The sequence below is a fragment of the Miniopterus schreibersii genome (genome assembly GCF_964146895.1).
Source record: "Miniopterus schreibersii genome assembly, chromosome: 8".
NCBI classification, from domain to species: domain Eukaryota; kingdom Metazoa; phylum Chordata; class Mammalia; order Chiroptera; family Miniopteridae; genus Miniopterus; species Miniopterus schreibersii.
In genome coordinates, this window is record NC_138109.1 from 57,522,054 (window position 1) to 57,666,232 (window position 144,179).

Here is a 144,179-nt window from a genome sequence, read left to right on the forward strand (position 1 = left end):
AAGCAACGCTTTTTTATCCACTCATCTACTGATAGGTACTTGGGCTGTTTCCAAGTCTTAGCTATTACAAATAGTGTGGCTATGAACATAGGGGTGCATATATTCTTTCTGACTGATGTTTCAGGATTCTTAGCCAATGATACATCAGATAAGGCATTAATTTCCAAAGTATATAAAAAACTCATACAACTCAACAAACAGAAGACAATCCAGTTAAAAAATGGGCAAAGGCCCAGCAGGGCATGGCTCAGCGGTTGAGCATTGACCTAGGATCCAGGAGACTGGGGTTCGATTCCCGGTCAGGGCACATGCCTGGGTTGCGGGCTCGATCCCCAGTTGAGGACGTGCAGGAGGCAGCCGATCAATGGCTCTCTCATCATTGATGTTTCTATCTCTTTCTCCCTCTCCCTTCCTCTCTCTGAAATCAATAAAGATATAAAAAAAATAAATGGGCAAAGGACCTAAATAGACCCCTCTCCAAAGAGGACATACAGATGGCCAAGAGACATATGAAAAAGTGCTCAAAGTCACTAATCATCAAAGAGAAGCAAATTGAAAAGACAATGAGGTACCACCTCACACATGCCAGATTGGCTGTCATTAATAAATCAACGAACAACACGTGCTGGCCAGGGAGTGGAGAAAAGGGAACCCTATCACACTGCTGGTGGGAAGGCAGACTGGTGCAGCCACTGTGGAAAACAGAATGGAATTTCCTCAAAAAAATTAAAAATGGAACTGCTGTTTGACCCAGTGATCCTGTTAGAGCATAGTAAAATCGAGGACAATTCCAGGACAAGGGGAATGGGGAAACAGACATAGTTAGAGAGCAGTTTTGTGGCCACCTGGTAAACCCTGTCCTCCCTAGACCAAGGACGTTTGAGGGTAAATGATTTGCACTTCTCCTCCCCAGCCGGAGGGTAGATAGCTTAAATCACCCCAGTAAGGAAGACAGATAACAGAAATCCAATTAGTGCCATTTGCCAACCACACCCAAGGACAACTGAAGTTAAGGGAATTTACCTCACTTTGGTGCATCAGTATAAGGCTGATGAATATTCTATTGATCCCCCCAAGACCTCCTCTAAACGCCCAGCCTTTAAAACCCCCGAAAACAAACATCCCCCTGTGTGCTCTCCCCTCTCCCCAAGGGGAGCACACCAGCGCCATCTCCCTCTCCCCTCCAAGGGGCCCCACAAGACCTGCAGCCAGGGGAGCAATAGGCTACCCCCTGAACCTGTCTGCAAGGTCCCCGAAACTATCCCCCTTCTCTCTCTCTCTGACTTCTTGTGAGCCAAAGCAGCCCAGCCTTGTTATTTCTTGTTGTTTCTTCTATGCCTTTCTTTTTTCATTGCCCTAAGTATATTTTTGCTGCGGTCAATAAATTCTTGCTTTCTTTACTACACTGTCTCTTGATTGAAGTCTTTCCCTCAAGAAGACAAGAAGCCAGGTCACCTCATGGCCTCCCCAGGAACAATCCTCCTTCTAGGAACATAGCCCAGCAGGATTTTGCTCTACAGGAATTAGCTCCAGGTTTGCCAGATGTCCTTTCTGGTTGTTAAAAGTGCCGGAAATCTGAATATTTATGTGACATTTACCAATTATTAAATATAGTTAATTAAAAATTTTTTTAGAAAACCCTCTACCGGTAAAACACACGTAGGTTTGGGGTCTATGGGCTGTCATCCAGGTATCACACAAAAGAGAAGGGAGACGGACTTAGCTCACAAAACTCTTACTCCACTAGCAAGAAAGAAAAGAGTGGAGACCTCAGGAGATGGGGCCAGCATTAACGAGGAAGGTGGAGAGAGGAACTGTGTGTTAGTACGCTGGAGATAAACCTGGAGGCGATACCATAGACTCTCAGGAAGGGAAGGTTCCTGGTCACCTAATCTCACGTACTCAGATTTAGATTTAGTTTCAGACTCATGGCCTTCGCTCCCCTTTGGCTCAGGTTCCCAGCCCGGTCTGAGCAAGGGCACTGACTTCCAGAATGCTCAGGAACCAGAGATGGGCCTGCTGCCCCTTCCTATATGTCTGCCTCGCCCAAGGAGCAGTTCACATGAAGACAACGCGGCCTTGCAGTCCCATGATTACAATCTCTCAGTCTAAGCTTATTTTCAAATCATCCCCGGGCCACACTGTTTTGAAGAGCTGTCAGAAGCTGCAGACAGTGCTCAGACACAATCATCTTTCAAACCCAGGATGCTAGAATGTCACCCCCGAGTAAGAAAACCCCACGGGCTGGCTTCTCTCCTCCTGTCCTCAGCATTCCTGTCTCCAGCTCAGGCACTGCTCAGCCTCCTCTTGACATTTAAGGTTCCTGGCTGTGCTTCTCCCGTCTTCCCCCAGACGAGGCCTCTGAGGAGACATCCCAACCGAGTGAGTTCCCTGTGGATTTTTAAAAATGTTCAGCTCACCATTTGGAAATAGCAATTCCTCTTCCTTCCTCTTTCCAAATGACCATACAAATTAGTTTGCTTTGGGGGCTGGCTGTGTCTTGCGTTGTTTTAAAGTACTGCCTAATTCCTTTTATGGTGTGTTTTTTTTCTCAAGTTTTTTCTGTCATTTCAACTTGCCACTTGCAAAACTACAATTAAAATTCCCACTTGCTATTTTATGTCACCTCTACAGTCTTTCATTTCACTGGAGCCTTTTCTTTTAGCCAGGTTAGAATACGTTGTAACTTCATAATGTGACAGTTTTCAAGTAATATGTTACGAGGAAGTGAATGTTTAATCTGCCCTAACTTATTCTTTCCATTATTGTGTTACTTTGCTTAAATATTTTCCTTAGTAAGAATAAAATTTAGGACTTTGGAATTACTATTTTGCAATTTTGTTTGTTAACTCATATATTGTTTTCCTCTTCTTGTTTGTTAGGAGACTAGCAAAAAGGCAATATTTTCCACTAAGTTTCTTATTTTGCCACATAAACTACTAGGTGCTATTTTAGTAAAAGGCCTGGATTTGAAGACTCTGAACATGAATGCTTTTCTCAGTTAACAAATACTTAGAGAACAGCATGATATATATATATATACATATATATATATATAAAAGTCTATGGGAAGTATTTTCCTGAGCTTATATTGATTAGATATCTAGAATAAATTCATTCATTCATGAAAACATAATTATTGAGTGCCTACTATGTGCCAGACACTATTCTAAATACATGGGATACCTCAGAGAGCAAGACAGGTAAAATCTCTTGTCTTTAAAGGGCTTATGTTCTAACAGAGAGAGATAGATATTAAAACAAAAAATACATTTAATAAGTAAATGAAGAGTGCTCAGAGGAAAATAATAAAGCAAGGTAAGAAGAATGGGGATGGGCAGGGAGTTTCAGTTGCAGTTATGGCTGTCAAGGTGACATTTGTCCCTGAGAAAGTGACATTTGTCGGTGGGGGATGCAAATCATGTAAGAACCTTGAAACCACTGAAAGGACTTCGGCTTTACAGTGAGTAAAATGGGGAGTCATCATAGGGTTTGGGGGAAGGAACGAGCTGATTAGATTTACATGTTAAATGAATTGCTTTGGCTGCTGTTTAGAATAGACTGTGGGGAGGGACGGAGTGGGAGCGGAAGCACATTAGACTAGTTAAGTGGCTAACGAATTAATCTAGGAGACAGATGATGGTGTAGCAATGGAGGTAGATATTTAGAAGGTAGAGCCAACAGGATTTCTTAACAGTTTCAATGTAAGTTGTGAGAGAAAGAGAGGGATCCAGGCTTTTAGTCCAAGGGGGGAAGCTGTGTGGGTTGCACAGGTTGGGAGGGGGGAGCAGGAGTTTGGTTTTGGACTTAAGTTTGAGATATCTATTAGATATCTAGGTAGAAAAAGCAAGAAAGCTGTTAGAAGTGCAAATTGGAACTCAGGAGAGAGAACTATGCTGGAGATATAAATGTGGAGTTGACGGCATAGAGAGGGAAATCAAAGCTCTAGGACTGAATGAGTGTTTTGAAGGGAATAAGTGAGGTCTCTTGGAAGGAAAGGGAAGGCAGTTTACCAAAGAGGTGGAAGTAGTCAGTGGTGTCCAATGCTGCTGAGACGGCAGTTAAGAACCAAGAATTGCCCTCATGGGTTTGGCTCAGTGGTTAGAACATTGGTCCACGGACTGAAGGATCTGGGGGGCGATTCCAATCGAGGGCACGTGTACCGTGGTTGCAGGCTCAATCTCTAACCCACTGGACCACCGTTTAGCAAAGTGGAAGCTGTCAGTGACCTCAGCAAGGTCATTGGTGTCAATGATGCGTTGGAAGAAAAACCCTGACTAAAATTAGCTGAAGAAAAATGGGAAGAAAGGAATTGGAGACAGTGAGTATAAACAATTCTTCTGAGATGTTTAGATGCAAAGGACAGTAGAGAAGTGGAGTGGGAAGCAAGGTCAAGAGGCACTTTATTCCTTAAGATGGGAGAAATAACTTTTTTTTTTTTAAATGGTGATGGCAATCACCCAGTAGAGTAAAAAATTAATGATATAAGAGACAAGAGAAAGTGCTGGAGTCATCATTTGAAATTGGATGAGATTGGTGCAGAAATGAAAAGACTGGCTTTCCATAAAAGCATGGATAATGCATCCCTAGAAGTAGCAGGCAGGAGGGCAGAGGACATGGGTACAGATCCTCGACTGGTTAAATATGATTCCTTTATGGTTTTTTTAAAAAAATATACCTTTATTGATTTCAGAGAGAGGAAAGGAGAGGGAGAGAGAGAGATAGAAACATCAGTGATGAGAGAGTCATTGATCAGCTGCAGCCCGCAACCCGGGCGTGTGCCCTGACCGGGAATCAAACCCTGATCGCCTGGATCCTAGGTCGATGCTTAACCACTGAGCCACGCCTGGCCGGGCTATGTTTTTTTTTAAAATATGTCTTTATTGATTTCAGAGAGAGGAATGGAGAGGCTGAGAGAGCGATAGAAACATCAGTGATGAGAGCGTGGTCATTGATCGGCTGCCTCCTGCACGCCCCCTACTGGGGATCGAGCCCACAACTTGGGCATGTGCCCTGACCAGGAATCTAACCTTCGATCTCTTCTGATCATAAGTTGATGCTCAACCGCTGAGCCATGCCAGCTGGGCTCCTTTATGCTTTTTAAAAATAAATATCCCACGTGAAGGAAACACTGAGTTCCAGGCTCTCAATTAAGAAGCACTGGCTTACTTGGACAGGCAACCTTAATTTTTTTCACACTGTGAATCCGTTTTAGAAGGTATAGGTTCACTTCTTTCTTCTCATTGTTGATGAAGACATGTGCCCTTAGTTTTTCTGGTTTCAATTTCATCATATTACTTCTAACTATAGCAGTCTGCAATTTCCCTTCCTCTTTAGACCTTGTTACCTCAGTCACAGATAGTTACTCACATACTTCACCCAGTTTCATTTCCTCCACACTGTTCTCCTCCCTCCACCTGCTCATTTCTAATCTAGTCACCAGCACTCCAATTTCCTCAGCTATGAAGAAGGGAGAGAATTTGCTTCCTAAACTCCAAGGCTGAGAGTTTAAGTCTAAGAAGTGAAATGGTTTTAACCCATCTAAAGGAACAGAAGGGGAAAGTGGGAGGTAGTGCTGCAGAAGAAACCAGGAGTTTGGTTTTGAATTTAAGATTGAGACATCGGATGTCTAAGTAGGGAAGCCAAGTAAGCAGTTAGAAATGCAAATTGGAGCTCAGGACAGAGAACTGTGCTGGAGATATAAATGTGGAGTTGTTGGCATAGAGAGAGAATTCAAAGCTCCTTGACTGGATGAGCTGCTGAAAAGGAGTGCTGTCTTGGAAGGGAAGAGAAAGCAGAAGACTCCCTTTACTATTTGTTTAGGCTGAGCCTCTACTATATAATTTCAAAGCATTTTATGTACATGAGCTCCCAGCTGTTGTACTGTAGGTGTGGTATTTATAGTCATAACACATTAAGAAACCAGGTCACACTTATAATATGTGGACACATATAACATTTACTGAGCAATACCTATGTTCTAGGACTTGGTTAAGACATTTCCGTGTCACTTAATCCTTGGCTTCACAATAACTGGAGATATATATTATCATGCCCATTTTAAAAACCAATAGAGGTGAGAGATAGAGGCAGAAATAATTTGAAATTCTGTATCTCTTCAGCATTGTTGTCATTTTCCAAGCAAATATAGGGTATCCCCTCAAAATGTATACACACTTTAACAGATGATAGCTGTAGATTCTATTACATTTTGAAAGTGAACTGTATTAAATAAATGCTGCCTTTAAAATTTGCATACATTTTGGGGGGCACCCTGTATATTCCACATTTATGTATGGTTATGCAGGTGTGTCCAGATTGAGCACTGTCCCCCAGGGCTATTCTTCACAAGAAATTCATCATATTATTTATAAGCTTTGCCAGTGTATTTGGGATCAATTTATAAAGCTTGATTTCTTTACAATTTTTCAACATCTTTACAGATTATTGAAATTCATATTGCTTATAAGGTGTTGGACATTCTACTAGGTGGTGAAGATAGGGACAATGCAAAATCACTCTTCTAAGGAGCTCAGATTCTTCTGATAGAAAAGTCATTCATTCATTCATTCATTCATTCATTCATTCATTCATTCAATAGGTATTATTGAGACCCTTAGGGCATGCCACAGGCTGTAGTTCAGATAAACACAAATCAACTTAGAATTACAATTCTTGGTACAAAGAAATGCACACGTAATGGCCTTTATCTTATTTGGTCCTTTTAGATAGTATTTCCTGTAAGTGCTTGGACCTCTAAAGCCAGGCTGACTGACTTAAAGTCTTGCTCTGCCACTTAAAGTCTGGGTAATCTTGAGCCACTTATATAGCCTCTCCAGGCCTTCGTTTCCTGTCTAAAAAATGATAGTGACAGTATCCATCTCATAGGGCTGTTACGAGGGGTAAGAGTGAATGTATGTAAAGTACTTAGAGAAGCATCTGGCCCATCATCAGCATTGTAGCTATTTTGTTATTAGTGTGATACAGATTTACCATGTCTCGGAACAGTTGCCCTTCCTGAGCATACCAGCTCAGCAAAGGACAGCAAGTGCTCTGTAAGGTTTTGTTGAATAGAACTTGACACATTATTGTGTTTCTGCCACCTCATTTCTCTAGACATGTCTAGTGGCGCCTCAGAATCCTTTTCTATCATATTTCTTAATTTTGAATCCAATGTCAAATCAGTTATTGTCCTTTGCCGCCTCCTTCCCATTTGTCTTCCTCGGGGAAGAGGAAAAGCTGACAGCTTTTTATATCCTAGACCATCAGAGTGATCTTTCATTATTTGCCGTTGGTACAGCTCTTACCAACGTCATCTTTAAAATCTTTTTGTTGATTATTTTTCTAATATGTGCTTAGCTTAAAAACAATTCAAACATACAGGATTTTGCAACAGAAAGTGGCCAAGAGGTTGTAATCCCAGAGATAATAACTGTTCATTGCTTGTTATGTATGCTTCCAGATTTCTTATATGCATACATTTAATAACATGTATATAAAGACAAGAAATACAAATAAAAATGGGATCACACAATTCATATTGTTCTTCAACTTGCTTTTTTCACATATATATTTCAGACATTCTTCCATATTGGTACAAATAGATCTCTTATTTTTATTAATAGCTTCTTAAGGTTTTCTTCTACAGATCTAGCATAACTTGCTTAACTAGTTTCCCCAAAAAGCTTTTATTAGACTTTTACACAGTTATATGTTTCCACTATTATACACAATGCTGCAATAAACATACCTATACACATATTTTTTGTACACAGGTGTCAGTATTTCTGAAATACAAAAATTTGGTATTAATATGTTCAAAGTATAAATTCCTAGATGTAAAATTGCCTGGTCAAAGATCACACATATTTATGCTTTTGAAAATTGTCCTCCAAAGGAATTCACCCAATTTTTACTCACATTCACAGTGTACGAGAATGCCTGTTTGTGCACATTGGATTGTTTTCTGAGTATTACTTTTTATTTTCTCAGTTGATACCAATCTTGAAGACACATTTCTCTCAAATCTAGAACCACAGTTTGAAACCCAGGGAAGATCAACACATTGGAACAACGTGTTTTCACAGACAGCAAAACAGTCCAAATTAATTATAATAGTGAGGCGTATTTAATCAAAATAGCACACCACCAGATGATAGTTTTAAAACTGCTCTAACCTCACAGGTCAGCAAATCCTGTACTGTGATTAGATCGCTTGCCACCCAGCTCCTGCCCACACAGCTCCTTCTTGGCTGGGTGTGTGGAATAGGAGAGGCTGCTGGCATGCAGGACAGGGCAAGGAAAGTGAGAAAGCAAGAGGTCAGGGTGGCTCAAAATCTAATGTCATCTTGTAACTAGTCTAGGACAGTCCCTGGAGTGTGCTCTGGACCTCTCTGTTCCTACTCCTCCCCGTCGGGGTCTATACTTCAGTGCCTGAGGAACAAGTGCTCAGGATCCAAGGGTGGGTGCTATCACCCCCTCTCTCGGAAGCCTCCCCTGAAACCCTAGAACACCCCTCTTCAGTGCCTGCAGTATCTGAACTCACACCTTCCTGAGACCTGTTCCCATTTTGCGCAGCCTGCGTATGAAGATCATTGTGGGTGCTGAGTAAATGTTGACTGAACATTCACTGACACAGAGATTTTGGTAGAAGAGAGCGAGACTTCCCATTTTCACAGAAACGGGCGGATTCAGATAAAAGGACGCATCTGAGCACAGGGCTGGAAACCACTTGTCTCGTTAAAAACCGACTGTAAACATCCTCTCCGACTTTACTGCTTGACCCCTGCTCCGCCCCACCCATGAAAAAGACTGCAGATATGTGTACTTGGGCCTCACCACCCAGACGAGGGAAACGAGCAGGCTGGAAGACGCCTCTTACTTAGCAGAGGCCAACCTTTCCTCTGCCTGCTTCAGATACAAGACAACTTTGGCAAAAAGGAAGGGGGGGGGGGAGATTTAGCCTTAGATGACAAGAACCGACCCCCAATATATCTTTAACAGCAGAGCCAGCACAAATGAGGCTGGGGAGCTCTTCGCGCCAGGATCAAGCCGTGTGTGCTTCAAGTCCCAGGTAAGTACTTCCCCCTCAGGGTTGGAAGCCGCTCACAGGACTTTTACGCACATCTCCCCCTATTTCACTGCACTTCTCCCCAAGTCTTACTATGAGAGGCTTAGTCAGCGGAGGGACCCGGGCAGGGCGGAGGTGCCTAACCTTTCTCGCCGCCCCGACGACGGGCGGCCGTCGGGCCCCAGGTCCTGCCCGGGGGGCGTCCGCCGGCGGCTCCTCCCCGCCCCTCGCACCTGCCGGGCGCCCGGGAGCCTCCGGCCGCCCGCCCCCGCCCCCGGGCCCCGCCCCGCCGCACGCGCAGCGCCGGTGCCCCCGGCGGGGCCGCGGAAGCGCCCGACCCTCGGCGGGCGCGGGGAGCCGCGGGGCCAGCGCTCGCAATCACATGGAGGCCCGGGCCCGCGCCATTGGCTGCGGCCGAGCCAGTCGCGGAGCTCGCCGGCTGCGGTTGGTCCCGGGGCAGCAGCGCCTGCACGGACCCGGAGTCCATGTTACGCTTTGTCTAATTCCCCCCGTTACAGAGTCATGTGCTGCTGCTCCGACCGCCGCCGCTGCCGCCGCCCGTGGTGCCCCGGCTCCTCCGCCGCGCTTCCAGGTGGCCGCCGCGGGCGGGGCCGCGGGAGCAGCGTCCAGGGCGCCCCGCGCCTCCGCCGCCCCGCGCGTCCCGGGGCCGCCGCCCGCCGCAGGTGATGCCGCCGCCTCCCGCCTCCGCTTAAGCCGTGGCTCGGCGGCCGAGCTGCCTGGGCTGCCCCCAAGGTGGGTGCGCGCCTCTGGGCGGGGGCCGGGGGTGCGCAGGTGGGAGCCGCGCCGGAGCCGGAGCCGGGGCGCGCGGGCGCCACGCAGGCTCCTGCCCCGCGGTGCCCGGGCCCGGGCGGAGGCTGCGGCCGCGACCTCGCCGCGACGGGGCGACCGGGGCGTAGCGGGCGGCGAGCTGGGCCCGGCCGGGCTCCCGCCTCCGGTCCCTGGGGCGCGGATCCTTCCGCTTTGGGCTATTCGGGTGGCGAGCGCCGCGGGCGCTGGGCCGCGGGCAGTGGGCCCCGCGGGAGGGGAGGCCGTGCGCCTCGCTCCGGCTCCTCCGGCGCTCCCCCCGCCTGTGTCTCTGTGTCTCCCTTTCTCTCTCTCGCCTCCCTCCGCCCAACCCGAAGGGCGGGGACACCGGGGTGCGGCTCCGCCGATTTCCTCCCGGAGGTGGGTGTTTGGTGTCTGGCCCTGCTGGCCGCGTGCCCAGAAGGTGAGCCCTTTAACTTCTCCAAAAACGCCTCCCGCGCGCTCCGGCCCGCGCCGGTGGGCTGGGCGGGGGAGGGAGGGCCGCGCCCCGCCCCGGCGCGGGGAGGAGGGAGCGGAGGGCGCAGGTGCACCCAGCCCGCCGCGGGCCCTCGCCGGGCCGGGTACCGGTAAAATCCGCTTCTAGCTTGTTCGGCGGCGTGGGCACTTGGGAGCGGGACTTCTGCTGGAATCCTGTGCGGGGGCTCGGAGAGGGGTAGGACTGGGGATGGTGGCCCAGCGAGCCGTCACCTCCGCTTCCTGGAGGGCTGATAGGGGCCTTTCTTTTTCTGGGGTCCTTTGCTTGGAGTATCCCTTACGGATGAAGAAATAAGGTTTTGGTTTCATAAAGCCAGCCGCAGTGAGGAAAAGCTGCTACAGGTCGAGGAGAAGAGAGGTGGGTCCCTGCTGGAGAAGGGAGGTGGGGCGTGGGGTCCCACCCGGCACACAGTTGGGGATGTGTGTGTGGCAGAGGTGGGAAGGTGGGGTTTTCAGAAAGAAAAAGCTCCAAGATGAGAGGGAGGGATCACTCAGGAGATAAACAGATGGGGAATAGGTACTGGGGAGTTCTAGCCAGCCTTGGGGCCCACTTGAGCCCTTTGGGCTCATACATGGCTCCTGCAGCTTTGCAGATTTCTTCCTTTCCTCCTTGACTTTGAAACCTATTTCTTGTTGGGCAAAGAAAGCTATTAGGTCATATTTTGAAGGAGATACAATAGTAAAGAGATAGCTGAGGTCTGGAAAATGTCCTCAGAAGCTTTGATAATAAGATTCCATTCAGTCAGTGTTTATTGAGCACCTATTATGTGTTCTGTGCTGGGCCTTGGAAGAGCCTGGGACTGGTAGGGAATTCCTGTCTGCAGTAATGGTGAGTGCTGTTTACCTCATAAACAACCAAGGGCGCTTCCAAGTGCCAAGAATGACTGTGATTCAGACCTTCCCCGCCAAAGCTTCTTGGGCCTCTGATTCTTACAGACCTGTGGGAAGAATCCTGGACCATAACCAGTAAATGGGGTCTTCAAAGAGCATTTGTTTATACAGTTTATAAATACAGACTAAACACCATCAGCTAGAACAGGATTAGAGTTGTCCCCTCTTCTGTCTTCAACAATAAAAATGCAAGAGCAAGATAGGAAAGACTCTGAGATGAAAATTAGGTAGTTAAGGATCTGGCAAAGTTTGATTTGGAGGGGTTGGTCTCTCTAGGTGATTTAGGAGCCTCCCATAAAATGATTAGGTAGTCCATGAAGCTGGGTGGAAAAAATTCAAAATCTTGAATTGGCATGGTTTATTTATATATTTGAACATTTTATCTTAGATGTGTCTACTTTGTATTGAAGTGTGTGTGTGTGTGTTTGTGTACTTTGTTGATTAAAACAACACCTTAGAAGGTTGGAGAGGAAACTGTCCTTAGGTGACCCAGTCCCCCAGTGTGTCCCATTGCCGTGTTGAGTAGGGCATGATGAAACAGTAAAAGTATTGAGCCATGTTCATATCTTTTTCTCCCTGCCAAGGTTTACAGAATTAAAAAAAATAAAAAATAAAAAAATAAAACCTTGGTCAAAACTTGGCCTTGTTTTCTTAACTTTTATATTGTGCAGAGCTTTTTAAAATTAATTTTAGAAAATTTTGATGTGTTTGTCATATCTCAGTAGCTAAATTGTTTTGGTAGCTGTATTTTGGAAATTAGACTTGGGTCAGTCGCAGTACCGTAGGTACATTGGCACTAGCTCAGAAAGGAGTTTTGTCAAAACTGTGCACTCGTGATCTCATATGTCCTTAAAATGGTGTTTGGTAAGGAATTTCACATACTTTTCACATATAATTGGAGCTGCTGTTTGACATTCTGAGAAACAGCATTCAGTATTTATTGAGGACCAGCAGTAAGCAGAGAACCGGAGTGGGTGCTGTGATGCCTTAACGGGGAAGGAGAGGATTCTTGAACTAATAGAGGGCAGGTAAGCCAGGTGCACATAAGGATAGCACCAGAAGAAAACACTGCATTGGTCTAGAAGGTCAAGGAATACTGAAGTGGAAGTGGTGTTTGGAGCCAGATGGAAGTGTTGTGTGTGTTGGAGAAGCAGGAAGGGACACACATTAGGGGAAGCTTTGAGATCTGTCGTAGATCAAAAATAGTAAATAGGTTTGCTGGCTGGAGTAGAGAACATGACTAATGAAGGAAGGTAGAGAGAAGCTAGTTAGTGGAAAACCTGAACCACAAGATAGCGGTGTTAATCATTTGCCTCCAGAAGAGTTGTTCTCAACAGGGGGTGGTTTTGCCTCCCAGCGGACATTTGGCAATGTTTGAAGATATTTTTGCTTGTCAGAGCTAGGAGGCAGGTGCTACTGACATCTAGTGGGTAGAGGCCGGGGATCCCGCTAAACATCCTGCAATGCTCAGGTTATTGCCCCCCAACAAAGAATTATCCTGTCTAAAATGCTAGTAGTTCCAGATTTGAGAAGTCCAGTGCAAGAGAGTGAACGGAACGGCCACTGTGAAGTGCAGTTACAGCTCAGAATAGGCCTTGAAGGGAGATGGTTCTTGATGTGGGGAAAGACATTGGGGTTAGGAAGCCAATCTGGGAGACTTCCTCTGTGCTGAGGCCTGATGTGATTAGGATCCAGGCAAATCCTAATAAGAAAAGGGCATTTTTGAGATCATGGCAGATGAGCTAGTAGCACAGTATAATATTGGGTAAGTGGGAACTGGAATTTTAGAGAGGTCCTGGTCTAATTTTAGTACATTTTTACACTTGCTAGGCAGCCTCTGTTTAAACTCCCCAAGGAACAGGGAACTCTGGTAAGTGTCCTCACTTAACATCTTTAATAGGTTCTGCATCGCACCTTTAAGCAAAATGATATAATGAAGCTTGTTTTGCCATAGGCTAATTGATATAAGCAAGAGTTTAAAGTTCCTACTGCATCTCATCAGTGTTATAACAAAACAATTTTGAATGAAACGATGTTGTTTGAGGACCTGCTGTACTTTTGAAAGCATGCCATTATATCATTGGCCTGTATGCATGATGATTGTTTGAGCTGAAGACTGCCTCCTTGCAACTTTGTTCCATGGATCCTGTTCCTCTGGAGCTACCCACTTCCACAGGACAGCCCTTCCAGGGCATAAAGATTGTATGATGTCTCCCTTCCCTCTGTTAACTTTTCTCAGTGCAAAACAGTCCCAGTTATTTTCACAGTCCTGCAGGGACATGGTTTCTAGGTGTCTTCTCAGTCTGTCCGCAGCTCACGGAGGGTCACAGGTGTCTGGAATTGAATATGGTAATTGAGAAGATCTGATCGGCCAAGAGTATAGTAGGACAGCTCTTTCCTGATCCCAAAGCATAAGCATTACTTACTGCAGCTTAAGTTAAAAAAAACTGCCTTAAAAAAAAAAAGGCAGTGTGTGGCACAGACTCATGTATAGGTTCTGGATAGTAAGCACTCCCAGATATTTGTTGTAGGAGTTGCTCCATTTGTTGGGCAGATTTTGTGTGTGTGTGTGTGTGTGTGTGTGTGTGTGTGAAGTCGAGTGGTTTGTTCGTTTTTGTCTCTGTTCAGTGCTGTCCTGTTTATTGTGGTCCAGTCTTCAGGCCTTTTGATTTTTTAAAATCTTGATTCTGTCTTCTAATCATATGAGAGAGGGGTGGGGGGTGATTAATATTTGTTGTCACTAATATTAATACTGCAGGAAACCTAGCACTGCTGGTCCTGTTTGAGAGCTTGGGTGCTGAGTGTTAGATGTGAATTCCAGGGGTTGAGAAGTCCTTACTTTAGGGGCTTCTGAGAAGTCTGTGTTCATGGTCAAGCTATATTGCATTTAGTTCTTGCTCATGTTTGCACCTGAGGTGCCCTTTTGAAATTATTTGAGTCTGTTGCGAGCTTCTGAAATCTGTACTTCATCCTCTGGGGTCTTTGTAATTCTGTTAAGAGAATTTTTAATGTTTTGTGCAAAGCTGAAGCTTGCTGGGCCAATTGTTTTTGAAATTTGTGACGAAGTAAATAGGATAATTGGTACTGGCAAAAACCACATATGAATTTGGTTCCCACTCAGGCTAAGCTTTTTTCCCCCTTTTCTTTTCTTTTTGTTAATATGCCCAAAGTATTTAATTAGTGACAGCTTTACATTTGGAGAAGGAGAGAGGATTGGGGCTTAGAAACAAACCATTTTCCCAGAACTAGGCTTTAGCTTGTCATTGGTATAAATTTCATACTTATCAGATTTCATTGAGAAGACATTAAGAAATTGCCATTCTCAGATGTCTTTTGAAGCAGGCAGGTCAGAAATCCTAGGTGACTCAGTGCCAGGTTCTCCAAATGTTCTAGATTTCTCCAACAAACTAGATTTAAATAAGCTTCTTGGTTCGGGTGGCAGCCATCCAATAGTGTTGAGAGTGCTAGAACAAAATTCCAGATCTCATAGCCAACGTGTGCAACCTCCTTGTTGTGAAAGCTTATTGCACCCCGATCCCTTGCTGGTGTGTCGTCTGTTCAGCTGGTATGTACAGTGTACCTGCTGTCACTTGTGCAGTGGTCCACAGGTGACACCTGTGTATATTTTCTGGCAATGAAGGATATTTACTATGAGAAGAAGGGATGTTTTCTGACTATATGAGATTTTTGAGGGGGGAAATATTTGAAAACCTTTAGATGTTTTATACTTTCAAAGGTTGTATCAGAGTTGAAGTTACCTTGGGATTAAGGATGCAGTGTACCATTTTGAACAGAAAGATAGAATTTTATAGGTGGGAGGGCTCAATTTTATGGATGAGAAAATCAAGGCGCGGGGAGGTGATGTGATTAGCTGCAGCTTACATGTGTAGTGACAGAGCAAGCATTTGACTCCATCTGCCTTAAAGACCACAAATAAAGATTTCTAAGGATAAAGATTTCCCTTCTGCTTAGAGGTGTGTAAACAGTGGGGTCCCTCAGGTCTTATTTACATAATTGCTCCAAAGAAGGAGCCCACAGTGGAATTTCTAGACTTACAGGTGACAGTAAGCTCTTGTGAATTATGAAATATCTAACCAATGGGGATTTACTTTAGGGAAACCAGACTGGGACTGTCAGTCATCAGAAGATTTGCAGGTGAGATTCTTTGTGGGCAAATATGAGGTCAGGTATTAAGGGGGAAATTATGGAACTGTCATAGGATGGTGTTTTGGTGGGAAACTCCAGGAAAAGGCTTCAAAAATACTTTGAAAATGTGACTGTCCTACTTCTCCCAGCCGGTATGGTTCAGTGGTTAAGCTTCGACCCATGCACCAAGGGGTCACAGGTTCGACTCCTAGGCAGGGCACATGCCCAGGTTTCCGAGCTCAGTCCCCCAGCAGGGTGTGCAGGAGGCAGCCAGTCGATGTTGATGTTTCTCTCCCATTGATGTTTCTGTCTCTTCCTGAAATCAGTTAAAAAAAAAAAGGCATACCATAAAGCTTTATAAGATGTAAATTCAGGATGGATGCAAAAAAATATGGTACCAGTTTTTCTTAACCCTGATTGGCATCAGAAGCAGTCTGGGGAATAGTTTCCATCTGAAGTTGGGAATCCTCGCGTGAGTTTAAGTTACAAGTGGATTTTTAATTGCAGGGATGGCCAGCAACACCCCCCCCCAAGGGTAAACTGTATTTTAAAGTTACCTGAGCCCAGCCACATGCGCATTGAATCAGAATGCCTGGGAGTGGAGTTTTAGTTTGAAAGGATCTCTCCCCGCCCCCAGGTGATTCTGATGTGCAGCAAAAACAACCACCATCTTACATCATTGTACATAAAGGCTGGGTACTGACCGAAGACACCTTGAGAAAGGTTTTGAAACATTTGTGGCCGTCAGGCCCACAGTTGGTTATTAAGACAAACAAGGAGCTTTAACAATACGTCTGTATCCTTGGAAGGTAATGACCAAGATAGAAGATGCTCCACAGTGTGTCCCTTGGTGCCCCCATGAGATGCTGCATCCTGGATCCGATGCCACAATGGGGCCAACTCAGTTCATTCTTGAGCAGTTGCTTCCAGAGTGGGTCTCCGATGACAGCTGTACCAGACTGTGCAAAAACAGAATCAAGGCAATATAGCAAGCTTTTCAGTTTAATTTTAGTGCTCAGTTTAAAGAGACTTTGGAAAAATTCTTGGATGTCCTGAGGGGTTCATTTTTTCCTTCTAAGAAAGTGGTGATGGTTTGCTTTCTTGTGTCATTTTTCAGTCACCTAAAACCTGGCCATTTTGTGACAGTCTTCCTTATGAAGTTTTACTAGTTTATGAAATCAAAAGTCTGGGCACTGCTGTTGCTCTGAGGTTTGCAGGATGTCTGTGTCGTCTTGACACCTGCTGTTGGGGCAGGCTCACAGATATCGATGTGCGATTCCCTGATGAACATTTCATTTCTTAAAAATGTTTTGACTTTCCTCCTCTGCTTGTGGGTAATAGTTAGGAACATTGCCAGAAAAGGCTTCTGTTCCCCAGCAACCCATAAATCCCATTGCTAAATCTCAGCATCAACAGAGCACCAGCCCTGCAATGAATCCTGCAGAGCAGGGCGCAGAAGGAACATGCGGGAGGACGGCACTTGTCTCTGAAGGATGTTGACCACCAGAAAGCTGCCTCTCCAGATCTCATGCAAGGAAGACAGGACACATTCATGCCCATCCCCTTGGGTGTGAAAGCCGTCAGTCAAAATTCTCTCACTGATTGTTCCCAGCCCAGTTCTCAGAAATTCAAATTCTTTGGAAAATGGCCTCCGTGATGCTTTCAGTGGCACCCCACTGAATAAGCTTTTAAAATTAATTTGTTGTAAGATATAACTAGTTTTTTAAAGACTTAACTAGGCAAGAAGTAATTGAACAGTTTATGGAATACCCAAAGTTAATAGTAATAACTATTTATTAGGCATTTACTGGTTGTCCAAACCAATGCCCTAGAATTGACATACATTCTCAGTCCTTACAACAATCCTGAGTGGAAGGTGGACTTATTCCCACTTTACAGATGAGGTTACTGAGGCTTGAGAGGTTATGTGATTTGGGGAGGGGCGTGGGAATCAGAAGTGGTGGAGTTGGGATTTGAACCTAATCTTGTTTATTTCAAAGTCAGTTCTCTTATCTACAGTACTCTAATTTCTCTTAGATTTCTTTGTAATCATTTTATAATATCAATATTTTTGTAAAAAACCCAAAACCACAACAACAGAAAGGAGAATCAGACTTTGAGGTGTAAAGGGACCTCACTTGTGTAGTTTGTACTCCCTGTTTATGGATCAGATCTGAAACATAGGAACCCAGCTGGGAAGAGGAGAGCTGTAGAGCCACCCAGGTCTTCAAGCTTCCAGGCATGTGTCCTTGTCGGCACATAGTCGTTTTAGAAAATACCAACCCATTAGTAAAACTACTTGAGTGCAAGTTCATCCTAGAATTGAGAGGGTAATTTAAAATCACTTGTTTTGGTGTTTTCTCTCTCCCTGTTCTTGTTTATCACCAACTGGTGGGGGAGTGCCAGTAGCACCCTCCTGATTAGGTCTGACCCTACAGTAACTCCTGTGCATAAATACATAAAGATGTAGCTGATATTTGTTAGGGGTTATGTCCAAATGCTTGCTGAATAAATGCTATATCAAATATATGCATTCAAGACAAATAATCATTCATATTCTTTAAGTAAAGACTGAGTTAAATATCTGTGTATCTGTATCATATATTTATAGTCTGTTTTATTTATAGAGGTGTTATGCTCAACTATAATCATTTCAGTGGAGTGAATGCATTCTGTTACAGTTTCTACTTCAAGGGTTTTATTTTGCATATTAATATTTAGCTAATAATAAAGTACACATTGGGAAGTGGTCTGCAGTATTGCACAGCTTGCACAGATGCACCCCCTTTCTTTACACATACATGGAGAAGAGAGATTTCCTGTATTTAAACTTAGTTCATTTCAAATTTTTTTTCTGTTATGAAACATTTTTCTTTTTGCTTAGTTCTGAGTTCTTGTGCTTATAAGTTATTTGTACCTGGAAAATTCTGTAACATGCAAAAATGTTATAATTACATTTATAATTTCGATACTGACCAAAGACAGAAAGTTAGAGTCGGATACTAGCTAATGGCCCCCGAGGGTCTCAGGCAAATACCAGACACCACCTGCAGTGGGCCTCAAGTGAAATGATTTATGGCAGCTGGTACTCAACCACAGGGTAGGGTGATTGGGAGGGAGTGGGAGTGGACCTGTGCCGGATAGGTCCTGGCTAAAGGGGTCTGTTTAGCAGACCTATTCAGCAGCCAATTGTTACCATATGGGAATGTGGGCCAGTCTTACCAGATCTTCTGATTTTTTACTATAACCCAGAAATCTGGATTATGACATAAAAATCTCCTGATTTTAAAAGATTGGCTAATTCAACATTTAAATCCTTCCTGCAGACCAAACAAAATAGCTTTGTGGGCTGGATACAGCCTGTGGGCTTTGGCCCTTAGAGACAGACAGCCCTTTAGTGGCCAGGCAAACGGAAGCATAGGTTTGGAATAAAAGCACAGCACTATTTATTTATTTAAATATGTCTTTATTGATTTCAGAGACAGGAAGGGAGAGGGAGAGAGAGAGAGAAAGAGAGAAAGAAACATCAATGATGAGAGTCATTAATTGGCTGCCTTCTGCACGCTCCCTACTGGGGATCGAGCCTGGAAGCCAGGCCTGTGCCCTGACCGGGAATCAAACCTGGATCATAGGTTGATGCTCAACCACTGAGGCATGCCGACCAAGCACACAACACAGTTTTAAAACATCAGTTTCAGTTGAAACAAAATCAAAACATGATTTTATTGTTTTGTGCCCCCCACCCCCTACCTCGCCCAACCTGAAAGTCGCAGACTTGTAATGGTAACAATTTCTGCCCTTTAAATTCGCTACGTTATGTCTGGAGTGGGTGCCTTGGAAGGGGTTGTCCTGCCTGAGGAGTAATAGGCTCCAGTACAGATGTGTTGAGCATGGGAACAAAGAGCAGAAGATGACAGGAGTGGAGGGGATGGGTGGGCCCAGTGGCCCAGAATGAGGGGGAAGTGGCGCTTGGGGGTGAAGAAAGAGATCACTTACCCTAGAAGATAAGGGAAGAGGAAAATTAATATTTATCTTCAAGTTGATTTGGGGGTAATAGGGAAGAGAGGGAGAACAAAGAGGAGTCCTTACACAGGGAAAATTGTGACCCGATAAATATTTAGAAATAGTGCAGAGTCTGTGTGGGTGGGCAGAGCACTGTTATTTTGCCATTCCTAGTGTGTGTGTGTTGATTTGTGTTGTGGCTTCTGCCAAAAGGGGAATTGCAATGAAAAGGAAAGGAAAGGGTTTATGTCAGGAATTAGAATATAGAGTAAGGAAAAGAAGAGAGGACCGTAGAACAGCTGATATCAAAGTGAACCAAGAAAGCCGGAAAATGTGGAAAGCGGGCCAACACTAATTTCCCCCCAAATCACAGCACTGTCCGCAGGGGTATGCATGGCAGCCCCCGGCTCCCAGGTGGCTCTGGAACCGGCTGGTGGAGGGCTGGGTGCTCGGTGCCACTTGGCCCGCACAGTCCCTCTGTGTGACCTTAGTGGCAGTGTGCTGCATCCGTCCCACCGGGCACGCTGCTTGGGACACGGTGGAAGCTGAGTTTGAGCGCCTCTCCCTGGCTGGGTGCTGCTGTGCTGGGCACGACCTCAGACCTGGAGTATTGTGATCCTGCTAGTGCTCCTGTCTTTAGTTTTATCTGCTCTTCTGGGGGAAATCCTTCCATCGTGTCAGTATAATTTGTTGTGCATACGCCCTCTCTGAAAGAGAAGAGAGGTGATGTCTTAGCGCATCTCACTGCTGAGTCCAGACTCCTAGCCCAAGAGGGGATTTTTAATAGCATTTTTCTGTTAATCATCCCAAGGATAGCACGTTGTTTCTGGAATTTCAGCATTTTCTGAGAAAGAAACCTTTTGATTCATCAGCAGGTTTTATTCCAGGCCTTAGGACTGTCCTTCCTGCATGATCTGACCCCTGTCATTCTCAGCTGGTGTAACTCTACATTGTTAACACATGGGTTGCTTTCAGAACAAAAAAAAAAAAAAAAAAGCATTTTAAAAATGTGCCCCCGCATTAGTTAGTTTAATGCAATAAGGGTCTTTGTTCTTTCTCATTATGGAAGCTGGTTTGTGGTCTTGAGAGAATGGGTACAGTTTTGCTTGCACTGTTGCTGGGAAGAAGGAAAATTCTTCAAATTCCACTGTTTGTTCTTCTAGGGACTCGAGTGCACAGATGGAAATCCTGGAAGATCCTATCAGGAAGTGGAACTTGTAAATAATCTTTGTGCTCGTTTGGGGCACTATGGATTAACGCATTGTACAAGCCATCTTCTTTAGCCTTCTTATAAAATGCACTTTAAAAAGAACGCATGGAGAGACTAATCTGGAAATAATAATAGGAAACGCTTATGTAGTATTCACACGTGCCTGGCACTGTTGGGAGCACTTTACATAGATTAGCTCGTTTACTCTCACAAGGGCCCATTTTGTAGCAGGGGACACCAAGGCTCTGTTCCCCAGCCCAGCTGCACTTCCCCACCAGCCCTTCCCGTTGCCACGATCAAGGCTGTGATTTAGAGCCAAGCAGCCACGGCCTCGGGGTCTGGGTTTTTCAGAACTGGTTTACTGCCTCTTAAACTCTCTCAGCAAGTATCATAATTTGCTTTAGAAACGTCTTTTGCTTTCCCCGTCACCTCAGCTTTAAACTCAGGATGAGGGTTTGATTTTTTAAAAAAAAGAAAGAAAATTATACTCCTGTCCTAATACCTCCTCCCCAAACCAAAAGAACAAACAATTTCCATCGAGGAGCAGGAAGCTAGAGCATCTTTCTGGAGCACCGTCCTAAGACACTGGGCCGAGAATTCCAGCGGCTGCCGTCAAGGTCTTGTTGCTCTGACAACCGTCACTCTTGGCCCCAGAATTGTTTTTAAGAGCACAAATACTATTTTACCTTTACCTTTATAGCTAGTGGATTCGCTGAGCTGCTGAGAATGTTTTAAAAATTGCTTTCCACAGTTAACATCGGGTCTTGGGAGAGACCAAAGATTTGGAGCTTAGAGGACTTGAGGTCTGGTCCTGGGGCTTTTTTTTTAATCGTCACCTGAGGATATTTTGCCATTGATATTTTTTAGAGAGAGTGGAAGGGAGGAAGAGAAACATCTGTGTGAGAGAGACACGTGGATTGGTTGCCACCCCCCACATATGCCCTGGCCGGGGCCAGGGATCGAACCCACAACCGAGGTACGTGTCCTTAACCGGGAATAAAACCGGTGACCCTTCGAGCCAAGGGCCGATGCTCTAACCACTGAGCCAGATGGCACTTTCTTTGGCTGACTGTGACCTTGGATTTCTCAAGACTTGGGTTTCAACGCCTGTAAATGGTGGCGGTGATAATAATGGCAACGTGATTGGTTTGGTGACAATAAGGAACTATTCTGTGTGACAGTATTTCATTAACAACAGGAGCTGTGTGTGTTAGGCGGCGAGCGGAGCCGCATGTCCCGTGTGAGTCCTGGAAGTCATTTTCCGTGGGCGAGTGGCGAGGAGCTGGGGAAGGTCTGCACTGGCCTGAACTTCTTTCCTTTCCTGGTCTCTCCTTACCTGTATTATAACGTGGACACTAGTGTGGGTGTTGACTCAGTTTCTGGCCCGGACTCCTTTTCCTTGGTTTTTCCCCCTCCTGCTTTGGGCTCGCCTCCAGTTTGCCTACAAAGTACTGTTTGTTGTAAGGGTGAAGCAGGCGGTTCTCTGGGCAGCGACACTGGCTGCAGGCAGTTACTGTAGTTCAAAGCAAAAGCCACGCTGGAGTAGGAGGGGCACTGGCTGGGCTTGTTCCTTAGAATTTTGTACATGGGGTTTTGAAGGAAAGAAAGGGTAGTAAGAGATGACTTTTCAATAGAAATATTATGAAAGGTCCTTCATAACAGAACAAAGTTGGGTAAAGAAAAGGGCTTTAAGAAATCACCACTTATTACTTTAAAAGCCAACTGCTCCTTCTTTCTCAGTGAAAGCAAATGGTTTTTGAGCACTCACTATGTCTGCAGTGTGTTCTAGTAGGATAGGAAACAAAAGTTAGTAATAGATGATAACAGCGGCTCCCATGTTGGTGCGTGTTAGGTGGCCTGCATTGGGCCAAACACTCTTGGGTTGTGTCTTCACATTGGTCATGAAGGTGGGTATCATTTTTTTGGGGTCCCATTCCAAAGATGATAAAATTGAGGCTCAATATGTTCAAATAACCTCCCAAGGGTTACAGTGTTAGTAACTGAAAGAACTGAACTTTGAACCTAGGTCTGTCTCTCTTCCACAGTAGGAAAGTGAATGACATTCGCCCGTGTTTCAGAGGGAGAAGAGCTCGTAAACAGCTTCGTGTAATTCAGGGCAGCATGCAGCGTACGCTGTGATTCCTCCGCAAGCTAAATTTTGTGGACGTTTGCTCGAAGGAAGAGGAGACCGATTCTGATTGGAAAGATCAGAGAAGGTTTCACGAAGGAAAATAAGTTGAGCAGGGCCTTGAAGGATGAGAGAGACGGAGGCTGGTAGGGAAAGGTGAGAGGTGAGGGAACATTGGGCAGGACACTAGGGACACGTGGAAGATGGATGTAATGTGTTTGGGGAACCGTGGTGTGACAGAGTGAGGCGTGTGGGAGGAAGGAGGGCAGAAAAGTAGTTCGGGCAGATTACGGAGGGCCTGGACTGTCCGGCTAAGGAATTTGGACTTCATTTCATTGCCTTTGAAGGTTATCCCATTAAAGGTTCTAGAAGGGAGACCATTTGCTCTAGTCTTTGACTTCAGTAATTCTGGTGGTAGTAAAGAAAGGAGTAGAATGGCTCTAGTGGAGGTTCCTCAACCCACCTGCACCTTAGGGTTGCTTCGGAGGTTCTTAAATGTACAGATTTTGAAAACACGACCCCCCCCCCCCAAACCCCATTGGTTCCGATGCTGTAGAACTGGGGTGGGGTCTGAGAAACTGTCTACAAGGCCCGCAGGTGGTTGTGAGCACAGCCAGATGCGGGCGGTCCTTCAGGCATTGGAACACTGGGGCAAAGGGTCTGGGCTGAGGCTAATTCGGGTTTGTCATTGTGTGGATGATTTTAAAACCATCCAATCATCAAACCTTGGGGAAGGTCTGTCTACTTAGGTTTTTATGGTTCGCTTTTTATTCTCTATAAATATGAGTACTAATCTCAGAGCATTGTCATTTTCACATAAATGTTCCCATTCGTAATCTAGAATGTAGCACGGCTCTAATTTTTATGCCTTTGTGCTAACTTTCCTGTTTTTGCTGCTGTTATTTAGAAAGAAGTGGAATATGTAAGATTCCCGTGGTGGCTGTCACTTCAGTCTCTCAGAGCCTGAGCTCCCGAGTTCACTGCCTGGGGCATGGTGGCTACAGGGCCAAACAGTTCAGTTCTGCAGTCTCTTAGGAGTTGCATGAAATGTGCTCACTTGTACATTTCCTGGGACCCAGCCTGAGTTTAGGCCATTTCTTGAGTTCTGAGTCAACTCCTGACTTCATTAAGTATAATTTTTGCTGGGAAGCCAAACAATTCTACCAAGGGAGAAGTGATTTCTCAACATTAAAGAAATTAGAAATTATAATTTATGCTTAAAAAAATAACATTAGTCCAAGTTTTTGCTCTCTCCGCTCTTCCTTCTCCGCTGTTCTTTATCCTGCCCTATGTTCCCAAACCATTCTCATGACCTTCTGCCTGTGCGGCATATTTGTAGTGGGGCCAGATTATACACACACCATTGACTTTTTCATCTGACCTCTAAATTCAGCCTTTGAGCCCCTTCATTTCTTTGAGTTTTGCTAACAAAGTCTTCTTGTTGAAAGAAATATTATTTCCCATGGAACTTTACTAATGGTGTGTGGAATAATATAGGCTTGTGCGTTTTGAAGTTCAGACCTAAGGTCCTTAAAGCTTTAAACACATCCCATGTGCTGTTGCTTCCTTCCTTAGTTTAGTCTTGGCATTTCAGGTCTAGATGCCATCCTAGCCCCTCCCTGAAAATTAAAGGGAGCACAAAAATGAAACTGAACTTCTTGCTTTCCCTCACCTCTGTTAATTGAGGTAAGTTAGTTGGCTCTCCCTCATTTGCCCTTTTCATACCTCCCAAATAAATGTTTTGTGCAAATTTGATTATAACTGTGAATAATTTCTAAGTTACTTTTTCATATAGATTGAATACTGTTCCTTGTGCTTCTTTTCTTCACGTACAAGTAGATATATCCAGGATATAGCCAGTGTTTTTCTTTCAAGCCTGCTTAACTCCTGTGTGGTTCTTGTAGCCATATGAGTTTCAGTTGATTTAACAATCCTGACTTCATGGGAAACTGTATCAAATGCTTCACCAAGATCAAAGCACAGGGTTCATTGCATTCCCTTTCCTTGCTAGTTCAGTTATGTTGCAGCCACACGGTGCTGGAGCCTTTCGGTCCAGGATTCTGGTCAAGGTGAGGAAGCAGCCCTTTGTCCTGGCTTTTCCATTCTGCAGGTATCTTTTCCTTTCTTTTCAATATCCCCTTATTAAGCAACATGTAGCAGGCTCTGCATCCCTGACTTCCTACAACCAGTGGTTACATTTTTGTTGCAAAAAGGAAAGCCTCTGAGCCACCCTACTCCATCTGCCATATCCATGGGCCTGTTCCCTAGGAACTTTCATGCTGAAGAAAGCAAGCCCAATCCAATTGTGCCCTAGTAGTAGTAAAATGGGCTGGTTAAAAGTATACTCTGGCCAGCCAGGCTGCCCAAGTTCAGATATTTGCTAGCAGTGTTACTGTGGACAAATGAATTCATATCTCTGTGTCTTTTTCCTGATCTATAATATGGAGGTAATGGTAATTTCTACCTCATAGGGTTGTTGTCAGGAAAAGTTGAGTCAATACACATAAAGTGGTTGGAGTTTGTATCACTAGGTTTAGTTTAAACATTGATGAGTATGATTACTAGAATTAGTGGGGTGATCACATTGTAAGGTCTAAAAATGTCCAATCACCATATTGTACACTTAAAAGTAATATAACCAACCTAATATTGTATACCAACTATACAAAAATTTTTATAAAAATAAAAATTTAATGAATGATCTTTCTAAAGTTTATAATAACGTTTCTGGATTTCCCAGGCACTCTGTTTCTTTTTCATGCTCTTTGCCTTAGCCATTTCACCTCAGGCAAGTGAAAAATCACAGTATCCAATTTTTGCCACCTTAAATTATTCATAAATTGCTTTCTTCATCAAGATTCCATTATAAAAAATAATTGAAAGTTGATGTATTCAATGACACTGACGTATGTTGACTTACTCTCTGTCAACTCATGCATTTTGCTACCTTCAGATGTGTAATTGTACAGGTGCTTATATGTCCTCACCTGAGGATATGTTTTAGAGAGAGCAAGGGAGAGGGAGAGGGAAGCATGCATGTGAGAGAGACATCAATCAGTTGCCTCCTGCACTCATCCCAGCTGACCGAGAACCAAACCCGAAACCTTTTTTGGTATATGGGACAATGCTCCAATCAACTGAGCCACCCGGCCGGGAGACGTTTATATATATTTAAATCCTTTCTAAGAACATTATTTTTCTTTTAGTCATGAACATTATATTTATTTGATTTCTTAGGACCAATCCTTTTAAGTTGTTGGATTTTTAATATATTATTATTTTTTAAATGAATGGCTAAAGAGAACTTTAAAATATTTTTTAAATAAGGGAGCAGAAATATCCACTACAGATGAACAGACAAAACATGCCTTCCAAACACAAATGTGTTATAGGACGGTGTTTAGTCTACACAACACACATAGTGATCAACAGCCAGAAAATAGCCCCGGGCTGTTCGTTGCCAGCAGTCTGCCAGGAACATTTTGAATACTCTAAATTTGTGTACAGGTATTTGCATTTAGTCAAACTTGTGTGGTTTCTTGCTGTCCTTTCATATTAAGGCTCATGAAATCACAGTCCCGTCTGTCAGCAATGGCCCACTGTGCATGAGTATTTGCATACGAACCCAAGATCAGGAAGAGAAACTGGGAAACATGCGTTCAGGTTCCATGCTTCACAGTTTGGTAGATGAGTGGTTCTGTCCTATTTATTTTATAAAATAATACTCAGCTGCAGCCCAAGAGCATATTTAACCTAATTTATATCAGCTTATATTGCTAGGGCTTAACATCAATTGGCCTGTTGCAAAATACATGTTTATAGTTTATACTTTACAGAAATTTGGCAAGGCGATGAAGTAACACGATGCAGTTGAAGGAGAGCATTGCAAGTTGCGTTTTAAATGTGAGATTCTTCTGAGTAAAAGATGTGCAGCGCAGAATAATGCATCCACAGCCAAGATGCACCCACTCATTTCTCTCCCCGTTGAAAGGAGGAAGAACAGACCCAGGCTGAGTTTTAGCTCCATTACCTACTGCTTTGAAAAAAATGACTTAACATCTGTGAGCTCTGCTGCTTCTGTCAGGTAATGACTCCTCCCTGCACGGGCATTGCTGAGAATTCAGCGAGGAGGGCATGTGAGGCACCCATGTGTACGTGTCTCTAATTCTGTGCGGCGTGGGTGAGTTTGGAAGCGGAGGAAACTGAGGCCCTGAGCTGAAGGACTCACAAGCTCAGGCCTGGCGCCACCCTGGCCCTGTGTTTCTACCTTGTAGCTGGGTCTTCCAAGCCCTGCCTTGGGGGGCTTTAAATAGTTCTTTCCTTCTCAACTTGCTCAATACCAAGAAACTCTGTTCCCAGAAAGGAGCTGAACCCATCTTGCAGGCAGATTTTTGAAATAAGATGATTTGCACCCCTTGCTTCATGGGAAATGACACCCTGGCTCCTTGAAGATGGTTAATTACCCTCTGTGGGCAAATGCCAGTCAAGCCAGCCAGTTGGCTCTGAGGACATATTCCTTAAAAGCCATGGCCCAGGTTTTGCAGAGGCCAGGAGGTGAGTGTGAGTGCCAGAGACCTCCATCCCAGGAAAGCCAGCTGCGGGAGCTGCCCTGGGAACGAAGACAGGGACGGGGACACTGATGCGAAGGCTTCTAGCACAGAGAGGCTGTCTCTTAGGTCACCAGACAGCTTGTTGTTCATTTTTGTTTATAAAATCCAGCTTTCATAATAACCAAGAATTCTCACACAGAAGTTTTGTGGCAAACATTTTTAGCCTCTAAAGAAGGTCTTTCTAAGATGATGAAAGATGAGCATCATTTCAGATATGAGTCTATCATCTCTTCTTCCAGACCCGCTACTTGTCGAAAAAGCTGCCTCGCGTCGCTTAATTCGGAGCCTCTCAAATTGGTTTCACAGTGTTGCTGTCTCCATCCATGGGCTGTGGTACTTAGGGAATGGAGACTTCCAAAATGAACCTCCAATATTCTTCCAGAATCGATTTTATTTTTGTGGTATCATTGGTGCTTACTTGGGAGCACATTTTTTCCCCTATGAGGTGGTGAGTGTAACGTTTTATCTTTCTACTCAGTAGTGGCATGGAAGAAACCGGTCCCCACGGCGTTCAGAAGGTAAACCGTGGCAAGGTACGATACGGTGCTTGGGCTCTGGTTGCGAGGAAACACGGCAGGAACTGATGCACTTAGTAGGAGTGATGGATTATCCTAACGGGACTTTGGCGTCCATACAGGTTAACTTAAGCATATTTCCTTTGCTGTTTCTTAAGAGACTCATTTGTCTTCGGAGGTTTTTCTCCTAGGCTCTTGGAGTTATAATGAGTAACAGAAATGACGGCAGGAATACCAAAAGGTCTTTTAAAATAGAGTCGCGTTTTTAAAAACATGGTAATTATGGAGAGCATCTATTAAATGAGAGGGAAGTGAGAGGAGTTTTGAGCTAAATGCCCCCCTTCTTGTGGGGAAGAAGGTGCAGTACTTTGGGAGGAAGCATGAAGTTTTTGAAAGGAGATAGAAACGGCAGCCAAGGCAGAGCTGGCCCCTGAAAGGATGCTGAGAACCCTCAGGAAGTGTTTGGTGATAAGGCCTCATCAGGCTGTGCACGTCTGAAGGATGGGAATGCAGCTCTGCCCCCGCCCGGCCCTGCCAAGCACACCTGAGGGCCCTGCCTTCGCCAAGACCTGCCCTCGCCTCTCGCCCGCGTGCCCTGCGGCTCCAGAGCCTGTGCTGCGTGGCGAGGTGACGGGGAAGGGCAGGCGAGGCGCAGATCGCCCAGAGACGCGACAAGAGCACTCGCTTCTTCCCCCACTCTCTCTGCAAGTGTCTGGGGTCTCACCGTGGCCAAGATTCTTAATCGTCTTTTCATACGGGCTCCGGTTTCGTGGCTTGTCGGGAGGGCAACATCCGCCTGCTACTGACGAGTGAGTGTAAACTACGTGCTGAAGCAGAAAGAAATGGAAAACGAGAGAATTTCAACAGTTTCAGTACAAGTTGAGGCTGTGCATGTCTTTTTTTTTTTTTTTTTTACCTTCGTCTTAAAAGGCCCAGTTAGAGAAAAAAGAATTAAAGAAACAAATATTAGTCAGCTGATTAGGTTCTAAATGGGACAGACTTTGTACCTTGGCATATGAGTAGCTATCCTAGAACTTTTGAACTTTTGCCACCGAGTAATTCTGAAAAGGCTGACAGAGCCAGTAGCAGATAATAGAAAGAGCACAGTGTCCTCTGCTCGAGTAATCAAGGTACACAGTATTCATCCAGGTGGGCAAGGAACCCAGCTCCTGGGGAGCGGTAGGTGTACATTCCCGGATCGCTGGGAGATGCGGGAACGGAGCACAGATGGCCGCTGGGCTGGCGGTTTCCCCAGAACTCCCTGTTGTGAAAACCAGCACAGGGTGGATAGAGGAACCGGCCCAGGGTTTATACTCAGGAGGGACCTGTTACTCAGCTCTCCATTCGACCACCTTGTAGCCGAGGCCTGGGGACCCTTACTGAACTCCTCTGACCCTGTTTCCTCAGTTGGGGGTATGAGAGGACTTCTGCAGATCTGCTGGGAAATGTTTAGACTAATGGGAGATTCGAATGAGATGCCGTCTGGCGCCAAGTAGGAGCTTTATGTCCATCAGTTTCTTTCCACCTCAGTCACAATTTAGCTTTTTTATGTAGAAGAATCATCCTTTATATTCTGTTCTGCATGTTGAGTTTGGAGACGCGAATCACTTCTGGTTGAGCCGTCGGCTTGGTGATAAAGGGAGCCGTCGGTTGGAGACAGCCCTGTGGGTGCCCTGTAACCTGATCAGTGTGCGCAAGGCCAGGCAGGGCACAGCGGGAGCCCTGCGCGCCTGCGGGGCACCCAACCCAGAGCTGGCGCGCTCTGCATGTGGCAGAGGCTTAAACCGACAGGTTAACATAATGGTCGTAAACCCAGAACTTTGGAACTGCCCGTGATCCGTGCACAGAGACAGACTTGTTTTCTGGAAGAATGCACTGCACGAGTGTCTTTTGTGTGACACCGGTCTGTGAGTGTGCGGGGACTGTGAGGGTGAGGATCCCGGGAGGAGAGCCCGGGCGCCCCGAGTCCCCCCCTTCCCGCTTCCCGGCGGCCGTGCGCACCGTCCTGAGTCAGCCTGGCGCAGGACAAGTCATTTCCCATCCTGAAGCCCTCAAGGCGGAGGGGCTGGAGGGGGGACCCTGGGATGTGGCTGTTCACTAACATTTTGCATAAATCCAGCCTCCGCGCCCCGGTGGAGGCTCCGTCCTGTCTTTATACCTTCCCCGGGGCGGTTTGTTTTTTCAGGGGCGGGGGCGGGAGGGCAGGGAAGGAGGCGAGCGGCGGCCGCGCTCGGCGGGAGGAAGCACGTCGCGGGCCGACTTAGGTACATGCGGGGAGGGGAGCGCTCGGCGCGGCTGGAAACGGAAGGGCTGCGGGGCTGCGCGCCCGGCGGGGGCTGGCGAGGCCGCCGGCAGGGGGAGGCCCGGGCCCCGGGGCGCCCCGCGCCCACCGCGGGAAGAGGCGGGGGTTGTGCGGCACGCGGCCCCCTCGGCGCCCTCCCCGCCCGCGCCCCTCCCCGCGCTCTGCCAACACTCGCTCTCGCTCTCTCTCTGCCCTGTTTTCAAACAGGAAGTGCACGGCCGCCTGTAACGTGCCGCCGGGTCCCAGGATGGAGCAGTGAGGTCCCCGTGTCGCCGCGGGTCGCAGCCTGCGGAGCCCCCGAAGCCGAGTCCCCGGAGAGCGCCCTGAGGGAGCAGGGGGCCGCCGGGTCCAGGTGCGTGGGGCCGGGGCGGGGAGCGCGCGGGGGCGCGGGGCTGTCACCGGCCGCGCCCCGAGCGCCGGGGGAGCCGGATCTCCAGCTCCGCGCAGCAGCCCGACTTGCGTGCATTTTCCCGGTTGCGCCCCATGGGCTGCTTTCTTCCCGCCCCCCTCCCCCGCCCCCCAAGGGCTCCTGCCAGACTCTGCGGCCGCGCCGCCGGGTCGGCTGCTGACCGGGGCGGGATCTGCCCGAGCTCCGGAGGCCGGCGCTTCCCGGGCGGGCTGCCCGCGCCCCGAGCCCCGCCGCCCTCGCCCTCCCGCGCCGGCCCCGAGCAGCGGCTCTTTGTTCCGCACTCGTCGGCCTGGGCTCTGGGCTCGTCCTGCGGAGATGCCCCGGGAGGCCCGGCGCTGAGCGCGGGAGCGCAGGGAGGTGGAGTCCGGGGAGCGGGAGGCCGGCTGGAGGTGAGCCGGGGGGTGGCCGGCGAGCCGGAGCCGCGGCGTCCAGGCTCCCAGCTCCGCCTCTTCACCGGCGAAGCGCGGGGGTCCCCGCTCCGTGCCGGCTGCCCTGGGAGAGCCCGGCCGCGGGGACCCGAGGGCGCGGGCGGTGCGGGCGAGGGGCGCAGGCCCCGAGGTGCTGCCCCGGGGTCCCGCCCCTTTGCCTCCAGCTGTGGTTTTCCGAGCCAGGCTCCCGTGCTGAGACAGACGGTGCTTTTTAAGGCAGGAGCCAGGCATCTTTATTCATTACACCCCGTTTTCCCATCCGAGTAAAATCGAGAAGGACTTTCCTGAAATTCTCCAGGTGGGCTCTGATTTCACGCCCCTGCTTGCTCCATCCCAGATGTTCATGGGTGCAGAGCACAGCGCTGGAGGGAACAAGGGTGGGTGTTTTATGCACAGGCCTTTTGGTTCCTTCATTTCCCTGCCAGGTCGGTCCCTTTGCAGAGGAAGCCAGACTGGCCGCGCCCCCGGGGAAAGCCCAGCTCTGCCTCCACCTGTGTTTACCTGGCGGGGCTCTGGGGGGACGCTGGGGAGGTGGGGTGGCCGAGGAGATGATGAGACCACTGTACAGCCTCAGATTAAATGTTTGAGCAGTGGTTACAGCAAGCAGGATCTTCTTACTCTGTTGGAGGAAGGGATGTGAACAGTTAGCTGGTAGGAAGGGAGGTGTGGTTCTGTAAAGGTCTCTGTAGCAGGGAGGGGAGAGGTGATGACTGGACTCCACGCACTTAGCTCCTTCAGCTTCTTGGGCCACCAGGGTTCCTCAGGAAGCAGGTCAGCTGTAACGTTTAGATTCATGATGTCGAATGCAGACCCTACCATGCTGACTTGAAAATTTTATAATAAAATATATTTACAACCTAAATTTTTGCTTTGAAAGAAAAATCTTTTGTAGTCAGGCAGCTTGGTAAAATGTGTACCGTTCCCTTTTTATTTTTAATTTTTTTTTTCTATAAGCAGTATGGAGGTAATTTGAATGATGAGATCCTATTATTCCGATAGTCCTTCAGAACTTTAATCTCTTCTTAAAATGGAGCTGCTTTGAGCGTTTGTGATAATATCAATAATTGGCATAATTGTGTTAGTAGCCAGGATACGCTGTGAGGACTGAGCAATTAATTTCATCTCTTTCTAGATGCATAGACGTGGGCTTCTTAAATTTGAATTTAATCGTAAACTCTCTATGTTTATGCCTCTTTTCTTGCCAAATATATCATGCGATTAAAAGTGAAAACTAGTCATTAAGAGAGACAGACTCTTGAAAGACCTGTATAACCATAGTATTTGGCCTCTGTCTTACACCCAGGGACACACCTGGCCCTCTGGCTCATTAATTTATTTGAGGACTCTCTTCAGTATCTGTCACTCTCCTTCAAGGTAAAATAGAACATCTTTCTAGACCCTCCACACCTGTCTTCTATTTAGGAACAGGATTTACACCTACTTTAGCAGATTTTAATAATAATAACTAAATAGTAACCCAGGAATAATAACAACTAGTCTTTAGATTCTCATTTTGTGTTTACAGAGCACGTTTTCTATAGCTTATGTGTAATGTGTTACTCCTTATAACAGTCTGAAATAGGTGAAATAGGACTCGTTTGCTTCATTTCATGGAGAGGGGAAACTGAGGGTGATAAAATGGGACTTGTCCGTGGTCATCTTAGTAAATGGAGATGCTGGGACTTGAATAAAAGTCTGATTTTTTTTTCAGTTGCCAAAAATCTAATGGCATATTTTAATTTACAGATCTCTTATTTAGGCCTTAGTGAACAGTATCTTTTTGAAGGGTCAGATTAGCATATTTTAACTTTTTATAATAAAAAAAACACCACTACTGGTTAATCCATAGGACAGTTTATGCCCCGGGGGGAAAAATAAGAAATTAATAAATGACGAGTGACACTCCCCACACATGCCCATTGTACGTGTATACCATGCCACACTATACATAGCTTCCCAACTCCAGCCCTAGTACAGGATAGCGCACCAAAAAGCCGATATCACAGGAAGACATGGGCAAACCCATGTACACTTAGAATTGTATATAGTATTAAATATTTTTGTATTGTTCCTGAGCTGAAAAGTTTTATTTTTTTTCCTATCTTTGAAGTGCTTTTAAAGTTAAGGCTCTCTTCATCTAGGGGTTTATGTTGTATTGAAAAGAATATAAGTTAAAATTTGGGGTACACTTTCACTGGACTAGAAAGTGCTGGATAAAATATTTTTCTCTTCAACAATTGGCATATATATACACACACACACACACACACACACACACAGTGATCTGTAATTTTCCCTTTATAAGATTGTGTTAACGCATCAGGAGAAGGAGGTAGGGGAGAAGAAACGTATACTGAGCGATCTTTCTTTTGTAAGTGAGGAATGAAATGATACGTATTTTTTCTTAACACACAACACGCTGCCATTTCTGTCTGTTTTGAACAGTTGCAATGGTTTGTGAACTAACAATGGAAGGGTAACTAGCTTTGATGTTAAATGTCAAGGAAACGTTTATGGCCAAGAGAGGACTAGGAGTGAAGATAAATGTGTCCTAGGATTTTCATCATTCCAAATCCCTCTCCCTTTTTCCTTCATGTTTGTCATAAAATAGAAATTATCCTCAGTTGGAAATTGTAAATGTTAAAGCAGTGGTTCTCAAGCACTATAAAAATCAGAAAGCTTTTATTTAATACTCAAAGATTTCAAAGATTTTGACTTGTTTAGGGTTTTGCTTCTTATTTCTGATGATTGCTAATATTCAATGCCAAGGTAACTATTTAATATCACTCAACTGAATATATATTATAAATAAGGACCCCAGCATCTTCCTGTGTTTGTAAAATAGTAGTACATGTATGTATGAGACTAATTCAGTCTACAGACCTCTGCCAGGACCCTGAAGCCCTCAGGTTCGAAGTTAGGGCCAACGTAAAACAACTGCTCCACGCTGAAAATACCGAAGTGGTGATGGGAAATGGGCTATGTGTTAGCCATCAGGTTAGAAAGAGTCTCAGGTGGAATGTCCCCTCTTTGTTGCACATTAAATACATGATGTGTAAAATCCTGACTTTGGATCTGCTCTGGTTTCCAGGTTAATTGTTTTTCAGGGTCACCTTGGAGGTCTTGCAGTTACTCAGTCATGGGAACTGCATTTCTTTGAAGAGCACTTTCCCTACAGCACTTCTATACACATCCCTTCCTTATGTTTGTAGAGTCAGGGTGCTGACACCATTTGCAGAATCACCACTGTCACAGCTGCCACCAACAGCAGCCTTACATTCATTTTCCAGAAGCTAAAAGAGGCTTCCCAACCATAACCTTTTCAATTTTCAATATCTATAGGGAAGGAGAGAGATTATATATTCCTGTTCTGTAGTGGAAAACTGACATGTAAGTTCGTAATGAATCAGTCCCTGGTTTCCAGGCCTGTTGCTGTGGCTCGGGTATTATGTTTAATGTGAGGTAGGCAGGGCACCAAAATCTATTCGGGTTATGAATGATGTTCTTTTTTCCTGGTTAAAAAAAAAAAATCACTTCCTACTTATTGAGCACATTGTATGTGCTAGACAGTTTGCATGGGTTATGTCTGATCCTTCTGGTGTTGTGCAGGGTAGGTGGTATCCCTGTTTTATGGGTGATGAAACTAAGGCAGGCAGAGATTGTAACTTTTTTCATGGTTGTCTTTTCAAGTCCCATGGACTTGGATCCATGTTGGTCAGTCCCCACACTAATAAAACATTCCCCGCGTTACGTCTGCTTCTCTTTCTGTCCTTAAGCTCAACTATAAAGAGAAATAGTAACATTTTGTTCAGTCTTGCCTACCTATTTCCGCAAAGGTTCAGTTAAAACCACAGACAATATGTAGACTTGAGGAATAGAGACATAGAGCCAACCTTTTAATATATGTTTTTGGCTTCTGTGCAGTATGTATTTGCTTCTTAAGGAGCCTAGGTACATTAAATCTATTGGTGAGTTTCTTCAGGCAGTATTGTCCACAGCAGTATTGATGGATCTTAGGAGTTGGCACATTGATTGTACCAGGAACCGTGCAGGTGGTTGTCAGGTTTATGTCTCCATGTGAGTACTATGGATAACTGCTTTTTTTATTAACAATTTTTCTGATTTTAACCAATTTCATAGATGTTATTTGTACCTCATAGTTTAATTTTGCCCCTTTCTGATTATAAGTAAGGTTGAGCATCTCTTCATTTACTTAATTTTCCTTTTTCTGTGAATTGCGGCCCCTGCCTTTTTCTTGTTAGAAGTTCCTTAAAAGAATTCTTGTGGAATTCCCTGTATATTCTGGAAATTAATCTCTTGTTGCCTTTCGATATCGTGGATATTTTCTCCTAGTATGTGACTTGCCTCTTAACTTTGCCTATGGTACATTTCATTAACTAACAACAGCAAATCTTTAATTTTAATGTAGTTGAACCCACCAATTTTAATATTGCAGCCTATACATTTTGAATTATTTAAGAAATCCTTTTCTATTCTGGGCTCACAATATAGTCTCTCCTCACTGCATTAGCTTTATATGTTTACTACTCGTATTTGGGTTTTTAAAACTACTTGGAATATAAGCTATGAGGTATAAATCCATTTTTATTTTTATTAAACTGGTCATATAGTGAGCCAGTTTCCCCACCACTATTTACCAAATAATCCATTCTTCACAGGTTTTTGGTGCTACCCATAGCATATAAATTCACATTTAAACAGATCTGTTTCTGAGATCTCTAGTTTATTCATGTGGCTAATTTGTGTATTCCTGGGTCATTGGGATACTTTTTAAATCACTGTGGCTTGAAATATGTCTTAATCTTGTTAAACGTACATTATTATATTACTTGCTTTTATTAGCATGAGTGATATCAACTTAAAAGTTCAAAAATATTTTAGATTATTTTAGGTAGATTTCTTGCCCTTGTTTGCTTCTGTGTTAACTCTTTACATCTGCAAACATATTTTCTAGAAATGTGTTTACTTCTCTGGGAACATTCTTTAATTTATTTAGTAACAATTTAATTTAATTTTAACATTCCTAATATTACATTTCCTTCTCGGTTTTATTTATTATTATTACTACTACTACTTTAGCAATTATGGCTGCCTTTCACCCTGGGTCATCTGCGTGGCCCGGTGGGTGTCTCACTTCAAAGGCTTTTCTTTCTTCGTCAGTTCTCTGCATGTGCTTACCGAGCTGGGATGTGCCTTCCTGGTATGGCTTTTGAATGAATGTTTTATGAGATGCGATGCCGTAATACATGGCTGAACCCTCTTGAAAGCCTATTAATTATAGATGTCTCTTTATTAATGGGAAAACATTGCCCGTTTCAGGTTGGATTCTCCAAGTTTACTTTTCTCCACTCTGTGCTCAGTTCACTGGGTCTCATTCCTCCTCCAGTTTCCAGTTTATGTCACACTGAATGCTGGCTGGGACACCTTATTTGATAAGCGGACATTTACATCCCCATGCAGAATATAGTGCACTTTTTACTTAGTTTATGAAATGGGATGAAACCATGCTATATATAACATGGCTTATTATTATAAATAAATTTGAAATTATTGTGGGGGACAAATTGTGGTCTCAAAATAGATACTGCATGATATGGTTCACCTAAAGCCAAAGATGGGACCCTGAGCCACAAGTTCCAGCATTATATTGGTGATAGGCTGGATTTTATTTTTCTTTCGTTTGAAGTTCTTAAGGTGCTTTGTGGATATAAGAGGTTTGCAGTATAACTGCTAAAATTTACTAAGCTTGCACAAAGTCTGATAAAATGGTAAGGTAGAATGTTCTAGAGTCCAAAACTTATTTAGACGGATAAGAGCAATGTCCTTGGGCTGTTGGAATTGTTCCCCTATTGTGTATTAAACGGGACTTATTAGGTATTCACCTGAGTTTGAATGTAACAGCCCCAGCTACTGACCCGACTGAACTTACATACTCAGGAGAGGACTTCATGGGGCGGATGTTTTCCATTTCTCATTCAAGTTGCTCTGTGCTCACCTTGCAGCTGTCAGATCCACCTGTCTTACCAGCCTTCTCTCTTATTCAATTATTCTGATATAATTGACAGCCAAGCTACTTCATCCGTTCAGTAGACGTTTGCTGAGCTCTAAACTTAAATCCTAGTTCCCTTATCTATCTTCCTCCTACCTGCTGTGTACCAGTCATTGTGCTAAGTGCTGAAGATACAATGTGTCTGTGACACAGTGCCTGACCTCAGAAGATAGACACATAAATCATTAACTGGATCTTAGAATGTGAGGCACTTTACAGCAATACATTGTGGTAAATAGTAATGGAGAGTGGGGTACAAAGGAGGGAGTGGTTTGTTTTCTCGTTAGCAAGGAAATAATTCATATAGGAGGGGATTTTGGTGCTGAATATTGAAGGGATAGGGTAGGATTATTTACTGGGCTTAATAGAAGGGGGAGAAAAAAAACAGAAGAAACAGCCCAGGTTCAGAGCCCAGAGTCGCTCAGTGTGTGAGGAACACAGAGTGTGAGTCACCGGAGCAGAGATCATGGTGCAGGGGGCAGGAAAGGCTGGAGGTGACTCTTGGTGCAGATTCGTGGTCCAGCTTATCTCGGCCCACACACGCTACTTCTGGCAGTATGGGCTTTCCTGAGAGAATTGTGGAACCATCAAAGGTGAAATGAATGCTCAAGTTACTAGTAGCCCTAAGATAATGTGACAAGGAATCGAGGAGAAGTCCTGTGGCTATTCAGATACTCCAGGTAGAAACAGAGAAGCCTGGAACTAAGGCAACGGTGGTGAGAATTATGTAGGAGAAAGAATTACTGATTTGATGGGAAGTGGGAGGGGAGGAAGAAGAAAGACGACTCTCGATGTCGCTGGTTGGCAAGACCCACTGGGTGAGGTGCCAGTAGTCAGGGTGGAAAGCCTGAGAGGGGCCAGCGTGGAGTGAGAATAGTGAGTTCAGCTTGAAGCACAGTTGGGGTGCCCATGTGGTCTTCAGCCCGCCTGGAGAGGCCTAGGCCCCAGGAGAGAAGTCGGGGCTGGAGACGGGTTGGGAAGTGACAGGACAGACGGTCGGTTGTAGCCATGAACGTAGTTGAGGTCCACCGGCGATGGCCAGAGGATCACATTCTGAGCAGACAAAACAAGAGGAAAGAGAATGAGGGTCAGGGAAACCCACAAACAAAAAAGGTAGTAAGAGCGAGTACCACGATGGGCTTTTTTGTTTGTCTGTTTCCGTGTTTTCTTTTGTTTCCTTATATTTTGGTTGGGAATACGGGGTGACTAAAGGTAGAAGAGAGAATGACCGATGGAGTAAGGCTCCAGGAAAGATGGGGCGGCCAAGGCCTGCAGTGCAAGGTGCCCAAAGGCGTTGTCTTGGGAGACAGGGACATTCGTTCCTTTGGGACAGGAGAGGGCACGGTGGAGACCTACGATGGTAGACGAGTGTGACGTGGACAGGGAGGAAGTGGGGGGGCTCGTTCTTGATGGCTTGTGTTTTCTCAAAGTGGGAGCAGATGAAATCTGCCGAGAGTGAGGCCTGGAGAAGACGTTGGAAAGTTAGTAACAATTAACTTGGAAAAAGGAGCTCATTGGTTTAGGATGAGTAATAGTCATATGTCATTGAGGGGGCCCAGTTGGGGTTTTTGTCACTGGGGATTAGGTGCTGGTGGTTTGTTTTGTTTTGTTTTGTTTTCTGGCTGATAGAGTAAGATGAGTACCATAAATGACCTTTTAAAATAAAACACATAGGCCTTGCCTGAAATGTTAAGAAGGTGATTAAGGAAGCTTAAGGGTGTTGGGGGGGGGGAGTAGGACAAAAGGAGAAATAGGTTGAGCACTAGGAAACTCGAGTTCTAGTCTTAGTTCTTCCATTAATGGAGCATGGCCTCGGGGGAGTCAACTAGTATCTCTCGGCCTCAGTTTCCTCATCTTTCAGTGGAGGAAGTTACACTTAATGTCTTCTCAAGTCTCTTGTAACTCCCAGAACTTCTCTGAGACTCGTACATCAGTAGGCAAATTTCAGTGGACAGAAGAATGAGTGGTTAGATTCCTGTCATTTATCATTCATGAGTTCTTCTGAGAGCAACTGGAATGCCCGTGCCTTTAGGAGTTGACAACAGGAGAGCAGAACAGCTGCCGGTTGACCACACCCCAGTGTTCACTCCTCGGCTGCCCCTGGCACTGGAGAGAGGGCACGTCAGAAAGGGGGGACGGGAGCCCGGGGCTGTGATGGGAGCTGTGCAAGGCAGACAGGATGGGCTTGCTGTGTGCCCTGGCTCCCTGAGACATCAGCGAGTCATTTTATACAGGTGGTGGTGATGGTCTTCGCCTTCATCATCTATGTTGTTTCTTTCCCTGTATGATTGCATTTTATTTTCACTGGGTTTATTTCTCCCTCTTGGTGGCATTGCAGAAGAGAATTCAGCACAGTTGGAGAAGTTTTTTCACCTCCCATCTCCTTCCCTACACCTGGATTTTCTTTGTCTATAGAAACCAAAAGCTGAAGCATTTCATCGCTCTTCTCAGTTGGGTATGTGCTTCCCCCAGAAGGTTTACTTTTCAAAGCCATTTAACTGTCCGCCTTCTATTAAGAACAGGAATGACGTCTTAAAGCCCTAGAGGTGTGGCTGGATTTGAAGGTGAATCCAGGTCACGCGAGTGGCTCCAGGGATTGCTGTAATAACTTAACAAGCCCAAACAGGTGACGGGACACTCTTTTCAAAATTAAGCTTTTCACCTTTCTCAGATGCTGTTACGTATTTGAGAGAAATTTGGCCATTTATTTTTTTTCTCCTTAAGCCATTACACGACTTAATGCTTGGAAAGCTCTTCCCAGGAAGAAACAGGGTGTAACAGTTTGAGTGAGACATTTAAAAAAAATGTACCCTTTTAGCTAAAGTCTGAGAATACTCATCTCTCTCCACCCCACTTCTGTAGTTTCTTTCTGAAAGTCTTAATTTCTCCACATAATTAAATATTCTTCAAAGTGAAACATAGTTAAAAAGTTAAAGCCATTTAAACTGTAACATTAAAACATAGTCTAAAAATGTGTTCTTCCATTTCCTGAGAAACAACAGGAAGGATTTGCTTTCTCAAAATAAACTAAATAGCCTGACTGTGGAGATCAAAGATTCCTGCATCATCTCAAAATGGGAAATTTTCAGTCATTTTTTTCTAACCTCAGAAAATCAAATGTAATGCTGTTAGAAACAAACAAACGAAGAAAAAACACGAGGAACCAGGATATGTATGTACATTTTAGAAACATACCTTTAGCGTATGTGAAATCGTCTGAGCCTAAATATCGACTGTCTGATATGTCCAGGAGAGGCCATTTCCAAGGGGTATTTGATTAGTATGGGCATGCTAGACATGCAGCAATGGAACATATTCTTCCTGGGTGTTAAATTTTGGAAGAAAGAGGAAGACCATATAGCAGTTAAACGTGAACTTGCTAGATCAGTAAATTATTTTATAGCTTTGCTAGTAAGAAAAGTTTAGCAGCTCTTATTGAACGTTGAGCTCTGTACATTCAAGAAGGAATCGGCTACAGTAATTTTATTTAATGTATACCTATATTCATGCATACACATACATTCCCAGATAGGAATAAAGACATTTGTTAATATTTCTCTGCTTCCAGAAACAAGGAGTGAGAGCCCCTTTTAAAGAGAGGTAATCGATTGTGTTATAGCTGGCAGATTTGTTTGTGATACACAGACAAAAAAGATTAGGGAGAAATATGTGTTAAGTATTGATCTGTTCATTTGTGGCCTCAAATGATATACAATTCTATATATACATTTTGAAATATTGGACATTGTTTATATATATTGGGAAAATTATATGTACATTGAGAAATTTATAGACTCTCATCAGACTAGTTTTTTACTGACCCTGTCTTTTTAAAAAGGTAGAAAAACAGATCTCAAAGCAGCTTACAGCTCATGATCTCAGTTTCTCCCTTTATTTTTAACCTCTCTCTTTATATTTACAGTGGTTCTCTTGAAGACAACTAAAAAATATTCTCTGACAGTCTACATCTTTGAATTGCTGTATTTAGATGATTCACATTTCAATTGATTATTGATATGGTTGAGCCGGTATTTCCATGTTTGTAACTGTTTTCTATTTGCTGTATTTGCTCTTTATTTTTTCCCTTTTTAGAAATTTCTGCCTTCTGTGGGTTTCAGTGAACATTTTATATAATTCCATTTTATCTCCTCTTTTAGCCTATCAAGTTACATTTCCTTCACAAAATTTTTAGTGGTTACCCTAAAAATACCCAAACAAAGACGTATCTGTGTGTGTAAGCATAGAAAAAAAATTGGAAGGGTATAAACCACGATATTAAGAGTAGTTATCTTTGGGTGGTAAGATTATACATGACTTTTACTTGCTTTTTTATATTTTTCTGTATTTATTTTTTTAGTAACAACCCGGTATTTCTTTTATAATCAGAAACAGCAAGGCTCTTTTCATTTTGAAGAGAAAGGAAGAGTTAAAACAAACTGAGACTCTCCCATGGTTCTACAAATTATACCGTCTCTGTTTCCAGCTTGCGATAAGCTCCTTGTACCACGACCACCAGCTAGCGCTCCTCTGGTGGGAAGAAGGAACCGCGTTCGCTGCCCCTTGCCTCGCACTGGGAAGGTTGTCAGCCCCTGTCCTGTCCCTTCTCTGCCTGCACAGTGAGAGTGAACCATGCAACTGACTTAGGCTTCCACTTAAGACGGAGTTAACGAAACCCCTCTGTTGCTGCATAATTAAGATCTTGTCTATGTAGAATGTCTTTATGCCTTTTAACTGTTTTTCGGGAAACGAGCGCACTAAGAACACTTGAACACTAGTTTAAAGTATAGCTTTTCACACAAAACGTTTAACAGCTCTTTGGTTTGCTGGTTATGAAACCTGCTCATTTTGGGCGGTGTTAGGGGGACTGTCTATGGTAATAAGTGAAGAGATTGTAACTAAATTGAGGCTGTTGATCCGTCTGGAGTTCAGGAAACTCGGTTCCCCTTGTGAAATAATAGAGAAAATTACCATTACTGTTCTTTTGATGTTGATTGTGAATTTGCTGTTGATCTTCTGAATTTATTTCTGATTTCATGTAAACAGTCCAATTTAAGGTTTAAGAAAGTGCAGACAGGTGAAATGTCTATTTTTAAAAATGGTTTTATTACCAACTCATCTGTCTGATGTTTTTAAGAAAGTCATAAATTTTATAAAATACCATAGTTTGTTAGCCTGTAAAATTGGGACAGTTCTCTTCTGCCACTTACCTACTAGAAAAGTATTTTTTTCTCTACTTCCAGGTGAAAAAATTGTCTGTCTCCATTTCAATATATCTTATTATTAAAGCCAGGAAACATCATTTAGAACAAGAAATGAAGTAGTAGTCATATTGTTTGAAGTTAATAGAATTAAGCATTTTGCTATAAGCAAAAACAATTAGAAAAAAATGAGATAAGTGTAAAAAAAAGAATTCGTTCACAATACATTGATTATTGAAATGGTTTTACCATATACACAAATTTTGAAGGGAATGCAAAAATATAAACAAATTTGATAAATTTTCTTTATAATATTTTAATATTAGGTATTTTACAAGAGGTAGAGAGAGCAGAAATCAAGTTTCTGGGGTAGTTAAGTTTATTTATTTTATTTTATTTTTAAATATATCTTTATTGATTTCAGAGAGAGGAAAGGAGAGGCAGAGAGAGAGGTAGAAACATCAATGATGAGAGAGTCATTGATGGAGCCCACAACCCGGGCATGTGCCCTGACCAGGAATCGAACCCTGATCGCCTGGATCCTAGGTCGATGCTCAACCGCTGAGCCACGCCCGGCTGGGCAGGAGTAGTTAAGTTTAAAATGTTAAAGGATGTATATGTAGTATAAGTTATATTAGTAGACTAGAAGGTGTGGGGAGTAAGGGTAATTTGACTTTTTTTTTTTTTTTTTTTACTACTATTTGAATGAGAGACTTAATACATGAAAATAATAGCAAAGAAACAATGATGAAAATACTATGGGTTTGTTACTGTGTTAGCCCATTCATCTAAGCATTACCTGTGTTGGCCTTGATGCCTTTGACTTGCTGCCATTGGTCCCTCACTCTGGTTTTAACTTGTCAAAGTCTACATTATAGCTTTCTGTCAGCCTTTTTGCTCCTCCTGTGAAAATTACTTAAGTGAGAAATGATTTGAGGGGTAAGGACTGTGAATAGAGGAAAGAAATAATCCTGTCATTATTTTAAATACAGGGAAAAAGGATTATCTGCAACCCTGAGATTTTGCCCCTAAAGAAATGATAGTGTAATAGGTTATCTTTGCTTTATAAATGTAAACCATAATGCTTTAATAACTACTCTTAGGAAAAGGTCTGTAGCTACTAATTTCAATCTGCCTTTTCTTTTCATTTCATGATGCTTCCTCTATGTGTTTCTGGAATCATTTACTCTCTGAAAGAAGTAATGAGCTTGTGATCAGTTCAGTGGGAGAGCTGGATGTTAGAGTGGTGCACTAACAAAGAGGCTGAGTCCCATTGTGTGCTTTCAGGAGGTTGATTGTAAACAGTGAAGTGAAAATTTTAAAATTGCAAAAATGATTTTGGCAGTACCTTGTAAAAATACTGAGCATTAAAATATTTATGTAATTGTCAAATGAATGTACATTTTATAAATACATATAAAATATATAATATATGAAATATTTTATATATTTGCTAGGGTAAATTTTCCTGCCTTTTAGTGTTTAATTCTAGATGAGTAAATCATATATTTTAGGGGGCAGTAAATAGTAAGGCCAAAAAGCAACATATTTACAATAGTCTTAAAATACTATTTACCAAATAGTATTCCCACTTTATGGATGAAACCCAAAGGCAAGTAGTTAAAGTTGAAGGCCACATATCAGATGAGCTTTTCATTCCTAAGTAAGCTTTCATGAGTGCTGGGAAAGAAAGCTAACAAATCTACTTAAGGCAGGCTTTTATCTAAACCATTTCAAGATAAAGGAAATGTACAGTTCAAACTTTTCTGGAGGAAATAAAAACCTCTGCACTCTCTGATGTCTTTCAGATCAATAATATTTTCAACTAAATGTTTTATGCTAAAACTTAGAGCAACTCTGACGCCTCTCTTAAGGGAAATATATATATATATGTATATATATATATATATATGTATATATCTCATCCTCTATGAAATAACTAGCCAAAGACAGGCCCATCTTCTCGGTAGTAAATTGACTAAGTCCAAGGCTCTTTACCTTATAAGTCCTGTTTTTAAAAATACATGTATAGGATTTTTTGAGATTTTCCTTGAACTTTTTCTAACATGTTCCATTCCTTCTTTTAGTTGATGATAGGAGCTTTAGCAGGAAGCCTCATTTGCTGCCGATGTGATGATCTCCTGGGATAAAGGCAGTGGGTGTTGCAGGGAGACAGACTTCAGAGCCATGCAGACGGGACGGAAACACCAGCACCGTCCAGGGCCCAGCACTAAAGGCATCTTGGAGAGGCTCTCCATCCTTGGCCAAGGGTTTAGAGAGACTAGAGATCTCCCATGGGAGGTGGGCCAGAGATGCTCTCTGAGGTTGCCAAGTATGTCTATACCATTCAGTCACAGGCTTTGTGCTAGAAAAACTCATATTCAAATACCCACCCTGCCGTCTACTAGCTGTGTCTGGTCCTAGGAAAATAAGCTGAATCCTCTAAGCCTCAGGTTGCTCATCTTTAAAATGAAGATAAAATGATGTGAGGCTTATCGTGGGAATTTAATGCATGTAAAGCACTCGGCTTATTTCTTAGTGGTTCTGTAGCTTTTCACCTTATGACCCCCCTTTTTTATCCTGCCCTCCGTTTCATTCTCTTAGAGCCTTTATTTTCTATCCTTTTATTGTTGTCTTTACTACGTGTGCCTTGGGGCCTTCCGGTGGTGCCCAGGGACACCCTGAGCTCCTCAGGTAGCCTTACTGTTCCTGTGTGATACTGAGCAGCCATCGATCCTCTGTGTCCTGTGGATTTGGCGCAGGGGCTGCCCTGAAGACCTTGATGTTGCTACTTCAGCTTTCCCGTCGGCTTTTACTTCCTGCTTCGTAGTTGATGGTCGTGAAAACACTACATGGGAGTTGGACATGAGGCAAATGCTCTTATACAAAGGGTTATGGATGTAGAGATCTGTCGGTAGCATCCCTCTACTTAAGTTTCTGTTTTCGAGCTGGGCTCCTATTTGCAAACCCTGTGTTGAGAGAGAGCGGAATACTGTTAGGACCAGAAAGCATTCTTTTTGACAGGCACATTTAGCATAACTTTGGGGAATTGCTGAAGGTACTACAGGGGCAACATTAATTAATACTTCCTTCATTACACGCTATTTGAAGACCCACTCGCTTGACAGAATGATGGTGTCACTTAAAAATGTGAGGGAATCTCATTTGCCCATACCTCGTGACTTAAAGAGATCTGCTTATACCATTAAACAAATCCAGATTGTTGAAGCAGGAAGGAATCTTTGGGGCCACTCAATTCAATGATTTTCGTTTATAAATAATGAAATGGAGAATCAGAAAGGTGAAGTAACTTGCTCTATGAAGCATAACTCTTCATATTTTAAAAAAAGGCAAATCAGGGAGACACGGCCCCTAACATTGTAGTTCCTTCCTTCATTCCAACGCAGCACCATGACTCCAGCCTCGACACAGGAGGCATTTCTTGTGGCTCAAAGATGGTCTCTTCCCTGTGAGCCCTAATGGCTTACTAAGGCATTGATGAAAAACTGTGTCGGATTCTTTCTTTTGTCCATGTTTGATGGTTGTAGGAAATCCTTGTTTTATTTGATTGCTCTTGCCCAGGAATAATCTAAATAGGCAAATATCGGGGCAGTTTAGTTCTGTGTTTAACAGTGTTTTGACCTCTCTCTCCAAGCCAGGAACTTTTATGTTTTTAAGTGGTTTACCTGAGTTAACTTTAGGAGACAGATATAATTATACCCATTTGTCAGATCAGAACACTGAGACTTATAGGGCTTAAGCAACTTGTTCCAGGTTATCCAGCTTGTAAGCTGGAACTAGATCCCAGTTTTCCAGACCCCGTGTTTGTAGTCGCTGCCCTTACGGCCTGTGTAATGGAGAACAGAGCGTAAGAGTTAAAGATCTTGTGGCAAATGATTCAGAGAAGATCATCTGGTCTAGCCCCTTGGCTTCTGGCAGATGAGGTGTTTATTTCTGTAACTTCATACAATATGTATTGAAAGCCTTGTTTTTATTTTTATTTTTGTTTTGCTATTTTAAAGTAAAAATGATCATTTAGATTTTTGCTATTATAAAAGCAATAAATTCACATTTAAAGAAAATGTGCAATATAGAAAAAAGGAGAAAATTAAAATAACCTTTATATTTATAGTTCTATAGTCAGAGGATTTGCCCAATCTCTGCTGTATCACTTACTAGCTGACTTTGGGCAAATTTTAGAGCCGCCATATGTAAAACAAGAACATAGTGGCTTTTTCATACGGTTGGTCTGAGGCTTAAGTGGTTCTCATTTATGAAGCATTAGGAGCAGTGCCTAGCACATACAGTAGTAAGTATAACACAATTGTTGATTAAACAAAATAAATGCTCACCCATATACATAGTCTGACTGTGTGTGGCCCCTGGAGGAAGAGGCAGAGGCAGATCCAGAGTGAACATGGTGCAGTTCTGTGAGTGGGTAATGGGCCAAGCTGTGTGGAAACAGGGGAGGGAGGCTCTGGGGCCCTCGGCTTCCATTTGCCTCCATAGTAATCCCAATAACCTGGAGTATTAATAAAATTCTTCTGCCTCTCACTTTCAAGATATTTAACATGATTGTGATTCTCCTTTTTCCACTTCTTGCTTTTAGGGAGCCCACAGGGAGCAAGCCCATTTGAAAGTTTTCTGCCGTAGGCCGGGCCAGACGCAGATTTCATGTGATGTTTTCTGTGGTCTGCATTAGTTTAGTTCTTCCTTTGTTTTCTTGTGCTTTGGTGTGAAGAAGATGCCCTGTGCGTAAAGCTTTGGTCTTTCATGTATAATGCATTCTTAAACTAATTCCAGTTGCTCTGACCCTTTGAGATTTTAAAATTGCTTTGTTCCAGTGTTTAAGCATTTTTGACATATTAAAAATGTTCATGAGGGGGTGGGTGGTGGGAATATTTTCCCAGAGTTGGTTGTTCTTAGAAAATTGTGAAATTTTCACGGAGAGGTTTAATGTGGAGTTAAATCCTGCCAGGTGCACTGGTCACTTGAACTTGAGTTCCCATTTCTTTTGATATTTAAATCCTTGTTTCTGAGGCATAAAATGTAGAGCTGCAGCCTCTTAAACCTGAGTGCCTTCTTGGAGCTGTTGCCCATTGTCCCATCAAAGAAAGGTCTTAAGTAGCTCTTGGGTTTGCCTGGAAGCACCATGTCAGTTAGTAAGGATCAAAAGACTTGTCTGAGGAGCCTGGAGGCCGGGGCGCTCTGGGATTTTGACCAAAAATAAAAAACAAAAAAGAAGAAGAAAAAAATTGTCTGTTCTCTGATTTTTGTCTTTGACCCAAGACTTTCCAAAAAGGACACAGACTTGTTTTGAATATTGCCGCCTGTGGGTGTGAGTGATTATGCAAGTCAGTAGTATTTTTGTTTGTTTTTAAAAAAATGATGCATAAGAGATGCAGAGGTATGAAATTGCAAGAAAAACAAAAATACTTTTTCAAACAATTGTACAACGCAGTCTTTGAATGCAGGCGGTCCTCAGGTTTCAAGGATCTGCAGTTCTTCATCTTGTGAGCGAGACCATCCACCAGGTACCACTGGGGCATTTTCCGTAATGTATCCTTCTCATTTAACTCCCACCACAGTGAATTGCCACGTTGTCTCAATTCTATCTTAAACTTAAATTCTCAAATTGTATCTGATCTCTCTTGAAACTCTCCTGTCTGCTTCTCTAGTACGCAGCTCCAGTGTGGCCCCCTCATGTCTAAAGCTGCCTCCAGCTCTCCTCCCTGCCTCTGCCCTCCAGTGCTCTCTACACACTGAAGCCTAGGGTGTTTTACGGAACAAAACTCACTATGTCAGGACTGACAAAAATTCCTCTAGTGACTTTCCATTGCCCTCAGAACTCCTTCATAAGGAGTTAAAAGCCAGGCTCCTTAAGAAGACTTCAGGACCTTGCAAGAGGAAGTCCCTCCCTCCATCTCCAGTCTACATCCAGTGCCCCACCTTTCCCCACACTGTACTAAGACACACACTTCATTTACAGCCTCATAGAACTTCTTTCTGTTCCTCTAATCTGCTGTTTTCCTGACACCAAGCCTTCAGGGCGTGTCTGAGGCCTACAACTCTACCCCTCTGTTGCTTCACTTTTGTCTGGTTAGCTCCTTTGTCTTCTTTTTTGTCTTAAGTGTCATAATCCTTCAAGAAGGCCTCTCCAATTCCTAAACTAAACCCCCCTGCTCTTTGTTTCTGTTTGTTTCCTTGGACCTCCCCCATATTTCACTCATTACATTTACTTGTCTTTTCTAATAGACTCCAAGCCCCATGAGGTCATAGACATGTCTGCCTTGTTCCCCACTCTGTCCTAGTGCCTAGCACACAGTAGGATCGCAAATGTATTTTGAATGAATGAACATCTTCCAAATAACTCCCATATTATTACTTATAGTAGTGCTTATCCAATAGCCATACATGCACTTCTTTAAGTTTTCAGCAAACTCCCTTTGTTAAAATAAGTTAGTTTTTCCTAATCATACTAAATATGTACAAACATGAAATAATATGTGAAAGGTTAGAGTCAGTGGTATGCGGGCAGGCTGAATAGCCATCTCAGATGGTGGATAAAGGAAAATTGAATTTACTTAAGAAAAAGGGGATTGGGGATGGGAATATCCAAAGGGAAGGGCTACACAGCACCGAGCCAAGGGGATATTGAGTTAATGATGGCAGCCTCCAAGAGTTGTAGTCCCATCCTTATATGCATTCACTGGCGAGAAGCTCTTGTCATCAGTGGGGCTTGGGGCTTGGTTGGTGGGCTTAGAATGCAGATATGCGATCAGGTGCTTTTGGACAGTTTTAATTCCCTATGTTGTTTGATTCCTGGTCTTTGTTCTGTGGTGGGAAACTTACAAATGGCAATTAAGGATTATATTTCCTTATAGTCCTAACAAGATGCTTATTGTTCTGCAACTGTTAAAACCTTTGAAAAATCACAAATAAATGCAAACAATATTTAAAAACCATTACATCTAAATAAATAATTACAATTGTTATCAGTGGGAAGCACTCCCTATCCCCACTACTGCTGGGGGGAAGTAGGCTTCTTGTGATGTCATGAGAAAAGGAATTTTCTGAGATTTGTACAGGTGGATGAGATATTGTGGAAAGCTTTATTTTTGTGGAATTAAACCCTGGAGTTTCCAAGGTCCTATTTCCCTTCGTCCAGCCAAGGAAGAAGTCCAGCTATGTCTTTAGTAGGGCTAGGATTAAAGCCCTTGGCCTGAGTTTCCATTCCATGTTGGGACACAGTCCAGTCCAGCATCAGTCTAGCTTAGTTTGTGTTTCCAGCTCCAGTCCATCAGTCCATTATTCCATTGCATGTGGCATCTGCAGGGCCACACGTCTGTGGAGGGAACATGGGCGAATGCAAGAGCGCCATGAGAGCCAAGAGCCAAGAAAGCAGGACTCCTTTGTCTTGGGAATTATGTATTCCCACATTTTCACGGGCTTGCAGTGGCTCTGCCCCCTCCGGCCAAGGATCTCTGTTCCCAGGTTTGATTGACAGGCACCTTCCCTACGTCACCCCATTCTGCACATGCGTCCATCTCCCCTTTGTCCAGTCCTTCCCCTGGTGATCTGCAGGGAATGGACCAGTGGTTCCCTGAGGAGTGTAAAGTTGGAGCTTCCTGGTGAAGCTGCCCAAATGACATGCCTATAATGTCTGGCCTTTTGTTCCTTTCCTATTACTAATAATGAGCTAGTTACAATGGTATCACTATGATGAATGAATGTTCTTTTGCTGAAACTAAATCACCTATGTTGATCTTTTTAATTTTTATTTATTTAATTTTTTAAAATATGTCTGTTGATTTCAGAGAGAGGAAGGGAGAGGGGGAGAGAGAGATAGAAACATCAATGATGAGAGTCATTGGGGATCGAGCCCGCAGCCCGGGCATGTGCCCTGACCGGGAATTGAACCTTGACCGTTGGATCCTAGGTCGATGCTCAACCACTGAGCCACGCCCGGCCAGGCTATGTTGATTTTTTTAAACATACAAAGTTGTTGCCTTGGGTCCTAATATATACTTAATGCATATGAGTCTTTTGATTTGGATAATAGTAATGCAAAAAATACTTGTTTGCAATAAACATGTTATTGAGAAGCACATTATGGACTTGAAGACTTTGCTTGCTGTCTCAGGACCATCAGACCAGAACTCTACCAGTCATTGAATTACAGTTTTAATGATTTCTAATTTTGTTGCTAATGCTGTAAATGTCTTTCTTGTACATTCAAAGATAAGTTAGCATTCTAGAGTTACTGAAGTCAACATCAAACATATATCTAATTCAACTATTACTATAATCAGAAACAGGAATGTAATGTTTGTTAGTTTTAGTTATTACAGATGTGGAAAATTTTTAAAGTTTCAGCATGCAGCTAAGTGTCAGATTGCTGAAAGAAATAAGTTGATAATAGAAATCACTCATTCACATTATTTTGAAAACATGAACTTAATAACTTTTTCTTCTCATTGCCTCCTCTTTGTAACTTTTGAGCCACTAAAATAAAACCTCTTTCTGTACTCCCTCCATGCCATTATGAAGATATTATTATGAATGCCTTACTGCTATTTGACTATATTGGTGTGACTATATTGATTTTTATATCAAGTTTGCCAGTGTCCTTTCCTTATTGGCTGTTAGCAGTTAATATATTACAGTAATTAATATATTACTGCCTGTCATTCCATGGTGTCATGAAATCAAAGTCTTACTTGATAAGTGTTTTAAATGGACCTTTATCATTGCCATGCCTGCTTGCCAGCACATCGTAAGTGCTGTTGCTGATGAGGACTGCTTGGTGCCCCTGCAGTCGAAAATGCAAATGTCAGTGCTGTATTGGTAAGGGGCCATACAGATGGTCCACTGTGTATTTATATCACCTTCTTTTAGATTAACACTGAAACAAAAACACAAAATTGAGAGATTATTTTGGAGAAGTCGCAGGCTCTTGAATGTATTTGTGGCCCTCTAGGGATCCTTAGACCCCCATTTGAGAACACTTGCTTATAGTGCTCAGAGCCGAACACAGACCATGCACAAACATATAGCCAGGTCATTGTTTCCGGAGGTGTTCTGAATCACCTCTGGTTATCTACCTCTCTTTAGCCTCCCAGACTATCCTTGCATCTTACAAAGCCCCTTCTCAGTGAGAGGGATGGGGAAGCCTGGTTTTCTGGTCTGACTGAGGCCTTACAGGCTCTGTTAGGAGTCTCTGGCTATTTGTGGTTACCTAGGTGACTCTGCAGCTCTGTAACTCTGGAGCATGAAAACTTGAGGAGGGTGTATGGTAAGAGCATAGCAAGAGTGACTTGGTGAGGGGGGAAGAGGGGCAGTGAGGATTTTAAGTATAGCATATTCTTATACTTAATTTAAAGGAAAAATATTTGCAAATCTTGCTGAGTTAGAGCCCAAAGTTGAATGCATTTAGGGACCTAGTAAGTCATTTAAATTTTTTGCATATATAATTTTAATAGCTTTATTGAGATATAATTCACATACTATACAATTGATCCATTTAAAGTATGTGACTCAGTGGTGTTTAATACATACAAAAAGTTATGCAGTTATCACCACAACTAATTTTAGAATATTTTATCACCCCAAAAAAGAAACTCCATTCCCCATTCTTTCTAGCCCCCCAGCCCCTGGCAACCACTAATCTAACTGTTGCTGTAGACTTCCTTATTCTAGACACTTAATATAAATAGAATCATACAATATGTGGTCCTTTGTGACTGGCTTCTTTCAACAAGCATAATGTTTTCAGGGTCAGCCATGTTGAAGCATGTGTCAGTATTTCATTTCTTTGTATTGCCAAATAATATTTCATTGTATAAATATGCCAAAAATTTTTAATTGTACTGTTGAGTAGTGTTATATTCACATTATTGTGAAACAGATCTCCCAGAACATTTTTATCTTGCAAAACTGAAATTAGATATAGCAGATTTTATCTGTCTGTTCTCATTGGTTGATGGACATTTGGGTTGTTTTCCACTTTTTGTTACTTGCTACTTGTTATTATCTGTCATTTTTATTATAGTCATCTTCTCAGGGGTGAAGTGGTATCTCATTGTGATTTTTTACATTTCTCTAATAATATAGAAGAACATCTTTTCATGTGAAGGTATTTAATTTAGTATTTTTTTTTCTTCCTAAAAATGAAGTTTTATTAGACTCTCAGGGTTATTGTTTAAGAAGGAAATACACCATGTGGGAATCTTGAAAGATACAGATTGTGACTCAGATTACTAAGATTTCAAGGATGGAAAGATTGAGAGAATATAGCTGCCCCCATTGTAGGGACTGATATCAGCAGGTCAGAATTTAATTGGAAGCAACTAAACAATCTCTGATTTTCAGGAACCTATTAAATGGTGTTCTTGTCTATGATAAGCAAAGAGAGGAAGAGAAGGGGGAAGATGAGCCCAAATGTAAGATTTCAAGGTGCTAAGTTACCAGCACAACCAAGCCAAAGAATGGCCTTTGGTGTCTGGCACAAAGTATTTATCACTAGTTTTGAAGAAAATGTAACCTCAAATATAGCAGACAAACCAAGAGTTTACAATCATAAAATATACGAGTTAGAAGCTAATGCTTATATTTTAAATTGTTCTAAAAGTCAGTTGAAAAATAAAACATCCCTAAATTAAGTTCTTAAAAGCTACCAGACCTCCTCAGATTACGCAGATTTCTTTAAAAATATCTGCCTAATCTCTCCAGTAACTACCACAAATGAAAGAAAGGTATTATGCCATACTGCCAGTGAGGTTCGTTTATGTAAATAATCTCACCTAAATCTTGGCCAGGTAAGGCAAATGAACTCTTCCAGTAATAAAGAGCTAATTTTTGAGCTCTAACTGTATGCTAGGGATTGTGCTCAGCAGTGTAGATTGTGTCTTTAATTGACACAGCATTTCAATGAGGTCAGTCCTACTCTTATTCCCATATTACAGAAAAGGAAATTGAGGTTCAGCATGATTAAGTACCTTGCCTAGTATCACAGCAGCTCTAAAGAGGCAGGCTAGGAGGATTCCAGGCTCCTGGGCAATGCTCTAAACCACTGTACTGGATATTAAAAAGAAGCCTTCCTCACCCCTCTGAGTCTTTACAGCAGGAATTGGGAAATGTATGCATGTTGACTCAGTATTATTTTGGTGGAGATTTTGTCATTGCTCCCTTGGCCTGCTCACTGCAGGTACAAGTCGAGTGTGGCAGGGACCTCACAGTGTGTGGCCATGGCTGCACCTGAAGTGGTAGTTGCAGCTTTGTGCACACCTGGGAAGGTTGGACTTGATCTGCAACCAGCAGAGGATTTTAACCTGGGGAGGGGAGCAGTCATGATTTGCTTTTCTTTTTCTGAAGAAATGTCGTGGTAGCATTGTGGAGGGTAGGCCCAATAGGTGCAGATGGATGGCAGGGAGTTCAGTTTGGGTTAAAGTCTAGATTTAGGCAGTGAGGGGGAGAAGGCCAGTGTAAGAGACTTTAGGGGTGGAACCATTAGGACTTGGCAACATTTTGGATGTGAGAGTTGAGAGACAGAACACTTGAAGATGGCTTTAAAAATTCTACTGTGGGAGACATGGAGAAGGTGCCATGTTGATGCAGAGTTTTGGGTATGGGATTGGAGAGAGATGGGGTGACGAAGACAGAAGCCAGTGGCAGACTTAGCGTCAAGGCTCTGCTCCAATGGCCTGAGAACTTTTGTTGTTCTCTTGATCTTGGGTGCTTTAGTCAATTTAGAAGAAGTTAAATTGTGTTTGCCTGCCCTTTAGTTTTTCTAGAAAACTGATGGCCACTAAAGTGTCTCCTGACTTCAGTTGTGTAAGTTAAGAAAAGTACTTAAATTATTAGTAATTTTACTAAAGATTTCCTGTGTTTTTGCAAAATTTTCCTTTAAGTTATGTAAGTTGTTTACAGATAAAAGGGTAGTGAAGGAAAGTTCATTTGCCACTGCTAGAAAGTACAGACCCCAAGCATTTAGTATGATGAATCTCTTTGATCTTTTCTTTCAGCTGTCTTAGGTTTACAGAGTCCGATTATCTCTGTATATCTAGGGTTGACTGTCACAGTCTCCTGGGCAGTATAATGTAGCAGAGTTTCTTTTTTGTACTTTTTTAAAGGAAGTGAGTAGATGATTACCTGAGGTTGAATTGGTGTTTGGAGCCTCATTAATGATTAATTAAAAACACAGAAGTGCTTTTCTTCTAAGTACCTCTACATAACGGTCTTTCAGGGTTGAGATATCCAAGAGATATCCTCTTACCACTCCTAAAAAGTATATTTACTCTTAGACTTAAAATATATTTGAATAGAATGTAAAGCTTAGAATGTTTGCATTTACATCGATTAACATAGGGCATAATTACTTAGGTTTCTGATAGGAATAGTTTCTTTTTTTTCCCCCCATGAATACTATTGTTTTTTTCTGTTACTTGAATACTAACAAGATACCTTAACTATCATCTCTAGAGTTATAATATCTATGTCAGTGAATTATTGTAAAACTTCCTGGTGATCTGTAGTTTGAAAATGCTGGTGACTCATACCTCCAGTGGCTCTTATCTATAGTAAAATTCCATTGACTATATTATGAGGTATTTGTTTGTATTTTTGTTTCGTCCTCTTTATATTTGCTTGTTTGCCTTCAAATACTATCTTGTATTTCTCCAGTTTTCCTTTGGGGCACTTACGGCTTTTACCTTCATTTGGCATTAGGGCATTATATTTCTGTTCACTTAGTATAGCTCAGTTCCTTGCATGATCTCTTCCTCAGTACATGGCGATCTGTTGCAGAATTTCAAATTTATATTTTATAAATTGGAATATGTCTTAGGGCCATACATAATCACTCTTCTGAGAATATATTAGGTCTCCAACCTAAATTCAAGTTCTTTGGGGACAGGTATTATGGTTTCAATGTAAAGTATCTACTGACTGTAACTGGCATGCTTCTAAACTACGTGGCGCTTTCGTGGTAAGTGCTCATCCAACCCAGTTGCCCTGGGTGCCTGATGGACAGACAGCCTTGTTATCTGGAAGCGGAACGTAGTCAGTGCTCTGCCAGATGCTTTCGGAGATGTTGCATATCCATTCCAGACCATACCACTCCTTGCCGAGACATGAGGTCTGAAACTGCCTGGTTGGGTGGGAGATAGAGGCAGTTAGTTAGCTATTGATGGTTTCTGTACTCTTTATGGGGGTCCTTCTACTGTAGTGACCAGAACTTTATTCTGTTGTTTGGTAGAGAAGAGACAAGACATGAGCCAACCCAATCATATCCTATACCAGACACATTAGCAACCTGTCTGCTTTCCCCAGCTTTGGTTTCTTCATTCCACATGTCTGAGAATTTTCATAATGATAGCCATGTTATGGGAAATATATCCAGTTCGATCAAATATACTGTCCTCTCAGCTGTCCTTTGGAGAAAGCAAACAGTATGTGTATTTAGCTCTTTAACTTTCCTCTGGGATCTGTCTGCTTATTTAATGCAACTGCATATCCCTGAAGTGAGTGCTGGTCTGTTTTTGTTATCTCCACCAACTTGACCCCTCCCTTAGATCAATATGCATAACCACAGGCCACTACTTCCCTCCTGCACTCTGTTGGGTAAATAATAAATGCCTGTGATGTTTGTTCAAAGCTTGCATGAATGAATACTTTTAAGAGGTGTCACTCTTAATTAACAATAATTTGCTTTCCACAGTTTTGGGGGAGGATTAGTGTAGAGTTGAAATTGGGATAGAATTTTGGGAATTGTAGGTGGAAATCGTTTGTGACCTGAGATGAATAAAGGTGAGTTTTGAAGCCATATCACAACCATGCTCCTAGATGTATTCATTCTGCCCAGACTGTAAACAGTTGTCTTGTTCTCACCAAAGGCAATTTTGTTGAAAGGTTCTTAGAAACAGTGTGGACAGGGTTCTGTAATCATACAGGGGAGAGATCATAGAGATCCAGGGAACATCAAGATACTAACTCAACCTGTCCTCTTTGAAAACTGTTTGAACCCTCCCCTCTAACTCAATAACACCTCGAGGCTGTCAACACAAAGTTGCAAAATAGAAAAGAGGTCAAAACCAGTTTTCGTGTTGCAGCTTTCTGGGCAGAGGATGCTAGGAGAAAAAGAAATATTTCTAAATGTGTAATTGCATATATATACCCTTCTTAGGTTCCTCTTGTATTTTTAAAGACCTAGTATCTTGAGTATTTTTGATAAGTTTAGTTCTTCCAGAAATACTGAACTACCCCCCCACAAAAGACAGCTGGAAGCAGTGAAAGACAAGGTGATTATTGAACATAAATGCTCCATGTTTAGGTTAAAAAATGGACTGACATAATTGTCATGTCCCAAGTATGCTGAGTATGGTAGGGGAGGGTTTTCTCTATCTTATAAAAGCTGAAACTAATTATTGAAGAAATAAAATGTGAAATACATCTTTGTCATTTTGTAGGATTGAAAACTATCTTGATTTAAACAATTGAATCAAATTTATGGCATGGTTCTTACAGTCCTAGATTACATAATGCTATCAGGTTTGTTTTAAAAAGCCCAAATGTTTATCCTTATATTTCTCAAACAAATTTATAAGGGCAGAGTATCAGGTATATTAGAGCAAACTGAGAGTGCCTTTCAGTGCTGAATGACCTAATCCGTTATTAATCTATTCTATGGGGAATGCTTTTTCCTCATCAGCTGTCTAAAATATTTGGAAAATTATATCTTGTGGGAGTTGCCATTCATCAGGAAATGCTTGTTCATAGATGTAAGCCAGACCACATGTAGCAGTAAATGTTATTTATCACTATGGAAACCAAAATTCACAAATGGGTTAAGTCTTAAGTATTAAGCATTTGCTTCTCATGAGGATAAGTCATATCCAGATTTGGTTCAGTTCACTCAGATATTTGTGGGGGACTTTGTTTAATGACTAATTTTCCTCTACACAAAACCAAAAAGATCACTAAAGGGAAAAAGTAGGAGGGAAAGGTCCTAGTTTACATGGATTATCAAGCTTGTAAATATAGAACTCTGACTTGGGAGACAAGAGAGTAGGGTTTTAGTTCTGGCTCTTCCAAAAACTAGCTGTGGCTTTAGGGAAATCTTTTTAACTTCTTTGGGTCTCATTTTTCTCATCTATAATAAGATGGGAGTAGGATTATATGGCCTACTCCCTGGCCCCCTAGGTGATGAATCTGGTTTTCTTCCTTGCTCCTTGAGAAGTATGAAACTATTTTTTGTTTATTGAGAGAGGTGTTATACTTGGATGCGTCTCATTAAGAGTAATGAGGATTATTGTTATACTGTAGTGACTTTATCACCTAACAAAAATAATTCGTGCCCAGTGGCATTGGGGCCACGTGTCCACACATTGCCATTTGTTTGTGTTCTCCCGCGCTCAGGATGTATTGGCGTAGAATGCCAGCATCATCTAGGAGTGATGAAGTATGCACTAGTATGAACTGTAGATGTTTAATTTGACTCGTAGCCAAAAGTGGTCATTCAAAGAGTGTCACCGCTGTTCCTGGGTGAAAGTAAGAACAATGCCTTAAGCTGGTGATTTTCAGCCAGTGTGCCACAAGAATTTTTAAACCTGCAGTACCTCACTACTTAATCAGGGGCACAGACCCCTTTTCCCTTAGATGTCAAGTAAAAAATGACAGCAGCAAACACAATAGCTATTCGGTATAAATAAATCAAAATTATACCTATTTTTTGTCAGATTGGCAAAAAATATATTTTTGGTGTGCCTCAGAATTTTAGTGATTAATTTATGTGTGCTGGGAAATGGAAAAGGTTGAAAATTGCTGCCTTATGCAATAGTTTGAAGATGTTGAGAGGTTGGTAGAATAGGAGACTAACTGAATTGGTTAGTGAGAATATTTATTTATATATCCATTTAATTCTTAGTTCTACTAAGACTTTGCCATGACTGTCATTTCAGTAGTTTCTATAATAGGAATATCTCACAAGTGGAATTTGAATCATTTGGCCCTAATGATTCAGCAGAACTTGTGAGGGGGGAGGGTGCATGTATTTTCAGCTTTGTTGTTGATCTGGGTATGTGTGGACAAGGCAACTTCTCTTGGCTGCTTTCTCAGTATTAAGTGGGGGCAGTATCTATCCCATCCTTACCTCGCAAGAACATTATAAGGCTAACAGAATACCTAAGTAAAACTATAAGTAATGTTATTTTATATATTAAGTAGCCAAGTAGAATCTTTTGACTTAAAATACAAATGCCCCCCCCCCCCCTTTTTTCTCTTTTTTTAATTGATCTTAGAGAGAGGAAGGGAGGGGGAGAGAGAGAAACATTCTGGGCAGAGGAAACCTAACTGCAAATGCCTTATGGCGGTTTTGTGGTTGAGGAAGGACACCCTGGCATTGCAAAGACCAGAGGAGCGAGCAGGGAAGTGGCAGATCACCTAGGGTCTTCTGGACCACAGATCACATTCTCCATTTAGGGTATTTTGTTGTTTGTTTCTTTAGAATAGTGATAACATTTTTATTTTTCAATAAGATGACTAATTCTCATTCTAAGAGGATAATACCACATATCACAAAACACACCAACCACATAGACACATAAATCCACAATGAAAGTCATTACTGAAGAGTTATCATGAAACTCATGGAAGCAAAAGTAATTTGTAACATGAGAGCAAAACAGTCAGTTTCCTTTAAAGAATAAAAAATAAAGTCTCTGTTTTTTAATTTTTTTATTGATACTCAGAGCTCTTTTCCTGCTGGATCCGTTTGAGTACTCTCATCTACTCAGTTGACACTTGGACTTCCCTGGGGCTACTGGGGTTAAGTGATGGCTTCTCCCTGTGGTTTGGAGATTACAGCTTCTAGAGGGGAATTTATTCCGTAACTCTCCATCCCTTCCACTTAGTGTTTAAAAGGCTAGAAGTCTTTTTCATATTGTGGTTCACAGACCACCAGGATTAAAATCACTGTGGGGCTCAAGGGAAAGTGTCATCTTTCGTGACACAAGTTTCTCTCCACAGAGAGTACAGGGAGATTCTGTAATCCTGCTGTACAGTTCTCTCTGCTGCTTAAGGAAGATAAGTGACAGGATAGTAAGGGTTAATGAGCTGGCCTGTGGGGCAGCTGCCTGTTTTGGATGAACATAGCTACAGTCATTTGTTTGTGTATTGTCTATGGCTGCCTTACACTACAATGGTAGAGCTGAGTAATTGCTGCAAAGACTGTATAGCCTGCAAAGCCTAAAGTGTATATACTCTTTGGCCCTTTACAGGAAAAGTTTGTGAGACAGCTAAGCCATCCAATAGAACTTTCTGTAAAGACGGAAATATTTCTATCTGCTCTTTCTAATATGCTAGCCACTGACACTTGAAGTTTGGGTATTGAGCACTTAGCAGTGGGTAATGTGACCGAGTAACTGAAAATTTCATTTTATCTTGTTTTAGGTAATTTAATTTAAAAATTGATTTAAATTTAAATAGCCACATTTGGTTAGTGGCTACTGGATCAGGTTGTACTGGACTGGAGCAGTTTTCAAATTGGGTTGGCTGTGAGGTGTCAGTTAAATACTGACAAGGGTTTGCTTCAGGCCACCGCAAAGAGGGCGACTAGGGAAGGGAACATTCACAAAGAATACATTTTAGAAGAATTTTTGTGTGGCTTTTTTAAAGAGTTAGAGTTACCCATGTTAAGATCCAGCTGCCACTTAATTAGCTGTTTGACCTTGGTTAAGTTACTTAGCTTCTTAGGCCTCAGTTTCCTCATTTGTAAAACAGGGAGAGTAATAGTACCTGCTTTCTAAGATCATTATGAAGTTTAAGTAAACAGTGCCTAAACAGTACCTTGCAAAGAGTAAAAACTTTCTGTTTACCGCTCTTATTGTCATCATTCATAAGTTTTTTGTGGCCTTGTGTAGAAAAGTAACTCTTGTAATTTACCCCCTCCTTAAAAAAAGTTTTTTGGGTTTTTTTAAGGCAAGTGTATTCTGAATTCCAGGATAATTTGTGCATTAATCTGGCCAATATAGTCTGTTCCTAATTCAGAGATCAGTTATGCTTCATATCTTTCCATGTAGGTTCATTACTGTTAACCCGGTTGGGTCCAGCAATGACATTTGTGGCTTGATATTTTCTGGGTCTGACGGTCACTGTAAACATAGATAGGTGGCTAGATTGTTTTGCAGAAACTCTTCACAAATAACCTAGTTATAGTTAATTAGAAACAGAACATTTCTCAGTCCTTGCTCCTAAGCTGAAGAAATCCTAGCAATATTTGAAACGAAGGAAGTATGTTTCTATTTTATCTTGAGATGTGTCGCATCTCCTAACATCAGTGAGCTTGATATCTTCTCTTTAGAGAAGCGTGAGCACAGCCGGCAGGAACATATTGGGAGGTGGGAGTGGCGATTGTTTGTGTGAATGATGACCGTAATAGGCACCCAAAAGTGGAAAAAAAAATTCAGAATAATATCACTATGGGTTTTTTTAATTGAGTGATTAACCTTCTTATCTTCAGTATTATGTACTAATAATACAGTGCTATATACTTGCCATGGCTAAACAATATCACTTTTAAAGAAGTTCATGAATGTGGTCTCTTAAAAATCTCCTTTTAGGTTTTCTGAGACAGTAATGATATAATAATGCTCTTCAGTCCTTAGATCTGTTCTGCAAGGCTAGAAAAACAGAGTGTTCAGCAGATATTATGAACAGTTACTCTCCAAGGCTGCCTTTTTGATCTGTAAGACCTTGTCGCAACACTCCTTGATAAGCAAATAATATAAGAAAGCCTTGCCCAGATGGCAGAGGCTGCTTCACTATGCAAATAGCGATCCCATCCTTTAGGTCATGGTGTTCTGTTTGTTTTCCGTTTTCAAATTCTAGATTATATTTGAATCTGAGATGCATTGAACCTGCTGAGAGTTTACATGGGCTCATTTTACATAAAGCAGAGAGAATGGGAAAATGGTCAGCTATTAATATCCTCTAGCTTGAAACCATGTACAGCCTGAAACTGGTCTTCTTGGGGAGAGAGGATATGGAAGTATCGAAGTCTTTGATGTGATGTGGCCCGTGAGGGGTCAGGCTGCCCAATAAGCGCACCTGTTTGACTGCCAGCTCTGTTTTTGTGTGCACTTCTCGGTACCTCCCTGCTGCATATCCGCCCGCTGCGTTTGCCTGCTAGACTGCATCTGCTGCTCTTCTAGCACATTTATCTGCAGCCCATTGACATCCATTTGCATCACTTCAGCTAAAAGGAAGTAAGCAATGAAACCTTTTCTCCTGCTATAAATTGTTTTTCCCCTCACCTTTGGTTTTAACTGTAGAGAGAAGATGCAACTTGCAGTTTAGAAGACCATGCTTCCAATTATAAATTTCCTTGGGCTAGAAACCTTATTAATATAAATTGCAGAGCTAGAATTAATGAGTAGAAGTTATAAGAAGACTGACTTAATATAAGGAAATATTTATTATGTGCTACAGCTGGCCCACAGTCTGCTATTAGCCGACCTTGGACGTGTTCATCAGATGATTCTGCTGGGGATGTGGAAGTTGTTAAGAAGCTGGATGAGGTGGTATGGTTCACTTCCAAGACATTACAACTGAAAGGAATATTTTCTTAGTAAATGTGATGTTACCCTTATGTATAGTGTTGTGTGAAAGGAATTGTTTCTTTTTTCCTAAACCATAGGTGAGTGAGACGAACTTATCAAATGTGGTACTGGGGTACATACATTTACTGTAGTGATGTGTGTCTTATAATCATCTTCCCAGCAAATTTATTTTAAAATAGTGATTTACTAGTTAGAATATACGTGAGTGAATTCAGTAGTTATTTATTGGGATCTACGATGCGCTTCACACTATGCTAGCCTTGTGGTGGATGAAAATACAGTACTTTCTTTGCATTCTAATTGGCAGTAGAGACGTGTGTACTTTAGCCAGGACATACATGAGAATATGAAAAATATCAAAATCAAATTATAAAAAAAGGGAAGAGGGAGCCATGTAATTCTTCCTGGAGCAATCCAGAGAGTTGATGTGGACGGGACTCTCAAAGACAGGATTGGAAGGGGCGGGTGTAATAATTAGCATTTATTAGGTATCTGCTGTGTGAGACACTTTTCTATGTGTTTTGCATGTCTCTGAGGTCTGGTACTGTCATTCTGCAGATGAGGAGGTTGGTGAGGCGTAAGGTGAGAATGTTAGTAGTCAGTGTGTGGGTTTGTGGGGACAGGGAACTGGATAAGAGGGGAACGATATATTGGAGTCAAATTCATCTAAATGGAAAAGTTGATTTTCCAGGACCATTAGAAGCTAAGTGTTTGCATGCAAATTATATTGGCATTGGAGTGATGAGATTTGTATTCCAGTTCTAGACCGTAATACAGAGAAATCTCATTAGGTTGAACATTTGTCATAAACCAGGAAGTATACCAGATTAGTAATTAAGAGACCTGGGTTTGTTGGTCCCCCCCCCCCCCCCACCACCACCATTTGTTGAGTGTTCGATGTAGACTTAGTCTCTCCATTCATGATATGAGGGGCAGTAATACTGTCCCATGAGTATACAGCAGTTCAGGCTTGGTGCTATATATATAAAACTTAATAAATATCAGTTGAATCTAAATCAGAAAGTGGAATTTACAGCTGCAGCTCTTGCCCAGCCAACCAGATACCCTAAATATATTTCCTTTCTATCTCCCTCCAACCTCTATTTCCTTTTGAGTGGACTGTTGCAATAGTTTCTGAACTGACATCCACACTTGCTGTCCTAAATGTAGAATGTCTAATTTTTTTCAAGAATAACATATATCATGTTATTGCCCTGTTTAAAGCTCTTCAATGGCATTTTATCTCCCACAGAAGGAAAAGTAGGTTCTTACCTGCTGGCTCCGACTGTTCCAATATGAATCTCTCCTTCTCATCTGCCTATCTTGGGCCTCTTCTCTTTTCTAGCTTCATTTCTATCTCTGATCCTCTTGGTCCAAATGGATTTCTCCTTCCTTTATTGCTCTTTGTATCTCTTGTGACATTTTTCATCCAGTCATCTATCCAGCCAATATTTATTGAACAGCTGTATGTGTCACATACCCTGCCAGATGGTGAGAACGTAAGTCGATAAGGTGGAGTCACATCCCCAGTTGACTCACCTAGTGATATTTACAGATATACATATTGTATCACTGCTGCTAGACCATATGCTCCCTGAGGACTAGAACTATGTATTTATACATTTCTGTATAACACTAGATGCCTTACATCAATGACATCTAAATATTTGTTGACTAAATGGTTGAATTTATGTTAAACAAAATTATTCCAACTTTTTATATAAAATTCTAGATATACTGAAAAATTTTTAGTGAGACAGTGACCACTTGCTCCGTTTCTCAGTCTTTGCATTTGTAAAATGAGTATATCATTCCTTTATAATTAAAAATGTGATGGGTGGTAAAGGAAATATGTATTCTTTAGATTCCTCACATAAAAAAAGTGATATTGGTAGGTATTTGTATATAATTTTGTCTGTTGAAAAGAGGCAACATTTTACGGTATCTGTTACCTTCTGTATATATTTTTAAATTGTTGGTTAGAGATCTCTAAACTACTTGGCAACACAAATGGAACGATCAAGTAGAGAAGATTGCCTGAAACCAGAGGAAGTTAGGGATGGCTGGAAACTTGGAACAGGATGTGAACTCAGATCACGGAACCTAGTAGTTCACAAAATAGCATGTGGAATTGAACCTTTTTGTGTTAATATATGTGCGCGTCAAAATTTTCTATATTTTCTTTTTTTAGCATTAAGGTATTTTTCTTTTTCAAAATTTATCATATTGCTTTTATAATTTAAATGTGTAACTAAAGTTTAAAATTAAGAAAATATAGCCCAGCCGGCGTGGCTCAGTGGTTGAGCATTGACCTATATGATCCAGGACATCCAGATGTGATTCCCTGTCAGGGCACATGCCCGGGTTGTGGGCTCGATCTCCAGTAGGGGGCATGCAGAAGGCAGCCAATCAATATTTCTCTTTCATCAATGTTTCTCTCTCTCTCCTTCTCCTTCCTCTCTCTCTAAAATCGGTAAAAACATTTAAAAAATCATGTTGTTTGCAGTGCTTTGCTGTGATGCAAAATGCTCTTACCTGTAATGTTGATTTTCATGTGCCATATTTTTGCTAGGTTTTGGCGTATTTCCTTAGATAAGATTTCCAAAATGCGGTTTTTTCTTTCTAATGTTAAACACACACAAACACACACACACACACACACACAATAACAAAGCAGAACCATTTGCTAGAATAGTTTTTTCAAAATACAGTGCTTGTCTTACTCCCTTCCTGAACAATTGGTGAAGAAATGACGGCCTCATTTCTGCTGATGTTCTGCAGATGTCTGAGACCCATCGCTGTGTTGAAGTGATGAACCTAACGTGCTTCCTACCAGCGTTCCCGGCCACCTGTTGGAGAGCTGTAGACATGTCTCCCTACAGAAAGGAGACTGCCAAAGAGCACAAATTATGTATTTCAAATTATTAGCCTCTGGCTGATTCAGGGAGTATTCTGTGATCTTAGAATATCCACAGGTCAGAGAAAATAAAAGTCTACACACATTATCGTAGTTAAAACTTAATAATGAGAAAGCCCGTGAGACGAGAGAGGAATGGATAACCAACCAATTTAGAGTATGTAATGTGGAAGCAAGGGCTACGGTGAAACATAAAGCACAGGAAGGGGTCTAAGCAGCGTCAGGATGTGTGTGCGAGAGGAGGGTGGCCCGGGCCGCCGGGTGGAGGAGATGCGGGGGCCGTGTGCATGTTTTTGGGAAGGGCGTGCTGAGTGGAAGGCCAGCCTAGGCGAAGGCTCGGGGACAGGAGGAGTGCTTGGTGTGTTCAAGGGTCAGTGCGGAGGCCAGGGTCACGGCTGGAGTGTTCTGGTGGAGTGGAGGGGTGACAGCCTGATTAAGCGGGTTTTAAAGAGATTGGGCCCGGCCAGGTGTGGCTCAGCGGTTGAGCGTTGACCTAGGATCCAGGTGATCGGGGTTCGATTCCCGGTCAGGGCACATGCCCAGGTTGTGGGCTCGATCAATGACTCTCTCATCATTGATGTTTCTGTCTCTCTTTCTCCCTCTCCTTTCCTCTCTCTGAAATCAGTAAAGATATATTTTAAAAAAAAAGAATGGGAATGAGTGTAGACATCTCTCTCGAATAATTTTCCTGTAAAGGGGACCAGAAGAGTAACAGAATCTGGAGGAGGCTGTGGGGTTCAGGGGACATTTTTTAAAGGTGGAGAAAACTACATCATGCAGTTTGCTGACAGGTACAACCCAGCGGTGCGGGGAAGATGGTGATACAGGAGAGACAGAGACAGTTGTTGGAAGAATGATGGTGCGGGTGTTAGACAAATTGGGATCTAGTGTACAGATGCAGGAGTTGCTTTAGGTGGGGGTGGAGAGTTCATTCACAGAAGCAGAAGGAAAGACAGACGATGGGTGTCAGTGCTGGAAGGTTGGTCACAGTGGACGTGCACGTGCCTGGAAATTCCCCCTCGATTGCTCCTGTTTGCCCAGCGAAATAGAAAGTGAACGGTCTTTCAGCTGCGGGTGAGGAGGAGATTTCTAAAGAGAGGACATATGAAATAGTGATTGAGGAACCGGGAAGGGTGATGGATTAGGGAAGCAGCGGGCTTGCCAGCCTCACCTGTGACCCCCCCGAGGTCAGTGGTCATGAATTCAAATGGAACTTGTTTGTTGATATGATTGTGTTTTTCTCCAGCCGTGTTCGGCAGCCCCGGTTCGGGTGCAGAACAGGCAGAGATTGAGATTTACATCAAGAACTTTGGTTCGCCAGCTGAGTAGGATGAAGAGGAGAGTCAAGGTGTGCTGAGGAGGACGTGTTCGTAATAGTAGGCATGTGGAAAGAGAGGACATGAGCGGTCTGAGTGACACGGAACACGTGTGGGATTGGTGGGATTTTGTCTCAGTAGGATGAACAGGTTATTAGAGTGAATACCCAAGGGAGTGATTTGGAAAATTGTTTCAGAAATGTTTAAAAGGTAAGTAAAACTTTGAGTGAAGTCAGGGATGAGACTCAGGCTTTGTTTTAGGTTGACTACATAAATATAGATACCAAGCTCTGGTAGTCATAAGGCCAGGCAAGTAAGAGTATCAGAGAATTAGGAGTGGGTGGGAACTGGGGTTGACTGGCAGGCATGTGGTTCTGAAAGGGGCAGCACAGCTGTAGTTGTTACTATCAAAAGGTTTGTAGATTCCAGGCTTCTAGATCTTCCAGTTAAAAAAAAAAAAAAAGATATTAATGTGAAATCTCCCAGTTTATAAATGCTGACTTTTTTTTTTTTAACCGTACACAGTGGCAAGTTGTATTTAGACCCCAGACCACCACTTTTCTCTTGAGAACATTCCTACCTGTCAGGGAAATAAGATTCATATACATGGAACTGAATCTGAACCTCCCTTTTCTCAAGAAAGAACTTGAATCCGCACAAGGCTGAGGCATCTGTGTAGCGAGTTGTGTCGTCCAGGACACAGATACTAGCGCAGTTCTAAGGGGCACAGCGAGAGGTTACAGAGTTCTGACCAGTGTGGTGCCGATTATCTGCTATCTCTCCGAACCCTGGGCCTTGCCCTCAGGCATGAATTCTTTGTGGTTTCCATCCCATTAGCCTTGACCGGTTTTCACTGAACTTTATTTTTAGCTTCTGCTTTTCACTTCCAAATTGATAACTGAATGAAGTTGTCATTGGCCCAGTGGGCCTTGGCTCAGAGCAGCAAGGCCATGCCGCCGGTCCCCCTGTCTGTAAATTGAGAGATGGAGTTGGCCCTGGCAGTTCTGAGCCTTTCTATGAGGTGTTCACGAGCCTCAGTCTGGAAGCAGTTTATCCACATTCCTGCACGGGTGATGAAGTAATGTCTCGGGAGGTTCGGGTGCTAAGGTTCTGCCCACGAGGGCAGCAGCCAGGGAGGGTGAAGTGAAGCTCAGGTCTCGTTTCCATCAGAGTTGGAACCAGGACTTCCATTTCTTGTTATAATCCTGCCCACAGCGCTTCCTTCAGCTGAGTGCTAGGAGATGAGACTGGAAACCTGACTGTGAGAGACAAGTTCCTCAGGACAGGGGCTGTGGTTATTTGCTAAATGTTTGTTACATTCCTGTTAGGGGCCAAGCCCTGTGCTGAGCCCCAGGGACACAAAGGTAAACGAGGCAGACATCCCTGCTGTCGTGATTGTTTGCTTCTCTCTTTCTTTCTTCCATTCATTCATTCCTCCGATTTATTGAGTGACTATTACGTGCCATGCTCTCACCTGGGTTGTTGGGAATGTAAAAGAATTAATGGCAGCCTTCTCAAGGATAAGCAGATAAATTGCAGTACGTTAATATTTGTTCTGTCATTGAGGTCGCTTGCGCGTTCTGTGAGCCCACAGATGTATTACGTGACAAGGAAGACACCGAAGAAAGGGCCTCATTCCCTGTCCTCGGAGTGCACAGTCCTCTTGGGAGGAGAGAAGGTGCAGCACCTCCAAAAGCACATACTACTACTTAAAATTTTCACTATTTGACCCTTTGTGTCTCAGACTCCAAGTGTCTTTGTACTTCCAGCAGAGTACCCGGTGTCCAAGTGTTTAATAAATGTTGGTTGAATTCATGAACAAATATAAGCGTGTGTTGCAAGACAGAAATCAATGTGTTACTGTAACAGCAGTTCTTTTAGAAAGAGTGACATTTGAGCCAGGCCTGGGAAAATAGCTGACAGTTCCACAGGAGCTGAGAGGAGGTGGCCCAAGGTATTCTAAGCGCCAGCAATGACAAGAGCCCCACACTGAGCCCAGGCCACAGCATGAGTTCTGTTTGGTGATGAGCTCGGGGCAGATGAGGAAATGTGGAGAGATGAGAAAGGATGGAGGCAGAGTGGAGGGGCTTCGACCACCAGTCAGGTGACTTCCCGCTTTATCTAGCAGGCAGTGGAGTTTTTAAAGGGCTGTTCCAGAAGGTACTTTCCAAAACTACCTTTGGTGGCAGTGCCATGGGTAGATTGGAGAGGTCGAAGGATCAAAATTGGGATTTATTTATTTTTCAGTTTTACTAAGATGTGAGAGTTTTATTTTTTAGAATAGGGGGAGAGCCAAACCTGAGTGGGGGTTAAGGGGAAGGGACCAGTGGGAGCAGGAAGCTGTTTCTGAGGTACAGGGTCGCTCTGAGGTGGTAAGAGAGGGTGAGGTGAACAGCATGCCGTTGGGAGGTGGGTGGAATCCAGTCAGCACAGGCCCCCTCCGCAAAGCCTTCGCTGGAGATGCTCCTGCAGGACTTGGCCTGGGCTGTGAATTCTGCGCCTTTGGAGGCCGCTGTTAAAATGGGTAGCCATGGGGTCTCCGCTGGGCAGGGAGACAAGAAAGGAAAACCAGAAGAGGCTAATGCAGCACCCGCTGTATGCTTCACAGCATCTAACTGTAGCAGTGGTGCAGTTGGAATATTGATGATTGGGCAGAAAATGCAAAGCGCTGAGCCACTGATCTCTTAGGGCCTTAATTACCTCCTTTGTCAAATAACCCTTCAGGTCTGTTCAGCAGTAGCCGTCTGTGAGTCTGTCAGCAGAGACAGAAGGGACTTTAGAAAAGCTGCTTGCTTTCTGAAAGTCCAGCCAGGCACCCGTGCCAGCTCCGGGTGAGGGAGGGCATCCCAGCCTGGCAGAGTGTGGCTGCTTTGATCCATTCTGATTACTCATTATTACTAATACTTTGTAGGTAACGTTTATAGGAATACAAACCAGCTAGTTTAGAATGTCTCTCATGTTAACCTTTTTTCCTCTCGTTGCGGCTGGAGGAAGGAGGGCATGTTGCCGGAACAGCGTCCGTCGCACTCCAGCCTGCACCTAAAACTGCAGGCGGGCCTTTCCGCACGAATCCCAAATGTGTGAACACAGATGCTTCGTTTGTTCTGTGAATCTTGGTCTAAAGGAGATGATCTCACAGTAAGCCTTAGTAAGTTCATCTTTGGGGTGGGCTGCAGACGAGGTAGACTCTGTGTAATGGAGTTTCTATTCCCTGGCATTAGTCACTGAAGGAAAACACCCACGTATAATAATAAAATAATACCTAACATCTGTTCAGCACGTTAGAGCCCCTAAGTGTCACATATATTGCATTCAAAGATCAGAAATCATATATGTGATGTTACACTGTAAACTGATGGAAGCAAGGATAGGTATCAGGTGTACAGGGCATTTAGGTAAGGATTTGTGGGGAAGAGCAGGCTGCTTCTATTTCTTCAGGCCGTGACGCAGGGAAAGCAATCATGGGGATAAGAGCCGTAAAGTTGGACAAACATGGGTTCAGGTCTCAACGCTTTCAACTGCATGGCCTTCAGCGAGCTACTTCATGTCTGTAAGCCCCAGGTTCCTCGTTGTAAACTAGAGCGATAATTCCTCTTAGAGTTTGTGTGACTGTAGAAAGAAATTAGGTTTATAAAACTTCACAGGCAGGGCCTGACCCAGAGAAGTGCACAGCGACTGATCGTTCATAACAAGGATAGCTTACTTGGATCGTGTGCTGTCAGGTCTCAGCGTCAGTGAGCTTTCCTCACCTTTGTCTGCCATGCCCGGACGATCACAGTGCCCACCAGCGTTTCTCCTCTTGAAACATTGCGTTTGCTCTTTCCACCGCAGTCCCATTGGTACCACGCTTGGCCTCATTGCCAACTGGGTGATGGTAACAGCCTCCCAGCCCATCTCTGGTGTCTCTCCTCCCTTATCCCCACCCTGTGTGGCCCCCACTATATATCTCATATATCATGGTGTGACTGTACTGTCTAAAGCTCTGTTTCATGTGCCAGAGAAAACCAAACTCTCTTGGGTATCCAGTGTTCTCTGAAATTTACCTGAACCTTAACCCTTCGACTTTCTTTTCTGTGACAACTGAGTACGAATTCTTTGCTGCCATCACACCAGGCATCTTAACCTTAAACATACAGTGAACTCAGCCCGCCTGTGTGCCGTTCCTCATGCTGTCCCTCCTGGCTAAAATGCCGCGTACAGCGCTGTTTGTATTTTAAAATATGCATATATGTGTGCGTGGGTCATTAGTCCTGAAAGAAGCATCAGGGCCCAGAAACACATCTTTCTTCTAAAGAATGATAGCAACTTTGTCTTGACACATATATCCCTCTGCTTTCCATTTTATTTTTGTCTTGATAATTGATTTTCTGACTCTGTTGGGATACATTACCTTCATAATGGCGTCACTGCATCCTGGTAACGATAGTACCAGAGGATTAAACGGCGTGGAGGAAGATGTTTTTGAGTTAGGGGATTTGGAAAGGGCAAGAAAGCAATGTTTCATATATATGTACACTAAGAAACATTTTCTAGAACCCCCCCCCCCCCCCCGAGAATCCTTCTTTTGATCTTGCTGGTTTTTACTGTTTCTCCTTAACCCTTTACTTAGGTGGAATCAGCGAAGGCGTTCGTGAAGGCCGCGTGTGTGGAGACCTGCTGTCTGTCTCTGCCAGGATCTTGGCTTCAACCCACAGGCTGTGGAGGCAGATCAGGCAAAAAGGCATTTAAGTTCATTCCCCAGGTTCCTTTTCATCAGTGTTCTTTAGGCATAACCTGATGTTTCTGGGCCATATAGACAAATGCTGTTTTGCTTGGTCTTCACAATTTAAAATCTCCCTGGTTTGTTGAGATAGTTTACCTCACTGACTTGTGTTTTTCCTCCTATGCCTTTCTCTCCGTAAGGACAAGCTGAGAAGGATGCTAAGGAGAGCATCTGTTCCATGCCAGGCCTCATCCATGATGCATTTCGTTAATCTTTGAAATTCCCTCTTCCATTTTCTAGAGTCCAGCGCCTTGTCTGTGGCAGGTAGTAGGAACTTAAATATCCTAAGATTTCTCTTTTTGCCAATCATTTAATCTCTGAAGAGCGGGAGAGACTGCCTTAAACAGAGAGGGGCTCTTCCCAAGGGGTCCAGGCGGGCTAGTAATTTGCAACTGCCTGTGAGATCGCAGTCACAGTTAAGATTGTTTTGTTTTGTTTTTTGGTCCAAGCTTCTTCTTAAAGCTTTAAGTAGTGGAAGGAGGATCTGATAGCTCTTGTAATCTAGGGCACTCAGTGAAATTCCTGCGTATCCAATCAGATAAGCGCTCCTTGCATCCTAGTCGCAATTAAGAGGCTGCCTCTGTTTTTCTGTTAGCATCATTTACAAGGACAGGGACATCTTTTTAGAAACTGTAAAGCACTTCGCAATAAATGATTTAAAATGGGGCAGAGGAGGAAACATTTTTCTTGTGTTTTGTGTGTTTTTTTTAATCTCAAAACATGGTATAGTCACAGTCCTTAAATTCACAGTAACACAGCCTATTTAATGGAGAAATGCTTCAGGTCAAATTCAGATATTGCATCTATAACATGATAACTTCAATATGAAATGAAAACCACAAATTTATCCATAGGAAAAAGGGGTGGGGAACCCCACAGATGTTAACAGATTATCTGATTTGTTTCACTTCTTTTCTCTTTCTGTATCTGTACTCTTCAATTTCTCTTTGTTATTAATTTTATAATCAAAAAGTCACTTTTTTAAAAGTTATGCCAAATAATGACGGGTGTGTACCAATTTGATATTTATTTAAAGTTTATTTCTGGAAAAAAAGAAAAATGGGTGGAAACATGGTATAAAATGTGGGAGAAGTGATTAATTTTAACCTGTTGAATATAATGATTGGTCACTTGGGTGGAAATCTGGAGGCCTCAGGTATCTGGACAAGTCACTGAGAAACAAAGTTATCTGGTTAAATTAATTAAATTATAAAAAGTGATTTGAAAAACTCTGGGAATGTGATAAGCTGATTGTTTTCATCATTATCACCTCTGGGTACTAGCACATTTTATAATACCTCGTAGTTCTCACTAAATGCTTGTTGGGTTAATTTCTCTAGATCCTTCTCAGCCTTGGTTCACCTGGTAGTAGTGTCACACTTGGACTTTGATCACCAGAGCTACACTGAACGCAGAATAGCAGATAGGATCTGATAAGTGCAGAGATCAGCCGGACCATCTCCTCCTCCGCCCTGGTCATTGTCCTGGTAATGTTTGTTTGGTGGCCAGGTCTCATCTTTGCCACATGATAAGGTCCTGATTTATGAAAACCTTCAAGTCTTTCTCATAGATGCAGTAGCTGTTAAGCCAGGTCTAGCCTGAACTGCGCTCATGAGTTTTTTGAATTGAATTGTTTAACTCAACCCCTGCTAAATCAAATCTATTTTGTTTTGGTCCGTCGCTCATCCTGTTGGGATGTTTTTATAGCTCATTCTTCTTCTCTCCCATTTTCTAAACCTCTAAAGCTTTGTACAGTTGAAACTGCTTCTGCAATATTGTTGATTTAAAATGTGGGGCAGGGGCCCGGCCGGGCGTGGCTCAGCGGTTGAGTGTCGACCTAGGATCCAGGCGATCTGGGTTCGATTCCCGGTCAGGGCACATGCCCTTGTTGCGGGCTGCAGCTGATCAGTGACTCTCTCATCACTGATGTTTCTATCTCTCTCTCTCTCCCCCTCTCCCTTCCTCTCTCTGAAATCAATAAAGATATATTTAAAAAAAAAAAAAATGTGGGGCAGGGCAGGGAGCCCTGTGCAGTGGCATGTAGGCTTTCCCATAGGTGGCATAGGTAAACATGTCAGGGCTTCACTCATTACCTGCTTATTCTCATTTCATTTTAAGGCTAACAAAACTCATCTCTTTCGTCTTTTTGGCTAAAAAGACTAGAAGCCACACGTTGGAGAGGAGGAGAGAATTCTTAGAGATGGCTGGACTAACTGTAGCCAGAGATGATTGGTCTGATGCCTCAGGAGGAGACCAAAAAAAAAAAAAGGTGTCAGAAATGCCCCAGGGGATGCATGACTTTTAAGGGGTTGGAGGATTCCCAGGATGGAGTTCAAACTATGACAAAGAAATCTGTTTTTCAGATGTCTGAAATACAGTCCCTGAAGGGAGTGGACAAACGGGTACTGACCTAAGTAACTGGAAATGAGCGGAGACTGAAAGACTAGGGACAAAGGAACTGCACACAAGCACTTTATCAACTCTAGTTGAAAAAGTTATTTCCCATGAGGGTGAGGGTACAGGTTAATGATTCTGAAACCAGTGTATGTATATTGCACTGAATAATTAAGTAAATGGATGGTGGAGAGTGGGAGCCAGGTTCCTCTCTGTGGAATGGGAGGTTACAGATAAACAAGGGGAGGAATGATCCGTGTACTAATGGATTAGTTAGAGATATCGGTATGAAGTCATGTGGATCTTAATATAGATACAAATGGGCACGTATTTATCAATATGTGCACACATAGGTTAGTATACACACATATACTTCTTTGCTCTGTCAACCGAAAGAGCCTGGAAGCAACCCCCCAGTAGCAACAAGCATACCTAGCACCCAGATCTTGGTTTCCAGTAAATACCTTTCTCTAATAAAAGGAACTAGGACTCCTTGCAGGATGGCTGATTCTAGAGCTGGGGCAGGGATATAAAAGATAACCCTGGAGCATCTGGTAGTGCTGGAAAGTAAGGAGGTGCTCACAAAAATCCACAATGATGGAGGTCCATGAAAGGTGCCCAGGAAGGAGCTAACTGAAATAGCCAAAGCCCAAAACAGTTTGAGCAACAAAATAACACAGTAATGAATTGTAACCCAAAGTATAAAATAAATACTTGTGTAACTTCGCTTAATATAAATAAATCATGAGGGAGAACAGACAAATCAGTGCAGAAAAGTTGCAAATGATTTATGTAGCTATTCCATCCTCGGTGGGATGGGTCATAGCTTGCCACTCCACCAGTGTAGGGTTTGCATAGGGACTTGTCTCCCAAGAGGAAGGTGTGGAAAGTGGGAAACCTGACAAATATCACCTCAGTCAGGTGACCAAGGTTAGCATCAACAGTGGTAAGTCATGCTCATTTTTTCTCCTTATGTGACCTGATGAAAATGACACCTTTCCTCTGGGTCTTCCATAATTCCAAGCAGGACTACTAAATGTAAGGTAGTATCGTGGCATAGAAAACAAAACACTAGGCAAAATCAGGAAATCTGCGTAAAGCATGGGCTTTTGGTTCATTTATTATGACAAATGTAATACTACTGTAAGGTGTTAATTAAGAATGGGAAACTGAGGGTGAGATATATTGTAACTCTCGGTAGTAGCTTCACAACGTTTCTGTAAACCAAAAACTATTAAAAATAAGGAGCTTATTATATATATAAAAGGCAGAAGGACTCCAGAAGCATTTCAAGAAAGAGCCCCTGCACACCACACCGTACAGCCTGGGACCTCCATGTTACAAAACAGTGTTTTCATTGATGCTCTAAATGTTAGAGCTGAGTCATCAAGAACAGGTTCTACTATTGCCCACATGCACTTCAGCTCAGAGTAGTTCTTACTACACTTAGCTGTTCAGCACCAACTTCTGCTATTTCTGGCCACAGGCTGTGTACACACTCCATCTTCCATTCAGTCTTTCTGGTACAGTTTGGGCTAGGAGTCTCAGTATCCAAAATTCAGGTGCAGGGCAGCCTCTCATTCTTTTTATCATCTCCTGGCAGAATCTCAGGCTCCTGGCTCAGGTACATCTACTTTTCTAATATCTTATTTTGAAATATTTTTAGACCTAAGGAAAATCACAAAAATTATAGAGAGCTCTCAAATACACATCACCCAGCTTCCCCAAATGTTGACGTCTTACATAACGTAGAACAGTTACAGAAACCAGGAAATTAACATTTATACAATACGGTGGACTAATCTGCAGACCTTATTTGAATTTTCCCAGGTGTTTGGGGTTTTTTTGCTGTTCTTTTTCTGGCTCAGGATCCAATCCTGGGTCCTCCATGGCATTTCATCTCCTCCATTCTATGATAGTTCCTCAGTTTTTGTCCTTTATGACCTTGACACTTTTGAAGCATATCTGCCAGTTATTTTGTACACTGTCTTTCAGTTGGGTTCTCTGGTGTTTTCTCATGATTAGATTGGGATTATGTGTTTTTAGCAAGTATACCACAGGAGTGACATGCTCTCCCCAGTCCATCCTATCAAGAGGTACATGATTTTGTTAAGTCTTCTTGTTTCCTGTGATGTTAATTTTGATCTCTTGGTCAGGGTGGTGTCTGCCACGTTTCTCCACTGTAAAGTTGCCGGTTTTCCCTTTGTAATGAGCATCTTGTGGAGAGATACTTTGAAATGATGCAAATAATCCTGTTTCTCATCACACTTTTGCCTCCTAATTTTAGCATCCATCAGTGATTCTTAGCTGCAACAATTATTATATGGTCTTTGCCTTTTGGTGATTTTTGTGTTTCCATCATTCTTTCCACATCTCTTAATTGGAATTCTGCTCTAAGGAAGATCTGTCAAGGTGGATTTATTTTTAATAATATTGATAAAACAACAATAATACAGATTCTTATAATAACAATAGTACCCCGCACTGCTACTATGACTTGCTGTTTGTCTGGCATAGTGCTAAGCTTTGTTCCCGTAACTTACAGTTTGCCCCTCTGTCATTTTCCTTTCTACCCTCTGAGGTAATTCTGGGTTTTCTCTCTCCCACACTAGACCTGTGGTCTCTTATCCCTGCAACTCCAGTTTTGTGTGTAATGCATGTCACATCATAAGTTCTCAGAAATTCCCTGATATGTTGCATTGTTATTTTCACATTCTTGTAGTGGCTCTTTGGTGGCCAAGCCATGTTTTTGCTCCAGATGAAGCTCATGGTCAGTGATAAAAACTGAACCTTTTTCACAGGTGCACCTGTTGTTATGCCAGGTGTCCTGAACTTCTGTCTCTCTCCTCTTGAACTTTTTGGGGGAATGTTGTTATTTATAAAACAATAACTAACAATTTTCACTAATATAAGTGTTTTAGGCTTTGGGCTGATCCCTGTTAAATATCATCTGGTTCGTTTTAGCCTGTCCCTTCAGCCAGTGGAGATCTTTCTGATACCTAATCCTGTTCTCTAGCCCATTTGCTTTCTTTACAGCTGTGTGCAATCTAAACATTTTCGTTCTGTCCAAACCTTGATGACAGTGTAGGATAAGACAGGACCAAGTACACAAAGAAACCCTGGCATTCTTCAGCTCTCTTTGAGTGCAGTGATTCAGCCTGTAAGAATCTGCACAGCTGTCCCTGGATTGATATTATCATTTTCTCCACTACTGTGTTCATCTTTGTTAAGACTTCTGAAATCAAGGTAGACTGTCTCTGGTATTCCTTTCACCACAGAAAGGTAATATTCAATGAGACAAAGTTCATTTGAAATTACGTGTTCTTTATGCTCTTTCATTGCCATCTAGTTAATTTTTTGCTTTTACTTATTCATTCATTAAACATGTAATTGTTGGACATCTACTATATGACTGACGCAGTTCTAGATGTAAGACTATCTATAGTGTGAGTAAAATAGACAAGGCCCTGGCTTATGGATAAACAAGGAAACAAAAACATGAACGAGATTGTTTCAGATAGTTATAAAAGCTGTGATGACATTAGAATGGGGACTAATGGGAAAGAGGTGATAGTTGAGCTAGGGCCTAAACAGTAAGAACAAATGAGCCATGAGGTCTGGGGGGAAAACAGCCCTGTAGAGGGAAGGACTGGTGCAAAGGTCCTGAGGCATATGTGAGCTTGGCATACTCAAAGAACAGAAAGCTAGTCAGTGAGCTAGAACATGTTATAACTCCCCGTTACTTCACAGATAGAGTTATTGCTTTTTTCTTTCTTTCTAGAAAGCATCTAATTTTATGCTTAAAATTTGGCCTTGTTTGCTCAAGTAACTAGCAAAAAAAAAAAAAAAAAGGTAGAATAGAATTGTGAGAAGAGACTTAGCACATTGCCCCAAGAACAAAGTACAGTATGATCTCAAAATAAAACAAAATACTGGAAATAGATGCTCCAGGCTTTGGTAAGAAAGCTCCTATCTTTTCCAGGTATACATTTCTTCCCTAGAGTAGATACAATGATATTTCATAAGAGGAAAACCCATCTGTACTGTAATGGGTTATTGTTTTGGATACGTTAATATCTAGTCTAAAATACTGCCTTGAAACATGCGCTTGGTTTTTAGACTAAAGACCTTTTGTTGACTGCAGTCTTAGTATAAATCAGATGATATAAGTTGTTTCCTTAGTCTTGTCTATAAAGCATTGTAGAAAATAAGAGTTTTGTTAGATCTATATCTGGAAGAATTTAATTATTAATTTGGATTGTTGTGTGGTAGTATTTATAAATAATTGTTTTTTTGAGTTTTGACTGGTTCTTTCCAAATGGACTTAAGATTTAAATGTGCCAACCCCGTCCCTCATAACTCTCTGACCAGAGCAGTACGTGTCGAAAGCAGAGTGCTCCGTATCTCCATGCCATCTCACTTTTTCCTCTTTGTCTCAGAGTCAGCCAAGTGCATAGCATTCTTGGCATCAAGGGCACAAGAGTTGAAAGGAAATGCTTAGAAGATGACTGGAATGTACAGTAGAAGTATCTGATTCTTGTTGGTCTCTGTGTTAAATTTCAAAACAGGAAATTCAGATGGGACCTTGAACAGTATTTTAGATAGAAATTTAGAAAGAGGTAAATTAAATTCTGTTAATAAATTAGACAGAATCGTATTCTTTTAGGTTCAGAAGTAGGTAGTGTGACCAAGTATGGTGGCATAAATTGACTGAAAGTGAATTGAGAACAGAGTAAGCCAAGAAAATAAAGTTCGTGTACATTATCAGCTCAATATTAAATCAGCTGAATTATAGAAAAATAAGTTATACTTATCAGTATGTGGATGTGAGTGACATAAATATATTTTCATAAAAGCAATTTGAGTATCCACTTAAAAAGTTGTCAGGGTACCAGCTGTTCCATATACAGGTGAGGAAACTCTCGGCTTTCATCTTACAGAAAGTCCTGTCAAGTTCAGAAAGAACATGCAGTTGAAAAAGGAAGAAGATGTATTTTCTGCACTGTGTTCATGTTCTTTCATTGTTAGCCCAGAACCCACGTGTGCCCTCTGTCCCACCCACCCGTCACTCAGCGAGCAAACGGGCTGGTGTTTCAGTGGCTGCGGTGAACAGTGTTAACTGAGTCATGTACTGCTCTTCTGAGGACAGATAGGTGTGCTGGATAGTTAATAACAACATATATGATAATATAGGGAACATTTTTGAAAAGCAAAATTATTACATATTTCTAAAAATATAACCGATTATACTGGGAGTATATGCAGGGCTTTTATATTGACACCCAAAAAAGATAAGCCTATTAATATTCATAGTATATATTATGAAGCCTGTTAGATGGTGTTTAAACTTGCTTGTTTTTCTAATTTGATGAGAGTTTTAAGTGTCTATGTATTTACAAACTTGGCAGATTTGATATGCTTTCTTCAAGCTATCATTGTAAATAAGCAAATGACTTAGAAAAATTCACAGGTAGGTTATTTTATCCCAAATATCTGCTTGAGTTTCAAAGGCACTTTGAGTTAGCCCTGAGCAAGCTCATAAAACTGTATATGAATATGTGTAGTGAAGTTTTTTTCTATGTAGTACATGTATCTTCTAATGTTGATTTGAAAAATGTATATAAAGATGTATCTGTTCATTTGGGGAGGGCTTATCTTTAGTTTCTGATTTTCTGTATGAACAGGTTTGACTTACGTGATTTTTAAGTGTATTTAAAATGTCTTCATAGCTACACGTTTCTCTTCATATGTGATGTTTTTCATTTTACACAGCAATTGAGCTTTTGAAAAGTTGAGACCTTGAGCTTTTATAAGCTGAATTATTTTTAGATGTCCTAAAAGAGCTCTTAAAACATGAATAATCACCCTAATGTTTTTTATGATTTCAGTGATGTCTTTATCTTGTTTTTTTAAAGCAGTTTATATCCGTGTATAATGTGTAAGGCCCAGGATAGAATGTCCCTGAGTCCGACACTCCAGAGCATCATCCCTAGCTCTGTGGAATAGCATTTCCATGGGAAACCTCAGGAGAAGAAAGCGATGCCAAGCAACGCTTATTAAACATTTCATGTAGGGCATGTATTACATTTTCTCCTGATAGGTAATTGTTGGAATCATTAGTAGACATTATAATCTTAATATAACCTGAAAGTAGTTCACAGATATATTCTCAAATAGATATGATATACATGAATTTTACGTTTCCGAACTAGCCTCCAAAAATCTGTGTCATAAGTGGCTTCTTATAAATACTTGGCCACTAGTAGTATGTTTCCAGGGCTTGGGCAGAAGTCGGAGTGTGGAGAGGGGGTCAGTACTTGAGGGTTCCCACTTGGTAAGTGGGAAGGCAGAGGGGTGCATTAAGGGTGGTAGAGCTTAGCCACGAGATGTGGGAGTGGGCATAAAACTTTGGGTCAGGAAAAGACCTTTGAGATCATGTTGTCTAATGTCATCATCTTACAGACGGGAAACGGCTAGTGGCCAAGCAGGACCTGAATGCAGGTCTCCTGACACCCAGCTCACTTTATACAGGCAGGTGCTGATAGGAGCTGAGAAGCCCTGGGGCTTAGAGAGAGAGGCTGTGAGGAAGGCAGGGGTGGCGAAAGCTCTTGCATGAGGATCAGGTTTTACCTCCCCCGGAGGACAGAGATGGCAAGAAGTAAGCAGACAGGTCAGGACCGTAGCCAAATAGATTAGCTTTCAGGACATAGTCCAGTCTAAGAATGGGAAATTCATACCACAGTGGTGGTGATTGTAACTACTCTTCTGCTTTTTGGATACCGTGGATGTACTAGGCATTGAACTGTGCATTGTATTGTACATACCACTTCATTTCCATAGAAAGGTACTGTATTTCCATTTTCACGGAGGAGCACAGCTTGCTCTGAGAGGGAGCATCATGATTTGAACCTGTCTGCCTTAGCAAAATCTTGTATTTTTGCAGTTTTATGCTGCCAAACCAGAACCGCAGATGAAAAAGGCCGTTCAGATATGACAGAGATGGGGAAAGGGGTAGCCTGGTGTGTGTGTGCCTGGCCCTGGAGGCCTACAGTGAACGGACAGCATTGTCCTGGTGTCGTAAATGAGAGGCCACCTCTCCTGGCACAGCAGATAACGGGAGGAATCGCCACCTGAAGTTCGTACTTGCTCCCGAGGGGCCGAATGAAGATGAGTCGCCCTCTCTGCACTGCGGCTGGATCTCTGTACTATATGGTTTAGTGCCCACGGCAGTTGATACTGGGAGAGCAAATCTAGAATTCTAAAAGTTGTAAAACATTTAATATGAGCCAGTAAAGCAGTCGACGGTACACCACATTCACTGTACCGGAATCAATTGGTGCTGTGGGAGTGCCGCCACCACAAACATTTGTCAAAATTAAGGAGCTCAGAGGATGTGAACTGGAACAGAGAAGAAGGAAGAACCACAGCCTGCTGAGGAATCATTAAATGGCTGTGGATTGTGGAAAACATCACGGATGTTTAGCCTAAAAAAGGAGGGTCTTGGGGGCAGACTTGCATTCCCCCTGCATGGGGAAGGGAAGAGAGGGAAGCCTTCTTCATTGAGCATCGGATAGTGTTCCAGATATTAGGTGCTTTCTAGTCTTCAGAAATCCTGCAAAAGAGATACTGTCACTTCCTGTGGATCAGGACACTGAAACTTAGAGATCATTTTCTGTGGGTCACTTAACTAGTAAGTGGATTCAGACCTGGGTATGCCCGAATCCAAAGGAAAGGGGGAGAGGAATTAGACTGCAGTCTGAGTGCCCCGGAGCAAAGCTAGCACTAGTAGGTATAATGTACAGTGAGGCTCATTTCACAAGTTAATTCAAAAGCACTCTCTTGTAATAAGTGCTGGTCCCAAAAGGAAACAAAGTGCCTTTTAAAATAACACACACAAAACAGCTTTACTGAGATGTAATTTGTAGACTGTAACATTCATCTAAGCTTACGATTTCAGCGTCTTTTCAGGTAGCAGGTTTCCTGTTCTTGGAAACATTTGAGCAGAAAAGGCTGGAAAATCTCTCAGTCCGGGATATATATAGTAGAGGAATCTTTTGCTTCCGTCTCTAGAAAAGGTGATGTTAAGTAACTCAAAAGCAGTTGCTACAACTGCCAGAGTGCTGAGCGGCTATTCACCTAAGTACTTTCAACATTGATGGACACATGGGAAAGGAAGGGCCCAGAAGATATTCCAGTTGTGCTTGTCATCTTAACTCATCTGCACACTAGAACTGCAGAGGAGCTTTTAAACACTTCATATGCACAAGTGACGGCCATCCTGGGGCAGCTAAGTCAGTGCCCGTGGGGTCGGCCCAGCATGGGGTGCCTTTTAGAGGCTGCCCCATGCTACTCTAGGGTGCAGCTGTGCTGAAAACTGGCTTTCTCAGCGGAGAGGCTCAGGAGCTCTGAGGGGGTCATGAAGGGTCGGAGACCCAGACCAACCCCATCCTGCCAGCTGCCCCCGTTCCTGCCTGCTGCTGCTTCTCTGAGCCTAATGGTGGATCTGCCACTTCCGAGTTTCTTCTGCTTTGGCAGCCACTGAAGCTGTCCTGTGTCCAGCTCTGATGTCTGAGGCAGTGTTGGCAGTTTAACCGGAGATAGTTTGTTTCATGACCTGTTTAACCAGATGAACTTTTGTTTGTATCTAATTCATGTTCACTAGACATTTCTGCAGAGCTTTAGGATGACAAGGTCCTTGAGAAAAGAATTAGTGTAAACTCCATCTCCATATCTGATAAGTGTTCCTGCTTTCAGAACGGTGATTTTACCTGTATTTGAAAATGTGTGTCTTTTCTTTGGTTGTGCAGGTTACTATGTATATGCCTGCATCAGAGGATCAGTGCTTTCTCTTTTATCTTCTATGTGCAGCTTATATAGTTAGCTGATTATAACGTGGTCCAGTGAAAATCTAACCTGGGAGCCAGAAAGTGCCACAGCTGGTAGCTTTGGGGAGCCTATGGAACCCCTCTGTTTCTCTGTAAAATGAGAACCAACAATTCCTGCTTATGTGTCAGTTTAAGAATCCAGCTAAAAATGTGTGTGATAATGCTTTACAATTGCATGTGTGTTGTACCCCTGTACCTGTCCAGTGCTGTATTTGTTTCCCTGGGGAAAGGAACATGAATCCCTCCCCTGGAGAATCTTACAGCTTAATGAAGGAGATAGACTCAAAACCAGGTCACTGTAAAAGGTGCGGAGGGGTCGAAATGCACAGGATTCCTGGGAGCATCGGGAAGCTTCCCGAGGAGGACTGGGTTATTGGCCTGGAGATTTCAGAGGAAGGCTTCCTCCAGGTGCCGATGGCAGACAAAGGGGGAGCTAACAAGGTGAATGGGAGAAAGCTGCCAGGCCGAGGGAACGGAATGGCCAAAGACTTGTAGGTGAGAACCTGGAAGGAGGGATGTTGTGATGCTAGTAGGTGTTTCATTGACTTCTGACGTGCTTTCCCTGGGGAGCATTTTTATTGAGTAGGATGCATTGGTGAGGATTCAAAGGAGGAAAGAGGGCAAGAGATATAAGTTAAAAGAGCCATCATCTGTTTCCCTCTTCATTTGTCTGATTTTGTGTAGGAATTTGGTACATGGAGCAGGAATGAGGCTGAGTGACTTATGTACATCATCAAAAAACCCCACAATTAAAAAGAAAACTTTGTCCCGGTCAGGAGCCATATATATATGTTTAACACCCGAAGCATAGCGGTACTTACACACAGTTTCTTTCAGAGGAAGGAAGCTGATTTCTATAAAGAAAGACTTTAGCTCAGGAAGTCTGAATTGTAATTAAACCGAGAAACGGTCCATGAACCACACAGAGCTCTGAGTGGGAGCATTTTAAAATCCATCTTGTTGTTACAGCCAATAAAACCACAGCAGCATCCCTTCAAGGCTGTTCTTATGCTCACCCTGTATTCTTCACAATTATACACTTTTAGTAACCAAGAAATTACAAAGCCAGGTATCCAGTGGTGGTTTTGCTTTTTCTGCAGTGGCCAGTGGGAGCAGGAGGTGGGCAAGGAATACAGAGGGTGCATAATTCTTGTGCCATGTGCTTTCATGTCATGAATTGTCCATCCTGAGCCTGATCCAGCCAGACTACCTCCTGGCTGGGAAACAGACTGTGACCATACATTTCTAATCCAGCGAATCCTATCAGGCCAAATGGCTTCATCAGAAACAATGTGACAGCCAGGGGCCTCACCTCCCTTGCCTCTTCTGTTGACTCTGTCAACATGCGGCTCTGAGGCGGGGAAACTGCAGGGCTTTCCATGGCTGCTTGAGTCCTGATCTATCGGCCTAAGCCTTTATCATCCCCGATGCCCTGGAGTGTCAAGAAGCAGCTCTGAGTGGAAAGAGCAATAAGGGGGCAGCCAGGAGACCTGACTTCAGTTCCAGCCCTGCCTCAAACAGGCAGTTTGGGCCTTGAGTAGGTCGTCATCTGTGGGTTATAATTTCTCTCCTGTGAGAGAAGATTGGGTTTAGATCACCTCGGAGGTTCTCTGTAGATTTGAGCCAGCAGGACTCTAACTGCGTCATTGCCAGATCTCTAACTCTCCTCATCTCTGCCCCCCCCTTTCTGTTCCCGCTGAGGGTTCCCACTGACGCCTTCCTTCTTCCCTCTTCCCCCTCCACCTTCCTGCCCTTGCCTGACTTCATTTTTTTTTTTTCCACTCCTGCCTCTCTGTATCTTGAGGGAACCCTTTGGTGCCCAGGGAGAGCTCGATTACCAGATAGGCAAACTAAACATGTGTTGAGGGCACCTGCAAAGCAAAGACACCACTCGGAAAATGTTTGAGAAGAATTTGATATTCACTGCTTTAAAAATATACACCAAAGCCGTTATCATGGGGATAAAAGCAGATTTTTGCTTTTATCTTTATACTTATTTTATGGTTTGTTATTTTCATTGAATTTCTATTTGGAGGAACACTGTCACCTTTTCCATACTTAGGACTGCTGAAAGCTTAATCTTCTCCCTCTAAAGTTCTTGGACTCAGCCTTTTCAGTAAAGCCTTCAGAGGAAGAGACAAGATGCTACTTTGCTCGGTGCCCTTTTCTCTGCACTTGTGTGTGTTTATTTTAGTACAGTCACATGTATCTCTAGAGCACCGGCTCACTTAAAGCCTTCCATTTTATTGTGTACTTTCCAGGTGAACATTTCCATGGTGGAGTTAGGCCCTCGGGCACAGGTAGATCAGGAAGAGAGACACAGGTGTGTAACACACACTCACACCCCCACACCCAGAACTTATAGTCTAATGGAGACATAGTTATTTTCCAGACAATTCAATGCCCAAAGTGGCCATAAACATTGGAAGGAGTGCTATAGGAACTCAGAGGAAGACAGTTTCTGGAAAGTGTTCCATGCTAAAGGGACCTGGACAGAAAGGTGATAGAGAGTTTTAGCATATTCACAAAATGTGCATGTCTGAAGAGCCTGTTACTTTATTTCTAAGTTCTAAATCCCATGATTGTGGACTGTTGGCTGCTACCCCATTCTCAGAGCTGCCCCAAGCTAGTTTCTCCCAGACTCAGGCCCTCTGTTCCTCTGTATCTCTCCTGTCCTGGTTTTGGTCCTTTGAGCCTGCCCCCCTCTGATAAGCTGCTGTAGCCACTCAGAAGAAAAACCAAGTTGAGACTCAGGGCCCACAGAATAAGAGGGCATTTCTCTAGTGGACTTTGTGTGGTTGCCATGGGGAACATATAACATACGGCTTTTGCATAGTCCCTGAGTAGTCCCCAGTTCCTCATTTTCACCACAGTCCAGTTAAGCCCGTGTCATCACCATCGTCATCATCATCATCATCAAAGTTAAATGTACTGAGTGCTTATTGTGTGTGCCAGGCACTGTGCTTCATGCAGTACATGCATGGAGTTTCCAAACCTCACCACAGCCTCTGAGGTGGACGCTGTTTCTTCCACCTTACTGATGAGGAAAGCAGGGGACAGAGATGTTAAGTAATCCGCCTGGAGGCCGTCCAGCTAATAAAGGGCAGTGCCAGAACTTTCACCCCACCTTGTGATTTCTGGGCCCTGGTCTCAACCATTACGCTGGGTGGGGTGGTGGGCTGGGTACAGCACAGGGAAGGTCGTATCGTTTTGTGTTTGCAGAGAGGAAGAACTGATTCTGAGCTTTCCATCACGAAGAAAGTTGCTTGAATTGTTAAGAAATTCCGAAAAGCGCTTCCTCTATAAGGCCATCTTTTTAATTCTCCGCCCTCACTCTTTATGCCCTGTACTTGATTAGAATGAAAGTTGGCTGATAATGGATGCCTTTTCAATAACGTACACAGTATCACATTGCCAGGTGTAATTTCCACTCAGGTGGCACTGTTCTCACCTCTGAGAGAAAGGGCAGGATTAGCCAGAAAGTGTGGTATCAGATATCTTATCTCTTCTCACTCCACAAACAAGCACAGTTACCTGCATTGAAATGTGTCTTTTCAGGATTCTGGTGTTGCTGGTTGGTTGGCTATAAGAAGGAGGGTTTCTTGGAGGAAATTTGGCATTATTTCCTCCGCTGCTTTTTTTTTGGGGGGGGGGGGGGTGCTGATGTTCATAACTGTGGTGATAACCATGATTTATAAAAAAGTAGTCTCTTTTTCTATGAACATTTCAGTCTGCTACTTCCCTTGGAGGGAGTTCTTAAGACTAATTTGATACCTCCAGTTGAACCCAGAAATTTTACAGTTAGCTCTGAATTGATTTCTTCCAAAACATAAGTATACTTTTAAGATTCCTTTAATAACTCTGGTATCTAACATCCGCTTGTCATTTTATTTAATGGGTCTAGTGCCTTGGGAGGCTCTGATTGTTCATTGCTTTCACCCCTAAGAATAATTATCATCATGGAATTCCCAGTTTAGCCTGAGACCACCCAACTTTCCCCTACTCGGGCTTCAAGCTTGTTGCTGTTACACCAAAGACAAACCAGAGAAAAAAGAATGAGAGTGAGAGGGCAGGGTGAAAACTTAACAGTAGAGATATCTGTCTGAGCACTGGAAGGATCTCTCATACCCGCCTCCCATACTTCTGTCGAAGCCAGAGGCATTTTACCCATAGCTTGGTTCTTCAGGAGTTCCCCAGGCTCAGCTGAGGTTTTCGTCGCAGCTATAATGACTACCTGAACATTGGGGATTTCAAGGAAGTTGGTCCTTCAGATTCTCTTTGGAGTTAATGGAGCATCCTATAGTTTAAGGGATGTGAAACTGTTTTGAGATATCAGCTGCCCACTGATCTTTATGGGTCAGGCCTGGGGAATGAAGGGAGGGAGAAAGGGAGAGGGAGGGAGGGAGGGAGAAAAATGAAATGAAATAAGTTCACTTTTCTTCCTTAAAAAAGACTCAGCAAGAATACAAAATGTAGGTCAGGGACATCTGAACTCAGTGAGCTAGCTTGTTGTACCTGGAGCTCTGTTTACCACCCCTAGGATCCCAGGTCCCTGTAAAGCTGCAGGGAAGGATGTGGATACCTTGGCTTCCCAGTTCCACAATCATGACTTCATGGAAAGCATTTACACTTTATTATCAGAAGACCTGGGTTTGAGTCCCAGTGCCATAGCTATTAATTAACTCAGTAATCTTGGGCCAGGAGGTGAAACCCCTGAACAGTTTTCTCCTCTAATTTCAGGTTGATGACAACACTTATTTCCCAGGGTAGTTGTGAGAATGAATGAAAATGGTGACACGTTAAGTCATTCTGCTAGCTAGCTGTCTAATATCCTTGCTGTTATGATTCTACCTATGACTGGCTTGTTCAGTTGCAGCAAATGGCTAGCTACCTAAATTTTTACATGGGAACACTTCATTTTGAAGGTTTTTAATAGCCCTTTTATAAAGACTGATAGTGTAATATATTTGGCTGTAAAAATGGGGAAGAACTTGTGAAGAAATTTCATGGTGCCCTTCATGTTTATTTTAGCACACACAAAGAAATGATCCTAAGGGTTAAATTTTCACCTATGTCACTTGGCTTATAAAATATTTGGAAGAAACTTTCCAGGTGGTTAATGATCCTCATAGGTCAAATGCCTATTTCCATGTGCTAAGCCACCAATAATATTTTTGATAAGGCTGTTTGTCTTTTGAATATATTTGAGATGAATTGTTGCCCTCTAAGGATTCACACAGAAATTAGATACCATGTTTTGGACTACCTTCCCAAGAATTTGGTTAGATGAGATATGGTCACATACCCACCCACAAACAAATAAGACCAGATTATTTTAGTTTCCTTCTCACCACATTATTGCATACATATCTTCAGTAAATAGTCTCTAAAAGCTGTAAGATATACAAGGCAAGGAGATCCACCCCACTCTAGAGGTTTAAGGGGGCCCATAAGTAATCCTTCCTTCATTCCTTGCACAAATTCAAAAGTAGTTTAGAGATAAAGGAGTCGGGCTGATGGACAGCAGCATATCGTCTGTACGACCGAACATGCCTTTTTGGAGAACGTGGCTTTGGGTCTGCCGCCAAATGGGCCTTCTGAAATTTCATCCCTGAATCAGATAGTGTTAGCCCAGCCGCTCTTCCCGGCGCAGCAGGGCAGCGGAAGCTGGCAGCCAGCAGGGAACGCCGCCTACCGCCAGCCGAGGAGTCCAGAGTTCACCGGCCCTGCAGGCTGGCAGGCCCCAAGGAGCAGGGAGAGGCCAGGTCCGTTCCTGGGGCCAGTCTCATAGCACGAGGAGAGGGAATAAAAGCCCCCTTGCAGCACCTGCTGTGGGGTCTTCAAAAGTGGGTCAAACCTGGCCCTGCCCACCAGGGGCATTCGGTGCGGAAGGGAGATGAGGCCTCTGTGCACCGTGATTGCCCTTCTTTGCCTTCTTTGCGGCCTTAGCCAAGGCTTTGAGGATGGAGTAGGAGCGGATTCTCCGTGGCCACCAGGTTTCCCTGGTGTTTCCACTGGCTGCCATCCTTTCCCCTTTCTACACCTGGAGCTTCTTGCAGGCACCACTTTTAGGCTTTATAATATGAATCGTTATTTGACTTAAACAATGATGAAAGGAACAAATCCTCTTCATAGAAAAATGCCACACGGTACTGCCTTCCAAATATCTGGTAGCGTATTTAACTTAGCCCAAAGGTGAATTTTACCCTAAACCTATAGGGTAAAAATTAGCAGGATACAGCATATATTGCCTGGCGACACTCAGCTCAACTAGAAGGAAACACATTGCAGCTGCTGAAAAACAGAAAAAAGTCAAGTCACTGTCATCACTGATGGGCATTTATTACTATTATTAGTACTGAGTAATTTCATAGCTTTGGAACAATCCCACCTCCCAGCCATCTTCTTTCTTCTACCTTCCCCAACTTCTGTGCCCTTTCTAAAAAACAGAATTTAAGGTAGAACATGACCTTTTTATTGGTGTTCTCAGCCAAACTTTTGGGAGCTGGTTGTTGACCAAAACCTGGGGCCAGCTTTCTTCAGAAAACCCTGCCCATATGTTGGGCCAAGTTGTGATAGCCATGCCACGCTGTTCCCAGATGGGCTCAGGAGTAAGACCAATCCATGCATGTGCCTTTGCAGTAGCCACTGGATAAGAACTGGAATAATGACTCCAGAACTGAGGGGTCATGGCTCTAACCTGCTGAGTCATCTCAGCTCAGCCTTGCTTGCAGGGGCTCCCAGGCTGCCTTTAGTTTGCTTTGCTGCTCATTGCATTCCAGCCTTTCAGAGGCTCTTTCCCAGACCAATGGGGCCTCATGTAGAAAGGGATAGGTCTGGGTGGAGACCAGGAATCTGGATTTGTAATGTACGCCCAGCTCATCTTGATTAAAGTGTTACTTTAGAAGAAACACAAAAGAGTGGGTAACTCAAGCTCCTCCATACCAACCTGTCAGCATTTATTCATGCAGAGAGGCTATTGTGATCTGTCCCAGAGGGCTTCTTGGCCATCCTTCAGGTGCCAGACTTCCTGTCTTCTACGATGTCTTTACGCACAAGTGCCAACAGCCTTCACTCCCTCTTGTTCCTAACTGTCAGGGATGTGCATGAACAAGAAAAATAAATATCAAGCATCAGACAAGTTCTACATAAAATTTTGTTTTGGAACATGAAAGCCAAACACTTTCAGGCCAAAAAACATATCTTTTCCTTGCCCTGGCCTGATGTAACCTCACTCTTAACTTACACCACCCATTAAAATTTTTTGTTAGCCTTTCTTAACTTCTTTTCTGTTGCATATCTTCAAGTGTTTTGGTCTTCTCCAGCTCTGAGTCATTCTTTACTCTTTTGAGATCACTTTTTCTCCTGAACAGCTAAATTATTAAAAATAAGCATGACGCAGATTTATGACCATAATAGAAAGGACTAGGGAAGGAAAAAATTGGTAAGACTCTGCAAGGAAGGTCACAAAATGTTAAAGCATCCAAGGATCTTGGAGATCTTCAAGAGCATGTTTTTTTTCCTATAGACTATAACTCACTTAAATTTATAACTTAAAATAGATTAAACTTGTAGTATTAATCATCATCATATATTAATTGTCCTTTTTCTAAATTTCAAGTACTTTATGGCAGGGAACTTTGATATAACTCCAGACTTCGATCTTAGGGCCCAAACAAAAGAGGAACCAAATGAATGCTTGATAGGGTAGTTCAAAGGATTTATTCTATAAACATATTGCATATTTTTTTGTATACTAGGCAATTAGGTGATATACAGAGATCAATAAGGCACAATCTCTTCTCTGGAATAGTTTACAGTCTGTTGGGTAAACACAACATAATTCTTTAATGATTACAATAAACTGAGAGAGTAAAGTAGTATGGGGGCTTGGGTACTCTGAGCAGCTAACCCAGCATTGGGTTGAGGGTGGAAGGCAACTGGCTTTGAGTATGTATTTGAGATTAGATTTTAAGTGTGAATTAAATCTTAGAATTTTACATCAGGAAGGAAGACACACTCTAATACAGCCTTCTCATTTTACAGATAAGGAACCTGAGGCCTGGAGATTTTAATTGCCATTTTGCTCGGATCCAATAATTAATTAGTCAATGTCAGAACTAGAGTTCTCCTAGAACTGTACTATTTCTTTTAGAAATAGAACTTTGGGTACCCAAAGAAATAATTGTTTCCAGAAAATGGATTGACTCTGCATATAGTTTCTCCTGGAACAACCTGATGTTTTTAGAGCCATGTTTATGATAAAGTTGTCTTAGAAGGATTGTTTAACTGTTAAATTCTCTTTTGTATGAGCCTAAAGCAACATCTCTCCTGGTACATGGCCTAGCTACATTATTTTGATGTTTTATTGCAAAAGACAGTAAAAGGCAGGACAGTCTGGAAACTTGCTAATTGGAATAGTTGGTGGCCCCCAGGTAATCTAGGAGATAGAAATCATTACATTAAATATACCAGAAGGTCACACAATATAATTGGGCAGAAAATAAGGGATAAAAGAAGTTTCTTCATCTGCTTTCTGAGCATAGCTCCTAGTACATAATAAAACATAAGTGGCACGGAATTATTTGAATATTGAACCCAATCTTAAATAAACCTTTTGTATAAAATTACTAAAATATTTCTATACTTTTTGTTTTTAATTAATTCTGCTTATAAGGATTAGATGAGAGATTTGTCTTCTGACCTTGTGGATGGAGTGCCTAAAATTTCTATTTCTGTAAAATTTATTCCTAAATTTTTGAGCATATGTCCACATTGCACTTATAAGTTTATTTTATCATACCATTTGTAATTCTTGATTAGTAGAATTAAGTAGGCTAATCTAATATGCTGTTCAAGAAACATTGGAATGCCTTCCTTTCTTACATTTCTCTAAAATGATTACCTGGACAACCTCCCAAACGTGTGTGTGTGTATTTAGTTTTGCTTCCTGTTGTATCAGATTTTAGCTCTGTGACATTATGAGAATGTTGCCTAACATTTCTGAGAAATTTTTTTCACCTGTGTGAAATTAGGGAAATAATTTGCCTCAAGGAGTTGTACTAAATAATTGAACTAGTCCTTGTAAAAACTCCCATTGTGCGTACTTAAATCACAGTAAATTACAGCTTGAATTATTTTGCTGCATTTCCTATGGATATGTTATAAAGCATTAAGAATAGTCACAAAGAAAACCTGTTTGTTATTGAGGAAAAGTACCCCCTTCTTTCCAGAACATTATAAGAGTATGATAAATATCCTGCCTCTCCCTCTATTCTTTTGGGGTTCTGGTGAACACTTTTTGCAGCAGCAGGCTTTAATGATTAATTTTGAGGCCTGAACCTAAGCATTATTGACTAACATAAAAACCACAGGCCCCAAGAGTCAGTAAGTATTGATGTTGGTTGAGAGCCAGTGGATGAATGATGTTGAATATATTAAATATTAAATGCAGAATCTTTTGGTTTGGTGAGTGTTGCTAACACTGCCAATTAAAACATTCAGTTTGATTTACAGAAGTTCACTTTTATCTGGGTACAATCTGTTTCACCTGACAGTTACTATATAATAATGATAAAATACTGTTAACAGTCAAAATAATTTGCTAAAATTCTGTATTAATCCAATGAGAAAAATGAAAATGACTGTTATTTAAATGCTTATAGTTTCTGCTGAGGGGCTAAATTTCATCTTTATATTAACTTGAATGCTTATAATTTTAAAGTACTATAAAGTGTGTTTTAAATATAAAACTAAACAATAGAAATTTTGTGGGAATATGGGCATCACTCCCCCTTCATTTTTCTGCTTTTCTGTCATTTCCAAAATAGCATTCAAAACTCCCACTGTAAAGGCCTACAATTTTCTAAAATGTGAACAGTTTTGATCCTATCGCCTTAAACTGTATTGCCTGTGTTAGCTTTGTATTTGCCACTGGAAATAAGTTTTTTTAAATCAGACTTAGTGTATTACATTTTCCAAAATTCTGCAGAAGCGCATTTCTGAAGCAGACAACCTAGATTTCATCACTTTGCATACATTTCTAAAAAGTGGAAATTGTGGAATGAAAACAAATCAGAAACTTTCAGGCTTAAGAAAATATTTTTAGAAAAGCAGTCCAAAAATTCTAAGTATTACACTTTCAGAAGTCACAAAATCAGCCTGTATTTTGTACTAAGAACTGTCCTAAGTGCTTGGATATATTAGCTCATATAATCCTCCCAAAAACCCTATGAGTAGGTGGTGGCATTATTATTATTACTACTACTACTGTTACTACTGCTGCTACCACCACCACCACCATTTCATAGAGAGATCAAGAAAGTTGCCTAGTAGCACAGGTAGTAACTGGTAGAGTCAAGATTTGAACCCAGACAGTCTGGCTCTAGGATCTGCTCTCGTAATTACTACACAAAGGGCTAACTGTAGACCCAGCTTCCAGAAAGGTCCATAGATTTACAAGTATGATTTGTATAAAAATAATATTCTGAAAAATCTGTGATCCCCCCCCCCCCCGAGTTTTCTGAAATACAGTTTTCTAGGACTTAAGATATTTAAGTTATTTTAAATGAAGTACTGGCTATAAACAGATGTGTAAAAGGAGCTGTCTCTCTAAGCCTAGTTTTCTCTAAGTTTTAGCCTCTAGAAGAATGTTGATAAATATGTATTCTGATTTCCTTCTCCCCCCCCCAGTTTACAAATGAGAGGAATTCTTCCATGAGTCCCCCAAAGTTAGTCATTTCCTGCTTTGTGATCCCACGGCACTTTGTTCATACTCTATATTTTAAGTAAATACTTTTTTGTAATTAATCTGTTTATATGTCACTTTTTTCCATCCCCCACCCTTGCCTCCAAGTGAGCTCCTCAAGAGCTGGAACCAGGTCTAATTTATTTTTGTCTCCCACCAGGCTGGTGACAAACGGATGAATCATATTGCCTGGAGAGGTTCAGGGACTTGCCCGGATCAGCAGACCTGAAATGTGAACAGCTTTTCTAACTCCCAGTCTAGTACTTCCCACTCATGTGCTGCCAGAGATGTTTTCAAATGATTTGGATGCTTGCTAAGGACTTAGGACACAGTTTTCATATTATGTTCTTCTAGACTAGCTCATTTATAAAATGGTACATGAGTAATAGTGTTGATGAAAATGATGATGATGGTGCACCATCATCACCTATCCTACTGCATCAATTTGAGGATCAAACAAAATGAAAATGTTTGTGAAAGCTTTGGAATTGCTGAAACCCCTCCTACAAGGGCATATATTGCTGTTACTCTGGTCTCTCGTTATTTATGTGTGACTTACAAAGTATTTTCACATTCAGTATCTCACTGTTTATTACACCCCTGTGAAGTAGATGGTCTCATTGCCATCTCACAGATTAGAGAACGGGCTGAAAAAGATAAAGCACTTCAGCTGCAATCACTAGTGGCTGAAAGAAGTCTGATCTCTCCCCTTTTGCCGACACAGCCACGGGAATGAGGCAGCAAAGCCCGCAGGGAAAGCCTCATCCTCCTGAGGCCTCCCGGAGAGGCCTGCCGGAGAGCTGAGAGCTAGCCCCTCTGACAGCAGGGGCAGTTCTGCTTGTGTGTTTCAATTCTAGTTAGATTTTTCATTTTATCACATGTAGGGCCTGGGCACAGAAAGCCTTGTAAGATCAAGTAAGCAATTTCATTCTCACGCGGCCAAGCAGCATGGTAACGGCAATAGCATGTGGGTGGTGTGGCCCCGGCAGGAGGAGGCTGGCCCCTCCGTTGCTCTCTCGATGGGGAGTTCCTTGCTGCAACTCTCAGAGGAAATGAAGGATGATAAATCCAGCTGCCGCTTCCTGTTTCTATAATTCTGAGATTTATTTTTTTTTAAAGAGTAGAATGCTTTATTTTTAAACCAATGGAAAATACCCTCAACCTGATCCTTGTTAGTATTTCCTTAAAAACTAGATGTACTCACTTGGGCTTTAAAATGGGGTGTGCGTGTGTGCATGTGTGCGTGTGTGCGTGTGTGTGTGTGTGTGTGTGTGTGTGTCTGTAATTCCCATGATGCTACTGCCTGGGCTAGCTCATTCTCTGTGTTTTTGAACAACAGAAAGAAAACCAATTAAAGCATATTTTACTGGGCAGGAAGCTCTGTATGAGATTGATGGCCGTCTCTGATTGAGAGGAGGCCTGTAATTTATATCAGTGGAATTACTATTAGTTGTGCTGCTTGTGCAATTTGGGCCCGGTTTTACTTCTGCTTGTAATTGTGTTGTTAATGAATAAAATCCCGAGTCATTTAAGCGACACACTACCTCCTCCCATGCCATAGCTTATGGAAGGTGGCCTTGGAGGTGTAGATTACTAGGACGCAGTAATGGTGGCTTTGATGGTATAACCAATGGCTTCATAATTAAAAATAACTGAAATATTTTCTCTAATGCCAGTTATTTTCATTGCTAATTTAAGAGGCAGAGCATGTGTGTGAGAGTGTCCGTGGTACTTTTCAGAATCACTAAAGAAAATTTATTTGACTAAGTAGAATTGTGACTTAGCAAGAATCTTAGCTCTGATTTAAGTCCCTCAGCCCCGCCTTTAATATTCCTAAAAGCATAGCTATGGCAGTGTCCTGCTCACAATGGGTAATCGGTACATATTGTGCACTTATCAACTGGCTGTCCCAGTTCATTTACTCTTTAACAATTACAGTTACAGTTTATAATAAATGAATTCACAATAAAACGGAAATCTTCATAACCTAAATTTAAAGAAGAGCTTATACTGAATATTTGGTCTGACTTCGTTAACAACTCATTCTGAAGATAAGTAAAACTGTGGAATTATAACGCTCATGGAGGCCTGTTCTATCGCACTTGATGTCATGCAGTTATCTAGTTCTAGTCTCAACTCTGCTGTTTTCTTGTCGCAACAATTTCTTGGCTAAAAGGGGGGAAAAAGTTGATATTTTTTTATATATATTTTATTTTATTTTTTGGTCTCTCGGCAGTTTGTAAGGATCGGGTTGGTTGGAATCCGGCAAGTGCTTTTAAAAACGGAGATGATGATAAAGGCATTAGGTAATACTGTTATTAAATGGCGCTCAGGTTGTAAATTGCGATTTCACTTTTAGACTTTGCTCCTTGTGTCCTGAGGCAGCCTTTGAACACCAAGGTTTTTTGTCTCCTTCACTTAAGGATTTTTTTCCTAATGATTCCTAAAATTTCAGGGGTGGGATTTAATTTAATTTGAGGTAATCTTTAAAACAAGCCGAAGAGGTAGGTATGGGTTTGTTAGGCCGGTCAGATCTGGGTTTGAGTCCTGGTCTACCATATTTTAACTGCGTGATCTCGGTCAAACTCATACTTTCTAAACTTCTCTCAGTGAAACCAGAACAGCAAGCCCGGCTAGGTGCCTCAGGGGATTGCAGTTTTGCCCAGTACACCATAAAGGTTGTGGGTTCAGTTTCCAGTCAGGGCGCATACCCGGGTTGTAGGTTTGATCCTCGGTCGGGGTGCATATGGGAGGCAACCGATCGATGTCTCTCTCACATTGATGTTTCTCTTTCTCTCCCTTCTTCTGTCCCTAAAATCAATAAACATATCCTGGGATTAGGATTTTAAAAAAACAGAACAGTAATGCCTCTGCTGGGGGAGGATGTGACAGTTTAATGAGCTCGAGTCCGGGAGCGCTGGGTTACTCAATAAGGGCTCGTTTTCTTCCTGTGTCTCCCTGTGGATGTGCCAGAGCCTCGGGGTTGCAGGATGAGGCAGAGCCTGAGGTTACCCCTTAGGGACACCCGCAGCACACGCCGCCTCCCCTCCCTGCCTCACCTTTCCCCCTCCGCACTGCGCGGGGAAGTGAGAAGTAAAGGAAGCTGCTTTAGGTCACCAGCGCTCTCCTTAGGAATAATAAATATTTCTCTCCCCACCGTCTTCCTCGGAGTGCGCTCTAACTGGAGTTCTTTTAATGCTTGACCTTCAAGGGCGTTTCAGCGGGTGAGAAAGCCCGACAGTGTGTGGATTACTTGAACCACATAGAGCTGCTCACTCACATGTCCGTGTGCTGTTTTCTTTTTCAAAGTTATATGGGCTGTGGAGTTATTTTTGCGAGGCACCTTTCCTTTTTTTTTTTTTTTTTTTTTTTTTTTTTTAAATTTAGACTTCCCCAAAAAGCGCCCTTTAAAGTTTTATGATTGGATAAGTACTGTGGTGGTTAGCAAGGTTAATATTTACCAACTTACTGAGGGGAAAAAGCAAACAACATATATCCAGCCTCTGTTTAAGAATTTCCGTGGAATTAGGAATCCTTTAATCTTCGTACCTTTATTTAGTCATAACAGCATGCCACATACTTGAGTTAGAGCTCCTACTAGAAACGTGTTAGTTGTATATGATTTAACTTTATGCTCAAAATAAGACACAGCCATATGAAAAACATCTCTACTGTCTCGCCCTGCTGTTTGCAACTCATACCTCCTCACTCCTTTCCCATCCGAAAAGACGGCCCTGCCGTCAGGCCTGCCTCTCCTTGCTGTTGCTTTGTTTTCTCCTCAAGCAAGTATCAGGCGCGGGGTGAACACCCCCTTTGCCACTTAACCCCTCCCCGCAGGGAGCCGCACTACTCTCGCGTGTGGGCTGAAGCCTCCAGTGACTCAGCTGCAGCTTCCTTGACTGGCTCGTGGTGCGGCCTACCGCTCCTCCCCTGGGTTTCCAGGACAGAGTTCTCTTTCTCCTCTGACCCCTTCCTCATTTCCTTTCCTGAGCCCTTTTCTGCTTCTCGCTCCCTGAGAGAGTCCCCAGGATTCTTTGACCTTTCTCTCTGTAGGTCTCTCCTTGGGTGACCTCATCTTCCATGTCCTGATAGTCGTGTGTCATTCCATCCTAGACCCTCCCTCCTGAGATTTAACTGACTACCAGACACCTTTACTTAAATTTATTACACCTAGTGTAGCTATTGATGCTGAAATTTTGAATTGACCTGGAAGTCATCTTGGTTAATGTAGCTTTCTCATTCATTTCCCTTCCTCAAGTCTTTCCTCTCTCCAGCCCCTCTTTATATTGGGGATAGAATTCTTTCTAAATTGGAACACTGAACTCATTGCTCCCCTTGTTCATCCATTCATGGGTTCCTTATTACCCTGTTCTAAACTGGACCTCACAATGTGGCATTTTTCTCAGCCTTACCCCTGGGAAATTCCCCACCCTTTCGTGTTCTGGGAAATCAGAAAGTGGTACATTGCTCTCAAATAATCTGAGATAAGACCCACCTCCATCTTTCCTGACTCCCATAAGACTCTCAAATGAATCCCATGTTAAACTCCAGGGCCCTTTCTTGTCTTTGAGACAGCCCTCATTGATGACTTTTCTTTCTATTGTAACAGCCTGAATAAAATCATCTCCTTAGTTGTCAGCTGTATTTTGTCTCTCACAGGTGTGTTACCCTTTAAGTTTTTTATAGTTTACAGTATTATTATATCATCTTACGTTTACTTATATTACTGATAATGTAGTAAGTACATTAATTTATTATTTTAATAATAAGTTATAATGTTTTGTTTATAAATTGTTTTGATTAATTTATTATTTTGTTAATATAAGATATTTATTTTATGTTTACATTTTCCATTATAAGTCCTTAGTAGTTAAGAAAATTCTTGTATTATAGGTAAGAATTGACAAAATGAGTCTATCCAGATCTTTAACAGGCATTTTTTTCTTTTTTCTTTTGTATTAGTTTCAGGTGTACAACATAGTGGTTAGACAATCATATACTTTACAAAGTGATCCCCTCGATATTTCCAGTACCCACCTGGCACCATACATAGTTATTAAAATATTATTGACTATATTCCCTGTGCTGTACTTTACAACACCATGACTATTCTGTAATTACCAATCTGTACTTCTCAACCCGTTCACCTTTCTCACCCAGCCCCAAACCCCACTCCCCTCCGGCAACCGTCAGTCTGTTCACTGTATCTATGAGTCTGTTTCAATTGTGTTTGTTGGTTTATATTGTTTTTTAGATTCTACTTATAAGTTAAATCATACAGTATTTGTCTTTCTCTGACTGAAAAGGGCATTTTTTAGTTCAAAATTTTATTAATTGTATACCAACTACACTGCTGTAACAGACACTCCTGAATAAAATGGCTTAAGTGAGATAGTTGTTTTTTTCTCAGATTACAGTCAAGAAGTGAGCGCCATGGGTTGGCCAGCCTCACTCATGGCTCCTAAGCTGGTGCCTGCGTCCCCATTTCTGCCAGCGGGAAAGAGGGAAGGGAGCCAGCTCAAGCGGCCTGTCTCCGGAGGCTGCCAGGCGTGGACAGTCACTTCTTCTCACATCCTGTTGGCCCAGCTTAGTTACTTGGCTATACCTGGTGGCAAATGAGGCTGGGAAATGTTATCTGTAGTTGGACGTCTCCCATCTAAAATGGCTGATGATGGTAGCAAGTGTCTGTTCCCAAAAAGTAGAAAGGTAGAATGGTTTCTGGAGGAAACTAAGTAGTCTTTATCACAGGAACAGAAAACTGTTGATTAAAAAGTCATACTGGGAGAAATGGGTGATTTTTTTTTTTTTTTTTTTTTTTTAGAGTAGTTTATTGATTTTTAGAGCAAGAGGGAGGGAGAGAGAAGAGAGAAACATCAATGTGAGAGCATAACATCGATCGGCTGCCTCCTGCACCACCCCCCCCCCCCCACCCCCCCGCCAGGGATCGAGCCCGAAACCCCAGTATCTGCCCTGACAGGGAATGGCACCAGCAACCTTTTGGTGCACTGGACCACGCCCAACCAACAGAGCCACACTGGCCAGGGCGAGCGATTTATTTTCTTTTAAACCCATCTGGACCGGCTCTGAAAGGTTTTTGCAGTTGCCATATGCAGGTAATAGGATTCGACACCTCTTACTTTCTTATCTTTTCCTTCCAGAAAGTATGCCATCCAGGGCAGTTTGTAGCTCTTATCCTCAGCTAATTTATTTGTGGCCACCGGATACATAAGCATGCCTGCAGACTAATGCTTGTAGCAAGGAATTTTCCTCTACCCTTTTTTGTCATTCATATTTCACATTCAGTACAACTTTGGGTATCATTTTTTCACCATCTTCTTAAAGGTCCTTTTGACCTGTTCTCTGTCTCAGGGGAGTTATCATTTATTTCCTGCCATCCTGTATCCTTCACTCTCAGATGTGTAAATAGACATCGTCTATCAGTGTGTTGCGTAACTTGGGTCAGTTTCTTGGCCCGTGTGCCATGGCACATTAGTAACAGTAAGTACATGTTTGCTCTGCCCACAGTGCAGGACACTCCAGCCATGAGCAGCTTCAGCAGTTTCCCACTTTGTACGGTGCTCATATTACCATTTTCTAATTTTATCATGATGTAGACAAGTATGGAAAGTGCTGTTTACATGGTTTATGTCTATTTCATCTCTTTTTCTAAATTTTTTACTAAAAAATAATTGTCATATGCAACCATGATCAAAGGTCAGATTCCAGTCCGAAAGCAGAAAAGACTATACTAAGACATCACCTATTCTGAACTGACTCTAGCTGTGAAATGGTTAAGATAGGACGTGTCTACATACTATTTGCCTTAAAAAAGTGTAGACTTCTGTTTATCAGTCTTACATAATGGCATCGGAAAGTTCTAACTCATGTGGCCTGTACTTAGGGTGACGTTACCTCCCGGTGTTCCTGGGAGGGTCCCAGTTATACCTTGTCCTCGCATTCCACCTCATTTAACATCTGTCACTCTCAAAAGTTTTCCAGTTGAGAAGCTGAATTATATGTTTGCTTTTATTGCATATTGCTCATCTCAGCTTATAGTGTTATTGGCATTCATATATTTACTTTGTTGTCATTTTAGATTAGGATGTATTAGGACTGTTGACCCTAAATAATTCTTGACAGAATAGTGGTTCATGCTCCCTCCTTTCCAGAGTACTTAAGGTAAGCATGGAAAGGTCTTTTAAGGTCTGGGAGGGCAAGGACTGTATCTATCTTGCTCTCCTATGTATAGATTAACATCACATTACCTAAGCCAAATATTTGTTCAAAATGTAAATGACATGAGCTCGATGGCTTCATGACAACAAAGGTTGGTTTGACGAAGTCTGTGATGGGCAAGATGAGTTATCTTCAGTTACAAGTCCCTAATAACTAACACGATATATGGTGTTTGAGAATAAATCAATGCAGGAACAGCTGGCCACCCTCAATCTTAAATATTTCTTAGCATTTGCAGCTTCTACCTAACGATTTTGGTTCATCAAGAAAGTAGACATTATTATAATTATAGTTCTGAGGTGTTGCATGTAAAATCACACAAATGAGCAAATTTTGTCTTGTTAGAATATTTTTACTGTTTTTGGTTCTCTTGAGGAAGAGAGGAAGATAACATTTAATCACTCCAAAAATTATCACACCTCAGATGGATAAATTCTATCACTTCGAAGATTTAGACCTGATACTTCAGTCTGGGATTCCTGATGAGTATGTCAGGAGTGGGTACCAGCTGAAACCTCCGTTGATTTGGGTGGAGCATTCACTCTCATTAGTTTACCCAAGAGCCTGTATAAATGTCCTCCTTTCTGTGGGCCAGGACATGGGAAACACTGTTAATTATCTCTACAGTTAAAATAGCAGACTCTTAAATAAATACATTGGCATCATTGGCACTTGCATATTAACTCATTTTTTCAAAAATGTTATTATCTTGGGCCATATTTTCAGAATTAAAATTTTTTCATGGCTTATCAGAAAATAAATATCCAAAATTTTCCACAGTAAGCAACAGCATACTAAATTATACATTGTGCTTATTTCTATTGTACCTTCCCAAGACAGAAAGGTTTAGGGGTTTTACAAACTGTAGGCTGCTCAGTTATGACTCAGTATTACCACTCCACTAATTCTTAATAACTGAGGGAGATGTTGTAGATTATAACATAACTGTGGCTCTCTGTGAAACTTCTACCAGTTCATTGTAATTTGGAGAAAGGGAAAGGACCATGCACACCTTAGCCAGTGCAGGGCTTTCAGTTAAATGTCCTACCAGACCTGTTTTTCTAAAGATCGTTTGTAATTTTCACAGGAGCCACCCAAATAGATGCTAAGCCTTTAGAAACAAGAGCAGGTAAATGGAATATGAATAAAACATGCCTTTGTGTTATCAAATGCTTTGTAATAGGACAAAAGTGATACTCAGCCACGGTTACCAATTTACCAGTTAATTCTAAAATAAGGCTTTGTTTGTATTACTTTAAATGGCTAACCCATTGGGGGAATTTTCAGTTAACTAGAAGGTGGTTTCTAATGCCAATAATGAATTCCACTATTAACGAGATTATATTGTCAAAGGTCATTAATGATTGTTAAGCGTTTTGATTGTCCTTAATCTCTGCCATAATTGACTGATTTATACCTTTATTCTCTTCAAGTCCCCTCTTGTGTTGGTTTTCTTGATTTTCCTGTTCTCTTTTTTCTTCATTAATTTTTCCCCCTTGAAGCCTTCATGGTCCTTTTGAATTCCTGTTGCTGCCACGTTCCAAGTCCTGAGTTTCCCTCCGTTTGGGGAGTAGTCGGGGTGCGAACATTCAGTGATCATGTGCGCTGTGTGCTCAGCAGTGTTCTGGGCGATGTGTGCATCTTGTGACAATGGTGTTATAGTCCCATTTCATTGATAAGGAAAATGAAGGCCCAAGTTTCCACGGCTAGTGATGTGAGACATTATTTGGTAAGAGGTGGAGAAGGGATGAAAACACAGGCAGGCTAACTCCTTAAGTCACGTTCTTATCCTTTATGCTCCCTACTTGTTAAGAATTAAAATTCTACTTAAGATTATTAGCTCAGTAAAAAGAGACTTAGGTTATTTGTGCATAAATTATGCCATTTCTTGATTATCTTTGTACAGGTTTAAAACATTCGGTTTTGCCCGGCCGGGCGTGGCTCAGCGATTGAACATTGACCTGGAATCCAGACGATCGGGGTTCGATTCCCGGTCAGGGCACATGCCCGGGTTGCGGGCTCTATCAATGACTCTCTCATCATTGATGCTTCTGTCTCTCTCCCTCTCCTTTCCTCTCTCTGAAATCAATAAAGATATATTAAAAACAAACAAACAAACAAAAAAAACATTTGGTTTTGTTCTCATGCTATTACCCCTTATATCTTTGCTACCCCACTGCTTGGGTATATTAATATGTAAGTTCCTTTAAATATTGGCCTAAAGATAACACAGTAAAGAGTGAAACTGTGCTGTGTTTTCCTATCTCCCTTAAAAGGTACAACGAAGGGTTTTTTTGGTTTTGTTTTTCTCTAGTTTGTGTTTTGGTGTATTCCAGAAACCAGACTTCATTAGCATGAACATCTCAGACTTTGTAGAATCCTTATGGTGTTATATGCTGGCTTCCTTTTGATAATATTGCACATAATGTATAGTACAACATATTGTATGTATACATTCTCGAAACATAGATGAAGACAGAACTATTTTTGGTTTCAAAAGTGTGCCTCTCTCCAGATGTACTGTAAAAAGATAGTTATTGATCATCTGTGTACTGGTAACACTAAAACAGCAATTTTCAAACTTTTTCATCTTATGGCACACATAAACTGATTACTAAAATTCTGTAGCACACCTGTTGAAAATCACTGCACTAAAGTAATGTTTTTCTCTAAGCTTATAGATTTCCTACCCAAACATATGATGACTTGTAGATACAATTTGCCTACTTTTAAAAGGGAATTTTTTGCCTGGCCGGGCGTGACTCAGCAGTTGAGCGTTGACCAAGGATCCAGGCGATCAGGGTTCGATTCTCGGTCAGGGCACATGCCCGGGTTGTGGGCTAGGCTGCTGATCAATGACTCTCATCATTGATATTGATATTTCTATTTCTCTCTCTCCCTCTCCTTTCCTCTCTCTGAGATCAATAAAGATATATTTAATAAATAAATAAATAAATGGGATTTTTAAAAAGTGATTCAGGAAGATGTGTGAGAAAAAAAGTATTCCAAGGGCTTATGAAGAAAGATTTAGTTTCAATAAAACCATGTAAGTGGATGTAAAAGCACAAGGGTATGGAACAATGAAATGGAGAATTAAAAGGAATCTTAAGAGTCACCCTTGACACCTTTCTCTCCTTCACTCTCCCCATACAATCCATTAAGTCCTGTTGTTAGTTCTTTAGTCTTTTCGCTCATCAATACACGAACTTACTCCCTTCACCATTCACAGCCTGTCTTTGCCTCCCATCCTTTGCCCAGAGTAACGCAATAGCTGTTTTCCTAATCTCACTAACCTTACACTAGGCCCACAGTGATCTTTTAAGGACACAAATCTGATTTTCAACCGCCTCCCATCTCAGCTAAAAAGACATCAATCGCTTCCCACTGCCCTTAGATTGAGGACATCAAAAACTTTCATATGGTTTGCAGGGCCCTGCGTCATCTCCTACCACACGTTCATCTCGCTCCGTAAGCCTTTTCAGCCCCTCACATGTTCTTTGTGCCCTCCTGCCCTCTTCCTCCTTCCCTCCCTCCCCCCCTTCCCCCCTCACTCCCTCATTCCCTCCCTCCCCACAGAGCCTTTGGACGTTCTGGTCCTCCCTACCTTGCATTCTTCACACCTCACTCCATCATCGTCATCCTGGCTTCCTCCCTGATGTAGCCGACTGGAGGAAAATCTGTTATCTGCCTTCAAAATACCATGCAGCCCGGCCAGGCGTGGCTCAGTGGTTGAGCGTCGACCTAGGATCCAGGCGATCGGGGTTCGATTCCCGGTCAGGGCACATGCCTGGGTTTTGGGCTCCATCCCCAGCTGGGGTTGTGCAGGAGGCAGCTGATCAATGACTCATCATTGATGTTTCTCTCTCTCCCTCTCCTTTCCTCTCTCTGAAATCAATAAAGATATATTTAAAAAAAAAAAAAAAAATACCGTGCAAGCGGGATGGTCTGGGTTTTTCCTGGGGTCTGAAATTGGAGAGCTCTCTTTAAGAAAAGTTATACAAAGTCACAGACAGAAAGTAGGTGCGGCCCTGGCTCAGTTGGCTGGAGCATCGTCCTGTGCACCAGAAAGTTGCGGGTTTCTTCTCCCGTCTGTCGAGGCGCATATGGGAAGCAGCTGATCGATGTTTCTCTCTCACATTGATCTCTCTCTCTCTCTTCCCCTCCCTTCCACCCCCCCCAAACATATCCTTGGGTGATGATTTAAAAAAAAAAAAAGGCAGAAAATAGGTGCAGGGCCTTGAAAGAGAGGGGTTCCGAAGCTGAATCTTTTCCCTCAGCCCAGATAACCTGCCTCTCCCTGTTCCTCTTCTTGGTACCTCTTCTCAGTTGATCATTTTATATATTCAGTTAATGAATATTTTTCCCCCCCTACACTATGCAGTCTGTGAGAAAGGAAATATGTCTCAATTTGCTCACTCACCAGGTCTTGTCCAGGAATTTGCATTGTGTTAACACTTGAGTGTACAGTATATATTTCAGGATGGAGGGATGAGTAAGTGAATAATTAAATGAAGACTTGGGCTAAGGGTTAACGCATGTAATGTCTGTATAAAATTTAGCTGAGTGTCTTGGAAGCCAAAAGTAACTGGAAAACATCTGGATTCCATGGCTCTTTATCACAGTACCTCACGAAAGACAAACTTCTCTTAGTACCCAGTGGTCAAGAAGAATTTTTATTGGATTCTTATATATAAAACAGCTTTTTCAACACAATGAGTAATAACAGCAGCTAACTTATATATTGAGCACTTACCAGGTTCTGGGCACTTGCTCAACACTTGGATACGGTGTTCTGATTTAAGTGTTTATTGACTCCAGTAAACTGCACACACGGTTAGATATGGTCAGAAATTCTGCATCCACTGCCTGTGTGAAAGGGCAGAAAACTTCGTGAGGACAAGAAGGAAGGCCTGAGGCTCTGGCGGCTTCACTGTCTCAGGGAGTCTGCTCTTTGGAGGTCTTCCTCCCAGGCCTGTTACATCACCTGGCTGTGTGCTGAAATGGTGCTGGTCAGATCTTGGTCTTACCTTCTGGGGAGGGTGTGCCCAGACTTACCTTTCTCTTTTTGTTTTCTTGTAGAATATTTAATCATGAGCAGTTGCATGCAGATGGTCTATCAGAATGAGTTACCTTCAGAATAACCTATTAAAAAGAGTTGTATAGTATTGTCCATCTGGAAATTGAAGAATGCCCGTCAGAGCCGATCATTTTGACTTTGGCATAATTAATAATGACCTTATATGTCACTGCAATGGATAGTGGCAAGATTTGGCTCACAAGTTCAGTGCCTTCTGAGCACTCTCCTAGAATGCTGTGATAGGTTTGCCTGATTTATTCTATTACAGACCTTTATTAAGTGCTTGTCCTGTGCCAGGCCCTAGGACATGCAGATAAAACAAACTCTCCTCCCTTTAGGTTAGGAATTTAGACCCAGGTGGAGGGAGAAAGGGAGACAGAGAGACAGATGGGGGAACTCAGTTCAGCAAGGGTCGGGGCAACCATTGTCTAATGCATTCATTTTTAGTCCTCTGGCTAGGATCTCCTAGTAACTGCCAAGTAGACTTTTTAACTAAATATGCTACCTATCCAAGGTATATTGTTTCAATATCGGAATATCTTTTACTAACTTTGAGAAGTTTTTTGAAGGTTAGTAAGATGAGCACACCTTACAGGGCAAGGTACTCAGGTGCTTTCTAGCAACTTTCACAAACCAGAAGTAAGGACTGGGAGGCTCTCGGTGGTCCGTATGCAGAGCGGATGTCCATGGGTTTCTGTCCCAAAGATGTTTGGCAGAGAATGTGGCAAACTCCCCAGGACCATGTCAGGGACCTCCGTTCTGGTTCACTTTTTGTAGCCCCAGTGCAGACATGTATCAGTCGTACTCTAGAGAAACCATATTAAAGGTAAGTAAACTTGAAAGGAAAATGGTCAGGTTTGGTCTAAGATGTTTATCTTACAGATGGGAAGCAGGGAATTTAGAAATGAAAAGCTCCTCTTAGGATTCCTGCTGGCTGCCTCAAAAACTGGATGGAGTTAGGATTATAAAGGGCTGACCAGATGCTTCACTGTGAGTTTGGGGCTTTCTCTGGAGCATTTATTAATTAAGGTCCCTTAGCTGCCAGCTCTCTTTTTAGGGAACTAATCGGACCACCACCATGATCTCCATGTCTGTCTGTGTTTTCTCTTCGCTGCTTTCTCCGTAAGGAGTGCTATGATTTTTTTTATCATTATTATTATTATTATTATTATTCCCTTTTTTATGCCTAGAACCTGTATGTAGCACATAGAGGATACTCAGGAAATATTTGTGGAATGAAATGAAGTTTCTAGTAGGGGGTACGCTAAATGGAGTGTGTAGGCACTGAAGCATCTGTGAAATCTTGTTGGCCAGATTTCATGGTTGAGGAAGGGAATGCCAGTATAACTTGTAGAAGAAACTCCGATCTTGTGCAGAATAAAATGTGGAAGCTATTGATTTAGAGGCTCTTTTGCATCGTTTCATGAATAAGGTCTCAGTTTCTATCTCTGAAATGTGGGCCTTCACTTTTAGAATTGAGAAGAAAAAGGAAAATTCACAACAGTTTATTAATACATTTGTGTTAATTCCTAAGCTATTTTACCTTAGATCTAAGATGTATTTCCAGTTATATTCCTTAGCTTGGAAGTAGATTTGCTCCATGAATAACAGTTCTCCAGGAGAAATCCCAAGTATGTACTAAAATACAAGTAATAGAATATACTTTGCGTAAAGCTATTTTTATATTTCACAAGTTCTGAATTTTCTATAGTCCTCTACTTTCAGGTGTTGAGTGGATTTATAAAATGCTTTTGAGGATTAGCAAAATGGGTGCATTTTGCCTGATGTGGAATCCGATTTTGATAGATTTTATATAAGAAGTGCTTTGTAAAATCTGGGGTGTTTTTTCCTAAATGTTTTTTCAGTTATTTTTGAGGTATCTAAACCAAAGTACTGTTAAAAGAAAACTATTTTTTAAAGTATAATCTTTTCATAATCTTTTATAAGGGAGTAACACTAGTGAATTGTTTCATTTGTATATAGAAATATATCAGCTATAAGAGTACCTTACATGATTATAATATCCATAGCTGCTAAAGTGTACTTAATACCAGTAATACAGAGCTCTTTTGGAAAAAGCCGAATCATTCTCATTTTGCGTCTGAAGCACTTGTTTTTTCACCTTGTGCGTCGTTGGGATCTGAATTGAGTGCGGTGGGTGTGTTTGTGCTCATGTCTGTACTGGATGTTGAGAACGGGTCACCTCACTGTAGGGAGGTGCGGTTTACTGCCTTTCTATGAACGTGTTCTCCTTTGACTCTGAAGGATTAGAGAACTTGATGCTCACCTGTCTCTCGGGTCTTCTCCCATTTTGCTCAGTTTGGCATAAAACGTTGTTTTTTTACAGAACACAGTAGAAAGAAAATGAACACTGGTATATGATTAAGTAGGGAACTCGGACCTATGTGAAAAAATTATGTATTCGATAGATTAACCAAGCTGTTTCCTTCTTTATACCCTAAACTCTCCATTAAGTATCATTTCAAAGCCATTTTTTTCTTCCTTTTTTTAATAGGAGTATTGAAGACAACCTCCTAGTGCAGGTGGGACTGATTTGTTTTTTAAGTTTTAACATATTTAATCATATTCTTCTGTTTCGATGCTAGAATTTTGCTGTTTATTAATAATAAATTCATTAATATGTTTTCCAATAGACACTAAGTTACCCACATTTACACTGCTAATAAATGTGAACAAAGAGAAGATTTGAATCCAGGTCTCTTTGGCATCAAAGTTCTGCTCTTTCTAGTATACTTTGCCACCTCCTAAAAAAAGTAATTTTAATTGAAATATTTTTGAAAGAATTAATGAAATTGAACACAGTTTCACTGTCAACCAATTATTTCCAGATTACTTCTATGAACATAGTGCGTGCTACATGCTAGTTCAGAATTCAAGAAATTGGCCTAATCATCATCAGTTAAAGACTGATTAAGATGGCTTGCTTTTCTCCTCAAAGATCCTTTTTCTGCTTTCAGAATTCAGCAAACATCTTGGGGGGCTTGCTCTGCGGCAGAGCCTGAGCTGGGTGTTTTCAATACATGACCCTGTAGGGTAGGTATTCTTGTCAAGATTTTATAGATGAGGCATGCATACTCAGTGAGGATAAATAAAATGCTAACAAAATTTTTTCAGAACCAGTTCAATATAATTATAACAACATAGCGATCATTTAAAAACATATTTGAACTTAGCATGTAGTCTGGCATGAATATCTGCAATTAGGCTACAGCCCTATCTACCTTTTACTAACCTGTTTCTGTTGAAAAGGCAGTTTAAGCACTAAAATAAAGATTGAAATCTAGCTTTTAAATTTTAACAGCTTGATTGAGATATAATTCACATACCATAAAAGTATACAATTCAGTGTTTTTTTAGTATATTCATGGAGTTGTCTAACCATCATAGCATCTGATTTTGAACTTGCCTGTTGGTTATTGGTTTATTCCGTTATTAATGGCCATATGTTCAGATAAGAAAATAGAATTATATATCATAAAAGAATTTAGATTCAATCTCTGATTTTCTGATTCATCTTTGTCCATCCAAAGTCCAATAACTTCCCCCTTTCGGTTGTAGTACAAAAAACGTCCTCAGCGTCCATGAGAAATGTTTGCTTACAGGAATGTTAAGCTGGTTTTCATATGTGCCTTAGACAGAGAAGCCTTGGAATGTGAAATCCACTTGCTTGTAATTTAATTCTTTAAGTTCTTTGCAACAGACATACTATAAAGGAGAACCCAGAGTGTCTGCAACTAGTAGTTCCTAAATATGCCTTCCTCAGGTTAACAAAATAAATAAAAAGATACCCTGATAACCATTTATAGTCATTCTGAGTCCTGATTCACTAAAGATATAGGATTTGGAAAGCTAAATACTGATCTCCTCTCTCCTTGACTTTCACATTAGAAAGTCCCTTGAGGATCATACTGTACTTAATACACTATATTATATGGATATACATTTAATGTACTTTGTACACATACTCGTACACATTGTCTGAAAAGCAACTTTTATTTTCAATGTGCTACTGCGTCTGTAATTCAGCTGTTGGTTGAAATACTCCCAAGGGGGTAGGAAGTTTTTACTCAGTTTTTGATCGGTCAAATAGGATAACAGACACATAAATTGAAGTCCCATGTTTGAGATAAGAGCTTGTCAGTGGCTGACATTGCAGAAAAGGACTGGTTTCCTGCCTTAGGGCCCCAGCACCTCCTTAAGACTGCAGGTAAATTATCCATGCCTGGGTTCCCATCTCTTGGTGTGACCGTAAAATGGGATACCTGTACAAGGACATACTACACTAATATAGTGGGGTAACATTAGAATTATGCATAGTTTCTATATTACATAATTTCTTTCCTGACTCTATGCCTTGGCACTTGCCATTTTTCTGCCAAAGCTGTATTCCTTGCCTTCCCCATCGTCCCATGAAGGTCCCCTTCCTTCCCGTCTCTGCTTAAAAACCATCTCTCAGTGAAAGCCTCCCAGTGACCAAATGCAGACCTGAGTTTGCCCTGTCCTGTGCCTCTCTTGCACTTTGTATTGACCAGGTTAGAGCAACTTTCTTACTGGGTTGAAATAGCACACTTCTTGTCATCACCCAATAGACTGGGGGCTTCTTGAGGGAAGGACTAGGTTACATCATTTCTGTGTTTCCCACCATGGTTCATGGTTTTCTTGAATTCTGAGCAAATGTCCTGAAAGGTTGCCCTAGGGAAGGTGATGATTACATAACTTTTTTCCTTTGTGTCCTCAAAGCTCAGGACTACAGTGAGAAGGTCAGTCCTTCAACAGCCAGTCCTTAACCAACAGAACAGCCATTGGATGACTGTGTGATAAAGAGATTAGATGAAAGATTCCGTTAGCTCTCACTTAATTAGCTCAGGGAGGTCATTTAAGCTGTACCTCAGGTTTCCTCATACCGTTCAGCAGTAGCCGTGTGTAATTCATTCAGTTGTTGTGAGAATCAGTTGAGATGTTTTTATAGAAAAATAATTTGCAAACTTAAAGCACTGCCCACATGACAAGTAAAGAAGAGATGCAATGTAATCTGGTAGAAAGAACATGTTGTTTGGCCTTAGATGAGATTGTAAACCCAGACTCCACCACTAATTATTTGACTTCTACAACTTGACTCCTGCGAGCCTATTTCTTTATCTGTCAAGGGAAAATAATAATGCTTTGGCGTCTTCAAGTAATGTTGTGAAGGTCAGATGGAATTTGGGCAGTGTTTTCCACTTCTGCCTCCATCTGAATGTATTCAGCTGTTAGTGGCCAGAGCTTGTGTATGCTGTGTATGCATGCCTCTGCACCCTCTTTCTGTGACAGATTCAGTCCCTCAGACTCCAGGGAGAGCAGGCCTCTCCTCTTGGGCCCTGGAGATAGAAAGCAAGGTGAAGCCGCCAAAGGAAGGTCACAGGCTTCCCTGACCTGTGACCCCAGCCAGCCTGGCTGTGCCTGGGGATGGGGGTAAGGCAAAGCCTCAGTCTGATGTCACAGCACATTCCTAGTGTAGCTGTTTCTGCTGCTGCAGCTTCTTTTACTATTTCTTTTTGAAACTTTTTATTGGGTTTAAAGCATACATACCAAAAAGGCTCGTAGCCTTAGTGAACAGCTCACATTTTATAAACTGAACATACCATGTCCATGTCACCAGATCATTCATTCTTATTGCTGCCTGATATTCCATTTTGTGAATATTCCACATTTTTTAAAATTTTCCATTCTACTCTTGATGGGCATTTGGATGGCTTTCAGTTTAGGGCTGTGGCAAATGGTGCTGCTATGAATGTTCTTGTACATGTTTTTTGATTAATATATGGAACTGCTGGGCCATAGATTATGTATATGTACAGTTTTAGTAGATATTAACCCAAAAGTTTCCCAATACGGTTGCACCAGTTCACACTCCTACCTCTCAGAGTGGCTGCCAATCAACAAATCAACAAATGACATGTGCTGGTGAGAGTGTGGAGAAAGGGGAACCCTAGTGCACTGCTGGTGGGGATGCAGACTGGGGCAGCCACTATGGGAAACAGTATGGAGGGTCCTCAAAAAATTAAATATGAAACTGCCATTTGACCCAGTGATCCCATTTCTAGGAATATATCCTAAGGAATCTGGAACACCAATCAGAAAGAACTTATGCACCCCTATGTTCATAGCAGCACAGTTTACAATAGCTAAGATCTGGAAACAGCCCAAGTGCCCATCAGTAGATGAGTGGATAAAAAAACTGTGGGACATTTACCCCATGGAATACTGTGCAGCTGTAAAAAAGAAGGATCTCTTACCCTTTGGGACAGCATGGAGGGACCTGGAGAGTATTATGCTAAGTGAAATAAGCCAGGCAGAGAAAGATAAACATCACATGATTTCAATCATCTGGAATCTAATGAACAAAATAAACTGATTAACAAAATAGACCCAGAGACATAGCAGCATGGAACAGACTTGAGGGATCTCAGAGGGAAAGCAGGGGTGGCTGGGTGGGTGGGGAGAGATTAATCAAAGAATTTATATGCTTATATGCATAACCCATGGACACAGACAGTAGTGTGGGGAAGGCCTGGGGGTGGGGCAGATGTGGGTGGAGGGGAAAAAGGGGACATCTGTAATACTTTCAACAATAAAGATAAATTAAAAAAAATAAAAAGACAAGTAACCAACATCCTCAGTACAGTGACTTTTAAAATTCCCTGTTCCCTCAATCCTCCAACCCAAACATATCCTGGCTTCTCTGCAGCCTAATGCAGCTATTTGAAGAGTAAAGAAAAATCCTGTTAGAAAGAAGTATTATGTACCAAAAGAAATCTGTTTTTTTCTATCATCCACACTGATGGACCTTTAAGATCATGGTCCCTGATGTGACCGTAGGAAGTTTTTAGCCAGGAATAAACCTGTTTGAGGTGTGTTCTGCATTTTCTGTACCTGAAACAAGAGTCACTCTGTAACCTCTGGCTGGGTGCTGTGTTTTGTGCTTCTAGACAGGAACTTAAAGAGCTCACATGGCACGTGGTTGAACTGTTTCTCATTTATTTGGCCCACCGTGCATTCCAGTAGCCTTCCTTCCTGCTTAAATTCCCAAGCCACTCATAAACAAGATTCCTGTGTGGATGTTATCTGCCACTTACCCTACTGAGGTACAAGAATTTCTTTTTCCTACTCCCTTGGTAATTTTTTACAAAGACTAGGTCCCAGGCATTTCATATGTATGTCCTAAACTCTGGAAATGCAATTTCTAGTAATTTTCAGAAAATATAAATACCATTCAGTAGTTTAGATATGTTTGGAGCTCTTGGGCTTGTGTTTACCTGATTACATAAAAGGTATTTCACTAACAAAAAACCCCCACAAAAACCTATCATATGAGAATTGCTATTATAATGAAATAGATATTTATTGTCCTTTACTAAATACTGTGCACCTGCTCTGTACAGTACTAGTTGTGTGGGAAAGTTTCAGAAAAAATAAGATACAGTCTGTGCTTTTGGAGACTTAATCTAAGAGAGAACATGCAGAATAAAAGTGCTAATCACACCACCCTCCACTTCGTCATTCCAAGGATAGACACTAGTAATCAATCATAATACTGTTTCCCACTGAAGCCAGAGTGAGCCTCAGAATCCTTCTCAACACAGCACTCAGGACAAGTTTTGCATACATAGAAAAAAAATCTATTTAAGAAATAAATGCATTCCCCGAACCTTGGGTATTCTCCTTGTTTTTTATCTGTTTATTTTTTACTAGTTTTATAAATCATTTTATATATGACTGTTGGAACCTGAGAACTTCCTGAGAGAGCAGAATGGGGTAATGTTGATTTTCAAGAAGTTGAAATTTCCAGATTCAGGAATATACAATTTGTTTCCCATCCATGATTACAGCAGCCCATTCCCATTACTTGCCACTGTTAGCATTGTGTTTCTCTTGGTTACTTCCAGAATGATTGTTCTTGTACTGCATTATTTGTATAACTAATTTCAGGACTGTAATGCTGCCAGCTGTCAGTGAATGGTACCCACATTTTTGAGTGTCCCAGCACCAGGATTCTCTTCATCACTGCTGGAGTCACCAGCTTTGGCAGAGATCAGAGGTCTCATTAGTCCTGACTTAGAGCCATCACTGATCATTCCACACCCACCTGTGTCTTTGGCCCTCCTCTCATTCCACATGTTTTCTATCAGTGCTACAATAAGAGCCAGAGTTTCAGCCACATATATTGATAAATCCCAAGTACCTAGACTAAGACTCCTCTTACACTCTAAACCCTTAATTTCAACCATCCGTGGGACATTTCCACCAGGGTGGTAAGAGCTAACATAAAGAGCTAACAAATACTTGTGGCCAGAGGTCCTGCTAAGAGCTTTACAATCATGTCTTAATTTAAGCTTTCCAGCAACCCTTAGAAGTTACCATCTTCTTGCTACCAATGAAAAATATAAGGCTTGGAGAATCACACCATTTGTAAGTGGTAGGTCTGGGCCTGGTACATAGGCTATCCAGAGTTAATGGTATACACAGACTCTTCAATTTTGGCTTGTACAAGATAGAAATCATCCCACCCCTCTACCTCAAAACTTCAGTCTCAACCTTAAATCAGTCCAGTCCACAGCAGATGCCATCCTCTTCTCATATCCTTCAGGGTCCAGTAAGTTATAGGCCTTCCAGTTCCGTCTCCTAAAAAAATTGCTCTCAAATTTCTACTCCCCGCTTTCTACTCTAACCACCATAGACCTGTGCAAACTGTCATCATTTCTTACCTAGAAGGCAATCTATTCCCCACCTTTTTTTTTCCCCCCCTCCTCTTGGGCTAGGAGAAAAGAGCTACTACAGAAAACCCCCATTTTTCTCAATGATGTTCCTTTTAGTTTATTTTCAACCATACCTATCTTGACTAAAAGGATGAGAACACTTAGTTTGGAGCAAGTAAAGGTTTTTCTTCTCGTTTAATGCTTTCACTTGCATCTCTGTAATCATGTCTTTTGTTTGCTTCTTTCTAGGAATGTTTACCCTTGCGGAAGTTGCTTCACTTAATGACATTCAGCCAACTTACCGAATCCTGAAACCATGGTGGGACGTGTTCATGGATTACCTGGCTGTCGTTATGTTGATGGTGGCCATCTTTGCAGGAACCATGCAACTTACCAAAGATCAGGTGGTCTGCTTGCCAGTATTGCCATCTCCTGTAAATTCAAAGGCACAGACACCACCAGGAAATGTCGACGTCACCACCAGCATCCCGAAGATGGAAGCAGCCACTGACCAAGACCAATACGGGCGGGTGACAAGTGACATTTCCTTTGACACATCTGCTGTGACACCTGACATACCTCTCAGAGCCAGATATCCTCACCCAGATTCCACAGTTCCAAATCAGGAGGCAAAGAAAGAGAAGAGAGATCCAACAGGCCGAAAAACAAACTTGGATTTTCAGCAATATGTATTTATTAATCAGATGTGTTACCATCTGGCCCTTCCGTGGTATTCCAAGTACTTTCCGTACCTTGCTCTTATACATACTATTATCCTCATGGTCAGTAGCAACTTTTGGTTCAAATATCCCAAAACGTGCTCGAAAGTAGAACACTTCGTTTCAATATTAGGAAAGTGCTTTGAATCTCCTTGGACTACGAAAGCATTGTCTGAGACGGCGTGCGAGGACTCGGAGGAAAACAAGCAGAGGATAACAGGTGCCCAGACTCTACCAAAGCACGTGTCCACCAGCAGTGACGAAGGCAGCCCCAGCGCCAGCACCCCGATGATCAACAAAACCGGCTTCAAGTTTTCCGCCGAGAAGCCCGTCATCGAAGTCCCCAGCATGACCATCCTGGATAAAAAAGACGGCGAACAGGCCAAAGCCCTGTTTGAGAAAGTGAGGAAGTTCCGCGCCCACGTGGAAGACAGTGACTTGATCTATAAACTCTACGTGGTCCAAACAGTTATCAAAACTGCCAAGTTCATTTTTATTCTCTGCTACACCGCGAACTTTGTCAACGCCATCAGCTTCGAGCACGTCTGCAAGCCCAAAGTCGAGCACCTGACCGGCTATGAGGTATTCGAGTGCACCCACAACATGGCTTATATGCTGAAAAAGCTGCTCATCAGCTACATATCCATCATCTGCGTGTATGGTTTCATCTGCCTCTACACTCTCTTCTGGTTATTCAGGATACCTCTGAAGGAATACTCGTTCGAAAAAGTCCGAGAAGAGAGCAGTTTCAGCGACATTCCCGATGTCAAAAACGATTTTGCGTTTCTTCTGCACATGGTAGACCAGTACGACCAGCTGTATTCCAAGCGCTTCGGTGTGTTCTTGTCGGAAGTCAGTGAAAACAAACTTAGGGAAATTAGTTTGAACCACGAGTGGACATTTGAAAAACTGAGGCAGCATGTGTCACGCAACGCCCAGGACAAGCAGGAGCTGCACCTGTTCATGCTGTCAGGGGTGCCTGACGCTGTCTTTGACCTCACGGACCTGGACGTGCTCAAACTGGAACTGATTCCAGAAGCTAAAATTCCTGCGAAGATTTCTCAAATGACTAATCTCCAAGAACTTCACCTCTGCCACTGCCCTGCAAAAGTAGAACAGACTGCTTTTAGCTTCCTCCGCGATCACTTGAGATGCCTTCACGTGAAGTTCACCGACGTGGCTGAAATTCCTGCCTGGGTCTACTTGCTCAAAAACCTGCGAGAGCTGTACTTGATAGGCAATTTGAACTCTGAAAACAATAAGATGATAGGACTTGAATCTCTCCGAGAGTTGCGGCACCTTAAGATTCTCAACGTGAAGAGCAATTTGACCAAAGTTCCCTCCAACATTACAGATGTGGCTCCACATCTGACCAAGTTAGTCATTCATAATGACGGCACTAAACTCTTGGTACTGAACAGCCTTAAGAAGATGATGAATGTCGCTGAGCTCGAGCTCCAGAACTGTGAGCTAGAGAGAATTCCACATGCCATTTTCAGCCTCTCTAATTTACAGGAACTGGATTTAAAATCAAACAACATACGCACAATTGAAGAGATCATCAGTTTCCAGCACCTAAAACGACTGACTTGTTTAAAATTATGGCATAATAAAATTGTTACCATTCCTCCCTCCATTACTCACGTCAAGAACTTGGAGTCGCTTTATTTCTCCAACAACAAGCTCGAGTCCTTACCAGTGGCAGTGTTTAGTTTACAGAAACTCCGATGCTTAGATGTCAGCTACAACAACATTTCAATGATTCCAATAGAAATAGGATTGCTTCAGAACCTGCAGCATTTGCATATCACTGGGAACAAAGTGGACTTTCTGCCAAAACAATTGTTTAAATGTGTTAAGTTGAGGACTTTGAATCTGGGGCAAAACTGCATCTCCTCCCTCCCGGACAAAATTGGTCAGCTCTCCCAGCTCACCCAGCTGGAGCTGAAGGGCAACTGCTTGGACCGCCTGCCAGCCCAGCTGGGCCAGTGTCGCCTGCTCAAGAAAAGCGGGCTTGTTGTGGAAGATCACCTTTTTGACACCCTGCCACTAGAAGTCAAAGAAGCATTGAATCAAGACACAAATGTTCCCTTTGCAAATGGGATTTAAACTGGGATAATACGTGCACTTCCATGTGCAGGGGACAACTCCCTAGATTGCAAATGCTCACGTACAAGTTATTGCAAAATAATGCGTTTTAGGAGTAGACACATCTTTAAAACACAGAGAGGATGCATAGAAGGCTGATAGAAGACATAACTGAATGTTCCATGTTTGTAGTGTTTTAAGTCATTCATTTCCAAATCGTTTCTTTGTTTTCTTTTGGGGAAAGGGAAGCAAAAATTATAATCACTAATCTTGGTTTCTTTTTAAATTGTTTGTAACTTGGATGCTGCCGCTACTGAATGTTTACAAATTGCTTGCCTGCTAAAGTAAATGATTAAATTGACATTTTCTTACTGTATCACCTTTATTGAGGTGTCTTGATTTACTTTGCTTAATTGGTGCAATATTGCTTTAACTCAGACCACTGAAGACATATCAGGTCCAAACTTTTAAATATAGATTGGCTAAAATATTGATTTCTTTCCTGTTTTAATTTAAAGCACCTCAAATAAGCACTTATAATATTTGACTGGTACTACTGCTTCTGAGAATCCCATTTTATAGATTTTACACTCTTAAAAGTCTAGAATGCAGTAAAGGTGTGTAGCTCGTTGGGGTTTTTGTTTGTTTTTAAAGAATAAATAATGACAAAAAAGTAATAGAAAGTAGCATTCCCCTTAGTAATAGCTGTTTTTCCATAGTCTGGAGTTATGATTACATGGTGCATTTTTCTACCCATAATATAAGGTTACCAATAAATAGAAAATGTTTTTTGAAAATAAATTTATCTGATTACAACCAACATAAAATTTTTAATGGCTTAATGATTAACAACCTTCCACTATCACTCTTTGGAAGATAACACAAAATCACAGCAAGTATTATTTAATTTCTTGCCCTGTTTTCACTGGTGGGGAGGGGGCGGGAAGGACTCGTAGTTCACTGGGTTGGAAAACTCCTAACTTTCCCTATTCATTTCGGTGACAGGCTGTATTTCCTGTGTTTGTCTGCGACTAGGAGGGGTCATGCCCAGGGAAATGCTGGCAGAATGTCCATTTTAGTTGATAGCTTTCCTTCTTTATCTAACTTACAAAGTGTCTAAACCCATCTCAGAAAAATCAGAAAATTCCCTGCCACCTGTTTAGGTATTGGTTGGCAAGCATTTCATAGGCCTTTCTATGGGAATGTTGTTTCAAGAGAAAAGAAATGTTTGGCACTCTGAAGGACAAAGTAGTATTCTCTCAATATAATACTCTATTCACTCAATGAAACACTGGGACAATTCTCTCGTCACACTTTATGATGGCTTGAAGGGTTTTTGTAGAGAATATGGAAAGATGGACTCACATCCTTGCTTTTTCCCCCAAGAACTGAACTCTGGGGATACTGGCCTGTTGCAAGTGGCGATAACTGAACTCTGGGGGTACTGGCCTGTTGTAAGTGGTGATGAGCCTTTGCCTGCTGTACAGCTTGTAAGTACTCAGAGGCGTATCATCTCCAATCGAAAAGCCTTCGGCCACAGTCGCTCCATTAGGAACTGACCCCAGCTCCAGCATCCTGGCCACTCCCTCTCCTAAAAGACTGGATGTAGAGGAACAGATTCTTATTAGAAAGCCCAAGTTTAGAAAATGAGACGGAAGACAGTGGTAAATTGGGGGGATAAGCAAATTCTCTGTCGTGTGTGTATCTTCCATTTCTATCAGCATTCATTAATATAATTCCTAGTATTGATTATGCACCTACTCTGTGCCTAGCCAGTTCAAGGAATGGGGGATTCAGTGCAGTTAATACAAATGATTGATTACAATTGTAACACAGAAGTACAGGATCGACGTGAATGAGTAATGGCTGGGATGGGGCAGACTTAGTTAAAGAGGAGTTTTGCACCTATAAGCTCTGCCGTAAACACGCCTGGACATTGCCCTCCCACTAGCTGTTCCAGGCACTGTTCACCCTGCTCAGTAATGCCACCACCAGAAATTGGTACAGCATTTTTAGAAGGGTGTCCTACCATCTTGCTTATGAGGTGAAGAGGCCAAATCTTATGATCCTTGCTTTATAGAGTAGGAGGCTTGTTTTCCTTTCTTAAAACAAGAGCATGTTGCTTTTGAAGGGTACAAGTGGCAGGCCACCCACAGCTTGCTTACCATGCTCCTCCGAGGGGAGGCGAGAACTATAGGAGCTGGAGTCTGTACCTCCCAAAGCTTGACCACTGCCAGCTGCCTGTGGGCACCTGTCTTTTAATCAATACTTGGGGCTCGGTCACTTAGAACTGATTGGTGTTACATGCCTTCAAACAATATCAAGGGGTACCTTTCCTCCTGCCCAGACTTCTATGGACCTTATCAGCCCCTAATGATTTCCTTGAACTCTGAAGAGTTCACGGTCAATTGATTTAAATGCTGCATTCCTTGCCACTGTTTGCAAGTAGCAATATTTTGAAAACGGTTTCCTAAGAAATGCTGATTCATCTAACAGACTTTAAATGTGTTGCATCTTGGAGTCTCAACAGAACAGCAGATTAGATTATGGGCCTAAATATACTCTCAACTCATGTGTCTTCACAAATTTATGTCGGCCCTGCACGCACCAGACATGGGGGAACACAAGTTAGAATGTACAAGTTTTGGCTTACTGGTATTTCTTATCTTTTTTCAAAGTCCCTTGAGCACCATCTGAAGAAAATTATTTTAAAGTATATTTCAATGTGCGTGCCCCACAAAGCCTGAGAAAATCTGGTTTACTTTTCCTGTTTGACCTTTTTTTTTAACCAGCATTCAGTTGGCTCAGCAGAGAGTATTTTCCAGGGGTTCAGAAAACTGAGCTGAAATTATTACAGGGACCCCATTCTCAGTAGTGGCAGTTTAATAATAGGTAGAAAGATTTCATTCTATATAAGTCCTGGCCTGCAAGTCTTGACCATTTGACATTTTTCATATATATAAAGGAAAAAAGGTGCCTTATGTTTTATTAATATGATTGCTAGCACTTTGTCTGACCGCCTCCCCTGGACTCTATTTTAACCAGCAGCTAAAGTACAAGTTGCTGATGGCAGCAAACTCCAAAGTGCCCTTGAGACCTACGCCCGATGGTTGTTTCCATTCACCTTGCTGAATAAAAGCCAGAGTGCTGTCCTCTCCCTAAGATTTCTGGCAGCACTTGCGTCAGTAATTCATTCCAATAAAATGGTCCCTTTATCAACTGAATCCCCAAACAAAGGCTGTACTAACAAAAAGCCCTTTTCATGAAAAGGAGAAGAAGGGGGGTAAAAAAAGAAACCCTGGAAAACAGTTTTCAAATGTCCTCTAACTTGTGACTGCCACACAAAGAAGTGGCCCCGTCTAGTCCTGACCAGCTGTGGCTCTCCTAGGATGAGGGCACCAGGTGTTCAGAGGGGGCCTGTTGCCGGGGAGGGGTCAGAAGAACCGCAGGCCACAAACCCTGGTCTCCAAGCTGGCCTAGCCTGGTGACAGTCACATGCTGCCAGCATGGGGAGTAAGCCCCTTAGCTCAAATCTTAAAGCTCTGAAGGGTAGCTTTCCTGTCTTCATCCTTCTGCCCCTGAAAATACAGTATATAAATTGTCCCAGGTAAGCATCATCTTGTGGAAATGCACACAATTTTTTGCTTAGTCAATCCTGCGGGGTTTCTGTTGTTTTTTGTTTGTTTGTTAACATATCTTTATTGATTTCAGAGAGAGGAAAGGAGGGGGAGAGAGAGTGATAGAAACATCAATGATGAGAGAGTCACTGATCGGCTGCCTAGCCCACAACCCGGGCATGTGCCCTGACCGGGAATCGAACCCCGATCGCCTGGATCCTAGGTTGATGCTCAACCGCTGAGCCACGCCCGGCTGGGCTCTGTTGTTTTTGTTGTATTGATTTTTAGAGAGGAGAAGGGAGAGAGAGAAACATGGATTAGTTGCCTCCCATATGTGCCCCGACCAGGGATTGAACCCGAAACCTTTTGGTTGTGCAGGACTACACTCCAACCAGCTGAGCCAGGGCAGTCCTGCAGGTTTTGTCTCAGACTCAAGATCTGCTGCCCTCCCTCCTGCTGTGAGACCCCTGATGGTACAAACTGCCTGCTGTCCCTGTCTCTGTCCTTTACTCCTAAGATTCCAGGCTTTGGAGCAAGAGTGTCTGGATTTGAATCCTGCCTCTGCCTAAGCTGTATGACCAAAGCAAGCTACTTCTCTAAGCCTCGGTTTCATCCCTAAATGGGACTGATTATAGTGTCTACCAATGGTGTGTTTTGTGAAGATTGAATGAGGTGATTTATTTAAGGTACTGTGCCTTGCAGATAGTAATACACAACATTCTGCTGCTATTTTTTTTTTTTTTTTTTACTCTCAACTGTGACAGAGTGTTAGCCTTGCCTAATGTGCACTCTCTCCTTCCTTGGTCATGGAATTTTCAGTGGACACTTGGGAACACAGAATAAAATGTGTCTAAAACATTACTCGAGGCTAGATGTGGCCATGTGACTAAATTCTAGCCAAAAGAGTGGGAACAGAAGTGGAATGTGCAATTTCTGGATTGGGGCCTTAAAGGTAAGGGCATGCCGTCCCCTGCCCTGCTCCTGCTGGTTAAACTGCAGAGAAAGAAATGAATCCAGTGTAGACCGTGCAGGCCAGGCATGGCCCAGCAGCAGCACAGACGCAGCCTGGGCTCCTGACTTCCAGGAGCAAGGTTACAGAAGAGGGAATAAGCTGGCTTGTTTAAGCCTCTGTTGATGGGGCTCTGATCCATGCAGCAAGTCCTGCAGGCCTTGCTACTCAAGCTGTCCTGCAGGGACAGCCCCTGGGAGCTTCTCAGAAATGCAGTCTCAGATTCCTCCCCAGACCTGTTGAATCAAAATCTGTATTTTAACAAGATGATAACCAGGTAATTTACAGGCAAGTTAAAATTGGAGCAGCACTGTCCTAAACAACACACTTATCAACAAGCCAGCTGGTCGTCATCAGGAGCTGGGACTTGGAAGAAGATGTGCTGGTGACCAGTTATCACCACCATTGGGTTCTGTCTCTCCCCATCAGCCTTTTGCAGAGCTCTAGTTGGGGAGGAATTGGGGTTTTGCTGGTGCTTGTGGCTTATACCAACTTCCATGTCCCTCTGTCCCTGTTTGTTCCTGCTGGCAACCATAGCAGCCGCAGGAAGGGTGATAGTCAAACTGCCATTGTCCACTGCTCTGCGAGGTGGCGGTGATACGTATCCTCCCAGGAGCCTGAGTTTTGGAGGTCTTATAACTTCCCTTCACAGGCCTGGGTAGCTAAACAACCCTATTTCATTGTTTAACCTTCAAGTTGGGTCTGGGTTAGCTGCTTAAAGTTCACTCAACCATGGGATAACCTGCTCATTTCTAGCCTTTTCACAATGTTCCTGGGAAATTGCCAAATAGCCTGGCATGAAGTAGTTGCCTGGAGTAGTTTCTGGAGAAGATTCGCCCCAAGGAGCTACCCAGGTATTAAGCCAAAGTGTGTAGATACTGTAAAGAAATATATTTCTTTCAATCTGCCTCTGGAAAACTATAAATAGTAGCTACATAATTCAGGACTTTAACATGAAGTACTGCCTGGATGGAAACCTCTTCAAATGTATCTCCATGGCTTCACCCAAATGTTGCCTGCAACTTAGGCCTGCTGGCTCTTTATCTGGCTGTGGTTGTGGTGGAAACAGCTGGCCACCATCCAGATGATAACCCTTCATGTTTTTGAAGGTGGTGATTAAGTCACTCATCCTCTCCTGTTCTCCAGGATCTTGTGAGACTGTCAGCGCAGTGCCTAGAGTGCCCTGGAGATGAACAGTGCATAAGTACATTTATTAACTTATCACGGTAGGCAGGAAATTCAGTTGAAGACAGTGTTTTCATTTCTCCCTGAGAAGTAGCTAGTGCATATTCAAGACCACACCTTCCACTTACCAATTCTAAGTAACTGCTATATTTTAGGGGATTCTGCTTCAGGTTTCCATTTCTGAAGGTGGAAGAAGACATTGGGCAGTTGGACAGTAGAATAGCTCAGACTGCTAGATGTGCACTTGTCTTACTCTGACTTGTCACAGCAGCCCTGGGAGGTGTGAATTATCCCCATATTACAGATGAAGAAACTGAGGTTAAGCAATCTGCCAAGGTCACCTAGGCAGCAGGAAATAGGAACACTGTTGAATCAGTCAATGTGTGTATTTAACGTTATCCTCACAAGACCACTAAGAGAAAGGCATTAGCCCCATTTAGGTGACGAACAAACTGACTCAGAGAGGACACCTTGTCTTTGGTTCCACATTGTAGCCAGCAGATACAGTCTCAAACTTAGCCAGGCCCACAACCAGACCTGTGCTCTTCCACCAACTACAGGACAGATGCTAGTGCTCTGTCAGCAATTCAGAAGGAGGTTTTGAAACCTGTGTTGACATCCAGTTACTTAAATCTGCCCCAAGCTAAGATTTCCCTTCATTCGTTAGTATTTAGAAGTGTTTGATGTGTCTCAGCATCTATACTTAGCGTTACAACTTGTTTCCTCTGGTAGGCTGTCTAGCAGTCATGAAAGGGCACTACACCCAAGGTAATGTAATTATGTTCCTTCACTAAATGTTCAAGGCAGGGCCGCCTTTACTCATGGTCATTTACTCAGAAATGAGAAAGCTCTGTCTCAGCTATTTGACGCAGAGTAAATGTGGTGGAGAGTGACATTCAACAGGTCCAGAAAGGTGGGTGCAGGAAAACACTAACATTTGCTGGGCCCTGCAGGCAGCTGTGACTTTTCCTGCCAGCATGGCATTTCAGACAGATGCTCAAGCTGTTACCAACCCAGGCGGCACTGGCGCCTGCATCATCCTGACCTTTATTTTTACTGGATCTCTTTCTTCTGTTGACGGTCAGGACTCCACCATCTGAACTAGGGCAGGAGTCAGATAATCTGCGGGCCGTGGGTAGAAAGAATCCACTTTTGCATGGAAGAAACTGATTAGAAGAAAGAATGAAGAAAGTTTCGGAAGCTAACATTCCCACCCCTGCTGGTACCTTCGTACTCCCCTCACCTCCAGATTTGCATTTGAAAACCTCCAGAATGTTTTGATTTTTTTTTTTTTTTTGGCCTTTCTCACTCATTGTAATTTGTTGTAATACTGTACCTAAAGTAAGCTCAATTTGGTGGAGTGAATTTGAACCAAAACATGAATTGTCATTTGAAAAATATCTGACCCCTTGTAAAAGTGAGTAGAGCTTTTTTACAAGATAACTCATACAATCAATATAAACAAAGGAGCCGACTCATTTACCAGGACTAAAATTAGGGTCCATAGTGCCCAAGAAAGTCTGTGGATGGAGCAGTAAGAGGCTCAGAGGAGGCCTGGAAAAAGCCAGGGATGTTTTAAAATACTGTAAACAGTTATTCTATTATTTACAGAGTAAAATTAGCCCAATGACACATTCTAAGTATGGCCTCAGTTCTTCCACCAGCCAGAGCTGAAGAGGTAGGAAATAACATGTGTGCTCAATTGCAACGAACCAGGCTCTGTGGCAGCTGCTTTGGGGGACATTACAAGAGGTAGTAAAGTTCACTACTTCTACTGAGTTCTTACTTGCTAAAATTATCCTAATTGTAGAAATTAAATTAATTTTCTTGGCCTCAGACTTAATTCCCTGTGTATAAACAGAGCCTTCTACCAACAGTTCAACCACCTGCTCTTTGTCACCAGAACTGAGAAGCTGCAGAGTCTGGTGGCTGTGGTTCAAGCTGCGGGCACTGCCTCGCTAGCAAGTTACTCCGCATGGGTGGGGTTAATAATAGCATGTACCTCATAGTGCAGGGGTCTAGATTCAATGAGTTAACACAGAAACACGAAGGACGATGTCTGCCACGAGTGCTTAATATGTTTCAGTTGTTTTCATTAATGTTTCTAAAGTATTTGGGAGTTGTGTTCATAGCAAACTAAATAAATAATATAAAACTATTTAAATGTAATGTTATACTAGAGCTAAGGAAATGAACACTGCCCAAGTAGAAACTAAGTGTGCCTTTCTCTCCTTTAAAAGCCGGCAAAGCCAAGTCACTGGGAACTTAGTGTCTCACAAGCAGCATTTCATACATTTATTAATTTGCTTATTTTGCTTAGCAAATCAGGGTAACCACACTTTGTATTATTAAGAACCCTCTTTGGCCCTGTCTGGTGAGGTGCTCGGTGGGCATCCTCCAGTGCACCAAAACGTTCCTGGTTCGATTCTGCTCAGGGCACATTGATCCCTGGTAGGGAGTGTGTAGGAGGCAGCCAATAAATGTTTCACTCTCAATCCATATTTCTCTCTCCCTCCCCCTGCCTCTCTAAAAATCAATTAAAAAGAAAAAAGAACCCTCTTTGGTTGGTTATGAATAGTAGTTCTAAGTAGTTCTCTAAACTTGGGTCAGACCCAATGACCCATCTGGCCAAAGGCCTGAAGACAGATTTCCAAAGAACAGCTGCAAGGAACTCTGTCTTGGGCTAATTTGTTAGATCTTCCATAAAAATGTTGACTATTCTAGCTGTACAGGGAAAAAGGAATTAGTTGCTGGTAGAGGGGAGGGAAAAAAATTGTTTTCCTTCTACCCATATTAGGTTCATTGACCAGTAAGTTAGACTGACAAAAGACATCAACAAGAGAAAAGCAAAAGTTTATTAACAAGTGCATTGTGCCTGCACATGGGAGCACCCAGAGATGAGTACTCAACAAGGTGGTCAGAACTTGGTTTATATAGTATTTTAACAACAACAACAACAAAACAATAAATTTTTAGAGAAGTGAAAAGACAAGGCAAAAGGACTTTGAGGTCTTCAGGGGTGGAAAATTATGGGAATGCAAATATATGAGGAATGTAATAGTAGATATGGTTTAGTTTTAGCAAATTTTCTTTTGTAGATTCCGCTGGTGCCATCTCTGAGCTGATAAGAGTCAAGAGATGTCTACAGTGATTAACTTCTTTCTGGTAAAGAGGAGAGATAGTACAGCTTTGCAAATTTAAATCCTGCTTTTGGGCAAATAGATGTAGGCAGAGAGCTTTTCTTGTATGTGCTTTTTGTCAATTGCCTTCAGCTTAAAATAATCCTTATGCCAAAGTGACATATTTTGGGATGGCATATTCTGCCACCCTTCACTGGGCTGATCAGTATTTTGTTATTTCTATTTGGTTAACTTGAAACTTGTACTATGATTGGTCATTGGGGATGAAAGTATTCAACCCTTTCTAATCTATTCAAGAGAATAAAAATTATCTCTATGTTCCCAAATAGTTGATCATTGCTTCCTTTAAAGAATTCATTTTAAATATGAATATATATTTGTCTGTGTACCATATTTTTTAAATACCTGATTCAAAAATGCAAAATTTATGTCTAAGGGGATGGTCATTTACAAAACAAAAAGAATCTTTCTGTTCATCGGGGTTAGTTAGCTCTTCTTGGACTTGGGGGTAAAAAAGGTGGGTATATACGATGTTTCAGAAATACATCTGTTGGCCATAGCAAAGTACACTTGCACTTTTAACAGAATGCTTATTTTAAAGGTACTTTCATCCAGGCTTGCATTGAGCTCCTTTGTTTACTCATCTACCCCTTTGCCAACCAAAGGAAAAAAAAGTGAATAGAGCTTTTAGAAGATAACAGAACTCATACAACCTTTCCATTGCACCGTTAACTCTGCCATCCCAACCCACACCTAGAGATAGACAGCGGTGAGATGTACACAGTTATCTGAGAACCTGTGAGCTCTCAGCTTTACCTGGAAGCTCAATGTATTACATTTATTTATTACATTTTTAAAACTTTATTACATTTTTACTAATTTATTACATTTTAAAAACTAGAAACAGCCCATGAGATGGGCAGGGCTTAAACACAGCAGATTTTTACTGTTTTATTACCACAAAGATCAACCCTCCAGTGTACCCACTCTGTTTGGAAGATTCCCTTTAGAATCCAGTTGTACCAGCAAAGAAGGGGGAATGATAGTGGGAGGACTGGGTGAGAATAAGGAGGAGATTGCTCAGGCCAGTTCACTCATTTCTTCAAGAAATAATCTAGCTCCTGCCTTATAGAAACCGGGCAATGTGCAAAGTGCTGAGGTAAACCAGATGTACTTGAATTGATTCCTATCACGAAAGAATTCAGTCCGTGCTTTGTTTCCTGCTCTTGCCGCGCCCTCTGCTCCCTTCCCTCATCTCTGTCTAGTCCCGGTTCCGCAGAGGGGTAATTACCGGTGGGAGAGCAGTCAAAGAGCACAAGTCCTCAAAGAGTCCAAGGCTTGGGATAGAGATGTGTGTCCTTTGAAAACATGTCACTCTGCCCCTCAAAACCCTACACAGACTTTGCCTTTGTTTGAAAGTGAAAAGCAGTCTTTCAAGGGCCTGTCCCAGGTCTGCCCTCACTGGTCCAGCATGACAGCCTTCAGGTTCCCTGCGCGTCGGGCCTTTGCACGGCCGTTCCTTCTGCTGGAATGCTCTCCCTCAGGTGTTTGCATGGCTTCTCTCTTAGTCAGCTCGGCTGCCATAACAAAATACCATAGATGGGTGGCGTAAACAGCAGAAATTTATTTTCTCACGACTCTGACGGATAGAAGTGCAAGACCAAGGTCCTGGCCAATTTGGTTTCTGGTGAGAACTCTCTTCCTGGTTTGCAGACAACCACCTTCTTGCTATGCCCTCACATGGCATTTCCTTGGCGCAACCTCATGACCTCATTTAACCTCAATTACTTCCTTAGAGGCCCCCTCTTGAAGTACACTGTGGTTAGGGCTTCAATACAGGAATTTGGAGAAGACAAACATTCAGTCCATAGCAGCTTCCCTCTTCTGTTCTTCTTGACATATCAGCTTTGCAGGGAGGCTTTCTCTGGCCTCCTTATTGAAACACTAATGAATATTTTCTCATAATTCTGTGGGACAGCTGGGTCCACTGGGATTATCCATGAGCTGCGATCCTCTGGCAGCTCAGCTGGGACCAGAGGCTGTGAGGTTGCCTCACCCTCACAGCAGGGCCTCAGGGGTGCTGTTGATCGGGGCTCTCTCTTCATGGGGAATCTTGTTCTTCTACAGTCTAGTCTGGGCTTCCTCACACGATAGCATGAATCTTTCAAAAGGGTGAGATGGAAGCTTCAAGGCCTCTCAGGGCCTGGGCTCTTAAAAGCAAGTCAGGAGCAGCGGAGTCCATTGCAGGGGGTTTAGATCCAGGATGATATGACTCACCGGGAGCCGAAGTTGTCACAATCTGCCACAACATCCAATTAAAATTGCAGCTCCACTCTTACTTTTTTCATTATTACCATCTTTGATTAACAAACTAGAAATTCTACACAGGCATTTGTCTGATTTTGTTCACGGATATTTCACCATTCCCTAGAATAGAGCCTGGGCTATGGTAGGTACTTAATAAATATTAAGTGACAGAAAACATTAACTTGAAAATGTTTCCCACAACCCTTCATCTTTATTACTTTGGGCATTCTTTTGCTGTTAAAAAGCACTTTCCCATGAAGTGATCTTATTTTACTTTTCACAACAATCTCCGGAGGCAGGCAGGATATGTATCATTGCTATCACTTCATAGAGGAGGAAACTGACAGGGTGAGTGACTTGCCCAAGGCCACACAACTGATAAGAAGAAAGCTCTGATTTCATGTCCAAGGCTTCCCACCAGCCCTCATGCAACCTTCCAGGTGAAATGTACCCTCTTCCTTTTATAGCATTTCCCTTCCCAAGGCTTTGTGCTTGGGAGCTCTGTAGAGGAAACAGTTTGGTTACACAACTGGCTACAGGCAATGAGGCGAAGAGGAGAAGCATTATCTCTCTGAAATCTCCCCATGGAGGCCAAAACCTAAAGGTCTCCATGATTCAGAGCTATCAAGACACTGAAAGGCAAGGTTGTCGGATCCTATCTTTACGGACCTTGCCCTGGACTGCACTGCACTGTTTGTGTAGAGTTAAACTTTAAAGCCATGTGCCTACCCAATGTTTGCCAGGTGGCTCTGGTCTGGATACACCTTGGTTAGAGCCTGTAGGGAGCAGAAAATAATCTCCCCTCAAGCTTTGAGCTGCTGTTCCACTCTGAGAAAGTTTAGTTAAGGAGCAAATCTTAATATCAAAGGGAAATGACACCAGATGGAGAAAGTACTCAACTCTGTGCATTGAAATGTGTTTTGGTGCTTTCTGGGGTGGAGAAAAGCTTCCTGAGAGACGGCTTGCTGAAGTCACTTTTAAAACAGAAAGTGCCCTGGTATGGCTCAATTGGTTGGAGTGTTGTCCCCTACACCAGAAAGTGACAGGTTCAGTTCCTGGTCAGGGCACATACACAATCCCCGGTCACGGTGAGTACTGATCGATGTTTCTCACATCAATGTTTCTCTCTCTCTCTCCCTCTCTCCCCTCCCCTCCATTCCTCTCTCTCTAATCAATAAAAACATATCCTCAAGTGAGGATTAAAAATAATAAAATTAAATTAAAATAAAAATCATAAAATAAAAGTTTGACCCTTTCTGCCCCATTTTTTTTCTCTCAACTTTCATGGGTTTTTTAATTTGCTACTTAATGTCATTCTAAGTAAAGTTAAAATTTTAGATTATTAGCATATATGTTACCATTTATCTTTTTATTGTGCAATGTCTATTTTTAAAAAATACATAAGAGCATTAAATTCATACATAGGAATAGTGAAATTATGCAATTTGTGTTTTGTAGCTCAAACACACATTCAGTTTTGTTCCTGCCAGAATAGTGGAAATGCTGCACAAAACTAACTCACCTGTTTTCACTTCACCTGTTGATGGGTGAACATTCTGTCATTGACAGATGAGGCTGGAAAGACTCGAAAGGAAAATGAACCCTGGGTTGCCATCTTTCCCTTTCTTTCTATGTCATCATTTTCAGCCTAAGTGGTTGGGTAATACAAGGAAGCAACATGAATGAAGGAAGGATATGATAGGGCTCTTTTTCCATTTGTTAAATAACATGTACATTTAGAATGCCATTGCATTCTGCATTTAAATCAAGTTGTGCTTTGAACAGAAAGCAAGGTTTCTGAGGGCTGTGAGTGGCCTCCTCCTGCCCTTCCTCCGGTATAGACGGAGCTCACTGACCGTGTACCCGCCCTGAGTCTTACTGAGCTCCCAGGCATCGGGTTCCGTGGGAATTCAGTGCCCATGGGACCTCAGGAACTCTATGCAAATGGAGCACCAAGAAACCGTAGACGCTCCTACTTATCTCCTCTGCTCACACATATGTGCCCTTGTCACATCAGCATGAGTTGTAAAATCCTAGTCCAAAAATAAAATTATTAGAAATCTCAGGATAGTGGCCACAGAGCATTAAACCAAGTGCACTGTGACTATCCAGGTCTCTTTTTTCTTTTTATTTATTTATTTATTTATTTATTTATTTATTTATTTATTTATTTATTTATTTAAAATATATCTTTATTGACTTCAGAGAGAGGAAAGGAGGGGGAGAGAGAGAGAGAGAAACATCAATGATGAGAGAGTCATTGATCGGCTGCAGCCCACAACCCGGGCATGTGCCTTGACCGGGAATCGAACCCCGATTGCCTGGATCCTAGGTCGATGCTCAACCGCTGAGCCCCGCCCGGCCGGGCCAGGTCTGTTTCTAAAGCAGGCCTTGCTTCTCTCTCTGTAGACCAAGGGGAAGGACAGTTTGCTTCAGGAGCTGAAGGGTGACACACACCCTTCCATCTCTGCTCTCTGTCATTCTCACCACACAGTCTGTGTCTTTGACCAGAACAGTGCTACTGTTTGCTATGGAGTTACCTGTCCTGAGAGACATGAAGAAAGGGAACCATGCTTGCCCCAACCGGGGGGATCCAACCTGCAACCTAGGTATGTGCCCTGACTGGGAATTGAACCAGCAACCTCCTGGTGCTCCAGATGATGCCCAACAAACTGAGCCACACTGGTTTGGTAGAACCATTCTTTCCTTAATTCACTCACTACATAGGTTTGGATTGCCTACTGTGTGCCCAACACAAACTCCTGATGTTTAATTTTTTAAAAATATGTTTTTATTTATTTCAGAGAGAGGAAGGGAGAGGAAGAGAGAGAGCTGAAACATCAATGATGAGAGAGAATCATCGATCAGCTGCCTCCTGCAGGACCCCCACCGGGGACCAGGCCCGAAACCCTGGGCATGTGCCCTGACTGGGAATGGAACTGGGATCTCCTGGTTCATGGGTGGATGCTCAGCCACTGAGCCACGCCAGCGGGGCCTGATGTTTAATTATTCAATCTGACTTTTCCTAGGACCTCAGGTTTTATGGTTCAGATTTCACAAATAGAGGCAACCTGTCCCTAGTATGGTTACTGAACATTCAGATTTTCTTGCAAATACATGTTCTTTGAATGCATCCTGTCTCCCTCCAAGGCATGGCAGGTAGATCTTGGCCTAAGCATGACTAATACATTTTAATGAACATTTTTGTCCTTAACAATTGTCATACTTTAGCAATATTTCTTTCTGATTAACTACCTTTATATATTCATTTCTCTGTGTGTTTGTTAACTTTTTATTAAGGACAATTTCAAGAATGTACCTAATTAGAAAGAATATCATAGTAAACCATAAGAGCACCTCATCCAGCTTAACTATATCACCTTTTATCAATGTTTTTTCACCTGTAATACAACCCTACATATTTCCTTGATTATATTTTTAATTTTTTCCATTTATTTGGAAAAATTTTAAATTTATAGAAAAGTTCTAAGAATAGTATAAGAATACACATATTTCTTCACCTAGGTTGCCCAATTTTTAACATTTACCTCACTTGCTTTCTCTCTTTTCTCTCTCTCTACATGTGTGTGTATATATATATATATATATATATATATATATATATATATATATGCATAAATATATGTGTACATGTGTGTATAAATATATGTATGTGTGTGTATACATGCACACACAGTGATATGCTGGTAAAAGTTTAACAACTGGTTCCTGGCCCAAGGTGGAGAGGAAGAGTCCTAGTTTGTAGTGTTTGCTGTTCTTCTGTGGTGTTTAAATACTTCCAGCATGGCTTATTTCAAGCTACCAACAGTTTAATTACATATATATATATATACACACACACAGGGTGCGGCAAAAGTAAGTTTACAGCTGTGAAAGACTCTCAAGGAGGTCGAGTTTTCCCCTGCACGTCCCTACCAGCACCAGCGTTCCTGTGCAGAGCTCTCCCTCCACACAGCTGAATCTTAATCTGTTTTAGTCTGATGAACTCTATAGATGATTCCCTGAGACCTCGCCCCCAAACAAAGGTCTGCAGGTCCCAGGCAGGTGGCAGCTGGCCTTGGTGTACACTGAGACTTGTGTTGAGTGGCCTCAGACCCAGCACTGGCACCGAGATCAAATCTCTATCAATATCATGCACCCTACCTGGTGACTCACCGAGGACCTACCTCACTCACACGACTCGTTTATTGCCCGAGGCTCTTTTAGTGACTGGCCTTAACACAGAGCTGGCAGGTGGAGGCGGATCTAGGGGTGCCTTGGACATTTTGCTGACCTGACCTGAGGCTTGGTATTGGTGGAAGCAGACACTGGTACGCAGACGGGCCTCTCCCAGAGCACCAAGGTCCAGTAGAGGCAGCCACAGACTGTGGATCACTTTGTAGCTCCTGACAGGTAGCTCAGGGCTGATACTGATCTGCACCACAGTCCCTTACGAGAGGCCCAGAACCAATACATTCAGTGGTGAGCTTCAGACCATATCTGAGCCCCAATTAATTACCTCCACAAGTGGCTCAACCAAAGGGAGATCTCACCAGATCCTGCTGGGGCAAATTCTGCTTTGTGGGGTCGGTCCCTGCACAACAGCTTGTACGCTATGGTCAGTGTCAATCAGATCTGTAGCCAAGATAGACAGAAGTTGTGGGTACCCTGGGGCCCAACTTCTGTGATTGGCATCTAAGATGGAGTGAGGGAGGAACACTCTCATGGGACTGAGCCCTTAACTTGTGGGATCTGAGGTTCTCTCCAGGTAGACAGTGTTGGGATTAGGTTAAACTGTAGGGCCCAACGGGTATCACAGAAAATTGCTTGGTGTGGAAAACCCCCCACACATCTGGTATTAAAAGCGTGGTGAGTGGCAGTGTGAGAGTAAAGAACAGACACAGGACTGAGGGTTTTTTGTGTGTGTGTGTTTTTAAAATATATCTTTATTGATTTCAGAGAGAGGAAGAGAGAGAGAGGGAGAGAGAGAAACATCAATGATGAGAGAGTTATTGACTGGCTGCCTCCTGCACGTCCCCAACTGGGGATCGAGCCCCCAACCCGGGCATGTGCCCTGACCGGGAATCGAACTGCGATCTCCTGGATCACATGCTGAGGCCCAACCGCTGAGCCACGCCGGCCAGGCAGGACTGAGGTTTTTTATTACATGGATGTTAACATACTTTTTCCTTCTCAGTGGCTACTAGTTGGTGGGGTGTTCTAGGCAACACGATAGGAAATATAAAACTTCGATTTTCAGTACTTACAAGCTCTAGAAAGCGAGAAACTAGAAAACATAATTCACACCATGTTGGGGGGCCCGATGTGATCTTTTATTTGCCTCTGTAGTCCTGTCCTATGCAGTTCTTTGCAATGCATTCCACTTAGTACAGTATCATCCTCCAAGGCCGGCCTTCTTTCTTTTCTTCCTTAAATTCAGTTAAGACAATGCAAGTGGTTTGTGCCAAAATTGATTTGGCTCATAATTTTTCTGGCTGGTAATTAGGTCAGAAAAACAGAAATGTATTTTATTGTACCATCTCTTTGTTCATTAAGATTACATAAGCAGCCTGGCCGGGTGTGGCTCAGCGGTTAAGCGTCAACCTAGGATCCAGGCGATCAGGGTTCGATTCCCGGTCAGGGCACATGCCCGGGTTGTGGGCTGCAGCCGATCAATGACTCTCTCATCATTGATGTTTCCATCTCTCTCTCTCCCTCTCCTTTCCTCTCTCTGAAATCAATAAAGATATGTTAAAAAAAAAAAAAAAGATTACATAGGTATTTGAATATTCATTCATCTGTCGAATATCTATTGATGAGATAGGCTAGGTGATAAAATAGGAATCGACAGCATAAATATGGCCCCTATTTTCATAGACCATACATGCTAGTGGGGAAAAGGGAAACAATAAAGATATTAGTTAACAATTAAGGTATTTTCATCTAAATTTAATTGTCATGAGAAAAATCAAATACATGGTGTAATAGAGGGTGATTTGGGAAGCTAGTGTAGACTGAGCGTCAGCTAAGCCTTTCTGAGGAGCTGGCAGTTGAGTTGAGACCTAAGCTAGACCTTCTCAGACTATAACTTGTGTGTGAATCACCTAGGGATCTGTTGAAATGCAGATTATAATTTAGTAGGTGAGGAGTTGGGCCTGAGATCTGCATATTTTATTACAAGGTCCCGGTGATACTTATGCTGCTAGTCCAGAGAGCCCTTTTTGGGTAGAAAGGATAGTGAAAGGAACCTGAAGAAGAGAGCTCCAGGAGGAGGAAACAGCCGTTGCATAGGTGCTGAGGTGAGAAAAAGTTTACTACTTGGGTTAGAGAAACACTGTTTTATAGAGGCTGGGAGTAGTGGGTGAGGGATGAGAGGTGTGGAATAAGGGCACAGAAGCAGGCCAAATTATGTGGGGCTTATAGGCCTGATGTTTTCATTTTACTTCATTGTGATAGAAAACCCTGGAAGACTGCAAGGAGTGGAAGACTAACGACCAAATTTAAGCTCTTGGATATCAGCCTGGCAACTCTGTGAAGAATGAATTTTGGGGGAACCCAGGGTGGAAGGAGAAGAGATTGTAGAAGACCAAGGTACTGCTCCTTGTGCGAGATGTTGATGGATTGGACCAGGGTAGTAGCAGTGGAGACAGAGAGGAGCAGAAAGTGGGTTATGATCTAGTGGCCGAGCCATGGGTCACATGGATGGACTGGGTATAGGGGAGGTGGGAAAGAGAAGTCAAGGCTGTCAACTAGATTTATGTTTTGATCAGTAAGATGTAAAATTCAAAAGAAACTTTTTGGTAAGTGGAAAAGGGAAAATCACCAAGAACAAGTCGTACTTCTAAAGCATCTGTTTGTATGTGTGCTGTTGGAAACTTTATTTAGAATCTGGTATTTGAATGAAGGTAGAAGGGCAAATACATCTGAGAATTTAGAATCATTTAGTAATGCATTATTAAAACACACACACGCACAATGTTACCCTGATAAGTGATGGAAGTCCTCTGGCAAAAGATGTTTTACATTATAATGCAAGTTAGATAAACTTTTGTGCCTTCGCTTGGAATTTTCCAATGGAAGTAGGTGATTTCTTAGAACAAGGATGGATGGAAAGTTAGGGTATTTCTGAAGACCCATTAGTAAAATAGTCGTGTTTTGCTCTCAAAGACTGCTCACTTTTGAATTCCTGTGAAAGATTTCTGTCATGAAAGAGTTTAGGAAAAGGTTACATTTTTTTAAACCCAGCAGAGCCTCTAACACATTTTTCTGGTAGCATGAGCATGCTTATATTTCCTCTTGAAAGAATGGTTAAGATTAAATTATTACTCAATCTTTTCCTTTTGAAGTAGTTTTTTCCTTAAAGAAGTAACTTTGTCACTGTCGAGTTTACATGAAGTCACCGCTGAAGGAAGGAACAGAAGGAATTTGGAAAGCTTCTTCATAAACCCTGAACCCCAGTGACCTGTCCCACAAGAATCTCTGGTGGGGCTCAGGGTTTTCAAGATAAATCATTTTGGGAAAATTTTCCTTCCTATGTTGTTAGGCTCACATGGCAAAAGAAATAATACTCTTTGGGTCAACCTTAGTTCTAGCATGATTTCTCAAAGCAAGGCTGTAGAAGAAACCATGAGAATTTCTCCCAAATGACACAAAATTGCATTTTTACCACCCAATACTGCACGTAGCAGATACTCGGCAGACAAATGAATGACACTGAATTTCAAGAATCTTCTACAAATCTTAGATTGCTTCCTTTCATCTTGCATGGACAGTGAGCTGGAAGTGAAGGGGGAGGAGTCTAGCTCCAAGGCAAAGAGGCACACGATTAGCAATCTCACTATTTCCTTTGAAATTGAAGTCGTTGGTTTCTTAAGGTCATTTTATAGATCAAGGCCCTGAATCCCTAAACATTCCCCTTGCAATTGTCTTGCTTATTTTGCACGTGAAGTTCAAGGTTTCTATTTACTTCTGTGGCAGGAAAAAAAAAAGCAGAAATCTTCCCCACCTCCACTCACCTGAGCATCAGACTGTTGGGGATCAACAAATTACACCATAGGAAGTAAACAAATATTCTCAACTAAGGAGGGAACTTTGTAATGAAACAGACCCAGGAAGGAAACAAAACTACTTTACCTCAATAATGCCAGAATTTTAATAATAGCGTCGAATAAAGAACTGTTAATAGGCTGAAAAAGACTTTGATCTTATGTTACTGGCTCGTGTTTACTTTGGAAAAAGAATACTGTCGACATAAGAAATGTCCAAACCTATAGAGAACTGTTTTGAGTTTATTTGAGCCAAACTGACGACAATTGCCGGGAAGCAAAATCTCAACTAACTGGGAAAATGCTACGGAGAATGGCAGCTTATTTTATACATTAGCATCAAAGGAGGAGACGTCAAAAGGTCCCATGAAATCCACTGGGGGTAGATTAAGGGTGAACAAAAGCAAAGCAGGGAAATCTCTGGGGCTGGACTAAAAGTAAAACAGAGACACATACTTTTACATCGGTAAGTATAAGATCATTAATAAATAACATTTATAGCACCGAGAGATGGTGTTTGGGGAGCAAGATAAAAGTGAGGGGTTCTGTGTTCTCCTGCTCTGGTGGGTAGGTGTGCCCTGGGAGGTGCGGAAAAGGGGGTTACCGTGACATTTCAAAGACATGTTATTTTAAATGCAAAAAAAGAGACAGGCTCGCTTAAGGTAAAGATTGACCTTGGTCAGGAAGGTACAGGTCTAAGCTGTGCCTACCCGCCGTGACCCACTTTTAGTTAGGAATTTTTACGTTCAGAACATCTTGTGTGGTTACTTTTGGTGAGTTTGTAAGGTCGCCGCGCAGGCCTCCCCTGAGCTTATCAAGTTGAGTATGTGGCACCTTTTTTGCTCACATGACCATAGGGAGACATTTGTCCTTAGGTAGTTGAAGAGGAAACTTGCCCGCTCGCAGCCTTCACTGACAGAGTGAAACGAGTTCGAGGCGCCCCGAGCGCTGCACTGCGGGCCAACCCCCTCCGCTCACTGGGGAGCCGCGGGCGGCGCCGGGGTGAACCGCTCAGCGCCTCGGGCTCCGTCAGGCCCGGGCCCGCGCCGCTCCCGCGGCCTCCGGCTACCTGCTCCCGCTTTGTCTTGCACAGAGGCAGCTGATCCTTAGAGGAATGCCGCTGGGTCTTGAGCTTTATAAAACAGCTCCTCCCATTTTCCCTTCCCTTGACATAAGAGAAGCTTGAACTCTGTACTTTTTAAAAGTGAATTTGAGGTGCCATTAGGGCTCCCATCTTCTCTGCTGGCACCTTCTTGATTAATAAACCTTTCCACACTCCTAACTCTGACGTTTTGAGTTTGGGCCTTTCGAAGCATAGGGCACAGAGACTTGGGACAAGCGACAAGCTGAGTGGAGGAATCTTCCCATTAACATCCATCCAGCTGAAGCTCAAGGCATTCATTTTTACGGTTTTCCATAGTTTTGCCTTTTCCCGAATGTCATGTGGTTGGAATCATACAGCATGTATGGATGATCTACTGAAGCTGAGAGAAAAAGAATATGTGTACAGTTAGTTTGTTGTGCATATAGCAGTCTTGGTTGCTTCCAAGTTTGGGCAATTAAGAATAAAACTGCTATAAATAGTAATGTACAGAAAATACTTTCTACCAGCTCCTCCAGGCCATCCTCCTTCTGATTGTATCCTGCCTGCCCTTTTAAATTCTGACTTAGCTTTTTTTTTTTTAATCTTCACCCAAGGATATGTTTTTATTGATTCTTGAGAGAGAGAGAGAGAGAAACATTGATTGGTTGCCTTCTGTACGCTCCCCGGCCTGGGATGGAATCTGCAGCCTGGGTATGTGCCCTGAACAGGAATCGAACCTGCGACCTTTTGGCATACGGGATGATGCTCCAACCAGCGGAGCCACCCGGCCAGGACTGGCTGAGCATTTTAATGCACACTTTTACAAAACGTTAGAGTCCTCCATTGGGATTCCCCAGCTTTCTCTGATCCACTGCATTGATTTGTCTCAACTGTTTGTTTTCTGGTCAGAAATAATGGGAGGAATTCATGGACTTAGGTTCACTACACATTCATCCCTCCCAAGTTAAATCGGGACTCACTGCTGTATTTTGTAAGCTCCTTATCAGGTTTCTTACAGCAGTTTCAAGTCTTTGCTATACATCTCCAGGCTCAGTTTTATTTCCAGCACCCTCACTTTTTAAAGATGACCGTCTCTTCACTGGGGAAGAGGGGCCATATTCTCATCTTATCTCCTCTCAACCTTAGGAGTCACCTTCGTTACTTTTCAACTTCAACCTTTGCTACTTTCTTTACCTCAGTCTCCTATTTCCTATTTCAGGGGAGAAAAAATTTCACGCTTGTTCTTTATTCCGAAAATCTCCTTCTCCTTAGAATCTAAGTTTCTATTCTCATCAAACCATCCGACAAACTTTTCCAAATCAGTCTTTTTGAAAGATGACTTTTCACATGTCCTCCCAGATTAGAAAAGTCAAGGAAGGAGCTCTCTGTTGTCCAAACTGCAGGACAGATGTCAGGGTCCTATCCCTGACGGTCAAGGCCATCTATCATGTGGCCCATGCTGACATTCTAGGCAGTTCTGTCTGTCTCCATCTCTCTCTCTCCCCTCCCTCCCTCCCTCCTTCCCTCCCTCCTTCCCTCTCTCTCTTTTACAAACAGGGTGTTTTTTATTGTTGTTATTGTTTTTTAATTAAATATCCATCTTAGGCCCTGGCTGGGTAGCTGTGTTGGTGAGAGCATCATCCTGACAGGCCAAGGTTGTGGGTGCGATCTCTCGTCAGGGGGCATGCAAGAATCAACCAAGGAATGCAGAAATGAGTGGAACAACAAATGGATGTTTCTCTCTCTCTTTCTTCCTTCCTTCCTCTCCCTCTCTCTCTCTTAAAAAAAATAAAATAAAAAAATCAATACTGTTTTTAAAGGTCCATCTTTTAAATCTTAGTCTTCTCCACAATCCTCAAAACTAATTTTTTTGTTTTGCATTTCTTTGCTAGACTGTTCATTTGGCATTAGGTAGATGTTTCTTTGTATTGTTATTAATCTTCTTATGTCTAGGTTCTTTTTCCCAGCGAGACCCCCATACTTCCTTGAAGACAAGGAGCCTGAATGTTATACATATTTTTTTCTAAGATAGGTTTAAAATTGCTCCTGCTAGTTCTTCACTGCTAGCCTGTTTCCTAGTCATTGTTGTTGATATTATTTTTAAAACTTTATTTTGCTGAATGGCATTGGACACAGTATGAGTTCTAGTTTTGCCTTAGATGTATGAGACTATTCGTGAATCGACAAACAATGTCTGAAACATAAATTTCTGCCAACCCTGATCCAGATATGCAGAAAAGGCCAAGAGGAAGAGATATAAGAAAATATCTATTCAACAACTTTAAAATAATATCTTTTCTTAAAATAGTTTCTGTTCCTATCTAGTTCACTCAACATTTCTATTTACATTTAAGAATAACTGTTGATTAAATATATTTCTTTGGCATAGAGATAGGGTTTTAAATTAAAAGGAAACTGTCTCCTACAGAATGAACAGTGAGGTTGTATGAGAGTGTAAAACCAATCTGAAAGAAAATACCGATTTTGCAGTTTTTGTATATAAAATTTGAGAAGAGTAATTCTTTTATTTATATAAGCACTTTCTTTCCCTTGATGGGCCTACCTTGAGGTTCCTATGTCTATAATAGGCACCTCATTTTTTTGAGTAAAAATCTGTATAGTATTTAAAAGGTATGCCATATAGTTTACTACATGCTTGTGATATACTAAGATAATCAGACATGATCTAGACCTTAAAACTCATGTTCTAGTAGGATAGATAAGGCATGTATGCATGTAATTATAACATAAGATTTAAAGAGTTATATAAGATTTAAAGTGCTTAATTCCATTAGGAGGTACAGATAAGCTACTGTGGGAATTGAGAAACTACGAAGATTGCTTTCAGCTTCAAGAAGCAAAAAAAGACTAGAGAACATGTCATTTGAATGGAATTATGAAAACTAGGCAGGACTTGACAGGAATGCAAATCAGGATAGGCTAGGTTATGCATCACACACACAAAAAATCCCCAATTTTTAGTGGATTTACACAAATTAATTTCTCATGCCAGCAACATGTCAATGCAGGTTGGCAGAGCAACTGTGCACTTCATAGTTACTTGGGGACCCAAGCTGATGAGGTTTTATTTCAGCATATGCGGTCCAAGGCACAGCAGCAGGAGATACTGCAAGCTGCAGAATGGCTTTTAAAACCATATCTGGAAGTGAACACATATCACTCCATCTTGCATTGCACACATCATATAGTGAAATCTAACTTTAAGAAGCTGGAGAGTATGAAGCTACCATACTTCACAGGCCTTGCTGGTATTAGAAGCAGGACAAGGAATCCTCGGAGAGAGACAGTAAAATTTGTATGAGGGACACTGGGTAATAGCTTGAAAAGTAGTGATTGTGCTAATCGTAATAGCTAATATGTTTAAAAATGTTTTTCTTTTTGCTTTTTAGATGTTTTTGAAGGAGAAGTTTTCGTTTTACAGAAAAATTGGGTGGAAAGAGTTCCAGATGGCCCCTCATTTCTGCCCCCACACCCATCAGCTTCCCGTTACTAACATCTTGCTCGAGTGTGGTGCATTTGTTACACCTGATTAGCCAGCGCTGATACATTATTATTAACTGAACTCCGTGGTTTACATGGAGTCACTCTTGTGTGATATATTTCTATGGGTTTTGAAAAATGTATGATGACATAGATCCACTATGACGGTGTCATACGGAATTGTTTCACTACCCTAAGATCCCCTTTACTGCAATGATTTACTCTTCCCTCTCTCATGTTAAACCCCTGGCAACCGCAACTACAGTATATATAGATTTTCAGATTGGCTTCTTTCACTTAGTAATATGCATTTAAGGTTTCTCCATGGTTTTTCATGGCTTGATAGGTCTTTTTTTTTTTTTTTTACATTTAGGTTGACAGCAAAGTTGAATGCACAATACAGAGTCTGCACACACCCTCTGCCCCTGCAGATGCACAATTTCCCCCACTAGGGACATCCCACACCTCAGTGCTACATCTGTTATAGTCAGTGAACCTACACTGACACATCATTTTCATCCAAAGTCTATAGTTTATATTAAGGTTCACTCTTTTTAAAATTTTAAAATATTTGTTTGTTTGTTTATTTATTTATTTAAAAATTCTCACCCAAGGATATTTTTCCATTGCTTTTTCAGAAAGAGTGGAAGGGAGAGGGTGGGGGGAGAGGGAGGGAAAGAAACACTGGTTAGTTGCCTCCCACATGCGCCCCAACCAGGGCTGGGGATCAAGCCTGCAACTGAGGTACGTGCCCTTGGCTGGAATCGAACCCAGGACCCTTCAGTCTGAGGGCTGACGCTCTAACCACTGAACCAAACTGGCTAGGGCAGGGCTCATTCTTTTTATAAAAAATATTTTTTAAAATTGATTTTTAGAGATAGAAGGAGAGAGAGGGAAACATTGATATGAGAGCGAAACATGATCAGTTGCCTCCTGCACGCTCCCTCCCAGGGATCGAACCCGCAACCCAGGCATGTGCCCTGACCTGGAATCGAACCAGCAACTTTTCCATGCATGGGATGATGCCCACCCAACCGAGCCATACTGGCCAGGGCTAGGGTTCACTCTTGGCATTATACATTCTATAGGTTTGGACATATGTGTAATGATTTGGACATATGTATAATGATTACAGTGTCACACGAAAGAGTTTCACTTCCCTAAAAATCCACCAAGTTCTGTCTCTTCACCTCCCCCTCCCTTCCCCCAAACTCCTGGCAACCACAGATCTCTTTTGCACTTAACAAGAAGAGACAGCAATGCCTTTGGACAACTTCCTCTCTTGGGGAATGGGCAGATTAGGGCAGTTTTCTGGGGCAAAGGGATGCGGACAATTCCTGGAGAGTTTAGGGGGAGTATATAAGAGGAGGGGAGAGAATGAGAGAGCAAGAGAGCATCCATCTGGCAGAGCAGCTGAAGGCCTAAACCGTGAGTCTTTGTCCTGCCTGCTCACCTCCGCCTCTCCCCGCGTGGCCTCAGGGAGCAGGTTACTAAGACAGGCTGATGGCTACTGGCCTCCCACTAGGAATGACTTTGCACTGCTCACCTAACTTTTTTGGTTACTCCGTCGGTGTTGGGGGAGTTGGGACTCAGGAGGATGGGTGAGGATGTGTTTGAGAAGGAGCAGATTTCCGGATCAGTTGGTGGGCCCTGGCGGAGCCGGGTCCAAGAGAGACACAGGCCAGGCTCTCCCCGCCACAACTGAGATAAAGAATAAGTGCACAGACCAGCAGGTGACTCCCTAATCACGAGAGGAGGTGCTGATGCGCCTGGATCCCCACCCGAGCGCTGGCGGAGTTCATGCACACAGCAGGGCAGGAGGGGGTTCCTGAAACACCCGGGTCACCTGACATTCAATCGCATTACAAAACCTTTTTAAAGGATTTGGAGGCGCAGGCACATCAGGACACTGAGCGCCCCTTCCACAAATGCTAATTAAATACCTTTAGAGGCAGTGTCTCTGCTAAGTTCTGGGGAAATGAACTTTTTGGTCTCTGACCTTAAGGATCTCTCAATCTACTGGGGAAGACAACCCTGGGGAGAGAGTTCAGTTAGAACGAAGGAGAGGCCACGCAGTGAGTCCAGTGAGCTCACCTAAGAGATGATACGGATCTGAACAGAAGCCGTGGCAGAAAAAGTATGAACGGGGAGAGGGAGGCGGGTCTGAGAGACATCTCTGAAGTAGTTTAGATGCTCGGTGGGGAGGGAGGCCGAGGCTGGCCAGAAGAAGCTCTTGGGCTCCTGTTGGATCATTCTGACCTCGCTTATTTAACAAAAATGAAGGTGAAGTCTAACCATCAGTATTGTCAAAGGGAAAGGAGGGACCGAGAGGCCCTTCTGACTTGCTTTTGTCACCCTACTGCTCCACCCAATTATGCTTGATTGAACTGACAGCTGACCCATTTTATTTTATTTTATTATTTTTTAAAATTCTTTTTAATATGTCTTTATTGATTTCAGAGAGAGGAAAGGCGAGGGAGAGAGAGAGATAGAAACATCAATGATGAGAGAGTCATTGATTGAGCCCACAACCCTGGCATGTGCCCTGACCGGGAATCGAACCCCGATCGCCTGGATCCTAGGTCGATGCTCAACTGCTGAGCCACGCCCGGCCGTGCAAGCTGACCCATTTTAAATGTGGGCGCCTGGAATGTGGGTTCCGAGGCAAGTCAGCGTGGAGTTCGCCTGCCAGGAGTGTCAAAGCTGCCCCTGAATGTCGGGCCCTAGACTATCACAACCAAAGACAGGACTGCGTAGTGGGGTGGGGCAAGGGTCAGGGAGGACTGCAGTTGCGGCATCAGGGCCTTAAGTATTCTGTGTCATGAATGAGGGTGTTGTTTTGCCTTTTTGGACGAGTATGTGTGTGTGTTGGACAGTTTGGAGATTCTGGCGATCCTAGGAAGGGTGAGGCAGAGGGCTCACCTCAGGGAAGGGAAGGAACAAGGAACACAGGCAGAGCAGCTTGTCCAACACCAACAGCAGAGACACCATTTTCCTCTTATAAAAATGAAGCAAATGTCAACATGAAGAAAATGTGTTCAAAGGACAATGAGGAGGCAGGGAATGTGGCTCCTGAATCGGACTGGCCCGATGGGGCCTACCAGCCCTGAGGGCCTGGGCTGCTTCCCCAAGCTGTCTGAGTGCTTACCAAGAGTCTGGCACATAGTAAGTGCTTAGTAAATATTAGTGTCTGCTATTCTAAGTAATTTAGGGTAGGAAAGGGAAATCGGAATTATTTTTCTGAATCTGAACAGGAAACTAGGAAAAAAAGAACTTTGAAAACAGCACTAGGCTGTAACTCCAAAATATAAGCAATAAAAGAAAAAAGAGAGCCCGGTTAGGCGTGGCTCAGAGGTTGAGCGTTGACCTAGGATCCAGGAGATCAGGGTTCGATTCCCGGTCAGGGCACATGCCCAGGTTGTGGGCTAGGCAGGCGATCAATGGTTCTCTCATCATTGATGTTTCTATCTCTCTCTCTCTCCTTCTCCCTTCCTCTCTCTGAA

The 144,179-nt window shown here is 42.4% G+C and overlaps 1 protein-coding gene and 1 long non-coding RNA gene across 7 annotated transcripts in view; one reads left to right on the forward strand and one right to left on the reverse strand.

Moving 5' to 3' along the window:
• The first annotated feature begins 8,805 nt into the window (after window positions 1-8,805).
• On the forward strand, window positions 8,806-117,164 carry LRRC8D (leucine rich repeat containing 8 VRAC subunit D). 6 transcript variants are annotated; one of them, XM_081145555.1, is made up of 3 exons: window positions 8,806-9,073; window positions 30,381-30,525; window positions 114,231-117,164. In XM_081145555.1, exon 3 carries the CDS (start codon window positions 114,233-114,235, stop codon window positions 116,807-116,809), a length of 2,577 nt encoding a protein of 858 aa, XP_081001681.1. In that variant the 5' UTR covers window positions 8,806-9,073; window positions 30,381-30,525; window positions 114,231-114,232; the 3' UTR covers window positions 116,810-117,164. The 6 variants fall into 6 exon arrangements, with proteins under 6 accessions (XP_081001681.1, XP_081001679.1, XP_081001683.1 ...); XM_081145553.1 differs by lacking the exon at window positions 8,806-9,073 and adding an exon at window positions 9,519-9,823; XM_081145557.1 differs by lacking the exon at window positions 8,806-9,073 and adding an exon at window positions 10,205-10,298.
• Window positions 117,165-137,111: 19,947 nt separating this feature from the next.
• LOC308561066 overlaps window positions 137,112-144,179 on the reverse strand; it is a 13,266-nt gene continuing 6,198 nt past the window's right edge. Inside the window, exon 3 of the long non-coding RNA XR_013999427.1 lies at window positions 137,112-137,575. This is a non-coding gene — a long non-coding RNA (uncharacterized lncRNA). The remainder of the gene's footprint in view (window positions 137,576-144,179) is intronic.

Bases quoted from the DNA above. Each gene is read 5' to 3' on its own strand.
- LRRC8D (XM_081145555.1), top strand. From the start codon at position 114,233: ATGTTTACCCTTGCGGAAGTTGCTTCACTTAATGACATTCAGCCAACT.